Genomic DNA, 144,179 nt, shown 5'->3' with positions numbered 1-144,179 from the left:
GTAATGAAATTAATAACTCCTGTAGTATAGAGAGTAATGAAAGTAATAACTCCTGTAGTATAGAGAGTAATGTAAGTAATAACTCCCGTAGTATAGAGAGTAATGATAGTAATAACTCCTGTAGTATAGAGAGTAATGAAAGTAATAACTCCTGTAGTATAGAGAGTAATGATAATAATAACCCCTGTAGTATAGAGAGTAATGGAAGTGATAACTCCTGTAGTATAGAGAGTAATGTAAGTAATAACTCCTGTAGTATAGAGAGTAATGTAAGTAATCACTCCTATAGTATGGAGAGTAATGGAAGTAATAACTCCTGTAGTATAGAGAGTAATGAAAGTAATAACTCCTGTAGTATAGAGAGTAATGATAATAATAACCCCTGTAGTATAGAGAGTAATGGAAGTGATAACTCCTGTAGTATAGAGAGTAATGTAAGTAATAACTCCTGTAGTATAGAGAGTAATGTAAGTAATCACTCCTATAGTATAGAGAGTAATGAAAGTAATAACTCCTGTAGTATAGAGAGTAATGAAAGTAATAACTCCTGTAGAATAGAGGAAAATGAAAGTGATAACTCCTGTAGTATAGAGAGTAATGTAAGTAATAACTCCTGTAGTATAGAGAGTAATGAAAGTAATAACTCCTGTAGTATAGAGAGTAATGTAAGTAATAACTCCTGTAGTATAGACAGTAATGAAAGTAATAACTCCTGTAGAATAGAGAGTAATGGAAGCAATAACTCCTGTAGAATAGAGGGAAATGAAAGTGATAACTCCTGTAGTGTAGAGAGTAATGAAAGTGATAACTCTTGTAGTGTAGAGAGTAATGAAAGTGATAACTCCTGTAGTGTAGAGAGTAATGAAAGTAATGACTCCTGTATTATAGAGTAATGGATGTAATAACTCCTGTAGTATAGAGAGTAATGTAAGTAATAACTCCTGTAGAATATCGAGTAATGGAAGTAATAACTCCTGTAGTATAGAGAGTAATGAAAGTAATAACTCCTGTAGTATAGAGAGTAATGTAAGTAATAACTGCTGTAGTATAGAGAGTAATGAAAGTAATAACTCCTGTAGTTTATGGAGCAATGAAAGTAATAACTCCTGTAGCGTAGAGAGTAATGAAAGTAATGACTCCTGTGTTATAGAGAGTAATGGATGTAATAACTCCTGTAGTATAGCGAGTAATGTAAGTAATAACTCCTGTAGAATAGAGTAATGGAAGTAATAACTCCTGTAGTTTAGAGAGTAATGAAAGTAATAACTCCTGTAGTATAGAAAGTAATGAAAGTAATAAATCCTTTAGTATACAGAGTAATGGAAGCAACAACTCCTGTAGAATAGAGGGAAATAAAATTAATAACTCATGTAGTATAGAGAGTAATGGAAGTAATAACTCCAGTAGTATAGAGAGTAATGAAAGTAATAACTCCTGTAGTATAGAGAGTAATAAAAGTAATAACTCCTGTAGTATAGAGAGTAATGTAAGTAATAACTCCTGTAGTATAGAGTAAGCAATAACTCCTGTAGAATAGAGGGAAATAAAATTAATAACTCCTTTAGTATAGAGAAAGTAATGAAAGTAATAACTCCTGTAGAATAGAGAGTAATGGAAGTAATAACTCCTGTAGAATAGAGAGTAATGAAAGTAATAACTCCTGTAGTATAGAGAGTAATGAAAGTAATAACTCCTGTAGAATAGAGAGTAATGAAAGTAATAACTCCTGTAGTATAGAGAGTAATGAAAGTAATAACTCCGATAGTATAGAGAGTAATGAAAGTCATAACTCCTGTTGTATAGAGAGTAATGTAAGCAATAACTCCTGTATTATAGAGAGTAATGAAAGTAATAACTCCTGTAGTATAGAGAGTAATGAAAGTAATAACTCCTGTAGTATAGAGAGTAATGTAAGTAATAACTCCTGTAGTATAGAGAGTAATGAAAGTAATAACTCCTGTAGTATAGAGAGTAATGAAAGTAATAACTCCTGTAGTATAGAGAGTAATGAAAGTAATAACTCCTGTAGTATATGGAGCAATGAAAGTCATAACTCCTGTAGTATAGGGAGTAATGAAAGTAATAACTCCTGTAGTATAGAGAGTAATGTAAGTAATAACTCCTGTAGTATAGAAAGTAATGAAAGTAATAACTCCTGTAGTATAGGGAGTAATGAAAGTAATAACTCCTGTAGAATAGAGAGTAATGGAAGTAATAACTCCTGTAGTATAGAGAGTAATGAAAGTAATAACTCCTGTAGTATAGAGAGTAATGTAAGTAATAACTCCTGTAGTATAGAGAGCAATGAAAGTAATAACTCCTGTAGAATAGAGGGAAATGAAAGTGATAACTCCTGTAGTGTAGAGAGTAATGAAAGTGATAACTCCTGTAGTGTAGAGAGTAATGGATGTAATAACTCCTGTAGTATAGAGAGTAATGGAAGTAATAACTCCTGTAGAATAGAGAGTAATGGAAGTAATAACTCCTGTAGTATAGAGAGTAATGAAAGTAATAACTCCTGTAATATAGAGAGTAATGTAAGTAATAACTGCTGTAGTATAGAGAGTAATGAAAGTAATAACTCCTGTAGTATATGGAGCAATGAAAGTAATAACTCCTGTAGTGTAGAGAGTAATGAAAGGGATAACTCCTGTAGTGTAGAGAGTAATGGATGTAATAACTCCTGTAGTATAGCGAGTAATGTAAGTAATAACTCCTGTAGAATAGAGAGTACTGGAAGTAATAACTCCTGTAGTTTAGAGAGTAATGAAAGTAATAACTCCTGTAGTATAGAAAGTAATGAAAGTAATAAACCCTTTAGTATACAGAGTAATGGAAGGAACAACTCCTGTAGAATAGAGGGAAATAAAAGTAATAACTCCTGTAGTGTAGAGAGTAATGAAATTAATAACTCCTGTAGTATAGAGAGTAATGAAAGTAATAACTCCTGTAGTATAGAGAGTAATGATAGTAATAACTCCTGTAGTATAGAGAGTAATGAAAGTAATAATTCATGTAGTATAGAGAGTAATGATAATAATAACTCCTGTAGTATAGAGAGTAATGGAAGTGATAACTCCTGTAGTATAGAGAGTAATGTAAGTAATAACTCCTGTAGTATAGAGAGTAATGGAAGTAATAACTCCTGTAGTATAGAGAGTAATGAAAGTAATAACTCCTGTAGTATAGAGCATATAGGAAATAATAAATCCTTTAGTATACCGAGTAATGGAAGCAATAACTCCTGTAGTATAAAGTGTAATGGAAGCAATAACTCCTGTAGTATAAAGTGTAATGGAAGCAATAACTCCTGTAGTATAGAGAGTAATGGAAGCAATAACTCCTGTAGTATAGAGAGTAATGAAAGTAATAACTCCTGTAGTATAGAGAGTAATGTAAGTAATAACTCCTGTAGTGTAGAGAGTAATGTAAGTAATAACTCCTGTAGTATAGAGAGCAATGAAAGTAATAACTCCTGTAGAATAGAGGGAAATGAAAGTGATAACTCCTGTAGTGTAGAGAGTAATGAAAGTGATAACTCCTGTAGTATAGAGAGTAATGTAAGTAATAACTGCTGTAGTATAGAGAGTAATGAAAGTAATAACTCCTGTAGTATAGAGAGTAATGTAATTAATAACTCCTGTAGTATAGAGGGTAATGAAAGTAATAACTCCTGTAGAATAGAGGAAAATGAAAGTGATAACTCCTGTAGTATAGAGAGTAATGTAAGTTATAACTCCTGTAGTATAGAGAGTAATGAAAGTAATAACTCCTGTAGTATAGAGAGTAATGTAAGTAATAACTCCTGTAGTATAGACAGTAATGAAAGTAATAACTCCTGTAGAATAGAGAGTAATGGAAGCAATAACTCCTGTAGAATAGAGGGAAATGAAAGTGATAACTCCTGTAGTGTAGAGAGTAATGAAAGTGATAACTCCTGTAGTGTAGAGAGTAATGAAAGTAATGACTCCTGTATTATAGAGAGTAATGGATGTAATAACTCCTGTAGTATAGAGAGTAATGTAAGTAATAACTCCTGTAGAATATCGAGTAATGGAAGTAATAACTCCTGTAGTATAGAGAGTAATGTAAGTAATAACTCCTGTAGTATAGAAAGTAATGAACGTAATAACTCCTGTAGTATAGGGAGTAATGAAAGTAATAACTCCTGTAGAATAGAGAGTAATGGAAGTAATAACTCCTGTAGTATAGAGAGTAATGAAAGTAATAACTCCTGTAGTATAGAGAGTAATGTAAGTAATAACTCCTGTAGTATAGAGAGCAATGAAAGTAATAACTCCTGTAGAATAGAGGGAAATGAAAGTGATAACTCCTGTAGTGTAGAGAGTAATGAAAGTGATAACTCCTGTAGTGTAGAGAGTAATGGATGTAATAACTCCTGTAGTATAGAGAGTAATGGAAGTAATAACTCCTGTAGAATAGAGAGTAATGAAAGTAATAACTCCTGTAGTATAGAGAGTAATGAAAGTAATAACTCCTGTAATATAGAGAGTAATGTAAGTAATAACTGCTGTAGTATAGAGAGTAATGAAAGTAATAACTCCTGTAGTATAGAGAGTAATGAAAGTAAAAACTCCTGTAGTGTAGAGAGTAATGTAAGTAATAACTCCTGTAGTATAGAGAGTAATGAAAGTAATAACTCCTGTAGAATAGAGAGTAATGGAAGCAATAAGTCCTGTAGAATAGAGGGAAATGAAAGTGATAACTCCTGTAGTGTAGAGAGTAATGAAAGTGATAACTCCTGTAGTGTACAGAATAATGAAAGTAATAACTCCTGTACTATAGAGAGTAATGGATGTAATAACTCCCGTAGTATAGAGAGTAATGTAAGTAATAACTCCTGTAGAATAGAGAGTAATGGAAGTAATAACTCCTGTAGTATAGAGAGTAATGAAAGTAATAACTCCTGTAATATAGAGAGTAATGTAAGTAATAACTGATGTAGTATAGAGAGTAATGAAAGTAATAATTCCTGTAGTATATGGAGCAATGAAAGTAATAACTCATGTAGTGTAGAGAGTAATGAAAGTAATAACTCCTGTAGTATAGAGAGTAATAAAAGTAATAACTCCTGTAGTATAGAGAGTAATGTAAGTAATAACTCCTGTAGTATAGAGAGTAATGAAAGTAATAACTCTTGTAGAATAGAGGGAAATGAAAGTGATAACTCCTGTAGTATAGAGAGTAATGTAAGTAATAATTCCTGTAGTATAGAGAGTAATGAAAGTAATAACTCCTGTAGTATAGAGAGTAATGTAAGTAATAACTCCTGTAGTATAGAAAGTAATGAAAGTAATAACTCCTGTAGAATAGAGAGTAATGGAAGTAATAACTCCTGTAGTATAGAGAGTAATGAAAGTAATAACTCCTGTAGTATAGAGAGTAATGTAAGTAATAACTCCTGTAGTATAGAGAGCAATGAAAGTAATAACTCCTGTAGAATAGAGGGAAATGAAAGTGATAACTCCTTTAGTGTAGAGAGTAATGAAAGTGATAACTCCTGTAGTGTAGAGAGTAATGGATGTAATAACTCCTGTAGTATAGAGAGTAATGGAAGTAATAACTCCTGTGGGATAGAGAGTAATGTAAGTAATAACTCCTGTAGTATAGAGAGTAATGAAAGTAATAACTCCTGTAATATAGAGAGTAATGTAAGTAATAACTGCTGTAGTATAGAGAGTAATGAAAGTAATAACTCCTGTAGTATATGGAGCAATGAACGTAATAACTCCTGTAGTGTAGAGAGTAATGAAAGGGATAAATCCTGTAGTGTAGAGAGTAATGGATGTAATAACTCCTGTAGTATAGCGAGTAATGTAAGTAATAACTCCTGTAGAATAGAGAGTACTGGAAGTAATAACTCCTGTAGTTAAGAGAGTAATGAAAGTAATAACTCCTGTAGTATAGAAAGTAATGAAAGTAATAAATCCTTTAGTATACAGAGTAATGGAAGCAAAAACTCCTGTAGAATAGAGGGAAAAAAAAGTAATAACTCTTGTAGTGTAGAGAGTAATGAAATTAATAACTCCTGTAGTATAGAGAGTAATGAAAGTAATAACTCCTGTAGTATAGAGAGTAATGTAAGTAATAACTCCCGTAGTATAGAGAGTAATGATAGTAATAACTCCTGTAGTATAGAGAGTAATGAAAGTAATAACTCCTGTAGTATAGAGAGTAATGATAATAATAACCCCTGTAGTATAGAGAGTAATGGAAGTGATAACTCCTGTAGTATAGAGAGTAATGTAAGTAATAACTCCTGTAGTATAGAGAGTAATGTAAGTAATCACTCCTATAGTATGGAGAGTAATGGAAGTAATAACTCCTGTAGTATAGAGAGTAATGAAAGTAATAACTCCTGTAGTATAGAGAGTAATGATAATAATAACCCCTGTAGTATAGAGAGTAATGGAAGTGATAACTCCTGTAGTATAGAGAGTAATGTAAGTAATAACTCCTGTAGTATAGAGAGTAATGTAAGTATTCACTCCTATAGTATAGAGAGTAATGTAAGTAATAACTCCTGTAGTATAGAGAGTAATGAAAGTAATAACTCCTGTAGAATAGAGGAAAATGAAAGTGATAACTCCTGTAGTATAGAGAGTAATGTAAGTAATAACTCCTGTAGTATAGAGAGTAATGAAAGTAATAACTCCTGTAGTATAGAGAGTAATGTAAGTAATAACTCCTGTAGTATAGACAGTAATGAAAGTAATAACTCCTGTAGAATAGAGAGTAATGGAAGCAATAACTCCTGTAGAATAGAGGGAAATGAAAGTGATAACTCCTGTAGTGTAGAGAGTAATGAAAGTGATAACTCTTGTAGTGTAGAGAGTAATGAAAGTGATAACTCCTGTAGTGTAGAGAGTAATGAAAGTAATGACTCCTGTATTATAGAGTAATGGATGTAATAACTCCTGTAGTATAGAGAGTAATGTAAGTAATAACTCCTGTAGAATATCGAGTAATGGAAGTCATAACTCCTGTAGTATAGAGAGTAATGAAAGTAATAACTCCTGTAGTATAGAGAGTAATGTAAGTAATAACTGCTGTAGTATAGAGAGTAATGAAAGTAATAACTCCTGTAGTTTATGGAGCAATGAAAGTAATAACTCCTGTAGCGTAGAGAGTAATGAAAGTAATGACTCCTGTGTTATAGAGAGTAATGGATGTAATAACTCCTGTAGTATAGCGAGTAATGTAAGTAATAACTCCTGTAGAATAGAGTAATGGAAGTAATAACTCCTGTAGTTTAGAGAGTAATGAAAGTAATAACTCCTGTAGTATAGAAAGTAATGAAAGTAATAAATCCTTTAGTATACAGAGTAATGGAAGCAACAACTCCTGTAGAATAGAGGGAAATAAAATTAATAACTCATGTAGTATAGAGAGTAATGGAAGTAATAACTCCTGTAGTATAGAGAGTAATGAAAGTAATAACTCCTGTAGTATAGAGAGTAATAAAAGTAATAACTCCTGTAGTATAGAGAGTAATGTAAGTAATAACTCCTGTAGTATAGAGTAAGCAATAACTCCTGTAGAATAGAGGGAAATAAAATTAATAACTCCTTTAGTATAGAGAAAGTAATGAAAGTAATAACTCCTGTAGAATAGAGAGTAATGGAAGTAATAACTCCTGTAGAATAGAGAGTAATGAAAGTAATAACTCCTGTAGTATAGAGAGTAATGAAAGTAATAACTCCTGTAGAATAGAGAGTAATGCAAGTAATAACTCCTGTAGTATAGAGAGTAATGAAAGTAATAACTCCGATAGTATAGAGAGTAATGAAAGTCATAACTCCTGTTGTATAGAGAGTAATGTAAGCAATAACTCCTGTATTATAGAGAGTAATGAAAGTAATAACTCCTGTAGTATAGAGAGTAATGAAAGTAATAACTCCTGTAGTATAGAGAGTAATGTAAGTAATAACTCCTGTAGTATAGAGAGTAATGAAAGTAATAACTCCTGTAGTATAGAGAGTAATGAAAGTAATAACTCCTGTAGTATAGAGAGTAATGAAAGTAATAAATCCTGTAGTATAGAGAGTAATGAAAGTAATAACTCCTGTAGTATATGGAGCAATGAAAGTCATAACTCCTGTAGTATAGGGAGTAATGAAAGTAATAACTCCTGTAGTATAGAGAGTAATGTAAGTAATATCTCCTGTAGTATAGAAAGTAATGAAAGTAATAACTCCTGTAGTATAGGGAGTAATGAAAGTAATAACTCCTGTAGAATAGAGAGTAATGGAAGTAATAACTCCTGTAGTATAGAGAGTAATGAAAGTAATAACTCCTGTAGTATAGAGAGTAATGTAAGTAATAACTCCTGTAGTATAGAGAGCAATGAAAGTAATAACTCCTGTAGAATAGAGGGAAATGAAAGTGATAACTCCTGTAGTGTAGAGAGTAATGAAAGTGATAACTCCTGTAGTGTAGAGAGTAATGGATGTAATAACTCCTGTAGTATAGAGAGTAATGGAAGTAATAACTCCTGTAGAATAGAGAGTAATGGAAGTAATAACTCCTGTAGTATAGAGAGTAATGAAAGTAATAACTCCTGTAATATAGAGAGTAATGTAAGTAATAACTGCTGTAGTATAGAGAGTAATGAAAGTAATAACTCCTGTAGTATATGGAGCAATGAAAGTAATAACTCCTGTAGTGTAGAGAGTAATGAAAGGGATAACTCCTGTAGTGTAGAGAGTAATGGATGTAATAACTCCTGTAGTATAGCGAGTAATGTAAGCAATAACTCCTGTAGAATAGAGAGTACTGGAAGTAATAACTCCTGTAGTTTAGAGAGTAATGAAAGTAATAACTCCTGTAGTATAGAAAGTAATGAAAGTAATAAACCCTTTAGTATACAGAGTAATGGAAGGAACAACTCCTGTAGAATAGAGGGAAATAAAAGTAATAACTCCTGTAGTGTAGAGAGTAATGAAATTAATAACTCCTGTAGTATAGAGAGTAATGAAAGTAATAACTCCTGTAGTATAGAGAGTAATGATAGTAATAACTCCTGTAGTATAGAGAGTAATGAAAGTAATAACTCATGTAGTATAGAGAGTAATGATAATAATAACTCCTGTAGTATAGAGAGTAATGGAAGTGATAACTCCTGTAGTATAGAGAGTAATGTAAGTAATAACTCCTGTAGTATAGAGAGTAATGGAAGTAATAACTCCTGTAGTATAGAGAGTAATGAAAGTAATAACTCCTGTAGTATAGAGCATATAGGAAATAATAAATCCTTTAGTATACCGAGTAATGGAAGCAATAACTCCTGTAGTATAAAGTGTAATGGAAGCAATAACTCCTGTAGTATAAAGTGTAATGGAAGCAATAACTCCTGTAGTATAGAGAGTAATGGAAGCAATAACTCCTGTAGTATAGAGAGTAATGAAAGTAATAACTCCTGTAGTATAGAGAGTAATGTAAGTAATAACTCCTGTAGTGTAGAGAGTAATGTAAGTAATAACTCCTGTAGTATAGAGAGCAATGAAAGTAATAACTCCTGTAGAATAGAGGGAAATGAAAGTGATAACTCCTGTAGTGTAGAGAGTAATGAAAGTGATAACTCCTGTAGTATAGAGAGTAATGTAAGTAATAACTGCTGTAGTATAGAGAGTAATGAAAGTAATAACTCCTGTAGTATAGAGAGTAATGTAATTAATAACTCCTGTAGTATAGAGGGTAATGAAAGTAATAACTCCTGTAGAATAGAGGAAAATGAAAGTGATAACTCCTGTAGTATAGAGAGTAATGTAAGTTATAACTCCTGTAGTATAGAGAGTAATGAAAGTAATAACTCCTGTAGTATAGAGAGTAATGTAAGTAATAACTCCTGTAGTATAGACAGTAATGAAAGTAATAACTCCTGTAGAATAGAGAGTAATGGAAGCAATAACTCCTGTAGAATAGAGGGAAATGAAAGTGATAACTCCTGTAGTGTAGAGAGTAATGAAAGTGATAACTCCTGTAGTGTAGAGAGTAATGAAAGTAATGACTCCTGTATTATAGAGAGTAATGGATGTAATAACTCCTGTAGTATAGAGAGTAATGTAAGTAATAACTCCTGTAGAATATCGAGTAATGGAAGTAATAACTCCTGTAGTATAGAGAGTAATGTAAGTAATAACTCCTGTAGTATAGAAAGTAATGAACGTAATAACTCCTGTAGTATAGGGAGTAATGAAAGTAATAACTCCTGTAGAATAGAGAGTAATGGAAGTAATAACTCCTGTAGTATAGAGAGTAATGAAAGTAATAACTCCTGTAGTATAGAGAGTAATGTAAGTAATAACTCCTGTAGTATAGAGAGCAATGAAAGTAATAACTCCTGTAGAATAGAGGGAAATGAAAGTGATAACTCCTGTAGTGTAGAGAGTAATGAAAGTGATAACTCCTGTAGTGTAGAGAGTAATGGATGTAATAACTCCTGTAGTATAGAGAGTAATGGAAGTAATAACTCCTGTAGAATAGAGAGTAATGAAAGTAATAACTCCTGTAGTATAGAGAGTAATGAAAGTAATAACTCCTGTAATATAGAGAGTAATGTAAGTAATAACTGCTGTAGTATAGAGAGTAATGAAAGTAATAACTCCTGTAGTATATGGAGCAATGAAAGTAATAACTCCTGTAGTGTAGAGAGTAATGAAAGGGATAACTCCTGTAGTGTAAAGAGTAATGGATGTAATAACTCCTGTAGTATAGCGAGTAATGTAAGTAATAACTCCTGTAGAATAGAGAGTACTGGAAGTAATAACTCCTGTAGTTTAGAGAGTAATGAAAGTAATAACTCCTGTAGTATAGAAAGTAATGAAAGTAATAAACCCTTTAGTATACAGAGTAATGGAAGGAACAACTCCTGTAGAATAGAGGGAAATAAAAGTAATAACTCCTGTAGTGTAGAGAGTAATGAAATGAATAACTCCTGTAGTATAGAGAGTAATGAAAGTAATAACTCCTGTAGTATAGAGAGTAATGATAGTAATAACTCCTGTAGTATAGAGAGTAATGAAAGTAATAACTCATGTAGTATAGAGAGTAATGATAATAATAACTCCTGTAGTATAGAGAGTAATGGAAGTGATAACTCCTGTAGTATAGAGAGTAATGTAAGTAATAACTCCTGTAGTATAGAGAGTAATGGAAGTAATAACTCCTGTAGTATAGAGAGTAATGAAAGTAATAACTCCTGTAGTATAGAGCGTATAGGAAATAATAAATCCTTTAGTATACCGAGTAATGGAAGTAATAACTCCTGTAGTATAGAGAGTAATGAAAGTAATAACTCCTGTAGAATAGAGGAAAATGAAAGTGATAACTCCTGTAGTATAGAGAGTAATGTAAGTAATAACTCCTGTAGTATAGAGAGTAATGAAAGTAATAACTCCTGTAGTATAGAGAGTAATGTAAGTAATAACTCCTGTAGTATAGACAGTAATGAAAGTAATAACTCCTGTAGAATAGAGAGTAATGGAAGCAATAACTCCTGTAGAATAGAGGGAAATGAAAGTGATAACTCCTGTAGTGTAGAGAGTAATGAAAGTGATAACTCCTGTAGTGTAGAGAGTAATGAAAGTAATGACTCCTGTATTATAGAGAGTAATGGATGTAATAACTCCTGTAGTATAGAGAGTAATGTAAGTAATAACTCCTGTAGAATATCGAGTAATGGAAGTAATAACTCCTGTAGTATAGAGAGTAATGTAAGTAATAACTCCTGTAGTATAGAAAGTAATGAAAGTAATAACTCCTGTAGTATAGGGAGTAATGAAAGTAATAACTCCTGTAGAATAGAGAGTAATGGAAGTAATAACTCCTGTAGTATAGAGAGTAATGAAAGTAATAACTCCTGTAGTATAGAGAGTAATGTAAGTAATAACTCCTGTAGTATAGAGAGCAATGAAAGTAATAACTCCTGTAGAATAGAGGGAAATGAAAGTGATAACTCCTGTAGTGTAGAGAGTAATGAAAGTGATAACTCCTGTAGTGTAGAGAGTAATGGATGTAATAACTCCTGTAGTAGAGAGAGTAATGGAAGTAATAACTCCTGTAGAATAGAGAGTAATGGAAGTAATAACTCCTGTAGTATAGAGAGTAATGAAAGTAATAACTCCTGTAATATAGAGAGTAATGTAAGTAATAACTGCTGTAGTATAGAGAGTAATGAAAGTAATAACTCCTGTAGTATATGGAGCAATGAAAGTAATAACTCCTGTAGTGTAGAGAGTAATGAAAGGGATAACTCCTGTAGTGTAAAGAGTAATGGATGTAATAACTCCTGTAGTATAGCGATTAATGTAAGTAATAACTCCTGTAGAATAGAGAGTACTGGAAGTAATAACTCCTGTAGTTTAGAGAGTAATGAAAGTAATAACTCCTGTAGTATAGAAAGTAATGAAAGTAATAAACCCTTTAGTATACAGAGTAATGGAAGGAACAACTCCTGTAGAATAGAGGGAAATAAAAGTAATAACTCCTGTAGTGTAGAGAGTAATGAAATGAATAACTCCTTTAGTATAGAGAGTAATGAAAGTAATAACTCCTGTAGTATAGAGAGTAATGATAGTAATAACTCCTGTAGTATAGAGAGTAATGAAAGTAATAACTCATGTAGTATAGAGAGTAATGATAATAATAACTCCTGTAGTATAGAGAGTAATGGAAGTGATAACTCCTGTAGTATAGAGAGTAATGTAAGTAATAACTCCTGTAGTATAGAGAGTAATGGAAGTAATAACTCCTGTAGTATAGAGAGTAATGAAAGTAATAACTCCTGTAGTATAGAGCGTATAGGAAATAATAAATCCTTTAGTATACCGAGTAATGGAAGCAATAACTCCTGTAGTATAAAGTGTAATGGAAGCAATAACTCCTGTAGTATAAAGTGTAATGGAAGCAATAACTCCTGTAGTATAGAGAGTAATTGAAGCAATAACTCCTGTAGTATAGAGAGTAATGAAAGTAATAACTCCTGTAGTATAGAGAGTAATGTAAGTAATAACTCCTGTAGTGTAGAGAGTAATGTAAGTAATAACTCCTGTAGTATAGAGAGCAATGAAAGTAATAACTCCTGTAGAATAGAGGGAAATGAAACTGATAACTCCTGTAGTGTAGAGAGTAATGAAAGTGATAACTCCTGTAGTATAGAGAGTAATGTAAGTAATAACTGCTGTAGTATAGAGAGTAATGAAAGTAATAACTCCTGTAGTATAGAGAGTAATGTAAGTAATAACTCCTGTAGTATAGAGAGTAATGAAAGGAATAACTCCTGTAGAATAGAGGAAAATGAAAGTGATAACTCCTGTAGTATAGAGAGTAATGTAAGTAATAACTCCTGTAGTATAGAGAGTAATGAAAGTAATAACTCCTGTAGTATAGAGAGTAATGTAAGTAATAACTCCTGTAGTATAGACAGTAATGAAGGTAATAACTCCTGTAGAATAGAGAGTAATGGAAGCAATAACTCCTGTAGAATAGAGGGAAATGAAAGTGATAACTCCTGTAGTGTAGAGAGTAATGAAAGTGATAACTCCTGTAGTGTAGAGAGTAATGAAAGTAATGACTCCTGTATTATAGAGAGTAATGGATGTAATAACTCCTGTAGTATAGAGAGTAATGTAAGTAATAACTCCTGTAGAATATCGAGTAATGGAAGTAATAACTCCTGTAGTATAGAGAGTAATGAAAGTAATAACTCCTGTATTATAGAGAGTAATGGATGTAATAACTCCTTTAGTATACCGAGTAATGTAAGTAATAACTCCTGTAGTATAGAGAGTAATGAAAGTAATAACTCCTGTAGTATAGAGAGTAATGTAAGTAATAACTCCTGTAGTATAGACAGTAATTAAAGTAATAACTCCTGTAGAATAGAGAGTAATGGAAGCAATAACTCCTGTAGAATAGAGGGAAATGAAAGTGATAACTCCTGTAGTGTAGAGAGTAATGAAAGTGATAACTCCTGTAGTGTAGAGAGTAATGAAAGTAATAACTCCTGTATTATAGAGAGTAATGGATGTAATAACTCCTGTAGTATAGAGCGTAATGAAAGTAATAACTCCTGTAGTATAGAGAGTAATGAAAGTAATAACTCCTGTAGTGTAGAGAGTAATGTAAGTAATAACTCCTGTATTATAGAGAGTAATGAAAGTGATAACTCCTGTAGTATAGAGAGTAATGAAAGTAATAACTTCTGTAGTATAGAGAGTAATGTAAGTAATAACTCCTGTAGTATAGAGAGTAATGAAAGTAATAACTCCTGTAGTATAGAGAGCGATGAAAGTAATAACTCCTGTAGTATAGAAAGTAATGAAAGTAATAACTCCTGTAGTATAGAGAGTAATGAAAGTATTAAATCCTGTAGTATAGAGAGTAATGAAAGTAATAACTCCTGTAGTATATGGAGCAATGAAAGTCATAACTCCTGTAGTATAGGGAGTAATGAAAGTAATAACTCCTGTATTATAGAGAGTAATGAAAGTAATAACTCCTGTAGTATAGAGAGTAATGAAAGTAATAACTCCTGTAGTATAGAGAGTAATGAAAGTAATAACTCCTGTAGTATAGAGAGTAATGAAAGTAATAACTCCTGTAGTATAGAGAGTAATGAAAGTAATAACTCCTGTAGTGTAGAGAGTAATGTAAGTAATAACTCCTGTATTATAGAGAGTAATGAAAGTGATAACTCCTGTAGTTTAGAGAGTAATGAAAGTAATAACTCCTGTAGTATAGAGAGTAATGTAAGTAATAACTCCTGTAGTATAGAGAGTAATGAAAGTAATAACTCCTGTAGTATAGAGAGTAATGAAAGTAATAAATCCTGTAGTATATAGAGTAATGAAAGTAATAACTCCTGTAGTATAGAGAGTAATGATAGTAATAACTCATGTAGTATAGAGAGTAATGAAAGTAATAACTCCTGTAGTATAGAGAGTAATGAAAGTAATAACTCCTGTAGTATAGAGAGTAATGAAAGTAATAACTCCTGTAGTATAGAGAGTAATGAAAGTAATAACTCCTGTAGTGTAGAGAGTAATGTAAGTAATAACTCGTGTAGTGTAGAGTAATGAAAGTAATAACTCCTGTAGAATAGAAAGTAATGAAAGTAATAACTCCTGTAGTATAGAGAGTAATGAAAGTAATAACTCCTGCAGTATAGAGAGTAATGAAAGTAATAACTCCTGTAGTATAGAGAGTAATGAAAGTAATAACTCCTGTAGTGTAGAGAGTAATGTAAGTAATAACTCCTGTATTATAGAGAGTAATGAAAGTGATAACTCCTGTAGTATAGAGAGTAATGAAAGTAATAACTCCTGTAGTATAGAGAGTAATGTAAGTAATAACTCCTGTAGTATAGAGAGTAATGAAAGTAATAACTCCTGTAGTATAGAGAGTAATGAAAGTAATAACTCCTGTAGTATAGAGAGTAATGAAAGTAATAACTCCTGTAGTATAGAGAGTGATGAAAGTAATAACTCCTGTAGTATAGAAAGTAATGAAAGTAATAACTCCTGTAGTATAGAGAGTAATGAAAGTATTAAATCCTGTAGTATAGAGAGTAATGAAAGTAATAACTCCTGTAGTATATGGAGCAATGAAAGTCATAACTCCTGTAGTATAGGGAGTAATGAAAGTAATAACTCCTGTATTATAGAGAGTAATGAAAGTAATAACTCCTGTAGTATAGAGAGTAATGAAAGTAATAACTCCTGTAGTATAGAGAGTAATGAAAGTAATAACTCCTGTAGTATAGAGAGTAATGAAAGTAATAACTCCTGTAGTATAGAGAGTAATGAAAGTAATAACTCCTGTAGTATAGAGAGTAATGAAAGTAATAACTCCTGTAGTATAGAGAGTAATGAAAGTAATAACTCCTGTAGTATAGAGAGTAATGAAAGTAATAAATCCTGTGGTATATAGAGTAATGAAAGTAATAACTCCTGTAGTATAGAGAGTAATGATAGTAATAACTCATGTAGTATAGAGAGTAATGAAAGTAATAACTCCTGTAGTATAGAAAGTAATGAAAGTAATAACTCCTGTAGTATAGAGAGTAATGAAAGTATTAAATCCTGTAGTATAGAGAGTAATGAAAGTAATAACTCCTGTAGTAAATGGAGCAATGAAAGTCATAACTCCTGTAGTATAGGGAGTAATGAAAGTAATAACTCCTGTATTATAGAGAGTAATGGAAGTAATAACTCATGTAGTATATGGAGCAATGAAAGTCATAACTCCTGTAGTGTAGAGAGTAATGAAAGTAATAACTCCTGTATTATAGAGAGTAATGAAAGTAATAACTTCTGTAGTATAGAGTAATGTAAGTAATAACTCCTGTAGTATAGAGAGTAATGAAAGTAATAACTCCTGTAGTATAGAGAGTAATGAAAGTAATAACTCCTGTAGTATAGAGAATAATGATAGTAATAACTCCTGTAGTATAGAGAGTAATGAAAGTAATAAATCCTGTAGTATATAGAGTAATGAAAGTAATAACTCCTGTAGTATAGAGAGTAATGATAGTAATAACTCATGTAGTATAGAGAGTAATGAAAGTAATAACTCCTGTAGTATAGAGAGTAATGAAAGTAATAACTCCTGTAGTATAGAGAGTAATGAAAGTAATAACTCCTGTAGTATAGAGAGTAATGAAAGTAATAACTCCTGTAGTGTAGAGAGTAATGTAAGTAATAACTCCTGTATTATAGAGAGTAATGAAAGTGATAACTCCTGTAGTATAGAGAGTAATGAAAGTAATAACTTCTGTAGTATAGAGAGTAATGTAAGTAATAACTCCTGTAGTATAGAGAGTAATGAAAGTAATAACTCCTGTAGTATAGAGAGTAATGAAAGTAATAACTCCTGTAGTATAGAGAGTAATGTAAGTAATAACTCCTGTAGTATAGAGAGTAATGAAAGTAATAAATCCTGTAGTATATAGAGTAATGAAAGTAATAACTCCTGTAGTATAGAGAGTAATGATAGTAATAACTCATGTAGTATAGAGTAATGAAAGTAATAACTCCTGTAGTATAGAGAGTAATGAAAGTAATAACTCCTGTAGGAAACTCGAGCCGGCTGCAAAAACATTATGTGCATGGTAGGGAGGTCTTATCTGCAGGTCTCCAACGCTATAACATATGCAAACGACCATTATATAAAGTTATACACATACAGTACCCACCTTGTTCCACCCAGGTTCTAAAAGAATACACGACCGGAGGATTGCGCTCTGTATAATGAAGCCTACAGTGCTTAATAGGTCTAAGAATAAACGGGTCCTTATGGAAACTGCAGGAAGATCATACTGAATATATAGTACTGGCAATTCCCCGCTGGTACACTACGCTGTAGAACTTTTGAAACTACCGGATCCTCATGAAGTAAACTGGCCTTGGAGAACTATAATACAACTATGTGAAACACAGTGGGCTCCAAATGTGGGATCTCCAGCTATGCAAAAAAGCTGATCAGGCTACTATATCCTCTATACATATACATATATATATATATATATATATATATATATATATATATATATATCCTCCAAAAAATCTCTCTATTTCAGTTTTAATATTCCTCCAAGCATAACTGCTTTATTCCTTCTAATATTTATATCTTATGTTTTATTGTTTTACTTATATGTTTTTACTTTTTGCCCCGGTGACCCGGGTAATGAAAGTAATAACTCCTGTAGTATAGAGAGTAATGAAAGTAATTTCTATGCCTGCACATTTCTATGTATATGGAGCAATGAAAGTCATAACTCCTGTAGTATAGGTATTTCTATGCCTGCACATTTAAGTTGGCACATTTTTATGTTTGTAACACTTACTGCCTGACGAAGAACCCGGTACGGGTTCGAAACTTTTAAGTTGCATCTTTACCAATAAATTGCCCTTCTTTTTCATACATCTTGGCAGTTTATTATCAGGGAAGGCGCCATCCAGAACGTCCAACATTTTACCTCTTTTTTGCTTTTATCTTAATTACACCGGACCTGGAGGTCACGGTGAAGGTCACGGAGGCAGCCACCCCTTTGGATACACAACTCCTAGCGAGTCTACATGCTCATCAAGGTGTTGTGCTCTCAGCACAACACCATATGTAAGGTGCAATACTCGGCACACTGTACCCCAGCATATCATAGTATTTCACTAGGAGCGCACCTCTTTTCTATTTCTACTTTTCAGGTTCTTTGTGAAGGTCTACCTAGACCGCATTGGGCCAAGCTTGCCTACCATGTTGACTTATTTAACCTCTTAAAGGGGTACTCCGGCCCTAAGACATCTTATCCCCTATCCAAAGGATAGGGGATAAGATGTCTGACCGCGGGGGTCCCGCCGCAATTTTGCATTTGGCACCCACCTCTTTGAGCTGCATGCCGCGCTGCCAGCTCACAAACTGCCGGGTGCCGACCATGGGGCAAGAGTATCATGATGTCATGACTCCGCCCTGTGTGATGTCATGCCCCGGCTATGCAAGTCTATGGGAGGGGGCGTGACGGCCGTCACGCCCCCTCCCATAGACTTGCATAGCAGGGGCGGGGCATGACATCACACAGGGGCAGAGTCTCCAGCGGTGGGACCCTCATGGTCAGACATCTTATCCCCTATCCTTTGGATAGGGGATAAGATGTCTTAGGGCCGGAGTACCCCTTTAAACGGGTTATAAATAATAACTGGTTTATAATTGAAAATGATCCGTTTTTTTAAGACAAAGCAACTAAAACACCACTAATGTCATTTAGAAAAAGCCGTCACGCCCCCTCCCATAGACTTGCATAGCGGGGGCGGGGAGTGATGTCAGCCCCGTGGTCCGGCCCCGTGGTCAGCACCTGGCAGTTTGTGAGCTGGCAGAGCGGCGTGCAGCTCAAAGAGGTGGGTGCCAGATGCAAAATTGTGGGGGTCCCTAGTGGCGGGACCCCCGCGATCTGACATCTTATCCCCTATCCTTTGGATAGGCGATAAGATGTCTTAGGGCCGGAGTACCCCTTTAAGGACAAAGACCCATTTGAGGGATTGTTGTTTTTTGCAAGACAATTTATACTTTGTAATTTCATCGCTCATTTTACCATAAAATAAACAGCAAAACCAAAACAATCATTAATTGTGGTGTGAATAAAAACAAACATTGTGACTGTGCAAAATTTGGGTGGATCTTGTTTTTACGCAGTGCACCTTTATGCTAATAAAATAATACGTTATATTTACTTTGTAGGTCAGTAGGATTAATGCTATACCGGATTTATATTGTTTTTCTATTATTGTACTACTTCAAAAAAATCAAACTTTTTAAACAAAATAAATATCCTTAAAATTGTCCTTTTCATTCCTCTAAAACTTTTTTATTTTTCCATATACGGGATGTATAAAGCTCTTTTATTGCGCTGTGATCTGTAGTTTTTATTGGTACCATTTTTGTTTTGATGGGGGTTTTCTTTTTATAGATTTTTTCTCTGTAGTTTTTATTGGTATCATTTTTGCTTCGATGGGGGTTACTTGCTTTTTATAGATTTTCTTTCCACAAATTTATGATGTACCGTGTTTCTCCGAAAAGAAACCCTACCCCGAAAGTAAGCCCTAGCAGGATTATCAGGGTGGGCTGCAATATAAGCCCTACCCCGAAAATAAGACCTAGGCCAGGGGCAATCAACTGGCGGACCGTGGCCGCCAGTAATGCCCGCAGACCCCCCCCCCCCCCTTGGCTGGTCCTGCTGCAAGTTATTGTAATTGAGCCGGGGCAGGGACGCTGTCGCTTTAAAACGTCCGTGCATATGCACTGCCGACGTCACGGACGTGTCCCTGCCCCCGGCTGCTAAGTAACAGAAGGAGAGCTGCAGCTTCCGTACAGTACAAGCTGTGGACGCTATGATGGTAGGGAAGTGCTGGTCTCCGCAGTGTGGAGGATGGGGGGCTGCGGGAGTGTGGAGGATGTGAGGCTGTGGGAGGACGGGGGGCTGTAGCAGTGTGGAAGATGGGGGGGGGGTGTGGCATTCTCCACACTGCTACAGCCCCCCATCCTCTACACTGCTACAGCCCCCATCCTCCACACTGCTACAGCCCCCCCATGTTGTTCAAGGTACATATATATATATATATATATATATATATATATATATATATATATATATATAAATAAGCCCTACCCTGAAAATAAGCCCTAGTGTGTTTTTTGTCTTATTTTCGGAGTAACACGGTATGGGTAACTCAGTTACCACCCGCCATCACAGGTACCACTTGAACTAGTTTGGGCTAGGTTTACATTGCCGTTTGCATTCAACCTTTTTTTTTTCTCGAGCCGAATAGATCTGAAACTGGTCGGGTGCAAATGGCTTCTTTCAGATCCCAACTGACCCCATTCCCTTGAATGGGGTCCGTCGGTGATTCGGTAATTTCATAGGAATGTATCAGAGAAAAAATAGTGCTTGCTCTATTTTTTCTCCAGTAAACTCCCGTCTTTTGATCGGATTGCCGACAGAAATCCGAAAAGAGAAGACTGATGGCAATGTGAACAAGGCCTTACACGATTAAAACAATAGCCACTTTGAAGTGGAGGAGGAGATGATGGGAGTGGGGAAAGGGAACAGGCCTGTTGCAAGGATTTTTGCTACCATAGGGGAACCTTGCCCACTGGCTCCTCCCGATGTATGGAGGCGCACGCATCTGCCTAGGAGGTGGTGCTACAATTCACCAGCAGGCTAAAAAAAAGCAGATGATTATAGTACGGGTGGGGTGGGGGTAGTGTGGTGGGGTTTGCTTGATGGGCAGGTTCTTAAGATGCTGGCTAACTTTATTGCAGCAAGCAGAGCGGTGCCCCCATCAAGAAGGCGATCTAGGCAGTTGCCTATTTTGCCTACAGGCAGAGCCAGCCCTGAAAGGGAAGATAATCGGAGTAATCTGCAAATATTATGAAGAATGGAGGACAATGGCAGCAGGAAAAGAAAATGGAAAGATTAAAGAAAGCAGAATGACGGAATGATAAAGATAAAGGAGAAGAGAATGATAAGGGGGTAAATGGAGATGATGGCAGATTAAGAAGAAGATAGGAGGATAATGGTAGGACATTGACAAGACCACAAAAGGGAGAACAAGAGGACAATGGGAGGACAAAAAGAGGACAAAAGAGGACAATGAGAGGACAACAAAAGGGACAACAAGAGGACAATGGAAGGACAACTAAAGGGCAACGAGAGAACAACGTGAGGACAATGTGAGGACAATGAGAGGACAATGTGAGGACAACGTGAGGACAATGAGGACAATGAGAGGACAACGTGAGGACACTGAGAGGGCAATGAGAGGACAACATGAGGACAATGAGAGGACAACGTGAGGACAATGAGAGGACAACGTGAGGACACTTAGAGGGCAATGAGAGGACAACATGAGGACAATGAGTGGACAATGAGAGGACAACGTGAGGACAACGTGAGGACAACGTGAGGACAATGAGAGGACAATGAAAGAACAACGTGAGGACAATGTGAGGACAATGAGAGGACAACGTGAGGACAATGAGTGGACAACGTGAGGACAATGTGAGGACAATGAGAGGTCAATGTGAGGACAATGAGAGGACAATGAGAGGACAACATGAGGACAATGAAAAGGCAATGAGAGGACAACATGAGGACAATGAGAGGACAACGTGAGGACAATGAAAGGACAATGAGAGGACGTGAGGACAATGAGAGGAAAACGTGAGGACAATGTGAGGACAATGAGAGAACCATGTGAGGACAATGAGAGGACAACGTGAGGACAATGAGAGGAAAACATGAGGACAATGAGAGGAAAACATGAGGACAATGAGAGGACAACGTGAGGACAATGAAAGGACAATGAGAGGACGTGAGGACAATGAGAGGAAAACGTGAGGACAATGCGAGGACAATGTGAGGACAATGTGAGGACAATGAGAGAACCATGTGAGGACAATGAGAGGACAACATGAGGACAATGAGAGGACAATGAGTGGACAACGTGAGGACAATGTGAGGACAACGAGAGGACAATGAGAGGACAACATGAGGACAATGAGGGGACAATTACAGGACAATGTGAGGACAATGTAAGGAAAATGAGAGGACAATGTAAGGACAATGTAAGGACAATGAGAGGACAATGTGAGGACAATGTGAGGACAAAGTGAGGACAAAGTGAGGACAAAGTGAGGAAAAAGTGAGGACAACGTGAGGACAATGAGAGGACAATGAGAGGACAATGTGAGGACAATGAAAGGGAAAAGGTGAGGACAATGAGAGGACAACGTGAGGACAATGAGGACAATGAGAGGACAATGAGTGGACAACGTGAGGACAATGTGAGGCAATGAGAGGACAATGTGAGGACAACGTGAGGACAATGAAAGGACAATGAGAGGACGTGAGGACAATGAGAGGAAAACGTGAGGACAATGTGAGGACAATGAGAGAACAACGTGAGGACAATGAGAGGAAAACGTGAGGGCAATGTGAGGACAATGAGAGAACAACGTGAGGACAATGAGAGGACAAATTGAGGACAATGAGAGGAAAACATGAGGACAATGAGAGGACAACGTGAGGACAATGAAAGGACAATGAGAGGACGTGAGGACAATGAGAGGAAAACGTGAGGACAATGCGAGGACAATGTGAGGACAATGTGAGGACAATGAGAGAACCATGTGAGGACAATGAGAGGACATCATGAGGACAATGAGAGGACAATGAGTGGACAACATGAGGACAATGTGAGGACAACGAGAGGACAATGAGAGGACAACATGAGGACAATGAGGGGACAATTACAGGACAATGTGAGGAAAATTAGAGGACAATGTAAGGACAATGTAAGGAAAATGAGAGGACAATGTAAGGACAATGTAAGGACAATGTAAGGACAATGAGAGGACAAAGTGAAGACAATGTGAGGACAAAGTGAGGACAAAGTGAGGACAAAGTGAGGACAACGTGAGGACAATGAGAGGACAATGAGAGGACAATGTGAGGACAATGAGAGGACAATGAAAGGGAAAAGGTGAGGACAATGAGAGGACAACGTGAGGACAATGAGGACAATGAGAGGACAATGAGTGGACAACGTGAGGACAATGTGAGGCAATGAGAGGACAATGTGAGGACAACATGAGGACAATGAAAGGACAATGAGAGGACGTGAGGACAATGAGAGGAAAACGTGAGGACAATGTGAGGGCAATGAGAGGACAATTAGAGAACAATGTGAGGAGAATGAGAGGACAACGTGAGGACAATGAGAGGACAATGAGTGGACAACGTGAGGACAATGTGAGGACAATGAGAGGCCAACGTGAGGACAATGTGAGGACAATGAGAGGACAACGTGAGGACAATGAGAGGACAATGAGAGGAAAATGAGAGGACAATGTGAGGACAATGAGAGGACAAAGTGAGGACAATGAGAGGACAATGAGATGACAACGTGAGGACAACGTGAGGACAATGAGAGGACAACGTGAGGACAATGAGAGGACAATGCAAAAACAACAAGAGGACAATGTGAGGACAATGAGAGGACAACGCGAGGACAATTAGAGCACAACATGAGGACAATGAGAGGACAACGTGAGGATAATGAGAGGACAATGAGAGAACAACGTGAGGACAACGTGAGGACAATGTGAGGACAATGTGAGGACAATGAGAGGACAATGTGAGGACAATGAGAGGACAACGTGAGGACAATGTGAGGACAATGAGAGGACAATGAGAGGACAACTTGAGGACAATGAGAGGACAACGTGAGGACAATGTGAGGACAATGTGAAAACAACGTGAGGACAATGAGGTGTCAAGTACATTTATAAGCTAAATATTATATAACATTTATGGTTTTCACACTAGAATATTCATTTGCCTTTTTCTAATTCAGGACCATCAAGAAGTTTCCTGCAGCACAGAGAATTTCAGGAGGGGAGAGCGCTGGTCTAGTAATAGATACTGGAAGGATCAGGATCACCTTACCTGATATTGGTCGGTGTTTTGTTGTGTGAACAGAAAGAACTGGGTGTTTATTGACTCCGGAGATTGTGGAAAGATGGAGACCGGCCGAGTCACTGACCAATACGGGTAATCGTTGGTGAAGCAGCCTAAATTCTCGTAGCATTTTGTTTCACCTTCACCAGAAAGGATAAGAGATGTGTTATATATAGTGTGAGTTAAACTGTATACACAGGTCACATCCAGAGCTGTGATCACAATTCTGCTTATTATCTTTCCTCTAGAACATGTCAAATCAGTTATGTGATCCCAGGAAACTATGGCTGCCGCTCTGAAGGTGACTAAGGTCTCTGGTGCCAGGAAACAGCCGGGCATGCTGGGAGTTATAGTTTTGCAACAAATGATGGCACCCTGGTGGGGAAACCCTGGCTTACACCAGGTAAACTGAGACCATGTAAAAAATGAAAGAAGCGATCTGATTGGTTGCTATGGGCAACCGCATCGTTCTTCCTCTACATGTTTTTTAAAAACATTTCCCCATAGTCCTCCCAATTATATGCACACAATCGGTAGTTCACAATAGTCATGGGGTGCGCAAAAATTTTGCACAAATGTAAAAAGCTGTGAATACTTAAAGCATCTAATTCATTATGCATTAACCCCTTAAGGACCAGGCCAATTTTTGTTTTTCGATTTTTCCTTCCCACCCTTTAACCTTCTATCCAAAAGATAGAGGATAAGATGCCTGATCGCGGGCGTCCCGCCGCTGGGGACCCCTGTGATCTTGCACGCGGCACCCCGTTTATAATCATAATATGACAGATTATAAACGGGGTGTGGCGTGCAAGATCATGGGGGCCCCCAGCGGCGGGATGCCCACGATCAGGCATCTTATCCTCTATCTTTTGGATAGGGGATAAGATATCTAAGCGCCGGAGTACCCCTTTAACGTGTGGGTATGCCCTTACGTCCTGGTCTTTAACCCCTTAACGGCGAAAGACATATATTTATGCCCTGTGACGGCACCCGCGATATGACGCATCATATCGGGTGGCTCCCGGCGGCTGACGAGTGTCCGGGACCCGTGGCTAATACCGGACATCACTGCCCGGTATTAACCTTTCAGACACGGCGATCAAAGTTGATCACCGCATCTAAAATTACAGTAAGCCCTTCCCGGCTGCTCAGTGGGGCTGATCGAGACCACCGCGGTGAAACCGTGGTTTTTCGATCAGCTGTACGGACGTGAGAAGGGCCCCTACCTTCCTGGCATAGCATTGATCAGTGTATTCAATCAGTGTAATGCATGCTAAAACATTGCAAAAAAAAAGGGTAAAAAAAAAGAGTACCGTATTTTTCGCCGTATAAGACGCACTTTTTCTTCCCCAAAACTGGGGGGGAAAAGTCGGTGCGTCTTATACAGCGAATACACCCCTATCGCGGCGGTCCCTGCTGCCATCAACGGCCGGGACCCGCGGCTAATACAGGACATCACCGATCGCGATGATGCCCTGTATTAACCCTTCAGACGCGCCGATCAAAGCTGACCGCCGCGTCTGAAGGGAAAGTGACACTAACCCGGCTGTTCAGTCGGGCTGTTCGGGACCGCCGCGATTTCACCGCGGCGGTCCCGAACAGCCCGACTGAATAGCCGGGTTAGTGCTTACAGGACACTGGGAGGGACCTTACCTGCCTCCTCGGTGTCTTCTCCGTTCAGGGATCCCCTGTATGCTGGCGCTCTCCTTCCTCGTCATCACGTTGTCGCGTACGTACGTCGGCGTGCGTAACGACGTGATGGCGGCGACGGAGAGCGAGGATACCCGGCTGGCAGCAGAGACATTCCGGAGCGACGGGGACACGGCGACAACGATGGAGCGACATCCAGGGCAGTGGTGACGGGTCCGGAGTGGCGGGGACACGTGAGTATTACCTCCTCCTGCAGTGGTCTTCAATCTGCGGACCTCCAGATGTTGCAAAACTACAACTCCCAGCATGCCCGGACAGCCAACGGCTGTCCGGGCATGCTGGAAGTTGTAGTTTTGCAACATCTGGAGGTCCACAGGTTGAAAACCACTATTGGGTTCAAAATCTTTATTTTTTTAGATTTTACCCCTAAAAATTGGGTGCATTTTATACGCCGGTGCGTCCTATAGGACGAAAAATACGGTAAATAAATGTGATTTCATCCCTTCCCTAATAAAAGTTTGAATCACCCCCCTTTTCCCATAAAAAAAAACGATGTAAATTAAAATATAAACATATATGGTATCGCCGCGTGCGTAAATGTCTGAACTATAAAAATATATTGTTAATTAAACTGCACGGTCAATGGCGTACACAAAAAAAAATCCAAAAGTCCAAAATAGCGTATTTTTGTCACTTTTTAGACCATAAAAAAATGAATAAAAAGCTATCAAAATGTCCGATCAAAACAAAAACGATGCCGATAAAAACTTCAGATCATGGAGCAAAAAAAATAATGAGCCCTCATACATCACCATATGCAGAAAAATAAAAAAAAAGTCATAGGGGTCAGAAGATGAAATTTTTAAACGTATACATTTTCCAGCATGTAGTTATGATTTTTTCCAGAAGTCCGACAATATCAAACCTATATAAGTAGGGGGTCATTTTAACCTTATGGACCTACAGAATAATGATAAATTGTACAAACAAGAAAGTTGCAACAGCACTCTAGGTCAAAAAATGGAGGCTCTTAGCACACTTTTTGATCAAAAGGTGTCATTTTTACCGAAAAATTTACTGCGTATTAACAGACACGCCCAAAAGTTACAAAATGTCATTTTTTTTATTTTTTTATTTTGTTGCACAATTATTTTTTTTGTTTGTTTCACCGTAGATTTTTGGATAAAATGATTGATGTCATTACAAAGTAGGCGCAAAAAAAAAAAAAAGCCGTCATATGGGTCTGCAGGTGCAAAATTGAAAGGGTTATGATTTTAAAAGGTGAGGAGAAAATAATGAAAGTGGAAAAACAAAAAAAACCTTAGTCCTCAAGGGGTTTGGGATAAAAAGCGACCAAAAAGTCCCATCAAAACAAAAATGGTACTGATAAAAACAGATCATGGTGAAAAAAATGATCCCTCATACATCCCTGTATATGGAAAACATTTGTTATAGGGGTTAGAAAATGACAATTTTAAAAACATTAATTTTGATGCATGTAATTGTTATCTTGTTATATTTACATGTTTTTATATGGAAAATAGGTTTAAAATTTTCATAAGGAAGGGGTTAACAGGTGTTTTTAAAACTTTTATTTAACTTTTTCTTTTACACTCAATTAGTCCCCTAAAGGGACTTTTAGGAGGAACAATTAGAATCATCATACAGATCAATGTAGTTCCATGAAACGACATTGATCTACCTTTGCAGTACATTGCAAAAATCTCCTTCGTAGCTTTGCTATTATTTGGGGGGAGGGGTGCACATTGAGAATTTTAGTATTAAATCACCTGGACCACTACAGGATGGAGATCACCATGGTGGAAGAGTAAAGATCTCCCAGAACACATCAGATTTCTTACCTTGTACAAATACAGCCATAGAAAAGAATGTGAAGAATGCCAGAAACATCTAAAAGACAAAAGATCAATGTTATACCCGGAAGTTCTTATGGAATTGTTTGAGCTTCTATGAGGATCTATAATAAATGAGGAGTATTATAGATTGTATGGACTTCTATGATTATCTATAATAAATGAGGAGTATTATAGATTGTATGGATTTCTATGATTATCTATAATAAATGAGGAGTATTATAGATTGTATGGACTTCTATGAGGTAATATAATAAATGAGGAGTATTATAGATTGTATGGACTTCTATGATTATCTATAATAAATGAGGAGTATTATAGATTGTATGGACTTCTATGATTATCTATAATAAATGAGGAGTATTATAGATTGTATGGACTTCTATGCTTATCTATAATAAATGAGGAGTATTATAGATTGTATGGACTTCTATGAGGATCTATAATAAATGAGGAGTATTATAGATTGTATGGACTTCTATGATTATCTATAATAAATGAGGAGTATTATAGATTGTATGGACTTCTATGATTATCTATAATAAATGAGGAGTATTATAGATTGTATGGACTTCTATGAGGTAATATAATAAATGAGGAGTATTATAGATTGTATGGACTTCTATGAGGATCTATAATAAATGAGGAGTATTATAGATTGTATGGGCTTCTATTAGGATTTATAATAAATGAGGAGTATTATAGATTGTATGGGCTTCTATGATTATCTATAATAAATGAGGAGTATTATAGATTGTATGGACTTCTATGAGATAATATGATAACTGAGGAGTATTATAGATTGTATGGACTTCTATGAGGTGATATAATAAATGAGGAGTATTATAGATTGTATGGGCTTCTATGATTATCTATAATAAATGAGGAGTATTATAGATTGTATGGACTTCTATGATTATCTATAATAAATGAGGAGTATTATAGATTGTATGGACTTCTATGAGGTAATATAATAAATGAGGAGTATTATAGATTGTATGGGCTTCTATTAGGATTTATAATAAATGAGGAGTATTATAGATTGTATGGACTTCTATGAGATAATATGATAACTGAGGAGTATTATAGATTGTATGGACTTCTATGGGGTAATATAATAAATGAGGAGTATTATAGATTGTATGGGCTTCTATTATTATCTATAATAAATGAGGAGTATTATAGATTGTATGGACTTCTATGATTATCTATAATAAATGAGGAGTATTATAGACAGTGGCATACCAAAGGGGGGGGGGGGGGGCAGCCCGCTCCGGGTGCCACTCTCAAGGGGGGTGCCAGGGGCGGACTGACCCACTGCCGCAACTACTGAGGATCTGGGACACTCGTACCAGATCCCCAGCAGACAGCGCTACATTCTCCTGTATGCGTGATACACGCTGTGTATGCGCGATACATCCCCTCTGTGTGAGCCGCATCTGCAGCTTACACAGAGGAGACGTGACCTCCACCCCCACGCAGCACGCAGTACAGGCGCCGTTGACGTCACTCACCGGTGCCTGCACTGTGGAGGGGAGAAGACGCGGGCCCTGCTGCTGAGGAGATCGCTGCGTGGGATATCAGGTGAGCATCCTTTTTATTTTATTTTTTTAACCCTGCCTATACCTATAGGGAAGGGGGGTGCTCTGCATATACCTATGGGAAAGGGAGGGAGAGGGGGGTGTAGCTCTGCATATACCTATGGGGAAGAGGGGGGTGTAGCTCTGCATATACCTATGGGGAAGAGGGGGGGTGTAACTCTGCATATACCTATGGGAAAGAGGGTGGGGTGTAACTCTGCATATACCTATGGGAAAGAGGGTAAGTGTAGCTCTGCATATACCTATGGGAAAGAGTGGGGGTGTAGCTCTGCATATACCTATGGGAAAGAGGGTGGTTGTGTAGCTCTGCATATACCTATTGGAAAGAGGGTGGGGTGTAGCTCTGCATATACCTATGGGGAAGAGGGGGGTGTAGCTCTGCATATACCCATGGGAAAGAGGGTGGGGTGTAGCTTTGCATATACCTATGGGGAAGAGGGGGTGTAGCGTAGCTCTGCATATACCTATGGGAAAGAGGATGGGTGTAACTCTGCATATACCTATGGAAAAGAGGGGGGTGTAACTCTGCATATATCTATGGAAAAGAGGGGGTTACCTGGCTACCTACCTACCTGCCCCTTTACTGTGCAGGACACCAAGGACGGCATTATTACAGTTTGTGGGCCTATAGATGGAAGGATTGTGTAGAGGAGGGGGGGGGGGGCACTGAACAAATGCAGAGTCTGACATGTTTTTCCTGCAGATATTAAGAGATCCACATGGCGGTCTTATCCGGACAGAGAAGAAAAGGAAAGAGGACCCCGCTGATCAATGAGGATCTATAATAAATGAGGAGTATTATAGATTGTATGGACTTCTATGAGGTGATATAATAAATGAGGAGTATTATAGAATGTATGGGCTTCTATGATTATCTATAATAAATGAGGAGTATTATAGATTGTATGGACTTCTATGATTATCTATAATAAATGAGGAGTATTATAGATTGTATGGGCTTCTATGAGATAATATAATAAATGAGGAGTATTATAGATTATATGGACTTCTATGAGGTGATATAATAAATGAGGAGTATTATAGATTGTATGGACTTCTATGAGGTGATATAATAAATGAGGAGTATTATAGATTGTATGGACTTCTATGAGGTGATATAATAAATGAGGAGTATTATAGATTGTATGGACTTCTATGAGATGATATAATAAATGAGGAGTATTATAGATTGTATGGACTTCTATGAGGATCTATAATAAATGAGGAGTATTATAGATTGTATGGACTTCTATGAGGATCTATAATAAATGAGGAGTATTATAGATTGTATGGACTTCTATGAGATAATATAATAAATGAGGAGTATTATAGATTGTATGGACTTCTATGAGGATCTATAATAAATGAGGAGTATTATAGATTGTATGGACTTCTATGAGATGATATAATAAATGAGGAGTATTATAGATTGTATGGACTTCTATGAGGATCTATAATAAATGAGGAGTATTATAGATTGTATGGACTTCTATGAGGATCTATAATAAATGAGGAGTATTATAGATTGTATGGACTTCTATGAGATAATATAATAAATGAGGAGTATTATAGAGTGTATGGACTTCTATGAGGATCTATAATAAATGAGGAGTATTATAGATTGTATGGACTTCTATGAGGTGATATAATAAATGAGGAGTATTATAGATTGTATGGACTTCTATGAGGTAATATAATAAATGAGGAGTATTATAGATTGTATGGACTTCTATGAGGATCTATAATAAATGAGGAGTATTATAGATTGTATGGACTTCTATGAGATAATATAATAAATGAGGAGTATTATAGATTGTATGGACTTCTATGAGGATCTATAATAAATGAGGAGTATTATAGATTGTATGGACTTCTATGGGGTAATATAATAAATGAGGAGTATTATAGATTGTATGGACTTCTATGATTATCTATAATAAATGAGGAGTATTATAGATTGTATGGACTTCTATGGGGTAATATAATAAATGAGGAGTATTATAGATTGTATGGACTTCTATGAGGTGATATAATAAATGAGGAGTATTATAGATTGTATGGGCTTCTATGAGGTAATATAATAAATGAGGAGTATTATAGATTGTATGGGCTTCTATGAGGTAATATAATAAATGAGGAGTATTATAGATTGTATGGGCTTCTATGAGATAATATAATAAATGAGGAGTATTATAGATTGTATGGACTTCTATGAGGTGATAAAATAAATGAGGAGTATTATAGATTGTATGGACTTCTATGAGGTGATATAATAAATGAGGAGTATTATAGATTGTATGGGCTTCTATGAGGATCTATAATAAATTAGGAGTATTATAGATTGTATGGACATCTATGATTATCTATAATAAATGAGGAGTATTATAGATTGTATGGACTTCTATGATAATTTATAATAAATTTGGAGTATTATAGATTGTATGGGCTTCTATTAGGATCTATAATAAATAAGGAGTATTTTAGATTGTATGGACTTCTATGAGGTAATATAATAAATGAGGAGAATTATAGATTGTATGGGGTTCTATGAGGTAATATAGTAAATGAGGAGTATTATAGATTGTATGGGCTTCTATGAGGTAATATAATAAATTAGGAGTATTATAGATTGTATGGACTTCTATGAGGATCTATAATAAATGAGGAGTATTATAGATTGTATGGGGTTGTATGAGAATATGTCACTTTACTTGAGCAATCCCACTGAGTCCTTCCTACAGGAACTGATGATCCGAAGTAAGGAAAGATCAATACAAATTAATCAATGACTCAAGCCCCACTTTGGCAACATGTTATGCCTTGCCAAAGGTGCATAAGAACACTATAGCCATTAGAGGTAGAACTATTGTGTAAGTCAAAAATAGCCTGATGCAAGGGGCAAGTATTTATGTCAACAAAATCCTCTTCCCGTTTGTGAGCACCCGCCATCTTATTTACATACTCACATACTTATTTTCATCAAATTAAAGGTACCGCCATGGGGAGCACGTGTGTGCCAACATATGCCAATTTATTTGTGGGTTGGTGTGAGCATGAGCACATTTTCAATTATGAGTTATCTTTTTACACTAAGCACATTTTATTTTAGGGGGCGGTGCATTGATGATGTTTTCATTTTTGGGGATGGGGATAGTGCAATTTTGAGGTTTTGTTGGCATTCTGAATAATAATTTATTAATATTATTAAGTTAGGACTGAGCAGATGGAATCTGGATACTCTTCTGCTAAAAGAGGAAGCTAAAAAAATAAAAAGGCTGGATAGTACCTTAAATAATTTTGCATATGAAATTAAAGAGTTTCTGAACTGTATGAGTAAAGGAGTCATTTATGCCATTTAGGGTTCTTGTCAAAAACTGTTTATAGGGAGAACCTCATGTGCTTTAAAAACTTGAATACAAGAACATAGGTATAATATTAAAAGAAGAAATGACAAGCACCCCCATGTCTCTGCATTAGATTTCCATATTGTAACCTGGTCTTGTTGATACGTAATGACCTTTCTTTATTATTTTACTTACTTACCGTATATACCCGAGTATAAGCCGAGTTTTTCAGCACAATTTTTCGTGCTGAAAACACCCCCCTCGGCTTATACTAGTGTGAACTCTCCGCCTTCAGTGGTCTTCAACCTGCGGACCTCCAGATTTTTCAAAACGACAACTCCCAGCAAGCCCGGGCAGCCATCGGCTGTCCGGGCTTGCTGGAAGTTGTTGTTTTGAAACATCCGGAGGTCCGCAGGTTGAAGACCACTACGGCCTTCGACATCATCCAGCCCCCCCCCTCTCACCCCCTTTTAGTTCTGTACTCACCTCCGCTCGGAGGGACGTTCGGGTGAGCTGGTCCGGGCCATCTGTGCTGCAGGGACAGTCTGGTGCGGAGGGATAGCCGATCCGGGCTGTGCATCGCAACCGGGGGGGGCCTCTTCTCTGCGCTTCGGGCCCGGCCCCGGAATAGTCACGTTACCTTGACGACGACGCACAGGGACGTTCATGAGTAACGTCCTTGTACGTCGTCGTCAAGGCAACGTCTCTTCCGGGCCCGAAGCACGGAGAAGAGGCCCCCCCCCCCCGGTGAAGATGGACAGCCCGGAACGACTATCCCTCCACACCGGACTGTCCCTGCAGCACAGATGGCCCGGACCAGTGCACCCTAACGTCCGCCGAGCGGAGGTGAGTACAGAACTAAGGGGGGTGAGAGGAGGAGGGGGGCTGGATGATGTCGAAGGCCGCAGTGGTCTTCAACCTGAGGACCTCGAGATGTTTCAAATCTGCCCGGCTTGCTGGGAGTTATAGTTTTGAAACATCTCGAGGTCCGCAGGTTGAAGACCACTGTATCAGACATTGACAAGCGGTGATGATGAAGGGGTGGGGGGGGGCTGATGACATGTGGTGATGATGAAGGGGGGTGTGATGATGACAATGGGATGATGAAGGGGGTATGAGATGATTATAAGGGGATGATGAACGGGGGTGGGATAATGACAAGGGGATGATGAAGGGGGGGAAGATAAGGGGATGATGAAGGGGGGGGGTGGGATGATAAGGGGATGATGACAGGTGGTGATGATGAAGGGGGGTGGGATGATGACAGGCAGTGATGATGAAGGGGGGTGGGATGATGACGGGGGGGATGATGATAGGCGGTGATGATGAAGGAGGGATGATGACAGGGTGATGATGATGAGGGTGTTAATAACGGGGGTCTGGATGATGACAGGGGGGATGTCGAGTCAATAACTTTTCCTGGGTTTTTGGGGTGAAATTAGGGGCCTTGGCTTATATTCGGGTCGGCTTATACTCGAGTATATACGGTATATTTTCTTTACTGTCAAATCTATGTTTTAAAGAAAAAATCTTTAATAAAAAAAAATACGTTGAAAAAAAAGTAATCCCAATTTATCGAAATATACAGCAATTATGCCGGTCAAGCAAGGTTTCTGGTGGTAACTACATAGCAACTGGGGCGTACACAGACATCTTGAGGGGCAGGGGCTCAAGTAGAAAAAAAAGGCAGGTGCATTAAAGGGGCATGGACTCAAGCCCCCTTTTAAGTCTATATGTGCACATCCCTGCATAGGAAGAATATCTAGGGCAGAATCAAGAAGCGTTTTTTAGTTTAAGTCACAAATTCCAACTGGAGTAGGGGCTGGGTTCTTCCTGAAGACTGTTCGGGGACAGGCTGAACTACCAGCACTCCAACCGGCCCTTGGGTTGAACCTCCCCCCTCATATGTCTTCCAAATGCATCAGTATACAGGAATATCATTCTGTGAGTCATGAAAGGGGCAGCAGGGAGTAGTGGGCCCTAACTGTTCCTACAACCATTGTCCCTTCCTATTGCCCATCCGCCCTAAACGATGTATCGACAACCAGGAGGATGGACCCTATACTATGCTAAATTGCATGGGTGTAAGAGTCAAACAAAGCAAACTGTAAATGTTGTGAAACACGTTAGGAACATAACGGGAATGCTACAAAGCTACAAACAGATATACCAGGCAGGAGCATACTAACAGATATATCAGGCAGGATGTAGAATACTAACAGATATATCAGGCAGGATGTAGAATACTAACAGATATATCAGGCAGGATATAGCATACTAACAGATATACCAGGCAGGATATACCATACTAACAGATATATCAGACAGGATATAGCATACTAACAGATATATCAGGCAGGATATAGAATACTAACAGATATATCAGGCAAGATATAGCATACTAACAGATATACCAGGCAGGATATACCATACTAACAGATATATCAGGCAGTATATAGCATACTAACAGATATACCAGGCAGGATATAGCATACTAACAGATATATCAGGCAGGATATAGAATACTAACAGATATATCAGGCAAGATATAGCATACTAACAGATATACCAGGCAGGATATACCATACTAACAGATATATCAGACAGGATATAGCATACTAACAGATATATCAGGCAGGATATAGAATACTAACAGATATATCAGGCAAGATATAGCATACTAACAGATATACCAGGCAGGATATACCATACTAACAGATATATCAGGCAGGATATAGAATACTAACAGATATACCAGGCAGGATATAGCATACTAACAGATATACCAGGCAGGATATAGCATACTAACAGATATATCAGGCGGGATATAGCATACTAACAGATATATCAGGCAGGATATAGAATACTAACAGATATATCAGGCAAGATATAGCATACTAACAGATATACCAGGCAGGATATACCATACTAACAGATATATCAGGCAGGATATAGAATACTAACAGATATACCAGGCAGGATATAGCATACTAACAGATATACCAGGCAGGATATAGCATACTAACAGATATATCAGGCGGGATATAGAATACTAACAGATATATCAGGCAGGATATAGCATACTAACAGATATACCAGGCAGGATATAGCATACTAACAGATATACCAGGCAGGATATAGAATACTAACAGATATATCAGGCAGTATATAGAATACTAACAGATATATCAGGCGGGATATAGAATACTAACAGATATATCAGGCAGGATATAGCATACTAACAGATATACCAGGCAGGATATAGCATACTAACAGATATACCAGGCAGGATATAGAATACTAACAGATATATCAGGCAGTATATAGAATACTAACAGATATATCAGGCGGGATATAGAATATTAACAGATATATCAGGCAGGATATAGCATACTAACAGATATACCAGGCAGGATATAGCATACTAACAGATATATCAGGCAGTATATAGCATACTAACAGATATACCAGGCAGGATATAGCATACTAACAGATATACCAGGCAGGATATAACATACTAACAGATATATCAGGCAGGATATAGAATACTAACAGATATATCAGGCAGTATATAGCATACTAACAGATATATCAGGCAGGATATAACAAACTAACAGATATACCAGGCAGTATATAGCATACTAACAGATATATCAGGCAGTATATAGCATACTAACAGATATATCAGGCAGTATATAGCATACTAACAGATATATCAGGCAGTATATAGCATACTAACAGATATATCAGACAGGATATAGCATACTAACAGATATACCAGGCAGTATATAGCATACTAACAGATATATCAGGCAGGATATAGAAGACTAACAAACAGTTCAGAAACTGGGATCAAGATTAATGGCAGATATGTTAATATGAACAAGACTAGATATGAGGATAAGTATACAGTAGACAAAACCAGGAGATGCAGGGGATGAACAGGTTAACTGAATTTCAGAACATTTTCATTCCTATACTGGAATTCCAAATTCACGGGACCTGTCAATCAAAAGTGTTTCGCGCAAGAGAGATATGAGTGATTTCTACATCTGTGGGGAATATTATGTATACATCTGCCAATAACTAATGTTATTTCATCCTATTTGTTATCCCACAATCATTGCTGCGATTGGTGATATATAGGGTTGTGTGTTTATTAATAAAAAGGGGGCTGCAGGAATGTATGTATTTTTGCATTTTAGGTGGTCTTATATCAGTTTTTGATATATCTGGTTTTTATATATCCCTATTAGTCTTATTTACCCTGGAATGGCTCACAAGGGCCCTGTGACACACCAAGGCTTGTTTTCTGTTCATTGTCTTTCTAATAATAGTTTTTGTCCTTACTTTGCACCTAGAGTCCATGTAACTTTGAGCACCCACCCTATATATTACTTTTTAGTCGTTTTTTCAGACACTGCGGGTATAGGTGTCAGCGGGTTGCTCGGTTAACAGTGTTTTAAAACTAAGTGAACCTCTCCTATTGTCTATATTGTATTTGTCTTCAGAATCATTTGTCCCATCAAGACACCTATGTCCCCTCCAGTCACCTCCATCCATCCAGACTCTTCTGCCCCCTCTAGAAGGCTTTGTCCCTTCCAGACATGAATGTCCCCTCCAGCAGACTCATCTGTCTCCTCCAGATTGCTTTGTCCAGACCCATATGATCTCCTCCAGACTCCTCTTTTCATTCCCTTTAAGACTCATGTTCTCTTAAGGCTCTATCCCCCTCCTTCAGACCGCTTTATTCTCTCTTAAAGGGGTACTCCACGGAAAACATTTATTATTTTAATCAACTGGTGAGAGAAAGTTAAACAGATTTGTAAATTACTTCTATAAAAAAAATGTAATCCTTCGAGTTCCTTAAAGTTTCTGTATGCTCCACAGGAAGTTCTTTTCTTTTAGAATCTCTTTCCAGTCTGACCACAGTGCTCTCTGCTGACACCTCTGTCCATGTCAGGAACTGTCAAGAGCAGGAGAGGTTTGCTATGGGGACTTGCTCCCACTCTGGACAGTTCCTAAAATAGACAGAGGTGTCAGCAGAGAGCACTGTGGTCAGACAGAAAGGAAATTCAAAAAGAAAAGAACTTCCTGTGGAGAATGCAGCGGATAAGTACTAGAAGGTTTATGTTTTTTTAATAGAAGTAATTTACAAATCTGTTTAACTTTCTGGCACCAGTTGATTAAAAAAAAAAATGTTTTTCCTGTGGAGTACCCCTTTATCTCCTCTGTCCTCATCGAGACCCCCTCTGCCCCCAGACTCTTCTGTCCTCCAGACCATCCTGTTTCCCTCCAGAACTCTCTATCTTTTCCAGACTCTTTATTTCCTGCGGACTCTCCTGTCCCTTTCCTGACACCTCTGTCCCTATCCAGACCCCTTTGCCCTTCTCCGCACACTTCTGTACTCTTCTAGACTCCTCGGTCCACTTCCAGAATTTTCTGTCTGCTTCCAAACTCCTCTATCATCTCCATATCTCCTGTACCAGTCAAGACCCCTCTGTCCCCCTCAGGAACCCTCGGTTGTCCCTCTTAAATACTCTATGCCTACATCCTCCTTTGTCCTCCTTCAGACCACTTTATTCTTTCCACATTTCTCTGTCCCCTCCAGACCCTACTTTTCTGTCCAGACTCCCCTGTCCTTCTCCATACTTCTCTGTCCACCTTCAGACTCCTCTGTCCCCTCCAGACTCCCCATTCCCTTCCAGACCCCTTTATACTTCACTAGACTTTTATTCTCCTCCAGACCCATTTGCCCCACTTTGTCCCCCTCCAAACTCCTCTGTCATCTCCCTACCACCTGTTACGGACAAGACTCCTCTGTCCTCCTCTAGATCCCTATATTCTTTCCTGACTTTTCTGTCCCCTCGACTCTACTATTCCCTCTAAACTCCCATGTCCTTCTCCAAACCCCTCTGTCCCCTCCTCCAGACCCCTCTGGCCTTCTTCAAACTGGTTATGGCTTATTTCCCCTGGGAATAGGATCAGAACTTCCTAATCCTTTTCTCTTCAACATTTGCTGTAGAGGAAGAGACAAGAGGCCCCCATAGAAACTGGCAAATTCAACAAACAATAATTAAGATGTATGGCCATTTTAGTGCCAACCATGGATGCCAGTTGATGGCAGCTTACAGTTCATTCTCTTTATAAAGGAGGTGGTAGGAGGAGATTACATCAAAACTACTCCCATACAATGGACAATACTCCCCATCATTTACTTTCTTAATCCTGTCACCCATATCCCCTATTTTAACGAGGACATCTAAAATGCTTAACAAATAAAAAGTTGTAAATACTAACTACTCTGCAATCTGTATTTTACCTTTATAATAATCCTTCCGGATAATTCTCCAAGAAATGTGCTGAGGTGTATAGCAACCTAAAGAAGGATCAGAAGAAACAAAATGAGAGATAAGTCTATGTCTAGAAAATATGAAGAAGTCACATAAACGTGACAAAATATGCATTTATCTATATATCAACCATCCCTCTATCCATGTATCTATCTTTCTTTCCATCGCCTCCCCTTTAGCCCTAGCGATAATAAAGTTCTAAACACCTGTCCCAGATTTGTCTCCTGAGCTCTTGGAGTGTCGGTGGCTGCAGGAGCTGAGGATGCTCCCGGACATATAAGAAATACCCTGGTGTGACGCAATTCAATGTCCACATCCGCCTATTCCTACTGGTTATACGAAGATCAGAGAAATGTCTTTGTACCTACAAATCCAGAAAGATGCAAACAACAGCGCTGCCAACTTCCTTCTACACAGATCCGCCAAAAGTACAGAGAAAACATTGATGTTCTGCCCTGGGGTTCTGTGTTGACTTAGGAGGTTGCCTTGAGATTTTATTGCCTTTGATGAGCTTTTGTAGGGTTTAGAGAGAAGTTAAAGGTTTTTTGGGCTTATATGAGGTCTTGAGAGGGTCTATGAGATTTTATGCATTAGGACCTTTTGTCATGAACAGATGTAGTGCCATGGAGGGTGCAAGGTATACTGTTCACTTTGTGACGCCAGGGCACCATTATCCTATACACAGTCAGAGGTAGAGACAGCTTCTCCTGGGTATTACACAATGTACAGAGCAGAGTAGAAGGGATGCGGTGTAACCCCTGGGAGCCCTGTTGCTTTCCTGGGACTTATGTTGGCTTTCACACACTTGAGTAATACTGACTTGAAATTAGAGACTGTAGATTTCCCATGCTGACTGGGGTTCTTACAAGGTCCAATTACTATCACCGCCAGGGCTTGACTCACTGCTGTAGGAGGAACACTTACAGAATAGGGGGGCTGACTTGGGAAGATATTCTCCCTACACGACTTTCTCCTCCTTTCCGCACTGTTGCTCAGCACACACTAGTGACTAGCACTGAACTCAGGCAACTCCTCCCCCCCTTACACTATATACTGACATATTTAGGGGTTCCCATCGGGCAGGCAGGGTCACCTGGTTTACACTGCTTCTCTTGCTTTTAAAGGTACAATACATAAAAAACATAATATACAGTGCATATATTCTTGAGACCTCTTCAATCCCTCCAGACTTATCTGCCCCCTCTAGACTCTTGTAGACATCTATGTCCTCCTCAGGACCATCTGTCCTCTGCAGACTCTTCTATTCATCTATGGACTAATTTATCATTCTCCAATAAGGTTAGGATCACACTGTGGAATTTCTGGGCAGAATTTCTGCCGGAGATCGCGCTGGCAGCACTAGGACCGCGTGGACTACATTGCCGTCCCTATAGATGGCAATGCATTTCTGAGCAGATCTCCCAAAAGATCCACCCAGAAATGCATTGCAGTCTATGGGGGCAGCAATACAGTCTGCTCGGTCCTAGAGCCTCCGACTCGATCTCTGTTAGAAATTCTGCAGAGAAATTCTGCAGTGTGAACCCAACCTAATTAGTACAAAAACAAAGTAAACACATTACTGATATTATGGATATGGTGAAGATGACAGCAGATCTGGTTTTATATGGGTAGTAATACAAAAATAATAAAATATCAGTGTCTATAGATCAGATATAAGATGAAGGTGATAAGTGATCAGTGTCTATAGATCAGATATAAGATGAAGGTGATGAGTGATCAGTGTCTATAGATCAGATATAGGATGAAGGTGATACGTGATCAGTGTCTATAGATCAGATATAGGATGAAGGTGATAAGTGATCAGTGTCTATAGATCAGATATAGGATGAAGGTGATAAGTGATCAGTCTATAGATCAGATATAGGATGAAGGTGATAAGTGATCAGTGTCTATAGATCAGATAAAGGATGAAGGTGATAAGTGATCAGTGTCTATAGATCAGATATAGGATGAAGGTGATAAGTGATCAGTGTCTATAGATCAGATATAGGATGAAGGTGATGAGTGATCAGTGTCTATAGATCAGATAAAGGATGAAGGTGATAAGTGATCAGTGTCTATAGATCAGATATAGGATGAAGGTGATAAGTGATCAGTGTCTATAGATCAGATATAGGATGAAGGTGATAAGTGATCAGTGTCTATAGATCAGATATAGGATGAAGGTGATAAGTGATCAGTGTCTATAGATCAGATATAGGATTAAGGTGAAAAGTGATCATTGTCTATAGATCAGTTATAGGATGAAGGTGATAAGTGATTAGTGTCTATCGATCAGATATAGGATGAAGGTGATAAGTGATCAGTGTATATAGATCAGATATAGGATGAAGCTGATATGTGATCAGTGTCAATAGATCAGATATAGGATGAAGGTGTTAAGTGATCAGTGTATATAGATCAGATATAGTATGAAGGTGATAAGTGATCAGTGTATATAGATCAGATTTAGGATGAAGGTGATAAGTGATCAGTGTCTATAGATCAGATATAGGATGAAGGTGATAAGTGATCAGCGTCTATAGATCAGATAAAGGATAAAGGTGATAAGTGATCAGTATCTATAGATCAGATATAAGATGAAGGTGTTAAGTGATCAGTGTCTATAGATCAGATATAGGATGAAGGTGATAAGTGATCAGTGTCTATAGATTAGATGTAGGATGAAGGTGATAAGTGATCAGCGTCTATAGATCAGATAAAGGATGAAGGTGATAAGTGATTAGTCTATAGATCAGATATAGAATGAAGGTGATAAGTGATCAGTGTCTATAGATCAGATATAGGATGAAGGTGATGAGTGATCAGTGTCTATAGATCAGATAAAGAATGAAGGTGATCAGTGTCTATAGATCAGATATAGGATGATGGTGATAAGTGATCAGTCTATAGATCAGATATAGGATAAAGGTGATCAGTGATCAGTGTCTATAGATCAGATATAGGATGAAGGTGATAAGTGATCAGTGCCTATAGATCAGATATAGGATGAGGGTGATAAGTGATCAGAGTCTATAGATCAGATATAGGATGAAGGTGTTAAGTGATCAGTGTCTATATATCAGATATAGGATGAAGGTGATAAGTGATCAGTGTCTATAGATCAGATATAGGATGAAGGTGATCAGTGATCGGTGTCTATAGATCAGATATAGGATGAAGGTGAAAAGTGATCAGTCTATGGATCAGATATAGGATGAAGGTTATAAGTGATCAGTGGCTATAGATCAGATATAGGATGAGGGTGATAAGTGATCAGACTCTATAGATCAGATATAGGATGAAGGTGTTAAGTGATCAGTGTCTATAGATCAGATATAGGATGAAGGTGATAAGTGATCAGTGTCTATAGATCAGATATAGGATGAAGGTGATGTTACGCCGAGCGCTCCGGGTCCCCGCTCCTCCCCGGAGCGCTCGCTACACTCTCGCTACTGCAGCGCTCCGGTCAGATCCACTGACCCGGTGCGCTGCGATACCGCCTCCAGCCGGGATGCGATTCGCGATGCGGGTGGCGCCCGCTCGCGATGCGCATCCCGGCTCCCGTACCTGACTCGCTCTCCGTCGGTCCTGTCCCGGCGCGCGCGGCCCCGCTCCCTAGGGCGCGCGCGCGCGCCGGGTCTCTGCGATTTAAAGGGCCACTGCGCCGCTGATTGGCGCAGTGGTTCTAATTAGTGTGTTCACCTGTGCACTCCCTATTTATACCTCACTTCCCCTGCACTCCCTCGCCGGATCTTGTTGCCATTGTGCCAGTGAAAGCGTTTCCTAGTGTGTTCCTAGCCTGTGTTCCAGACCTCCTGCCGTTGCCCCTGACTACGATCCTTGCTGCCTGCCCCGACCTTCTGCTACGTCCGACCTTGCTTCTGTCTACTCCCTTGTACCGCGCCTATCTTCAGCAGTCAGAGAGGTTGAGCCGTTGCTAGTGGATACGACCTGGTCACTACCGCCGCAGCAAGACCATCCCGCTTTGCGGCGGGCTCTGGTGAAAACCAGTAGTGACTTAGAACCGGTCCACTAGCACGGTCCACGCCAATCCCTCTCTGGCACAGAGGATCCACCTCCTGCCAGCCGGCATCGTGACAGTAGATCCGGCCATGGATCCCGCTGAAGTTCCTCTGCCAGTTGTCGCCGACCTCACCACGGTGGTCGCCCAGCAGTCACAACAGATAGCGCAACAAGGCCACCAGCTGTCTCAACTGACCGTGATGCTACAGCAGCTACTACCTCAGCTTCAGCAATCATCTCCTCCGCCAGCTCCTGCACCTCCTCCGCAGCGAGTGGCCGCTTCAGGCCTACGACTATCCTTGCCGGATAAATTTGATGGGGACTCTAAATTTTGCCGTGGCTTTCTTTCTCAATGTTCCCTGCACTTGGAGATGATGTCGGACCAGTTTCCTACTGAAAGGTCTAAGGTGGCTTTCGTAGTCAGCCTTCTGTCTGGAAAAGCTCTGTCATGGGCTACACCGCTCTGGGACCGCAATGACCCCGTCACTGCCTCTGTACACTCCTTCTTCTCGGAAATTCGAAGTGTCTTTGAGGAACCTGCCCGAGCCTCTTCTGCTGAGACTGCCCTGTTGAACCTGGTCCAGGGTAATTCTTCCGTTGGCGAGTACGCCGTACAATTCCGTACTCTTGCTTCAGAACTATCCTGGAATAATGAGGCCCTCTGCGCGACCTTTAAAAAAGGCCTATCCAGCAACATTAAAGATGTTCTGGCCGCACGAGAAATCCCTGCTAACCTACATGAACTCATTCATCTAGCCACTCGCATTGACATGCGTTTTTCCGAAAGGCGTCAGGAGCTCCGCCAGGATATGGACTTTGTTCGCGCGAGGCGTTTTTTCCCCCCGGCTCCTCTCTCCTCTGGTCCCCTGCAATCCGTTCCTGTGCCTCCCGCCGTGGAGGCTATGCAGGTCGACCGGTCTCGCCTGACACCTCAAGAGAGGACACGACGCCGCATGGAGAATCTCTGCCTGTACTGTGCCGGTACCGAACACTTCCTGAAGGATTGTCCTATCCGTCCTCCCCGCCTGGAAAGACGTACGCTGACTCCGCACAAAGGTGAGACAGTCCTTGATGTCAACTCTGCTTCTCCACGTCTTACTGTGCCTGTGCGGATATCTGCCTCTACCTTCTCCTTCTCTACTATGGCCTTCTTGGATTCCGGATCTGCAGGAAATTTTATTTTGGCCTCTCTCATCAACAGGTTCAACATCCCGGTGACCAGTCTCGCCAGACCCCTCTACATCAATTGTGTTAACAATGAAAGATTGGACTGTACCATACGTTTCCGCACGGAGCCCCTCCTAATGTGCATCGGACCTCATCATGAGAAAATTGAGTTTTTGGTCCTCCCCAATTGCACTTCCGAAATTCTCCTTGGACTACCCTGGCTTCAACACCATTCCCCAACCCTGGATTGGTCCACTGGGGAGATCAAGAGTTGGGGTCCCTCTTGTTCCAAGGACTGCCTTAAACCGGTTCCCAGTACTCCTTGCCGTGACCCTGTGGTTCCCCCTGTAACCGGTCTCCCTAAGGCCTATATGGACTTTGCGGATGTTTTTTGCAAAAAACAAGCTGAGACTTTACCTCCTCACAGGCCTTATGACTGTCCTATTGACCTCCTCCTGGGCACTACTCCACCCCGGGGCAGAATTTATCCTCTCTCTGTCCCAGAGACTCTTGCTATGTCTGAGTACATCCAGGAAAATTTAAAAAAGGGCTTTATCCGCAAATCCTCTTCTCCTGCCGGAGCCGGATTTTTCTTTGTGTCCAAAAAAGATGGCTCCCTACGTCCTTGCATTGACTACCGCGGTCTTAATAAAATCACGGTAAAAAACCGCTACCCCCTACCTCTCATCTCTGAACTCTTTGATCGCCTCCAAGGTGCCCACATCTTTACCAAACTGGACTTAAGAGGTGCTTATAATCTCATCCGCATCAGAGAGGGGGATGAATGGAAAACGGCATTTAACACTAGAGATGGACACTTTGAGTATCTGGTCATGCCCTTTGGCCTGTGCAACGCCCCTGCCGTCTTCCAAGACTTTGTTAATGAAATTTTTCGTGATCTCTTATATTCCTGTGTTGTTGTATATCTGGACGATATCCTGATTTTTTCTGCCAACCTAGAAGAACACCGCCAGCATGTCCGCATGGTTCTTCAGAGACTTCGTGACAATCAACTTTATGCCAAAATGGAGAAATGTCTGTTTGAATGTCAATCTCTTCCTTTCCTAGGATACTTGGTCTCTGGCCAGGGAGTACAAATGGATCCAGACAAACTCTCTGCCGTCTTAGATTGGCCACGCCCCTCCGGACTCCGTGCTATCCAACGTTTTTTGGGGTTCGCCAATTATTACAGACAATTTATTCCACATTTTTCCACCATTGTGGCTCCTATCGTGGCTTTAACCAAAAAGAATGCCAATCCTAAGTCATGGCCTCCTCAAGCGGAAGACGCCTTTAAACAGCTCAAGTCTGCCTTTTCTTCTGCTCCCGTGCTCTCCAGACCTGACCCATCTAAACCCTTCCTATTGGAGGTTGATGCCTCCTCAGTAGGAGCTGGAGCGGTCCTTCTACAAAAAAATTCTTCCGGGCATGCTGTTACTTGTGGGTTTTTTTTCTAGGACCTTCTTTCCGGCTGAGAGGAACTACTCCATCGGGGATCGAGAGCTTCTAGCCATTAAATTAGCACTTGAGGAATGGAGGCATCTGTTGGAGGGATCAAGATTTCCAGTTATTATTTACACCGATCACAAGAACCTCTCCTATCTCCAGTCTGCCCAACGGCTGAATCCTCGCCAGGCCAGGTGGTCTCTGTTCTTTGCCCGATTTAATTTTGAAATTCACTTTCGGCCTGCCGATAAGAACATTAGGGCCGATGCTCTCTCTCGTTCCTCGGATGCCTCGGAAGTAGAGCTCTCTCCGCAACACATCATTCCCCCTGACTGCCTGATCTCCACTTCTCCAGCCTCCATCAGGCAAACTCCTCCAGGGAAGACCTTCGTTTCTCCACGCCAACGCCTCGGAATCCTCAAATGGGGTCACTCCTCCCATCTCGCAGGTCATGCGGGCATCAAGAAATCCGTGCAACTCATCTCTCGTTTCTATTGGTGGCCGACTCTGGAGACGGATGTTGTGGATTTTGTGCGAGCCTGCACTGTCTGTGCCCGGGATAAGACTCCTCGCCAGAAGCCCGCTGGTCTTCTTCATCCTCTGCCTGTCCCCGAACAGCCTTGGTCTCTGATTGGTATGGACTTTATTACAGACTTACCCCCATCCCGTGGCAACACTGTTGTTTGGGTGGTCGTTGATCGATTCTCCAAGATGGCACATTTCATCCCTCTTCCTGGTCTTCCTTCAGCGCCTCAGTTGGCAAAACAATTTTTTGTACACATTTTTCGTCTTCACGGGTTGCCCACGCAGATCGTCTCGGATAGAGGCTTCCAATTCGTGTCAAAATTCTGGAGGGCTCTCTGTAAACAACTCAAGATTAAATTAAACTTTTCCTCTGCATATCATCCTCAATCCAATGGGCAAGTAGAAAGAATTAACCAGGTCCTGGGTGATTATTTACGCCATTTTGTTTCCTCCCGCCAGGATGACTGGGCAGATCTTCTACCATGGGCCGAATTCTCGTATAACTTCAGAGTCTCTGAATCTTCCTCCAAATCCCCATTTTTCGTGGTGTACGGCCGTCACCCTCTTCCCCCCCTCCCTACTCCCTTGCCCTCTGGTTTGCCCGCTGTGGATGAAATATCTCGTGATCTTTCCACCATATGGAAAGAGACCCAAAATTCTCTCTTACAGGCTTCATCACGCATGAAGAAGTTTGCTGATAGGAAAAGAAGAGCTCCCCCCATTTTTTCTCCTGGAGACAAGGTATGGCTCTCCGCTAAATATGTCCGCTTCCGTGTCCCTAGCTACAAATTGGGACCACGCTATCTTGGTCCTTTCAAAATTTTGTGCCAGATTAATCCTGTCTCTTACAAACTTCTTCTTCCTCCTTCTCTTCGTATTCCTAATGCCTAATTCACGTTTCTCTTCTTAAACCACTCATCATCAACCGTTTCTCTCCCAAACTTGTTTCTCCCACTCCTGTTTCCGGCTCCTCGGACATCTTCTCCGTAAAAGAGATACTGGCCTCCAAGAAGGTCAGAGGGAAAACTTTTTTTCTGGTCGATTGGGAGGGTTGTGGTCCTGAAGAGAGATCCTGGGAACCTGAGGACAATATCCTAGACAAAAGTCTGCTCCTCAGGTTCTCAGGCTCTAAGAAGAGGGGGAGACCCAAGGGGGGGGGTACTGTTACGCCGAGCGCTCCGGGTCCCCGCTCCTCCCCGGAGCGCTCGCTACACTCTCGCTACTGCAGCGCTCCGGTCAGATCCACTGACCCGGTGCGCTGCGATACCGCCTCCAGCCGGGATGCGATTCGCGATGCGGGTGGCGCCCGCTCGCAATGCGCATCCCGGCTCCCGTACCTGACTCGCTCTCCGTCGGTCCTGTCCCGGCGCGCGCGGCCCCGCTCCCTAGGGCGCGCGCGCGCTGGGTCTCTGCGATTTAAAGGGCCACTGCGCCGCTGATTGGCGCAGTGGTTCTAATTAGTGTGTTCACCTGTGCACTCCTTATTTATACCTCACTTCCCCTGCACTCCCTCGCCGGATCTTGTTGCCATTGTGCCAGTGAAAGCGTTTCCTAGTGTGTTCCTAGCCTGTGTTCCAGACCTCCTGCCGTTGCCCCTGACTACGATCCTTGCTGCCTGCCCCGACCTTCTGCTACGTCCGACCTTGCTTCTGTCTACTCCCTTGTACCGCGCCTATCTTCAGCAGTCAGAGAGGTTGAGCCGTTGCTAGTGGATACGACCTGGTCACTACCGCCGCAGCAAGACCATCCCGCTTTGCGGCGGGCTCTGGTGAAAACCAGTAGTGACTTAGAACCGGTCCACTAGCACGGTCCACGCCAATCCCTCTCTGGCACAGAGGATCCACCTCCTGCCAGCCGGCATCGTGACAGGTGATCAATGATCGGTGTCTATAGATCAGATATAGGATGAAGGTGATAAGTGATCAGTCTATGGATCAGATATAGGATGAAGGTTATAAGTGATCAGTGTCTATAGATCAGATATAGGATGAAGGTGATAAGTGATCAGTGTATATAGATCAGAAAAAGGATGAAGGTGATAAGTGATCAGTGTCTATAGATCAGATATAGGATGAAGGTGATGAGTGATCAGTGTCTATAGATCAGATATAGGATGAAGGTGATAAGTGATCAGTCTATGGATAAGATATAGGATGAAGGTTATAAGTGATCAGTGTCTATAGATCAGATAAAGGATGAATGTGATAAGTGATCAGTGTCTATAGATCAGATAAAGGATGAAGGTGATAAGTGATCAGTCTATAGATCAGATATAGAATGAAGGTGATGAGTGATCAGTGTCTATATAATATTAATAATTAAATATTATTATTATTTTTAATATCAGTGTCTATAAGTTACATATAAGAAATACCCTGGTGTGACACAATCCAATATAAACATCCGCCTAATTCTACTGGTTATACGAAGATCAGAGAAATGTCTTTGAACCTACAAATCAAGACAGATGCAAACAACAGCGGTGCCAACTTCCTTCTACACAGATCGGCCAAAAGTACAGAGAAAATATTGAACCCTGAGGTTCTGTGTTGAGTTAGGAGGTTGCCTTGAGATTTTATTGCCTTTGATGAGCTTTTGTAGGGTTGAAAGAGGTTTTTTGGGCTTCTATGAGGTCTTGAGAGGGTCTATGAGATTTTCTGCATTAGGACCTTTTGTCATGAACAGATGTAGTGCCACGTGGGGTGCAAGGTATACTGTTCACTTCGTGACGCCAGGGCACCATTATCCTATACACAGTCCGAGATAGAGACAGCTTCTTCTGGGCCAGACACTTCTATGTCAGCTTACGGATAACTGTATTTTACTGAGCTGGGTGCCGATGGTATTACACAATGTACAGAGCAGAGTAGAAGGGATTCGGTGTAACCCCTGGGAACCCTGTTGCCTTGCTGGGACTTATGGTGCTTTTCACACACTTGAGTAATATTGACTTGAAATTAGAGACTGTAGATTTCCCATGCTGACTAGGGTTCTGACAAGGTTCAATTACTATCACCGCCAGGGCTTGACTCACTGCTGTAGGAGGAACACTTACAGAATAGCGGGGCTGACTTGAGAAGATATTCTCCACACACGACTTTCTCCTCCTTTCCGCACTGTTGCTCAGCACACACTAGTGACTAGCACTGAACTCAGGCAACTCCTCCCCCCCTTACACTATATACTGACACATTTAGGGGTTCCCATCGGGCAGGCAGGGTCACCTGGTTTACACTGCTTCTCTTGCTCTTAAAGGAGTACTCCGGGATGGGAAAATTGCTCGTCATACTGCCGGCATTAAAAAAAACTAAAGAGGTACATACCGTCCGTCAATCCCCCGGTGCCTCCGATAAACCGCTCCGGCCTCCGCCGCGATCCTCTTCCTGGTTGCTGGTTGGCGGCAAGTCATACTTTACCCAGCCAATCACTGCCCGCACGAAGTTGTGCCTTATATTATTGTGATATACAATATACATTGCAGGTTGTTAGGGGGTTAATGAAGGCACTGAGATACTAAATAATTAACACTATAATTTAATAATTTGTTACTATTTTTAAACTCACTGTTTATAATTTCATTGCTAAGCATTGTACAGTGATCCCTGACCTACTAGGCCCCGACATACCATCATTTCAACATACAATGCTTTTGAATGTCGGGGCCATCACATACTTCGGGGCCATCACTGCTTCAGCTGCCCCCGGATAGCCGTTTACGGTGCCCCGTGTGGTCCGCTGACGATCACTTACCTGTCCTCGGGGCTCCGGCGCGTCCTCTTTGGGATCCCTTGCATCGTCGGCGCTCTCCATCGTCGTCATCATGTCGTTGCACACGCCGTCCCGTCATCCAATAGGAGCGGCGTGCGTAGTGAAGTGATGACGGCGACAGAGAGCGCATGCGCATGAAAATTTTATGGCGCATAGTAAAAAAAGGCTGCGAATATGCAAATTTTGCAAATATATGACGAATAATCTTCTCCAATCATTGGCCAGGGGGAGGATTTATGTCTGAGATTCCCTAAGGCCTCACAAAGTCTAGAGACACCTCTGCTGTTCAGAGCGGCTACCGTTTTTTTCACCATAAATCTCCTGTATAATAATGGCCCACACATTTTCTATAGAGTTTAGTTCAGGTAAGGAAGAGGTTCAGTCATTATTCTATTTTTACCCATTAATGACTGACCACACAGTAAAGGACTTTGATGCATATGATGAAGCATTGTCCTGCATAACTATCATGGTCTTCTTGAAAGGTGCAGAGTTTTTCCTGTGTCTTTAACAAACTGACAGTAGGTTTGGAAGTTGATTTTGAGTCTTCAAATCAAAAAGGTCCAACTAGCTCATCTTTAATAATACCAGTCCATACCAGTACCCACCTTCATCTTAAAGGGGTCTGAGTTGAAGTGGAGCTCTGTGCCTGTTACTGATCCAGCCACGGCCCATCCATCTGGACAGTCAAGAGTCACTTATCTCATCAGTCCATAAAACCTTTGAAAGATCAGGTGTCTCCATTATATAAGTGTATACTATCACTACATAGAAATGCAGCTGAAGATTATGGGCGGCCATGACGGAGCTGCATCGGGGACCCAGGCTGAACTTTTGCAGCAGGGCCATTTAGCCTTAAGCTCCGCACCTGGATGGTTTGTTTGTGGAACATGTTATATACGTTTACGATGCTTTTCATCTGCCATTAAGGACTGCAGGGTATATCCACATTTATCTTGGCTCCTCTCCTCCATAGATGATTCCAGAAACGGTTCACAAATTAACACTTTATGGTTTTGTTTTGTTATCCGGTTCATGAACAGGGGGTTATTTGGTCACTGATAGGGGTCATTGGTTTGTGGATGGGAGTATTTTGGTTGTGATGACTATTCTTTTGTTTTTAGTATTTTGGGGCACTTTTATCCTGGAATGGGAGTACTTTGTTTACCTCAGGAGTAATTGGTTCATGACTGGGTGTATCTGATACATAAATGCTTTGAAAGGATGAAATCTGCAACAAGTCCACGGCAAGGTCAGTTCCATATGGGACCTCTTTCTATGCATCAAAATCTAGCAGGTCTATAGAATGCATGAAAGGCCATTTATTTGAATGTTACATTTCCCCCCATGCCTGGCCAGATTATTATTAATGTTTTTTTTTCATGAAATTAAATCTTTATGGTGGGATTTGTATCACACACTTTTTTAAAAGCAACAGAAATAGGCACAATCAGGCTTAATAAATAAGGGAATATAAACCTGTCCATTTCTTCACTACTTCTATTTTGATGGTGTCAAGATCCCCACTGATCAGCACTTCCTAGCGGTCCCCATCCATGGAGCAACCAGGACAGGGACCCCTCTCTCCAAGGGTCCCATTGTAGCCACATAGTCTTCCAGGATGGTACTGTAATGTCTGTCTTGGTTGTGTTCAGATGCGGCCATTGGATTTACGTTGTGTCTGAACAGTTTGATGTTTCCTGGCAAGGAAATAGTTAAAGCTTTTATCCTTTCACCCAATAGCATTGCAGGTGTTTCTAGATATCTCCAGCTCAGTCTAGGTTCTGGGCTGGTGATTGACATGCTGCTATGAAGCTGTTGGTGAAAAACTCTTTATTTGTTTGAGCCTTAAAGCGTACCTGTCATAGTGCAAAAAAAAAAGAAAAAAAGTGATATGTTACTCAGGACCCAATCCTGATCATGCGCATATAATTTTTATGTGTCTCGGACCTATATATCCAGAGATATAAGCATTTATCTGCTGGTGAGTTACTTTTTCATTGTGCAGGCTGGAGGGGGCGTGTCAGTCTGTCTCCCTCACAGGAGCAAGCCTGTGCAGTCAGCCAATCAGTACTCTCTACTCTGTAACCCTTTCTTCTCTCGTTTTATGTTGTGTCATGTGTCAGAGGAAGATACTTGGAGCTTGCCTGCAGTAATCAGAAGACATTATGGTGAATTCATAACAGGATAACATTTATAAAAATAAGAATAGATCTATAAAATTAGTGCAAGGATTTTTTAGATAAAAGTACAGCATTTTTATGAATACATGTTCTATCTGTTTTATCTTCTCCTAGTAAAGCTGGATGCTAATCAGCATAGCTGTTACTATGTGTGTCATTCATCTTTCACAGAATCCTGAATGTCTGATCAACTTCTTTGTCATTCAGGAGTCCGAGAAAGCTTTGACTATTTCAGCATGCTTGGAGTTGTAGTTTAGTAACAACTGAAGCTGCAATGTTTGTAAATAACTGTGTTAGAGCAGTGTTGCCTCCAGCTGTTGTAAAACTACAGCTCCCAGCATGTCCACACATCCTTTATCTGTAGTTTTGCATACACTCAATAGAAATCTCCTATACTGGATACCGATATGCTTTATGGCCGGTATCCAGTATGCTGTAAAATCTAGACTAGTCTGTCTGGCTAAAAGACAGGCGACCCCTAGTGGTGGATATTTTGAGCTTGAATTTCAGGTGAAAATTTTAAAACATTTTAACACGTGTATATTGTGAAATGTCATATTATAATGAGTCCTGCAATGTATGAAAAGTTTTTAACAATGACAGTGCCTCTTTAAATCTACTATTTAGCATGCACTTTGTATTTATCTTTGAGATGTTCTAAGTTACAGCCATGGTTATGTAGCATTCTCATAGTAGATTTTAATCTGTGTTTGATTAGTTGGTTTTTAGGATTAGTATGTCCTATCTCCTAAGTAGCTGTTCACACTATGTGTTTTCTTTTATCAGTTTTCTGAGTTTTTGTAACAAGACATCCCTATTACCTTTTCATGGGGACTCCATGAGAAGTGAGAATTAGGACAAGAGATCTCTGTGCTCCATGGCGGACTCTGGGAGATTGAGCTCTGGTATCAAGACATTCCTGTGTCTACTGGAGGTTATCTGAGGGATTGAGTTTATTATTCCTGTTTTTTCCTGGAGTCTATGCAGACTCATCCATTTCCCAGTCTTGTGTTCTGAACCTAATCTGTTTGTTGGTTATCTGTGTCCAGTGTGAACAGTGTCCTATATTTATATCCTGTTTGGTTGATCTGATCTTTAGAGTTTGTTAGTACACTCACTTATCATAGAGTTCATGATCACAGAATTAGTGTTTCCTCTGTGCTTTACCATTGGTCTATAGTGTTCCTCTGTGCTAACTCTCTGATCTGTGTCCTCTAAACTTTATCTGATTTTGTTAGTTCTCTTAGTACAGTATTTAGAGTGTTTTATGTTTCCTGTAATGTTTCTGGCTTGTGACCGACTGTGTATTATTATGTGTTTTTACGCCTCTGCTCTTTAGCGTAGGAGGGGACCAGCACCCAACTATTCATCCATCGTTTAGGATGGATGGGCAAGTAGGCAAGTGCTAGACTTAACACCATGGACATATGTACCTATAAGGACCATCCGTGGGGGGGGGGGGGCAGGGAGAGTGAGCCCTAAACTGACCCTAAAAACACTCTGCCTGCCCCTCTGGTCAGTCCTGACAGGAACATACGTCCATGGGGTTAAGTCTAGTGCTTGTCATTATCCTATTCTGCTTTGAAGGATGAGTTGAACTGTAGATTCCTATTGCAGGATGCAGGTCTGAACAGTGACATGACATGGCATCCCCAAATAGAGTACCAGGCAATAGCTATGGGTTCCTTGTGAAGCTCATTCACAAAGTCAGTTTAAGTTGTAGAAGTGGATCCTTCAGACAGCCTCAGTAACACTGGGTCTGGATGTTGCAGACTCTGAGGCTCTACCTGAGAGCCAACAAAGATGTATTTTTTAGACATCAAATTATATAAACTCCTTAATTTTACTAAAAGACAGCAAAGAGTATCTAAAGCTGAATGTTGTGTTTGTGTGTGATATGATATGAAAGTGTAAAATATACAGTGCAAATGAAACGTCATTAGAAACAGAGCAAAGTCACATTCTGCATCATAATAATACAGTGTGACTCAGGTTGTAGGACATCAAATAAAAAGTGGAAGTAGCAGATACTGCACGATCCCTGGTTCAGACAGATGTATATAATAGAATAACATGTAGAGATCCATCCAGCATAGGAGATTAACAGAATCCTTCTTTATTTCATATCGGACATTACAGTTTTATCCATTTTAGCACCGTCATCACAGAAGCAGATCCAAGGTGTCCCTTTGAGTCTCTGAAGTCTTTAAGGTTGTATATCATATTTATCAGAATATAACACACACTTTTAATAGTATAATATAAGGCAAAAACCTTACCTGAGTGTTATACGCCTATAAAACCGCTGGCTTTGGATTTAAAGTGCTGCCGATCTGGACGCAACTCCTGAACTCGGTCTAGGTGTTGCGCCGAGCCTGCAGTAACTGCTGCTGGTCACTGTTCTAAAGTTGCCGTGGCCGGGCTGCTGATCTAGAACAGGCAGACGGCACTGCGGCCACTTTAACTTATTGACCAGTTGCAGCAGCAGGGACTGACGAGTAACCTCCCTGACGCTGTGCAGAGGATGTCACTCATCAGTGCACTAAACCCAAGCCTGGTAGAGAGCAGCCAGGTAAGGGGTAAAAAACAAATTAAAAACAAGTGGGAGGGGGGTGGAGTAAAGGATTATGCACAGGGGGGATCACAGGGGTAAATGATGAGGCACAGGGGGGATCACAGGGGGAAATGATGAGACACAGGAGGGGATCACAGGGGAAATGATGAGGCACAGGAGGGATTACAGGGGGAAATGATGAGGCACAGGAGGGGATCACAGGGGAAATGATGAGGCACAGGAGGGATTACAGGGGGAAATGATGAGGCACAGGAGGGGATCACAGGGGAAATGATGAGGCACAGGAGGGATTACAGGGGGAAATGATGAGGCACAGGGGGATCACAGGGGGAGGTGATGAGACACAGGAGGGATCACAGGGGGAAATTATGAGGCACAGGGGGGATCACAGGGGGAAATGATGAGACAAGGGAGGGGCTCACAGGGGGAAATGATGAGACAAGGGAGGGGATCACAGGGGGAAATGATGAGTAACAGGAGGGATCACAGGGGTAAATGATGAGACACAGGAGGGGATCACAGGGGGAAATGATGAGGCACAGGAGGGGATCACAGGGGGAAATGATGAGGCACAGGAGGAATCACAGGGGGAAATGATGAGACACAGAAGGGGATTACAGGGGAAATGATCAGGCACCGAGGGGGGGGGATCACAGGGAGAAATAATGAGGCACAGGAGGGGATCACAGGGGGAAATGATGAGACACAGGAGGGGATCACAGGGGGAAATGATGAGGAACAGGAGGGGATCACAGGGGGAAATTATGAGACAGAGAAGGGATCACAGGGGGAAATGATGAGACACAGGGGGGGATCACAAGGGGAAATGATGAGGCACCGGGGGGTATCACAGGGGGAAATGATGAGGCACAGGAGGGGATCACAGGGGGAAATGATGAGGCAGAGGGGGGATCACAGGGGGAAATTATGAGACACAGGGGGGGGGGAATCACAGGGGGAAATGATGAGGCACCGGGGGGTATCACAGGGAGAAATGATGAGGCACAGGAGGGGATCACAGGGGGAAATGATGAGACACAGGAGGGGATCACAGGGGGAAATGATGAGACAAGGGACGGGGATCACAGGGGGAAATGATGAGGCACAGGAGGGGATCACAAGGGGAAATGATGAGACACAGGAGGGGATCACAGGGGTAAAAAATGAGACACAGATGGGATCACAGGGAGAAATGATGGGGCACAGGAGGGGATCACAGGGGGAAATGATTAGACACAGAAGGGATCACAGGGGTAAATGATGAGGCACAGGGGGATTACAGGGGGAATGATGAGACACAGAAGAGGATAACAGGGGAAATGATGAGGCACCGGGGGGGGGGATCACAGGGAGAAATGATGAGGCACAGGAGGGGATCACAGTGGTAAATGATGAAACACAGGGGGGATCACACGGGAAAATGATGAGGCACAGGAGGGGATCACAGCGCAAAATGATGAGGCACAGGAGGGGATCACAGGGGGAAATGATGAGACAGAGAAGGGATCAGAGGGGGAAATGATGAGGCACAGGAGGGGATCACAGGGGGAAATGATGAGACACAGGGGGATAACAGGAGGAAGTAATGAGGCACCGGGGGGGGGGGGATCACAGGGAGAAATGATGGGGCACAGGGGGGATCACAGGGGGAAATGATGAGGCACAGGAGGGGATCACAGGGGGAAATGATGAGGCACAGGAGTGATCACAGGGGGAAATGATGAGACACAGGGGGGATCACGGGGGTAAATGATGAGGCACAGGAGGGGATCACAGGGGGAAATGATGAGACACAGGAGGGGATCACAGGGGAAAATGATGAGGCACAGGGGGGTATCACAGGGGGAAATGATGAGGCACAGGTTGGGATCACAGGGGGAAATCATGAGACAGAGAAGGGATCACAGGGGTAAATGATGAGGCACAGGAGGGGATCACAGGGGGAAATGATTAGGCACCGGGGTGGGATCACAGGGAGAAATGATGGGGCACAGGAGGGGATCACAGGGGGAAATGATTAGACACAGAAGGGATCACAGGGGTAAATGATGAGGCACAGGGGGGATTACAGGGGGGAATGATGAGACACAGAAGAGGATAACAGGGGAAATGATGAGGCACCGGGGGGGGGGGGGGGATCACTGGGAGAAATGATGAGGCACAGGAGGGGATCACAGGGGGAAATGATTAGACACAGAAGGGATCACAGGGGTAAATGATGAGGCACAGGGGGGATCACAGGGGGAAATGATGAGACACAGGGGGGATAACAGGGGGAAATGATGAGACACAGAAGGGGATAACAGGGGAAATGATGAGGCACAGGAGGGGATCACAGGGGGAAATGATGAGACACAGGAGGGAATCACAGGGGGAAATGAAGAGGCACAGGAGGGGATCACAGGGGGAAATGATGAGGCACAGGAGGGATCACAGGGGAAATGATGAGACACAGGGGGGATCACGGGGTAAATCATGAGGTACAGGAGGGATCACAGGGGGAAATAATGAGGCACAAGAGGCGATCACAGGGGGAAAAGATGAGGCACATGGAGGATAACAGAGGTAAATGATGAGACACATGAGGGGATCACAGGGGAAAATGATGAGGCACAGGAGGGGATCACAGGGGGAAATGATGAGACACAGGAGGGGATCACAGGGGGAAATGATGAGACACAGAAGGGGATAACAGGGGAAATGAGGAGGCACCCGGGGGGGGGGGGGGGGGGTCACAGGGGAAAATGATGAGACACAGGAGGGGATCACAGTGGGAAATGATGAAGCATAGGAGGGGATCACAGGGGGAAATGATGAGGCACAGCAGGAGATCACAGAGGGAAATGATGAGACACAGGAGGGGATAACAGGGGGGACTGATGAGGCACAGGAGAGGATCACAGGGAGAAATGATGAGACACAGGAGGGGATCACAGGGGGAAATGATGAGGCACAGGAGGGGATCTCAGGGGTAAATGATGAGACACAGGGGGGATAACAGGGGGGAAATGATGAGACACAGAAGGGGATAACAGGGGAAATGATGAGGCACAGAAGGGGATCACAGGGGGAAATGATGAGACACAGGAGGGGATCACAGAGGGAAATGATGAGACACAGGAGGGGATCACAGGGGGAAATGACACAGAAGAGGATAACAGGGGAAATGATAAGGCACCGGGGGGGAGGGGGTGTCACAGGGGTAAATGATGAGGCACAGGAGGGGATCACAGAGGGAAATTATGAGACACAGGAGGGGATCACAGGGAGAAATGATTAAGCACAGGAGGGGATCACAGGGAAAAATGATGAGACACAGGAGGGGATCACAGGGAAAAATGATGAGGCACAGGAGGGGATCACAGGAGGAAATGATGAGACACAGGAGGGGATCACAGGGGGAAATGATGAGGCACAGGAGGGGATCACAGGGGGAAATGAGGAGGCACAGGAGGGGATCACAGGGGGAAATGAGGAGGCACAGGAGGGATCACGGGGTAAATGATGAGGCACAGGAGGGGATCACAGGGGTAAATGATGAGGCACAGGAGGGGATCACAGGGGGAAATGAGGAGACACAGGAGGGATCACAGGGGGAAATGATGAGGCAGAGGGGGGATCACAGGGGGAAATGAGGAGGCACAGGAGGGATCACAGGGGGAAATGATGAGACACAGGAGGGGATCACAGGGGGAAATGATGAGGCACAGGAGGGGATCACAGGAGGAAATGATGATGCAGAGGGAGGATCGCAGGGAGAAATGATGAGGCACAGGAGGGGATTACAGGGGAAAATGATGAGGCACAGGAGGGGAGCACAGGGGGAAATGAGGAGGCACAGGAGGGGATCACAGGGAGAAATGATGAGACACAGGAGGGGATCACAGGGGGAAATGATGAGGCACAGGAGGGGATCACAGGGGGAAATGATGAGACACAGGAGGGGATCACAGGGGGAAATGATGAGGCACAGGAGGGGATCACAGGGGGAAATGATGAGACACAGAAGGGATCACAGGGGTAAATGATGAGCCACAGGAGGGGAGCACAGGGGGAAATGATGATGCAGAGGGGGAATCGCAGGGAGAAATGATGAGGCACAGGAGGGGATCACAGGGGGAAATGATGAGACACAGAAGGGATCGCAGGGTAGATGATGAGGCACAGGAGGGGATCACAGGGGGAAATGAGGAGGCACAGGAGGGGATCACAGGGGTAAATGATGAGGCACAGGAGGGATCACAAGGGGAAATGATGAGGCAGAGGGGGGATCACAGGGGAAATGATGAGGCACAGGAGGGATCACAGGGGGAAATGATGAGGCAGAGGGAGGATCACAGGGGGAAATGATGAGGCACAGGAGGGGATCACAGGGGGAAATGATGAGACACAGGAGGGGATCACAGGGGGAAATGATGAGGCACAGGAGGGGATCACAGGGGGAAATGATGAGACACAGAAGGGATCACAGGGGTAAATGATGAGCCACAGGAGGGGAGCACAAGGGGAAATGATGATGCAGAGGGGGGATCGCAGGGAGAAATGATGAGGCACAGGAGGGGATCACAGGGGGAAATGATGAGACACAGAAGGGATCGCGGGGTAGATGATGAGGCACAGGAGGGATCACAAGGGGAAATGATGAGGCAGAGGGAGGATCACAGGGGGAAATGATGAGGCACAGGAGGGGATCACAGGGGGAAGTGATGAGGCACAGGAGGGGTCACAGGGGGAAATGATGAGGCACAGGAGGGGATCACAGGGGAAGTGATGAGGCAGAGGGAGGATCACAGGGGGAAATGATGAGGCACAGGAAGGGATCACAGGGGAAGTGATGAGGCAGAGGGAGGATCACAGGGGGAAATGATGAGATACAGGAGGGGATCACAGGGGGAAGTGATGATGCAGAGGGAGGATCACAGGGGGAAATGATGAGACAGAGGGGGGATCACAGGAAGAAATTATGAGGCACAGGAGGATCACAGGGAGAAATGATGAGACACAGGAGGGGATCACAGGGGGGAATGATGAGGCACAGGGGGAAATGATGAGGCACAGGAGGGGAAAACAGGGGGAAATGATGAGGCACTGGAGGGATTCACAGGGGGAAATGATGAGACACAGGAGCGGATCAGAGTGGGCAAAAAAATGGGCACTGGGGAAATCAGAGGTGGAGGTGAAATTGATGAGGCACCGGGGTATAAGATGGGGTAAACGTTATGGCACATGGGTTGATAAAGGGGGACGAATGATGTGGCAAATGGGGGGAATCAGAGTTGGGGGAACGATGTGGCATTAATTTCAGAGCTTCCAAGTCATTTATTTTACATTTATTCTTTTTTTACTCAAATTTCCCTGTTAAAATAAGGGTGAATGTTATGTGTAAATAAATACAGTCTTCACTAGACCTCTAAAGGTTTTACTGCTTTTAGAGGTAGAAGAGAAGTTGCCTGGGGAAAGAGAGACCCAAGCTGAACCCATACAGCAGAACCCGGGACCTGGATGGTTTGTTTGTAGAACATGTTATAGAAGTTTATGATGTTCTTATAATTGACTGCATGGCATTTATCTTGGCTTCTCTCCTCCAGAACTGATTCCAGGAACCGTTCAAACATTAAACTATTATTGAATTGTCTTGTTAACCTGTTCATAACCAGTTAGTTCACAGGATAGTTGGGCCATCACAGGGGTCATAGGTCCATGGTTGCTGGAATTCTTTATTTCTAGGGGCCCTCTGTACATTATTGTGAAGACAAGGGATGAGTGAAATTTTGAAAAGTTCCGCCAAACTATTTCAAAATGATTTCAACATTTTCTGTTTGATTTGGCTCAGTTCAATGCAAACCAGCAATGAAATAAGCCCCTAAACACGTTTCTAACACCGCCTAACAGCTCTTCATCCCTGTATAACACTGCTAGGAATTTATTCAAGAAGTTTAAAGTGGTTTAAAGGCTCAGTTATGGCGACATAATGCTGATCGTGACACTACTCCTCCAACTCCTTCTCATGGCTTGTGCTTTCCATCTACATAGCAGAAGGGGGGAAACAAAGACAGAGATGAGTAAACAGAGCATTTAGGACCAACAATTCCTTGACCAGACATATTCTTTGGGTATTGTTAAAGATTTATTTTGATAAATAATATTCACGAAAAAAAAATTGTTCACAAGGCAAATCCCCTGTCATAAACCCGTCCTTTTTACTTAGCTGCTATCGCACAACTAGGAAAATGTAACACATGTTTGATGAAAATAATACTGTTCACAAGAAATGTTTTCCCCGGTTAATCCCTGTCAAATGCTCATCCTTGTTAAGGCACTACTATGTCCCAAACAGGAAGATGTAACTGGTGTTTACAGAAACCAATAATATGCGTAAATGATGTCTTAACAGGGCTAATCCCTGTCAAATGCACACCCCTGTTAAGGTGATGCTATGTCCCAAACAGGAAGATGTAACCAGTGTTTGTGCATTAATGGGTTCTCCACTGGAAAACAGATTGTTTAAGTCAACTGGTGCCAGAAAGTTAAAAGGATTAGTAAATTACTTCTGTTTAAAAATATTAATCCTTCTAGTACTTATCAGCTGCTGTATTCTCCCCAGGAAGTTCTTTTATTTTTGGATTTCCTTTCTGTCTGACCACAGTGTTCTCTACTGACACCTCTGTCTATTTTAGGAACTGTCCAGATGAGGAGAGGTTTGCTATGGTGATTTGCTCCTACTATGGACATTCCTTAAAATGGACAGAGGTGTCAGTAGAGAGCACTGTGGTCAGACAGAAAGGAAATTCAAAAATAAAAGATCTTCATGTACTGGAGGGATTAAGATCTTTAATCTTAATGTTAATTTACAAATCTGTTTAACTTTCTGGCACCAGTTGATTTGAAAAAATAAAAAAAAAGTTTAGTGCTGTCTTTAGGCCACTTTGCATATGTTTCGCTATCATACAGGTCTGCCGCAGCACAGCTTTGCTCAGTTCACTGTTTTTTTGTGTTTTTTCTTTTGCATCAGCTTTTAAAAAGGTTTGCTGGGCTTTGTAGTACACATTGAGGCTTGTGTATGAACGGACAGGACGTCCCTTGTTGTGGATTTTTGTATAGCCCCTATAGCGGCTCTCTCTCTCTTTCTCTCTTTCTCTCTCTCTTTCTCTCTCTCTCTCTCTCTCTCTCTCTCTCTTTCTCTCTCTCTCTCTCTCTTTTTCTCTTTCTCTCACTCGGTCTGCCTGTCTCTCTTTTTTTCTCTCCCTCTCTCTCAGTCTGCTTGTTTCTCTCTGGGTCTGCCTGTCTCTCTCTTTTTCTATCCTCTCTCTCGGTCTGCCTGTCTCTCTCTCTCTTTCTCTCGCTCTCTCTTTCTCTCTCTCTCTCTCTCTTTTTCTCTTTCTCTCTCTCGGTCTGCCTGTCTCTCTTTTTTTCTCTCCCTCTCTCTCAGTCTGCTTGTTTCTCTCTGGGTCTGCCTGTCTCTCTCTTTTTCTCTTCCTCTCTCTCGGTCTGCCTGTCTCTCTCTCAGTCTGCTCGTCTATCTCTCAGTCTGCTCGTCTCTCTCTCCTCAGACTGACTGCAGGGATCAGTATGTGAGTCCTTACAGTGGTGTAAAACTGCCCTCCCCCATTTCTGTCTCTTATCGGCCTTTGGGCTGATTGACACATAAAACCAGCAAATCCTCTGATAGCCTGGGATTATCACGTAATATGCTGGTCCCCTGATATGATGCCACCGCCCCTTGTTCCCCTACTTCCTCTGAGCACCAAAACACCATGCTTTTTACTTACTTTCCTCACTTTTACAGGTTCGCACAAACCGGTAAAAGTTTGAGAGTTTGGCAAGTCAAGCAAAACCCAAAATTCGGGTCGAATCTGGGCTTGCTGCAATCGGCTCACTCTAGTAAAGATCATATATATAGTGCATTTGGAAAGTCTTTAGACTGATGTTTCATTGGGTCTGGGCTCTGACTCGTTCGTTCTAGGACATTACCAGAGTTGTTCATAAGCCGAACACTCCTGCACTTAGGGGGAATTTATCAAAACCTGTGCAGAGGAAAATATATAGCAACCAATCAGATCGCTTCTTTATTCTTAAAAAGGCCTCTGAAAACTAAAACTTCTGCACATGCTTTGATAAATCTCCCCAATTGTCCCCCTTGTTGGAAGTTAACATTTAGCCCAGTCTGAGGTCCAGAGCTCTTCATCAGGTTTTTAGTAAGAATATCTATGTACTTTGCCCCATTCAGCTTTTCCTCTAACCCAGACAAATCTCCCTGACCCCACAGCATCATTCTGCCCCCATCATGATTCACTGAAGGGAGAGTATTGGGCAGGTGATGGGCAGTGCCTGGTTTCCTCCAGACATGATGCTGCCCCCACCATGATCACTGTAGGAATGGTATTGGGCAGGTGATGGGCAGTGCCTGGTTTCCCCCAGACATGATGTTGCCCCCACCATGATCACTGTAGGGATGGTATTGGGCAGGTGATGGGCAGTGCCTGGTTTCCTCCAGACATGATGCTGCCCCCACTATGATCACTATAGGGATGGTATTGGGCAGGTGATGGGCAGTGCTTGGTCTCCCCCAGACAAGATGCTGCCCCCACCATGATCACTGTAGGGATGGTATTGGGCAGGTGATGGGCAGTACCTGGTTTCCTCCAGACATGATGCTGCCCCCGCCATGATCACTGTAGGGATGGTATTGGGCAGGTGATGGGCAGTGCCTGGTTTCCTCCAGACATGATGCTGCCCCCACCATGATCACTGTAGGGATGGTATTGGGCAGGTGATGGGCAATGCCTGGTTTCCCCCAGACATGATGCTGCCCCCACCATGATCACTGTAGGGATGGTATTGGGCAGGTGATGGGCAATGCTTGGTTTCCCCCACACATGATGCTGCCCCCCACCATGATCACTGTAGGGATGGTATTGGGCAGGTGATGGGCAGTGCTTGGTCTCCCCCAGACAAGATGCTGCCCCCACCATGATCACTGTAGGGATGTTATTGGGCAGGTGATGGGCAGTGCCTGGTTTCCTCCATACATGATGCTGCCCCTACCATGATCACTGTAGGGATGGTATTGGGCAGGTGATGAGCAGTGCCTGGTTTCCCCCAGACATGATGCTGTCCCCACCATGATCACTGTAGGGATGGTATTGGGCAGGCGATGGGCAGTGCCTGGTTTCCTCCAGACATGATGCTGCGCCCACCATGATCACTGTAGGGATGGTATTGGGCAGGTGATGGGCAGTGCCTGGTTTCCTCCAGACATGATGCGGCCCCCACCATGATCACTGTAGGGATGGTATTGGGCAGGTGATGGGCAGTGCCTGGTTTCCTCTAGACATGAAGCTGCCCCCACCATGATCACTGTAGGGATGGTACTGGGCAGGTGATGGGCAGTGCCTGGTTTCCTCCATACATGATGCTGCCCCCACCATGATCACTGTAGGGATGGTAATGGGCAGGTGATGGGCAGAACCTGGTTTCCTCCAGACATGATGCTGCCCCCACCATGATCACTGTAGGGATGGTATTGGGCAGGTGATGGGCAGTACCTGGTTTCCTCCAGACATGATGCTGCCCCCACCATGATCACTGTAGGGATGGTATTGGGCAGGTGATGGGCAGTGCTTGGTCTCCCCCAGACAAGATGCTGCCCCCACCATGATCACTGTAGGGATGTTATTGGGCAGGTGATGGGCAGTGCCTGGTTTCCTCCATACATGATGCTGCCCCCACCATGATCACTGTAGGGATGGTATTGGGCAGGTGATGAGCAGTGCCTGGTTTCCCCCAGACATGATGCTGCCCCCACCATGATCACTGTAGGGATGGTATTGGGCAGGCGATGGGCAGTGCCTGGTTTCCCCCAGACATGATGCTGCCCCCACCATGATCACTGTAGGGATGGTATTGGGCAGGTGATGGGCAGTGCTTGGTCTCCCCCAGACAAGATGCTGCCCCCACCATGATCACTGTAGGGATGTTATTGGGCAGGTGATGGGCAGTGCCTGGTTTCCTCCATACATGATGCTGCCCCCACCATGATCACTGTAGGGATGGTATTGGGCAGGTGATGAGCAGTGCCTGGTTTCCCCCAGACATGATGCTGCCCCCACCATGATCACTGTAGGGATGTTATTGGGCAGGTGATGGGCAGTGCCTGGTTTCCTCCATACATGATGCTGCCCCCACCATGATCACTGTAGGGATGGTATTGGGCAGGTGATGAGCAGTGCCTGGTTTCCCCCAGACATGATGCTGCCCCCACCATGATCACTGTAGGGATGGTATTGGGCAGGCGATGGGCAGTGCCTGGTTTCCCCCAGACATGATGCTGCCCCCACCATGATCACTGTAGGGATGGTATTGGGCAGGTGATGGGCAGTGCTTGGTCTCCCCCAGACAAGATGCTGCCCCCACCATGATCACTGTAGGGATGTTATTGGGCAGGTGATGGGCAGTGCCTGGTTTCCTCCATACATGATGCTGCCCCCACCATGATCACTGTAGGGATGGTATTGGGCAGGTGATGAGCAGTGCCTGGTTTCCCCCAGACATGATGCTGCCCCCACCATGATCACTGTAGGGATGGTATTGGGCAGGCGATGGGCAGTGCCTGGTTTCCTCCAGACATGATGCTGCGCCCACCATGATCACTGTAGGGATGGTATTGGGCAGGTGATGGGCAGTGCCTGGTTTCCTCCAGACATGATGCGGCCCCCACCATGATCACTGTAGGGATGGTATTGGGCAGGTGATGGGCAGTGCCTGGTTTCCTCTAGACATGAAGCTGCCCCCACCATGATCACTGTAGGGATGGTACTGGGCAGGTGATGGGCAGTGCCTGGTTTCCTCCATACATGATGCTGCCCCCACCATGATCACTGTAGGGATGGTATTGGGCAGGTGATGGGCAGAACCTGGTTTCCTTCAGACATGATGCTGCCCCCACCATGATCACTGTAGGGATGGTATTGGGCAGGTGATGGGCAGTACCTGGTTTCCTCCAGACATGATGCTGCCCCCACCATGATCACTGTAGGGATGGTATTGGGCAGGTGATGGGCAGTGCTTGGTCTCCCCCAGACAAGATGCTGCCCCCACCATGATCACTGTAGGGATGTTATTGGGCAGGTGATGGGCAGTGCCTGGTTTCCTCCATACATGATGCTGCCCCCACCATGATCACTGTAGGGATGGTATTGGGCAGGTGATGAGCAGTGCCTGGTTTCCCCCAGACATGATGCTGCCCCCACCATGATCACTGTAGGGATGGTATTGGGCAGGCGATGGGCCGTGCCTGGTTTCCTCCAGACATGATGCTGCGCCCACCATGATCACTGTAGGGATGGTATTGGGCAGGTGATGGGCAGTGCTTGGTCTCCCCCAGACAAGATGCTGCCCCCACCATGATCACTGTAGGGATGTTATTGGGCAGGTGATGGGCAGTGCCTGGTTTCCTCCACACATGATGCTGCCCCCACCATGATCACTGTAGGGATGGTATTGGGCAGGTGATGAGCAGTGCCTGGTTTCCCCCAGACATGATGCTGCCCCCACCATGATCACTGTAGGGATGGTATTGGGCAGGTGATGGGCAGTGCCTGGTTTCCTCCAGACATGATGCTGCGCCCACCATGATCACTGTAGGGATGGTATTGGGCAGGTGATGGGCAGTGCCTGGTTTCCTCCAGACATGATGCGGCCCCCACCATGATCACTGTAGGGATGGTATTGGGCAGGTGATGGGCAGTGCCTGGTTTCCTCTAGACATGAAGCTGCCCCCACCATGATCACTGTAGGGATGGTACTGGGCAGGTGATGGGCAGTGCCTGGTTTCCTCCATACATGATGCTGCCCCCACCATGATCACTGTAGGGATGGTATTGGGCAGGTGATGGGCAGAACCAGGTTTCCTCCAGACATGATGCTGCCCCCACCATGATCACTGTAGGGATGGTATTGGGCAGGTGATGGGCAGTACCTGGTTTCCTCCAGACATGATGCTGCCCCCCACCATGATCACTGTAGGGATGGTATTGGGCAGGTGATGGGCAGTACCTGGTTTCCTCCAGACATGATGCTGCCCCCACCATGATCACTGTAGGGATGGTATTGGGCAGGTGATGAGCCGTGCCTGGTTTCCTCCAGACATGATGCTGCCCCCATCATGATCACTGTAGGGATGGTATTGGGCAGGTGATGAGCAGTGCCTGGTTTCCCCCAGACATGATGCTGCCCCCACCATGATCACTGTAGGGATGGTATTGGGCAGGCGATGGGCAGTGCCTGGTTTCCTCCAGACATGATGCTGCGCCCACCATGATCACTGTAGGGATGGTATTGGGCAGGTGATGGGCAGTGCCTGGTTTCCTCCAGACATGATGCGGCCCCCACCATGATCACTGTAGGGATGGTATTGGGCAGGTGATGGGCAGTGCCTGGTTTCCTCTAGACATGAAGCTGCCCCCACCATGATCACTGTAGGGATGGTACTGGGCAGGTGATGGGCAGTGCCTGGTTTCCTCCATACATGATGCTGCCCCCACCATGATCACTGTAGGGATGGTATTGGGCAGGTGATGGGAAGAACCTGGTTTCCTCCAGACATGATGCTGCCCCCACCATGATCACTGTAGGGATGGTATTGGGCAGGTGATGGGCAGTACCTGGTTTCCTCCAGACATGATGCTGCCCCCCACCATGATCACTGTAGGGATGGTATTGGGCAGGTGATGGGCAGTACCTGGTTTCCTCCAGACATGATGCTGCCCCCACCATGATCACTGTAGGGATGGTATTGGGCAGGTGATGAGCCGTGCCTGGTTTCCTCCAGACATGATGCTGCCCCCATCATGATCACTGTAGGGATGGTATTGGGCAGGTGATGAGCAGTGCCTGGTTTCCTCCAGACATGATGCTGCCCCCACCATGATCACTGTAGGGATGGTATTGGGCAGGTGATGGGCAGTGCCTGGTTTCCTCCAGACATGATGCTGCGCCCACCATGATCACTGTAGGGATGGTATTGGGCAGGTGATGGGCAGTGCCTGGTTTCCTCCAGACATGATGCGGCCCCCACCATGATCACTGTAGGGATGGTATTGGGCAGGTGATGGGCAGTGCCTGGTTTCCTCTAGACATGAAGCTGCCCCCACCATGATCACTGTAGGGATGGTACTGGGCAGGTGATGGGCAGTGCCTGGTTTCCTCCATACATGATGCTGCCCCCACCATGATCACTGTAGGGATGGTATTGGGCAGGTGATGGGCAGAACCTGGTTTCCTCCATACATGATGCTGCCCCCACCATGATCACTGTAGGGATGGTATTGGGCAGGTGATGGGCAGTACCTGGTTTCCTCCAGACATGATGCTGTCCCCACCATGATCACTGTAGGGATGGTATTGGGCAGGTGATGGGCAGTACCTGGTTTCCTCCAGACATGATGCTGCCCCCACCATGATCACTGTAGGGATGGTATTGGGCAGGTGATGAGCCGTGCCTGGTTTCCTCCAGACATGATGCTGCCCCCATCATGATCACTGTAGGGATGGTATTGGGCAGGCGATGGGCAGGCGATGGGCAGTGCCTGGTTTCCTCCAGACATGATGCTGCCCCCACCATGATCACTGTAGGGATGGTATTGGGCAGGTGATGGGCAGTGCCTGGTTTCCTCCAGACATGATGCGGCCCCCACCATGATCACTGTAGGGATGGTATTGGGCAGGTGATGGGCAGTGCCTGGTTTCCTCTAGAAATGAAGCTGCCCCCACCATGATCACTGTAGGGATGGTGTTTGGCGGGTGATTGACAGTTCCTGGTTTTCTACAAACATGATGCTGCCCCCACCATGATCACTGTAGGGATGGTATTGGGCAGGTGATGGGCAGTGCCTGGTTTCCCCCAGACATGATGCTGCCCCCAACATGATCACTGCAGGGATGGTATTGGGCAGGTGATGGGCAGTACCTGGTTTCCTCAGAACATGATGCTGCCCCCATATACTTCACTGCAGGGATGGTATTGGGCAGGGGATGAGCAGTGTCTGGTTTCCTCCAGACATGATCCCCCACCATACTTCACTGTAGGTATTGTAAAGAAATAATAGAGAAAAAGACCTCCTATAGGTGCAGGCTTCTCTAGAAGAATCAGGCTAAAAGATATATTAAAATAGAATATCTTTTATTTAACAACCAATGACATGTTTCGGGTATACACACTTCCTCAGATTGCTATGACAAAGCAGTGTTCTGAGCGAGTAAATATACCGTATTTATCGGCGTATAACACGCACTTTTTAGGCAAAAATTTTTAGCCTAAAGTCTATGTGCGTGTTATACGCCGATACCGCCCCAGGAAAGGCAGGGGGAGAGAGGCTGTCGCTGCCCGCTTCTCTCCCCCTGCCTTCCCTGGGGTCTAGAGCCCTACTGCCGGCCCTTCTCACCCCCTGGCTATCAGCGCCGCTGCCCGTTCTGTCCCCCTGACTATCGGTACCGGCGCCGATAGCCAGGGGGAGAGAAGGGGCAGCGGCACCCATTGCCGGCGCCGCTGCCCCGTTGCCTCCCCCCATCCCCGGTGGCATAATTACCTGAGTCGGGTCCGCGCTGCTGCAGGCCTCCGGCATGCGTTGCTATGCGCTGAACGGCGCGGCGCATGACATCAGTGCGCCGCGCCGTGCATAGCAACGACGCAGGGGACGCACGCCGGAGGCCTGCAGCAGCGCGGACCCGACTCAGGTAATTATGCCACCGGGGATGGAGGGAGGCAACGGTGCCGCGGCGCCGGCAATGGGTGCCCCTGCCCCTTCTCTCCCCCTGGCTGTCGGCGCCGATAGCCAGGGGGTGAGAAGGGCCGACAGCAGCGCTCTAGACCCCAGGAAAGGCAGGGGGAGAGAAGCGGGCAGCGGCGGCCTCTCTCCCCCTGCCTTTCCTGGGGATGTATCGGGGTATACACGCGCACACACGCACCCTCATTTTACCATGGATATTTGGGTAAAAAACTTTTTTTACCCAAATATCCTTGGTAAAATGAGGGTGCGTGTTATAGGCCGGTGCGTGGTATACCCCGATAAATACGGTACACACACTCAGAAAAAGACGCCAAATTTGGTCGGGTAAAATTACCTTTTATAACATCAAATACGTATAAACATAAACGGAATATTAATATGGGATGGGCTGCAAGGGGTTAAATCACATAGAATTCTGGATGGGGCATAAACTTTAAACAAAAAATGCAATTAAAATCATGCAGAGAGTGCACAAAATAGCGGAATTGACTCTTCAACTTGTACAGAGGCTTGACCCGCATGTAGATTGATTGACAACTCGTACTTGGAGAGAATCAAGAATGAGGCTTGGAATACTCGGCTTTCCGAAGTGCAGATATGTGGAACAGAAAAAGCACGTGAATCAATGAACATAAAATTATATGACGTTACAGAGGAGAGGTTAGTCATTACATTCAATGGATAATTCATTAGACTTTTAATTGATAGTGAAATGGATTAGTAAAAAAGTATGAAATAGAGTAGTGTATTCTTTTTGTATTTTCCGGTATTTTTATGAATGAATGGCCATGTGGTTCCAGGTGACCAATTGGAGCGAGACTAAGAAAAATGTTATTATCCCGAGAAATCCGGTATGAGAATTCTAATGGAGGGGAGTGAAAGGCTAGATAGAAGTTATCACATCAAGAAAAAAGTACCGTATTTTTTGCCGTATAAGACGCACTTTTTCTTCGCAAAACTGGGGGGGGAAAAGTTGGTGCGTCTTATACGGCAAATACACATTAAAACCCCGTCCTATCGCGGCGGTCCCTGCGGCCATCAACGGCTGCCCGCTGCGTCTGAAGCAAAAGTGAAACTAACCCGGCTGCTCAGTCGGGCTGTTTGGGACCGCCGTGGTGAAATCGCGGCATCCCGAACATCTTACAGGACACAGGTAGGGACCTTACCTGCCTCCTCGGTGTCTAATCGGCGACTGACTGCTCCGGGCCAGTATCCCCTGCATGGCGGCGCTCTCCTTCATCGTCATCACGTCGTCGTGCACACCGTCCCGTCATCCAATAGGAGCGACGTGCGTAACGATGTGAAGGCGGTGACGGAGAGCGAGGATACAGGGCAGCAGAGACGTTCTGGAGCGAGACGGGGACTCCCCGGTGACAGCGATGGAGGGCGACATCCAGGGCAGCGGTGACAAGCAGCGATGGTCCGGAGCGGCGGGGACAGGTGAGTAATACCTCCTATACCAGTGGTCTTCAACCTGCGGACCTCAAGATGTTGCAAAACTACAACTCCCAGCATGCCCGGACAGCCAACGACTGGCAGAAAGTTAAACATATTTGTAAATTACTTCTATAAAAAAATCTTAATCCTTCCAGTGCTCATTAGCTGCTGAATGCTACAGAGGAAATTCCTTTCTTTTTGGAACACTGATGACATCACGAACACAGTACTCTTTGCTGACATCTCTGTCCATTTTAGCAACCATGCATAGCAGATGCATAGCAGATGTATGCTAAGGGCAGCATGGTGGCTCAGTGGTTAGCACTGCTGCCTTGCAGTGCTGCCTTGCAGTGCTGGGGACTTGGGTTCAAATCCCACTAAGGACAACAATAAATAAAGTGTTAATATTATTATAATAACGTCAGCAGAGAGAACTGTGGTCGTGATGTCATTAGAGAGCATTCCAAAAAGAAAAGAATTTCCTCTGTAGTATTCATCAGCTAATAAGTACAGGAAGGATTAAGATTTTTTAATAGAAGTAATATACAAATATGTTTAACTTTCTGCCTCAAGTTGATTTAAAAGAAAAAAAGTTTTCTCCGGAGTACCCCTTTAACTTCAGAAGCTCATAAGAACTGAAAGGATTAAGATTTTTTAATAGAAGTAATTTACAAATCTGTTTAACTTTCTGGAGCCAGTTGCTTCTGTGTTTATTAATACGATTTCTCAAGCACTGGGCTGTCCGGTCGATGTATTGGAGGCCGCATCGACATTCCGATAAATAAATTACAAAGGATGAGCCACAGTTTAATAACGAATCAATCTTAAATTCCTGTTTTGTAATTTGTGAACTGAAAATTGTTCTTTTGTGTGCCATGTTTTCACAGCATTTACATCTTGGATGACTGCATTTATAGACACCTTTTGGGTGGGTTATGGAGGAAAACACAGTAGATTTTTCTGTTCTGTTGGAATTTTTTACATTTTTAAAATAACTAGGTGCTAAAATGTTTTTTAAAGTACCGTATTTTTCGCCATATAAGATGCTCCGGCATATAAGACGCACCTAATTTTAAAGGATAAAAATGTAGAAAAAAAATATTCTGAACCAAATACAAGGTAAAGTATAGGACAGTGATCTTCAACCTGCGGACCTCCAGATGTTGCAAAACTACAACTCCCAGGCTGTCCGGGCATGCCGGGAGTTGTAGTTTTGCAACATCTGGAGGTCCGCAGGTTGAAGACCACTGGTATATGAGGTAATACTCACGTGTCCCCGCCGCTCCGGACCGTCACCGCTGCCCTGGATGTCGCCCTCCATCGCTGTTGCCACATCCCCGGGGTGTCCCCATCGCTCCGGAATGTCTCTGCTGCCCGGCATCCCCGCTCTCTGTCGCCGCCATCGCGTCGCTACGAACACTGATCCTATTGGATGACGGGACGGTATGCGTGATGACGTGATGATGACGAAGGAGAGCACCGGCCATGCAGGGGATCCCGGCACGGAGCAAACACCGAGGAGGCGATCGGTGATGTCCTGTATTAGCCGCGGGTCCTGGCCGTTGATGGCCGCAGGGACTGGCCCGATAGGACAGGGTTTTAATGTGTATTTGCCATATAAGATGCACCAACAAGAAAAAGTGCGTCTTATAAAGTAATACATGGTTTGGTCGGTAAAAGGGGGCGTAGGTACAGATCCTGTAATAGAATATGCCAATGTTTTTTCGGGATTTGTGGATCTTACAATGGTCAGTGGAAAACGTAGTGATAAAATTGCACTTCCAGTCAATTTTCTTGTCTTTTTGGTCCCTTGGAGCAAGACATTAGTCCTGAGTAATGCACGTTGTTTCGATGTTTCTATGAAAGATTTTGGATATTTTTTTGCTATAAATCTCTCAGCTATAGTTTTACTTTGTTTATTGTAATCTTCATTTTTTTGTGCAGTTTCGTCTTATTCTTTTAAACTGCCCATATGGCACCTTGACTAGCCACTTTTTGTAGTGATTACTGTTAAAATGCAAATAACTATTGCTGTCCACTTTAAAAAAAATATATTTTGTGGTGATGTGATTATCATTGGTTTGTGTTACTAACACATCGAGAAGCATCATTATGAAAAATGGAATGGGTGAAGTTAAGACCCCAAATATTATTATTGATGAAATTGAGAAATGTTTGAAGTTCTAGGTCGGATCCTTTCCATACTATAAAAATATCATCGATAAAACGTTTGTAAAAAAGACAATGTTTAAAAAGTGGACAGTTGTAGATTACAGATTCCTCAAAATGTCCCACAAACAGATTCGCAAAACTTGGTGCGAATTTCGTACCCATCGCTGTACCCCGGTTCTGTACATAAATTACTTTATTAAACTCAAAATAATTGTGTTTTAAGATGAACTTAATAGCATCTAAAACAAAATGTGTTTGTTGAATGGGCATGGACAGGTCTAATAAAAGAAAATGTTCCACAGCTTTAATTCCCAAATCATGATCGATAACTGTGTATAAAGAAGTTAAATCCATAGTCACGAAGATACAGTTATTATCCCATTGGATTGGTTGGATGGCTTTGATAAAATCCCATGTATCTTTGAGGTGAGAGGGAAGTGCTAATACATGCTTTTGTAATGGAATATCTACATAGTGGAACAGTATACCAGAGATGATTGGGACAGTTAATACCACAGATGATTGATCTGCCCGGTGGTTTTGTGATGCTCTTGTGGACTTTGGGGAGGAAATAAAAAATAGGTGTAGCTGGTTCCTCTACTAGAATATATTGTAATTCTTGTTTGTTTAAAATCCCATTTTCGTAGCCCGATGTGATAAACTTTTTTTAGGCTAGCTGAGTATTTTAGGCTAGCTGAGTATTCTTGAATTTAATGGGTTTATAAAAAGATTTGTCAGAAAGCAAACATTGTGCTTCAGCAATGTAATTTTCTTTGTTCATAATCACTATCCACCCCCCCCCCTTTGTCCGCTGATTTAGTTATTATAGAATAATTTTTTTCTCATAGTGAGTGAGATTTTGAGGATGTTTGATAAGTGTGGAGTTAGTGGGTTTCTTTAGTTTTGCAAATCTGTTTGTGGGACATTTTGAGGAATCTGTAATCTACAACTGTCCACTTTTTAAACATTGTTTTTTTTTACAAACGTTTTATCGACGATATTTTTATAATATGGAAAGGCTCCAAGGTAGAACTTCAAACATTTTTCAATTTCATCAACATAATATTTGGGGTCATAACTTCACCCAATCCATTTTTCATAATGATGCAGAATTTCTCACCACAAAATCTTTTTTTTTTTTTTTTAAATGGACAGCAATAGTTATTTGCATTTTAACAGTAATCACTACAAAATCTGGCTATTCAACGTGCCATATGGGCAGTTTAAAAGAACAAACAAAACTACAGCTGAGAGATTTATAGCAAAAAAATATCCAAAATCTCTCACAGAAATGTCGAAACAATGTGCAAGCCTCATTACTCAGGACGAATGTCTTGCTCCAAGGGACCAAAAAGACAAGGAAATTGACTGGCAATGCAATTTTATCTCTACGTTTTCCAGTGACCATTGTAAAATCTGCGCATCCCTTGAAAAACATTGGCATATTCTATTACAGGATCTGTACCTTTTACCGACCATTCCAGGTATTACTTTTAAAAGAGCACGTACTTTAAAAAACATTTTAGCACCTAGTTATTTAAAAAATTCAGAAAAATCTACTGCGTTTTCCTCCATAACCCCCCCCCCCCAAAAAAAAAGGTGTCTATACATGCGGTCATCCAAGATGTAAATGCTGCGAAAACATTGCACACAAAAGAACAAATTTCAGTTCACAAATTACAAAACAGGAATTTAAGATTGATTCGTTCTTAAACTGTGGGTCATCCTTTGTAATTTATTTATCGGAATGTCGATGCGGCCTCCAATACATCGACCGGACATCCCAGTGCTTGAGAAATCGTATTAATAAACACAGAAGCAATGTCACCAATAATTTTCCTTTACACAGCATTTCTCGCCATACGACAATATATCACAATAGCTGTCACTCCCATTTACGTTCACTCCCATTGGACTAATTTCAGAAGGACATAATGGATTTAAAAAATTAAAACAAAGGGAAAATTATCGGATTTTTAAACTTCGCTGTTTAACCCCCCAAGGTCTTAATGAATTTATCGAATGTGCCACCTGAATCTGCAACCCATAATTATTTATTTTTATTTTCATTATGCTACCATTGAATATTTTTATATGTGCTTCACTACTCTTAATGCGATTTTATGAATAATATATTTCTAACTGTTGGTGAGCTACAGTATATTTATGTATATATTTTCCCCATATTTTTATTTTTTTATTGAATATATTTACATATTTTTTTATGTGCCCCATTACCTTTTATGTATAATTGTTAATCTTTTAATACATTTCTAATAGTTGATGTATGACAGAATATTTTATTCTCACTCAACTAACTTATATTTTTTTATATTTACCAGTTGAGTTATATTGTAACATCTGATACTGTCTACAGATCGGAAGTAAATAACAAACAATATATACAGACACATATATTTCCTGAGCGTAATTATAAAGTTCATTTTAATTATCATGCTATGCACACAAATATTATTAATTTGTCTTCGAGTAGAATACAGACATGGTGCACATCTACAATCTTGTATAATGATCTGATTGCTTCTCAGCACAATATCAAAAACTAACAGGTTGTTATTATACATTTTTGATCAAAAAGTACAAGCCCACTCGCCACGTCAAGGCCACCTATTCAGAGTGGGTCCCTAACGTCCCTAGCATAAAATGGCGTAGCACCGGGCGGCGACCACCACCGCCGCGACACAGATGCCCACGGGGGGGAGCGACCCACTGGCAGAGCGGCCCCAATGCCTCTCAAACCAGTCTATGGGCCGCACCCGCCCGCAGACACAGCGCCACGGCAGCAACGGACGCCGCCCCGCACCACACCAGTGTGAACAAGGTGTAATAGCTCACTTACCTTGCTCTCCCAGTCAGACTGGGAGGCTGCTAGGAGTGAAATGGCCCTAGTGTGGCTAATTACCACCTATATAGGTTTGGGCTGAGTGGGTGGGGAAGAGTGCAGCACATGTTCAAAAAAAAAAAAGGAGGGGATAGAAATCACAATATGAATTCGAGTAGAATACAGACATAGCGCACATCTACAATCTTGTATAATGATCTGATTGCTTCTCAGCACAATATCAAAAACTAACAGGTTGTTAGTATACATTTTTGATCAAAAAGTACAAGCCCACTCGCCACGTCAAGGCCACCTATTCAGAGTGGGTCCCTAACGTCCCTAGCATAAAATGGCGTAGCACCGGGTGGCGACCACCACCGCCGCGACACAGATGCCCACGGGGGGGAGCGACCCACTGGCAGAGCGGCCCAAATGCCTCTCAAACCAGTCTATGGGCCGCACATGTGCTGCACTCTTCCCCACCCCTTCAGCCCAACCCTATATAAGCAGTAGTTAGCTGCACATGGGCCATTTCTTTCCTAGCTGCCTCCCAGTCTGACTGGGAGAGTATGGTAAGTGAGCTATTACATCCCTGTTCACACTGGTGTGGTGCTGTGCGGTGTCCGTTGCTGCCGTGGCGCCGTGTCTGCGGGGGGGTGCGGCCCATAGACTGGTTTGAGTGGCATTGGGGCTGCTCTGCCGGTGGGTCGCTCCCCACTGTGGGCATTGGTGTCGCGGCGGTGGTGGTCGCCGCCCGGTGCTGCGCCATTTTATGCTAGGGACGTTAGGGACCCACTCTAAATAGGTGGCCTTGACGTGGCGAGTGGGCTTGTACTTTTTGATCAAAAATGTATACTAACAACCTGTTTGTTTTTGATATTATGCTGAGAAGCAATCAGATCATTATACAAGATTGTAGATGTGCGACCATGTCTGTTTTTCTACCCGAATTCACACTGTGATTTCTATCCCCTCCTTTTTCTTTGTTTTAACATGTGCTGCACTCTTCCCCACCCCCTCAGCCCAACCCTATATAAGCAGTAGTTAGCTGCACATGGGCCATTTCTTTCCTAGCTGCCTCCCAGTCTGACTGGGAGAGTATGGTAAGTGAGCTATTACATCCCTGTTCACACTGGTGTGGTGCTGTGCGGTGTCCGTTGCTGCCGTGGTGCCGTGTCTGCGGGGGGGGGGGGTGCGGCCCATAGACTGGTTTGAGTGGCATTGGGGCTGCTCTGCCGGTGGGTCGTTCCCCCCCTGTGGGCATTGGCGTTGCGGCGGTGGTGGTCGCCGCCCGGTGCTGCGCCATTTTATGCTAGGGACGTTAGGGACCCACTCTAAATAGGTGGCCTTGACGTGGCGAGTGGGCTTGTACTTTTTGATCAAAAATGTATACTAACAACCTGTTGGTTTTTGATATTATGCTGAGAAGCAATCAGATCATTATACAAGATTGTAGATGTGCACCATGTCTGTTTTTCTACCCGAATTCACATTATTAATTTGTCATATACATACAAATATACATTTGCTATATACATACAAACATTATTAACGTATATACTCGAGTATAAGCCGAGTTTTTCAGCACGATTTTTCGTGCTGAAAACACCCCACTCGGCTTATACTCGAGTGAACTCTCTGCCCTCAGTGGTCTTCAACCTGCGGACCTCCAGTTGTTTCAAAACTACAACTCCCAGCATGCCCGGTTGAAGACCACTGCCCGGGCCTTCGTCATCATCCAGCCCCCCCCCCTTCCCCCCTTTAGTTTTGTACTCACCTCCGCTCGGCGGGACATTCGGGTGAGCTGGTCCGGGCCATCTGTGCTGCAGGGACCGTCCGGTGGGGAGGGATAGTTGTTCCGGGCTGTCCATCTTTACTGAGGGGCCTCTTCGCTGCGCTTCGGGCCCGGAATAATGGCGTTGCCTTGACGACGACGCACAGGGACGTTGCGTCGTTGTCAAGGCAACGTCATTATTCCGGGGCCGGGCACGAAATGCGGAGAAGAGGCCCCCCCCCCGGTGAAAATGGACAGCCCGGAACGACTATCCCTCCCCACCGGACGGTCCCTGCAGCACAGATGGCCCGGACCAGCTCACCCGAACGTCCCGCCGAGCGGAGGTGAGTACAAAACTAAAGGGGGGATGGGGGGCTGGATGATGACGAAGGCCCGGGCAGTGGTCTTCAACCTGCGGACCTCCAGATGTTTCAAAACTGCAACTCCCAGCATGCTGGGAGTTGTAGTTTTGGAACATCTGGAGGTCTGCAGGTTGAAGACCACTGTTAAATCAGACATTGACAAGCGGTGATGATGAAGGGGGTGGTGTGGGATGATGACAGATTAATGATGAAGGGGGGATGATGACAGGGTAATGATGAAGGGGGGATGATGACAGGGTAATGATGAAGGAGGGATGATGACAGAGTAATGATGAAGGAGGGATGATGACAGAGTAATGATGAAGGAGGGATGATGACAGAGTAATGATGAAGGAGGGATGATGACAGAGTAATGATGAAGGAGGGATGATGACAGAGTAATGATGAAGGAGGGATGATGACAGGTGACGATGATGAAGGGGGGATGATGACAGGGTAATGATGAAGGAGGGATGATGACAGAGTAATGATGAAGGAGGGATGATGACAGAGTAATGATGAAGGGGGATGATGACAGGTGACGATGATGAAGGGGGGATGATGACAGGGTGATGATGTTGAGGGTGTTAATGACGGGGGTCTGGATGATGACAGGGGGGATTATGTATTTCCCACTGTAGGCTTATACTTTTTTTCCCCTAGGTTTTTTGGGGGAAATTGGGGCCTCGACTTATATTCGGGTCGGCTTATACTCGAGTATATACGGTAATATGAAGTAGTTGCTACCAGCAACTGCGCAATATGTACATTATCCTGCAGGCCTTCTATACACACCAGTTAACTAAATTCTCGCCATCTATTATATACAGGGGGGGCCATTTCTATAGATACACCTTAATAAATTGGGAATGGTTGGTGATATTAACTCCCTGTTTGTGGCACATTAGTATATGTGAGGGGGGAAACTTTTCAAGATGGGTGGTGACCATGGCGGCCATTTTTAAGTCGGCCATTTTTAAGTCGGCCAGTTTTAAGTCGGCCATTTTGAATCCAACTTTTGTTTTTTCAATATGAAGAGGGTCATGTGACACAACAAACTTATTGGGAATTTCCCAAGAAAAACAATGATGTGCTTGGTTTTAACGTAACTTTATTCTTTCATGAGTTATTTACAAGTTTCTGACCACTTATAAAATGTGTTCAATGTGCTGCCCATTGTGTTGGATTGTCAATGCAACCCTCTTCTCTATATACTGCTATATACTACTATATACACCGCAGGATAAATGCTAGCACAGGCTTCCAGTATCCGTATACACTGCTATATACTACTATATACACCGCAGGAGAAATGCTAGCACAGGCTTCCAGTATCCGTATACACTGCTATATACTACTATATACACCGCAGGAGAAATGCTAGCACAGGCTTCCAGTATCCATATACACTGCTATATACTACTATATACACCGCAGGAGAAATGCTAGCACAGGCTTCCAGTATCCGTATACACTGCTATATACTACTATATACACCACAGGAGAAATGCTAGCACAGGCTTCCAGTATCCGTATACACTGCTATATACTACTATATACACCGCAGGAGAAATGCTAGCACAGGCTTCCAGTATCCGTATACACTGCTATATACTACTATATACACCGCAGGAGAAATGCTAGCGCAGGCTTCCAGTATCCGTATACACTGCTATATACTACTATATACACCGCAGGAGAAATGCTAGCACAGGCTTCCAGTATCCGTATACACTGCTATATATTACTATATACACCGCAGGAGAAATGCTAGCACAGGCTTCCAGTATCCGTATACACTGCTATATACTACTATATATACCGCAGGAGAAATGCTAGCACAGGCTTCCAGTATCCGTATACACTGCTATATACTACTATATACACCGCAGGAGAAATGCTAGCGCAGGCTGCCAGTATCCGTATACACTGCTATATACTACTATATACACCGCAGGAGAAATGCTAGCACAGGCTTCCAGTATCCGTATACACTGCTATATACTACTATATACACCGCAGGAGAAATGCTAGCACAGGCTTCCAGTATCCGTATACACTGCTATATACTACTATATATACCGCAGGAGAAATGCTAGCACAGGCTTACAGTATCCGTTGTTTCAGGTGCTGGACATCTCGTATCTTCACAGCATAGACAATTGCCTTCAGATGACCCCAAAGATAAAAGTCTAAGGGGGTCAGATCGGGAGACCTTGGGGGCCATTCAACTGGCCCACAATGACCAATCCACTTTCCAGGAAACTGTTCATCTAGGAATGCTCGGACCTGACACCCATAATGTGGTGGTCACCATCTTGCTGTATATACTCAGGGAACGTGCAGCTTCAGTGCATAAAGAGGGAAACACATCATCATGTAGTAATTTCACATATCCAGTGTCCTTGAGGTTTCCATTGATGAAGAATGGCCCCACTATCTTTGTACCACATATACCACACCAGACCATCAATTTTTGTGTTTCAACAGTCTTGGAGGGATCTCTCCAATGTGGGTTAGTGTCAGACAATAGCGCTGGTTTTGTTTGTTAACTTCACCATTCACACCCTATACTTTTTTTTTTGATGTGATAACTTCTATCTAGCCTTTATCTCGGGATAATAAAATTTTTCTTATTTCTTTCTCCAATTGGTCACCTGGAACCACATGGCCATTCATTCATTAAAAAAACGGGAAATACAAAAAGAATACACTACTCTATTTCATAGTCTAACGAATTATCCATTGAATGCACTGACTAATCTCTCCTCTGTAACATCATATAATTTTATGTTCATTGATTCCCGTGCTTATTCTGTTCCACATATCTGCACTTCGGAAAGCCGAGTATTCCAAGCCTCATTCTTGATTCTCTCCAAGTACGAGTTGTCAATCAATCTACATGCGGGTCAAGCCTCTGTACAAGTTGAAGAGTCAATTACGCTATTTTGTGCACTCTCTGTATGATTTTAATTGCATTTTTTGTTTAAAGTTTATGCCCCATCCAGAATTCTATGTTATTTAACCCCTTGCATCCCATCCCATATTAATATTCCGTTTATGTTTATACGTATTTGATGTTATATAAAGTAATTTTACCCGCCCAAATTTGGTGGCTTTTTCTGAGTGTGTGTATATATACCCGCTCAGAACACTGCTTTCTCATACCAATCTGAGGAAGGGTGTATACTCGAAACGCGTCATTGGGCAGGTGATGAGCAGTGCCTGGTTTCCTACCTTATGATGCTACCCCCACCATGATCACTGTAGGTATGGTATTGAGCAGGTGATGGGCAGTGCTTGGTTTCCTCCAAACATAACGCTGTCCCCACCATGATCACTGTAGGGATGGTATTGGGCAGGTGATGGGCAGTGCCTGGTTTCCCCCAGACATGATGCTGCCCCCACCATACTTCACTGTAGGGATGGTATTGGGCAGGTGATGGGCAGTGCCTAGGTTTCCCCCAGACATGATTCTGCCCCCCACTGTGATCACTGTAATAATGGTATTGGCCAGGTTATAGGTAATGCCTGGTTTCCCCCAGACATGTTGCTGACCCCATCATACTTCACTGTAGGGATGGTATTGGGCAGGTGATGGGTAGTGCCTGGTTTCCTCCAGACATGATGCTGACCCCACCATGATCACTGTAGGGATGGTATTGGGCAGGTGATGGGCAATGCCTGGTTTCCTCCAGACATGATGCTGCCCCCACCATGATCACTGTAGGGATGGCATTGGGTGGGTGATGGGCAGTGCCTGGTTTCCTGCAGACATAATGCTGCCCCCACCATGCTTCACTGTAGGGATGTATTGGGCAGGTGATGGGCAGTGCCTGGTTTCTCCCAGACATGATGCTGCCCCCACCATGATCGCTGTAGGGATGGTATTGGACAGGTGATGGGCAGTGCCTCATTTTCCCCAGACATGATGCTGCCCCCACCATGATCACTGTAGGGATGGTATTGGGCAGGTGAGGGGCAGTGCCTGGTTTCCTCCAGACATGATGCTGTCCCCACCATGATCACTGTAGAGATGGTATTGGGCAGGTGATGGGCAGTACCTGGTTTCCTCCAGACATGATTCTGCCCCCATCATACTTCACTGAAGGGATGGTATTGGGCAGGTGATGGGCAGTGCCTAGTTTCCTCCAGACATGATTCTGCTCACCACTATGATCATTGTAATAATGGTATTGACCAGGTTATAGGTAGTGCCTGGTTTCCCCCAGACATGTTGCTGACCCCATCATACTTCACTGTAGGGATGGTATTGGGCAGGTGATGGGCAGTGCCTAGTTTCCTCCAGACATGATGCTGCCCCACCATGATCACTGTAGGGATGGTATTGGGCAGGTGATGGGCAGTGCCTGGTTTCCTACCTTATGATGCTGCCCCCACCATGATCACTGTATGGATGGTATTGGGCAGGTGATGGGCAGTACCTGGTCTCCCCCAGACATGATGCTGCCCCCACCATGATCACTGTAGGGATGGTATTGGGCAGGTGATGGGCAGTGCCTGGTTTCCCCCAGACATGATGCTGCCCCCACCATGATCACTGTAGGGATTGTATTGGGCAGGTGATGGTCAGTGCCTGGATTCCTCCAGACATGATGCTACCCCCACCATGCTTCACTGTAGGGAAAAAGCAAAAATTAAAAAGGAAGTCCTCAAGGTCAAACCCGCTGAGCTTAAAAGCGCTAAATGTACCAACCACACTCTCAAACAAAAGTGTTCAAAAGGACCCAAAAGATTGCAGAGAAAATAAACAGCGTTGAAGATTAAGGGATAACATTGTATAAGAAGAATATCGTCAGGTTCTCAAGCTCCAGTGGGGTCTTGGGACCCAGCGTGTTTTACTGTATCAAACAACGTCCTCAGGGGAGGTGACTGGAACATTTAGTGTTTTACATTGTCTTTAAACCTGTTTTTGTGGTGTCTGCACTTGTTTATATATCTAGTTTATCCAAGCCCATTTATGGAATGTGCAGTTGTTTAATTGCATTGTGCTTTGTTGTTTTCTTCAAACAATATCTGAAGATGTCAACTGATCCCTATGTGTATAATGCACAAATGACCCCCTCGGTTATTTGCTCCCCTCCCTTGTACTTTGTATGATGTGATCAAAAATCAGAATTTCTTGCATTTAGTTTTGCATTTAATATTTTGTTTTTATTATTATTATTTTTTTTGTAAAAAGGGAAAAGGGAAGTGATTTTAATTTGACTTAGTCGCTTGTAATTTTTTTATTATTTATTTTATACTTTGTAAGACCCCATAGGGGACTTTTATATGCAATCAGGGGATTGTATTCATTGTACACTGTGTGATTGGCACTGATAAGTCGACCTTCACCGCCAACTTATTGGACCGCTGCAATTGCTCTGAGGGGTTCTGATGAGCACAACAATAACACCGGCACCTATTATTTGTTTTATTTGTTGACATCAATGAGTAATATAGGGCTGCTGAGGGTAGTGGTAACAAAAAGTAGTTGTCACTCGCCACCTTGCAGCTCCTCTGCTCGCTTCATAGACACTAAATGCTCCGGAGCATACAGGTACATCCTGTGTCATCTAGGCAAAAAAGGGACAGTAACTAGAATTCAGCTCCTGACACAAAAGCTGTAACCAAAGCTAAAGTTGTTCACCAAAATCCTGGCTATTAGAAGTCTCAAAAGTACATTGCGAGGTCTACTAAGGAACTCTGTACCACTCAGCCAAGTGACAGATCATGGTCTCCTACCCTCACCATACCATCCCACACATACAACTCCACGTAGCCACCACAGAAACATAGTTCATGAGGCCCCTTAGTCTCATGTGTCAGTATGGGCCAAGTCTGTGTTTGCAAAACATTTTTCTTCCTTGCTATATAAAAAATACCCCCACTCCTTGAGTGACTTCAGTAGGTGTCGGGTGTAGAGTGAGAAAGGAGTAATGGTGGTGGAGTGTACCATAGACTCGAAGGTTCCAGGGATTGTTGGGTGGAAGGTATTTTGTGAATTGGATTTATAAGCCAGGAGTTGGGATCCAAGTATTGGAAGCCTCTCGAAAGTTAGAAGTAGTAAATAGTCAATAGTCGCCCCAATTTCTGGTATAGACCTACATAACATGTTAACAAACATGACAGGAGACAGATGAGTTCTTATTCTGTGACTTTATTGGTGGTGCCCACCTCTCTGACATGTGGGTGGGTTATGGACACGGGGTCAGCGTCTGGGGGTTGTTTTCTTTTGTAGTTTCATCACTACAGAACGTGTACCTGATAGGAAACAGAGATATATATGTCACATTATATACGGCTATATCTCTATCTACAGGAGGGGGAGGGGAGCAGATCACATGATCATTGGGGCATTATAAACATAGGGATCAGTGATCCTCATGTCCAGAACATACAGGAGCAGGAATGACACAGGATTAATAAAGGAAATATCTACATTTTCTGGACTGGATGATCCTATATTCATAGGGGTCCTATGGAGGACGGACTATATAACTACAGAATATTTATGGGGTCATATGTATGGCCGCTCTAACTTGAGGTGGGCTTCCAAAACCACAATATACATTAAATGGTACCTGTCATTAGTAACAAACATTTTTATATTATAGACTAGCCTATTTGAATTACTTTTCAAATATACTTTTAAAAATGTTTTTTGTAATTTTATGTGTTAAATTAACCCCTAAAAGTTTGGCCACCAGGGGTCCTCCTTCTGGTCCTGCCAACAATCCTGCAGCTGCCTGGGAGAGACAAAAGTCAGGAAATGCAGATGAGACCTCAGCTCAGAACAGTGTATAGAATGTATAGAGAATATAGAGGGTGACTGTAGAGTCATGATATCTTCAGTGCACAGTGCTGAATATTTCTCCTTCCTTTGCAAGCTACTGGGCAGACCTGACACACTGAAGAGTTCAGTAATGAGAGCTAAGGAGGGTGTGTGCGGCCTCAGCCAATCACTGCCCATCTCACACTGAACTGCACTAGGCTTTGTGTAGTAGAGAGGAATGAGTGATGTCACGCCTGCTGAGGAACGCCCCTTCCCAGTATGTGGAGCTCAGTGAGAGTGTGCAGAAGATACAGAACTATATCAAGGTAGAAAACTAAAAAATTATAAAAATATTGTCAGGTGGTGGTTTATCATGATGGGGGGTGAGGATAAAAAAATGTATCAAGCTCATGAGAGGTACTCTTTAAAATCTGTGCTTGTTGACCTGTCTTTTTTCTATGATCCCTGGGCAATGTCCCCAACATTATATGGCCTATGTAGAGGGGTAATTGAACAGCTTCTCATCTCCCATTAAAATAAGTAATGCAGAAAAAAATTGTCTTGTTCAGCTCTTTCCAGGGTCCCTCTAGCAGCCTCATAGTCGGCCATTATTGTAAGAATGCATTTGCTTTCTCTGTGTATGATATATGAAGTAACTAGTGAGGAACCTTGTAAAGAATAATAATAATTAAAAAAAAAAACTCCTAAACATGCAGGATACATATTAATCAGGATACGTACTCAGCTCCATCATTCCCCAGCGTCACTGTCACAGACTCGGCCCACAGGTTTGGACTTAATACAGTAAGAATTTTTGGATAGCTAAAAGTTACCCGGGCAATAGGTGGAGGGAAGCGGCCATCAATAAACGCGGAGTACGACATGCCGCCTTTTATAGATCCACTGGCAATGTAAGAAAATAATACACATTCAGTATAAAGAAGAGAAGTGGTACTGTGCAGTGTAATATATACACACACATACACATACAGAATAAGAGCAGATACTGAGGAACTCTTATTTTATATAAAGTACAAAACATAAACCAACATAACTTCCATAACAATGATAATAAAATTAACATAAATAAACATAATACATAAAAAATGCCCCCAACCTTTCATACTCCAAAGAACGAACCTTCACCAGGTCACCGAGTGTTCCTACAAACCTTGTCCACGGGGACGATTTTCTGTCTCGTCAACACTAAACATCTCGCTTGCCACGTGTGATACCTGACCACTACACTGACTAAAAATGAAGTGCACCGGTCCCGGACACCCAGATCTTTGAAGGCCCCATAAAGCATAGGAAAGGGCAGCCAGCCGCGGTCAGCCAATGGATATACCTCTATATTAAAAGGTCAGTGAAGCAGGAAGTGGTCCATGTCCTCCAGCACACCCCCACACTCCTCCCAGGGACAACCCTTTTCATCGGAGTTCCTGTACTTCAGATTGCCCCTTACATATAGCTTACCATGAAAGCCTCGCCAGGCCAAGTCCCAAAACTTCAAAGGGATCCAAGGTGAATTTAAAAAAACCAACCCAATCCCTTGTTCCCGACCTGGGCAATCCTTGAGGGCCAGTGGTTTCTGGAAATGAGTCAGCAAGACCCTGTTATCGAGGATTTTCCTCTGCAGAGTTCTTACCTCCCACATCCCCAGCCCCCACCTCCTCATGACCTTCAGAACCAGTGCAGCATAAGTCAGGAGATGCCATGTGGCATGCGAACATCCTTCACTTGACCTACTCTCTCCCATTCCTGGAAGAAAGACTGAAACTATCTCCTGCAAGAGACTACCCACGGAGGAGCCCTCTCTGTCCAGAGGTTTGATATATTGGCCTTTAAAAAGGTATTCACTAGGAATACCACCGGGTTGACCATACCTAACCTGCCTGGTCTCCTCGTGCGGTAAATCACCTCCCTCTTAATTAGGTTCAGTCTGTTCCCCCTCAACATTAGGAAGAACAGACTGTAGACCCGTGCCCAGAGAGGTTATGGCAAAAGGCTAAAATTGCCTAAATAGATTAAGAATGGGAGCAAGAAAGACCTGATGAAGAAGATCCTTTCCATAAAGGTCAAAGACCAACCTTTCCACTGTTCCACTCTTTTGGAGACATCTTCCAGTCTGCTTTCACAATTTCGTGTGGGATAATCCCCAGTACTAAATTTGATGCCCAGAATTTTTGCAGATTCCTGGGGCACAGGGAGGGTGTCCGGGAGACAAAACTCAGGGTCTCCAACTCCCAACCAAAGACTTTTGCACTTGTCCCGGTTAATGCCTCCGAGTAGCAATCCACCTCAGACATCACCCACTCTGCCTCTCCTTGCGAAGAGACAAAAATGGAGGTGTCCTCAGCGTATGCCACTACCCTTAAGGCAGAATCTGGCACCGCCGGGTCCATCCTGACCCCCGCCAACGGTCCCCGATCGATCCTTCGAATGAAGGGGTCGATCGCGAACACATAAAGCAAAGGGCTTAACGGACAGCCTTGATGCACACCAGACTGCACCCCAAAAGGGCGGCCCACCCAACCGTTTACCAATGGAAAAGTCTCAGCCCCTGCATACAATGTTCTCAGCCAATCTACAACCCTCCGCCCCCCCCCCCCCCCACGGCAGACCGTATTTCAAAAGAGTGGACCATCTCAGGGGAAAAAAAGCTGGAAAAATAATTCCGGATGATTGGCACCAACCGACAGAGAAACTTCGAAGCATACTTGTAAATATTCAAATAATCCTTTATTTTGCTTCTCCAGATGCGTTTCGAGGTTTGTTACATCTTTATCAATGACTACAGCATTGATAAAGTCATTGATAAAGAGGTAACAAACCTCGAAACGCGTCTGAAAAACAAAATAAAGGATTATTTGAAAATTTACAAGTCTGCCTTGAAGTTTCTCTGATGGTTGGCGCCAATCATCCGGAATTATTTTTGCAGCTTTTTTTCCCCTAAGAATTTACCAATCGAGTGAGGAGGAATTCCCCCTCGAAAATCCGAACGGCTGAACCGCTACCCTAGCATGCCAAAAAGCTACAAAGGTTGTTGTATGCCCAATACAACCTCATAAGGTGATTGGCAATTGTATACTACTCACACCAAACACCCATATGATCAAAAGATACCATGCAATGGAAGCTCTGTCTTGTGCTTTTTCCTGTCTATAGTATAAAAGAGTGGACCTGGGATACTCGTGATCAACTCAATCAAAAGCCTTTGCCTGGTCCAAGGAAAGCAGAAACCCCTTCCAGTGACCAGCCCGACCCTGCTCCATGGCCCCACGGACACCCAGCACCGCACTAAAAGTGCTACGACCGGTAACAGAGCAATGCTGGGACCCCGAAAGGAGCTGGGGTGCAAATTTCACCAACTTGTTAAAGAGCACTTTTGTCAGGATCTTCCTGTCCACATTGAGAAGCGCTATGGGACGCCAATTCTCAATGCGGGACGAGTCTTTACCCTTTGACAGGATGATCAGAGCCGACCTCCTCATTGACTTCGGCAGAGTGCCCGAGGATAGACACTCATTTATTACTTCAGTCAAGAGGGGAACCAAGTGTCCTTAAAGGTCTTATAAAACTCGGATGATAAGCCATCCGGCCCTGGCGACTTTTTGGGGGCAAGCCTCTCAATTGCCAGCTTCAATTCCTCTTCTCTGATCTTCTCTGTCAAAACATTAAGAGAGGGGTTTACTCCTGACTGGGAAGTGGCATCAGCCAGGAAAGCCGACATCCTGCCCTGATCTAGATGCCTCTTCCCCAAGAGGTGCGAGTAAAAGGCTCTGACGACCTCCAGGATCCCCGATCTGGACTTGTTCAGAGATCCTGTACTATCGATCAGGCCGGTCACGATTTTACAATCCACTGACATCTTACCGCTCCGGCAAGGGACGGGCGAGAGGTACTTCCCGAAATCCCTCTCGAAAGCCAAAGATGCGTGTCTATCATACTGGCACTTCTTTAGCAAAGATTTCACTCTGGAGATTTCCTCTCGGTCACCTTCAGTCGAGACCAGAACCTCGAGTTTCCTCCTTAGTTCCTGATAGAGGCGATCCCTATTCAGAGTCCTAAGGTTCGCGGTCTGGCGGAAGAATCTCGCAGCCCGTTTTTTGAACATCTCCCGTCACTCTGAGTTAGTGCTGCATAAGTCCAGTAATGATACCTGGCACTGCAGAAACTCCTCAAGGGACCATCTTATCTCCTTGACTTCCAGGAGAGACGGATTCAGCTTCCACAATCCCCTTCTCATCCTGGGGGTCTCTGAAACATTCAAAGAAAACATAATCAAACAGTGGTCAGAGAACTCCACCTCAACAACCTGCAAGGGTGAAGAGACAGACTCCTCCTTCAAAAAAAACCTATCTATCCAAGCCTAATCTCTCTACCTCTAAAGTAAGTGAACCCACTGTGACCTGGGGTGTGCCGGATGTGGACATCCACCAGGCGAAACTCACTAGCTATTCTATTCAAGGCGACGCTATCGTAATCTAGCAGATCTCTGGAGCCTCCCCTATCACGAGACCTTGTGACAGTATTAAAGTCTCCTTCAAAGATGACCTGCGGCTAGTAAAAAGTAGGGGCTTAATCCTCATAAAAAGACTTTTCGGGTCCCACCTAGACTGTGGACCATAGATGTTTATAAGGTGGAGCTCTAGTCCCTTTATGAGGACATCTAATACCAGACATCTCCCCATTTCTAGCTTGATTACACGTCTGCATTCTACCTGAGCAGTTTTAAAATGAACCACCACCCCGCTATATGGCTCGACCGCAAGAGACCAGTGAGAGGGCCCATGGTGCCACTCACGCTTTGCCTTATGGATATCAGTTAGATCTGTTAACCTGGTCTCCTGCAAAAATAAAATGTCGGCCTCAAATCAAAGGCCGCAAATCTTGCCGCATCGGACTTCATGCTGGCGACATTAATACTTGCCAGCGTCAACAGGGAGGGTGCCACCATCATGTGTGATCAAGCTAGACAGCCCTCTTCTTCCCTCCCCCTCCCTTACCCTGAGTGTCATCATCCATTTTCCCCACATTCCCCCTTCTTAAACACACAGGCATATCCATATTTACAGAGTTTCCCTCTTTTCCAGAGGACACCTCCTGCACCTCACATAGTCCTGGGACAGCCCCCCCCCCCCTGTTACCAGAGAAGAAGACTTGACGCTTCCGTAAGGCCTCACTTCGCACACCGGCACCTCGTCCCCAGCCTCCTCATCTGAGGAAGAGATGTTATCCCTTAGAACTTGGTACCGGTTAGGGCTATCTACCAGAGGGGAGCCGGTAGATCCTTCCGCTGGTACCTGGACAAGGGTGAGGGGACTAAATGATCCCACTCCAAAGAAGGGGAAACATTCTCCTTCACCCTCTTTTTTCTGGCACCTGATTTCCTCTTATTCTTTAGCCACATTTTGCTCTCCTCATCCATACTCTCTCCTGGAGAAGAGGTAGCAGTGATGGCCCTTTTATCCTCCTCCTCTCTATCAGTCCTCCTGCCAACACGGGTTTGAGGACAGTCCCCTTCATGTTTTCAATGGCTTTAACAGCCGCCATAGCCAGTCCAGCCTTGGCTGGCTTTATTATTCCTGCCAAGGTGCCACCTGCCCCAACTGCAGATGAGGTTCCCCTTGAGAAGCACCTGCAGGTGACACCCCGACAGCAGACAATACACCAGCAGCAGACCCCACCGCGGAGCCTGCTTTGCCCCATGGTGTCGCTTATCTCTGCCCTCGCTCCTAATCTCCGGCACCAGGACCAAAGCTTTACCCCTGCCCGCCTTGCCCTGGCCCGGTGCCGAAGAAAAGCAGCCACCCGCTGGGTTGCTGACCTCGCCAAACATGTCCTGCTTCACAGCCGAAAACGCCCCGACACTCTTACCGCTACTACAAGCTGAAACAGTGTCACATGACTCTCCTGTAGTAACCTCCATACTCTGCCCATTGCTCTTCCCCTGCACAGAACCCACCGTAGGGCCCTGACTAGGTGGAGCTGGGGAAAGGGGGACATAAGAAAATGTAACCGACTCATCCCTTTTTTTCCCCCACTTTTCCTTTTTCTCCTCCTCCTCATCCGGTACAGGGTCATCTCTGAAAGTAAAACTCTCCAATTGTACCGGAGACTCTATCTCCCTGATGACCACCATGAGTCTCCCCCCGGGGTTACTGCTGTCCTTCTCCGAGCTTCTCCGGGATCCTGGCACTGAGGCTGGAGGTGCTTGTCCTGGAAAGATCCCGCTCTGAGACCCCTGCGATGGGTTCTGGGTGATAATGGGGTCACCATCCTCCTCAGCTCCAGCCGCAGGGTCACTTAACCCCTTCGTCTCCTCAAACCTCTCCTGGTTACTTAGTTTTCCTGGAAAGGACCGCTGTTGGTCTGGATGTCCATCCGTTTCTTTTCAATTATATTAATTTCGGACTTTATCTTTGTAATGTCCTTATTGGCCTCTGCGTGCTTGCCCCCGGTCGTGGCGTTTGCCCGCACTCGAGCAAATTTAATCTCTGCCCTTAATCTACTGAATTCTTTGCCATTCATTTTAAAAGCCTGCAGATAATAGGTAATTCTTGATGTATAGTCGCTGACAGGCTCCTGGGGCCTCCGCACACCCCAATCCTTCACACTGAAATTTTCCATCAAAACCTCTTTGCTATGGCTTAGATCCAGAGGGGGGGGGGGGGGGGCAGGAAAAACATTACTGCTTCCCCCACCAGGTCTCCTTTCCCCCTCTGAACAGGCTGGTCACTGTGCTTCCTCTATCCCCAGAGGCCTACTCCGGGAACCAGAGGCCTGGGACTTGCTCTCCTCCTGCATCCCAAGAAACCTACTCCCCTCCAGGCAGAAGGGAGCAGGAACCAGATCGCCTCCCAGCAGAGCACTGACAAACGAACCACATCCGATCCACCTGAGGGTTACACCCAGTATACAGGACAGGAGAAGTGGTACTTCTATACACACAGTACAGATCAAAAGTTTGGACACACCTTCTCATTCAGAGTTTTCTTTATTTTCATGACTATGAAAATTGTAGATTCACATTGAAGGTATCAAAACTATGAATTAACACATGAATTCTACACATATACATAACAAAAAAGTGTGAAACAACTGAAAATATGTCATATTCTAGGTTCTTCAAAGTAGCCACCTTTTGCTTTGATTACTGCTTTGCACACTCTTGGCATTCTCTTGTTGAGATTCAAGAGATAGTCACCTGAAATGGTTTTCACTTTAAAGGTGTGATGGTGTGGGGGAGGAGGTGTGATGTGTGGGGGCGCTTTGCTGGTGACACTGTTGGGGATTTATTCAAAATTGAAGGCATACTGACCCAGCATGGCTACCACAGCATCTGGCAGCGGCTGCTATTCCATCCGGTTTGCGCTTAGTTGGACGATCATTTATTTTTCAAAAGGACAATGACCCCAAACACCTCCAGGCTGTGTAAGGACTATTTGACCAAGAAGGAGAGTGATGGGTGCGGCCCCAGATGACCTGAGCTTCACAGTCACCGGACCTGAACCCAATCCAGATGGTTTGGGATGAGCTGGACCGCAGAGTGAAGGCAAAAGGGCCAACAAGTGCTAAGCATCATGGGAACTCCTTCAAGACTGTTGGAGGACCATTTCAGGTGACTACCTCTTGAAGTTCATCAAGAGAATGAGTGTGCAAAGCAAGAATCAAGGCAAAAGGTGGCTAGAACCTAGAATATGACATATTCTCACACTTTTTTGTTATGTATTTAATTCCACATGTGTTAATTCATAGTTTTGATGCCTTCAGTGTGAATCTACAATTTTCATAGTCATGAAAATAAAGAAAATTCTGAATCAGAAGGTGTCCAAACTTTTGGTCTGTACTGTATAAATATGTATACACAGAATAAGAGCAGATACTGAGGATTACATACAGTATACAGGACAGGAGAAGTGGTACTGTGCAGTGTATATATATATACAGAATAAGAACAGATGCTTAGGATTGCACCCAGTATACAGAACAGGAGAAGTGGTACTGTGCAGTGTCCATATACACAGAATAAGAGGAGATACTGAGGAGTACAACCAGTATGTAGTATAGAAGAAGGGGAACTGTGCTGAATTTAGTTAAACATATAGAATTGAAGTTGTACTGTGCAGTAATGTTATAGTCACCTGTGTATTTTGTGCTCATCGGAGGAATCAGAAGAGTTGTACATAGTGATGGTGATAGATCCTATGAAGTTGTAGGTGCCTCTGGTCTGCACAGCCACATTGTATCTCCAGCCTGCAGGTATATAGCATGTAACATGTTAGCAGATACTTATATTTACTATCTGTATCTGAGGGCACAATTCTTTTGAAAAAATGTCTGTAATGAAAAAATAAAAAAGGATAATAAAGCAATAAAAAAAGGCACAATTCTACATTTAGTTGCACACCAATCAGGCATAAAATTAAAATGCTGCCAAAATAGCCTGAACTACACCCCCCCCCACCATTTCCAGGACTTAAAGGTAGCTTGTGGCCTTTACTGCCTTGCATTAATAAATACTTGTACTTCCCATGATTCTGCAGCATCTTTTCTTATAGCTCTGCGTTGTGCGGTTAATCGGATATTCTGGCGTAAACCAGGAATGCTGTCGGCATTCCTGGATTACTGTTATTAGATTGCTGGTTTCTATACCTGCTTAAAGGGGCACTCCGCTCCTAGACATTTTATCCCCTATCCCGCCGCTGGGAACTCCCGCGATCACAGCTGCCGCACCCCAGACATCCAGTGCACTTTGCTTTGTGCCGGATGACTGGCGATGCGGAGCGGAGGCTCATGACGTCATGGCCATACCCTGCTCATGATGTCTCAGCCACGCCCTGATCAGGATGTCACAGCCACGCCCCCTAATGCAAGTCCATGGGAGGGGGCGTGACATCCGTCACTCACGCCCCCCTCCCATAGATTTGCATTGAGGGGGCATGACCGTGATGTCACGAGCCTCATGCTCTGCACCCTACGCTCTTAACAAATGCCGGGTGCAGCAGGGAGATCGCAGAGGTCACACTCATGCAGGACCCCCGTGATCAGACATCTTATCACCTATTCTTTGGATAGGGGATAAGATGTCTAGGGTCAGAGTACCCCTTTAATGCTACAGGGTTTCCTGGGCAAAAAGCAGAAGGGATGCCAGATTTTGGTGCACAATCCCTTACACGGTGATTATGTGCTACAGTCTTGCACCATTTCTGCTTTTGCTCAGGGACTCTGTGGCAGTACATGGAAACAATGCTGAACTGAGGACATTTAAGCCTAATATTTGTTTTGTTTCGATTTTTTTTCCCAATAGAATGGTAAACAAGGGGCGTGGGAGTGTTTTTATTTTAATAAATATTTTTTTTTTTCCCCCTGTCCAGTGTATTTTTTTATTTCACTTGTTAAGAGCTTAAAAATGTAGCCGTCACATAGACTGTATGCATTACTAAGCAGGGACTTAGTGATGTCTGGAGAATTGCTCAAACTAACCCGCTTATTATTACCCTGTTCGTACTTGCACCACGGGCACCTGGAAGAGCTGGTACTGTCAGGTTTGGAGCATCAAAAATGATGCTCCAGATCTGGGGTGGCTCCAGGCTGGTGTTCTTAGGGTGGAAATGGATAAAATCTATGATTCTTGTAATACTAGGCTGCTGCTGCTTTATATGTAACACATTGTATTGTCATTTTTTTCTTAAAGCCAGTACTGTAAAAGAAAAAGAAAATAATAAACAAAACAAATAATTTACCTGCCTACCCTTGATAGTCTTTATTAGAGATGAGCGAACTTACAGTAAATTCGATTCGTCACAAACTTCTCGGCGGTCGCTGACTTTTCCTGCATAAATTAGTTCAGCTTTCAGGTGCTCCGGTGGGCTGGAAAAGGTAGATCCAATCCTAGGAAAGACTCGCCTAGGACTGTATCCACCTTTTCCAGCCCACCGGAGCACCTGAAAGCTGAAATAATTAATGCAGGAAAAGTCAGCGACCTCCGAGCCGAGAAGTTCGTGACGTATCGAATTTACTGTAAGTTCGCTCATCTCTAGTCTTTATCTTCATTCATGTACTGTTTAAGAATCTATGACTAACACTACTTCTAAAAATCTTACTAGTAAAACAGCTGCTAATAATTATCCCGACCACCATCATAATATTAATACCAGTAGAGACGTACGCTCATAATTGTGTCGCGGTCCGGTGTTCAGGTAGTACGTCCGGCAGGATGACGTATCTCCGGGTGGTTTGGTGTAGTAGCCCATTACGGAGCAGCTGCCACCGGAACAGGGGAATCCAGCGCCCTGGTGGGGGGATGAGTTAGGTCTTTACTATAATCTGATGAGGGACGTGCACAGGATGACTAGAAAGGGGTCTTGAGCCCCTGCCCTTTTGAAATTCCTCCTATAAGTGCCCTGAGCAGTACGGCATCATTATGTGGGCATTTATATAAATAATTATAAAAAGTGGCTTTTTTTTTCAGTTCAGCCCCTGCCCCCCAGAATGTCTATGCACGTCCCTGGATCTGATGGTCACTGTCCTGGTTGGGACTTACCTCCTGGAATGAGCTGTAGGTGGAGGCGCAGTAACCCATAAAGCCCTCAGGATTGCGGATGGATGATGTGAAGATGCGGTAGGCGGCAACGTGACTACACAAAGCAACATCTCGAAAAACTGGCAGGATACAAATGTCATTGTAAAAGACAATAAATAGGTCAGTGGTCATACACAAGGAATAATAGTAATAATAATATCACTTTGATGGAAATTTACCAAAGGCCAGCCTTATGCACACTGTTTCTAAAGTGTAAGTCCAGAGCGTCTCTCCCGCTTATTGAAGCATAGAAAGGTAGTACTCGATGCAATCCAGCAACTCCCTAGGATTTGTGCTATTGCCCCGGATCTTTTGTCACCCAATTGCTGCCCCTGCATTACCACTCCGGGGTGTCGATGGGTTTCCATGGCAAGAAGTTGCCTATGTGTATGCCTATTAGACCCTGCAGAGGTAAGACTTACACTGAAGTATCACAAAGTACCACCCAAGTGATCAAAAGATTGCATATTCCTTATGGGATCTTAACAGCTTCATATGGAAGCTCACTATCAAAAGATTCCTCTACCTTAAATAATCTAATGGTCTCCCCACTACCACTAAGGGTGACTCTGAACCCTCTGTCCTGATATCACCTCCAGTTACCACCGGCCTGCGCCCCAGATCAAGTTTCTATCCCCTCCATGCAAAGGGCAGTTTTATCGATGCATTCTCGGCATTGATACAATCTGACTTTGATGATCTCACCAAGAGAACTGCCCGGAAGAAACATACATACAACCTGTCAGTTGCGGAAAGAGTAGCCATCAAATCACTCTCTGACAATGAACTCATTACCATCCGTCCGGCCGACAAAGGTGGAGGAATGGTTCTTCTCAAAAGGGATGACTACATCACTGAGGCCAATAGACTTTTATCGGATACCACCTACTACTCACGCATACCGCATAACCCCACCAAGGCTTTCCAGGACAAGATCACATCTCTTGTTAACTCCGGTGTATCTCAGGGGGTACTCTCCAAGTCTGAAAGGGACTACATTCTAATCAAAGAACCAACTATTCCACTGTTTTACTACCATCCTAAAATACATAAGAGCACCAACAACCCCCCCCCTGATCGATCCATTATATCCGGCATTGATTCCATATCATCCAATCTCTCCCACTACATAGATCTACTCCTGCAGAACCATGTCACCAACCTAAAATCATACTTAAAAGACACCAAAGACTTCATCAAATCCATCCTGGAAGTCGAATGGAAACCGGTATACCTTCTAGTCACCATGGACTTAACTTCGCTTTACACCGTAATCAAACATAAGGCTGGTATCAATGCCGTTTCACACTTAATCTCCAATGATCCGTCTATGCCTGCAGCTCAAGTGGACTTCATAATACAGGGACTCCGTTTCATACTCACGCATAATTATTTCTAATTCATGGGCCAACTCTACATACAACACACCGGAACCGCTATGGGGTCCAAAGTGGCCCCTAGCTTTGCAAACCTTTTTATTTATGCGAGGACGTCTTTGTATATTCCCACCACCTATTCTCCAACCGCATCTTTTACAGTTGTTACATAGACAACATCTTCATTGTCTGGAAGGGCGACAGGCCAGCTTGAATAATATCATTACTCACCTGAATTAAAATGACTTGTCACTGCACTTCACCCCTGTCTACACCACTAACACTGAATTCCTGGTTGTACAGGTTTCACATGATGGTCACTCACTCCACACCAGGACATATTTCAGACCAGACGATAGCAATAGCTATCTCAGCTTTGACAGTGGTCACTTCAAAAAAATGGCTGAGCAATGTGCAAAATGGACAGTTCTAGAGGATCAGGAGGAACTGCACCAGGGACAGTGAGTTTATCACTCAGAGCAACATCTTGAAGGCCCGTTTAAAGGGGTTATCCAGGAAAAAACTTTTTTATATATATATATATATATATCAACTAGCTCCAGAAAGTTAAACAGATTTGTAAATTACTTCTATTAAAAAATCTTAATCCTTTCAGTACTTATGAGCTTCTGAAGTTAAGGTTGTTCTTTTCTGTCTAAGTGCTCTCTGATGACACGTGTCTCGGGAACCGACCAGTTTAGAAGCAAATACTCATAGCAAACCTCTTCTAAACTGGGCGGTTCCCAAGACACTTGTCATCAGACAGCACTTAGACAGAAAAGAACAACCTTAACTTCAGAAGCTCATAAGTACTGACAGGATAAAAATTTTTTAATAGAAGTAATTTACAAATCTGTTTAACTTTCTGGAGCCAGTTGATATACAAAAAAAGGTTTTTCCTGGAATACCCCTTTAAAGGCTAAAGGCTATCCCATGTCTCTGGTGCAGTCCTCCTATACCAGAGCCCTCTCCCTCAGTCAGCACACATGCTTGCTTCCTAAACCCGAACAGACCAACACTACTACAGAACGCACATCTAACTTCATCACCACGTACAGCAGGGAACATAAGGAAAATCTTATCCAAGCATTGGGCAGTCCTCCTACAAGATCCGTACCTCAGGAACACTCTTCTGCCTAGACCTTCCCTCACATTCCGTAGGGCCCGGACCCTACGAAATATGATTGCCCCCAGCAAACTTATGTCTCCACCGCAGCAATCCAACCCCTCCATACTCTCGGATATAACTGAAAGCATTATATGTGGGCTATCACACTGCAAATACTGCCCACACCTTACACACAAATGCCAAATGTTCTCTTCAACTGTAACCAACGAAACCTATTCTATCAAATCTTTCCTCAACTGTGGTTCGCAGTTTATCATCTACTTACTTCAATGCCACTGTAACAAACAATATGTGGGCAGGACCATACAATGTTTCAGAGAAGGCTTGAATAAGCACCGTAGCAATACAATACACGGTTTTCTGCTACATAACGTCTCACGCCCCATGACAGAGCACCACCAGGTGATTACAGTACAATCCGGGCCACCCCTATCGGACATATCACCAAGGAAGTTAATCAGAGATACAACGCCCTCAGGAGACGTGAAAACTATTGGATCCACACCCTCCGTACCATGTCTCCTGGAGGTCAGATGATAGAGTGCAATCTCTGCTCCAGCTGCTACCCCTCACCCCCCTCTCACCCCCATTTATCCCCACATGGCGGTTACCCTGCATACCACCATCATGCAGACATCATCTACTAAATTCATACACCGTATTGTCTGATATCCCCGCCTGCCTTACCCATTCCCTTAATACTCCCCCCCCCCCCAATTTATCCCCCCCACCAGTCCTCTCACCCTACATTGATTTTACATCTTTATTATAGAACATGTACCTTTGCATCATGTTTTCGCTATTTAGTCATACCTATTACCCCATCTATGTTCCATCTATTACTCCGCTATTATCAGTATACATGTCCTATTCACTATTATTCTTTTATTTGTTTCCCTATATATTCATTTATTCATATACATATATGTTTATATCTTTATCATTCATGTATTACTACCAGCTGCTAGTATATCTATCTACCCTATACATCCTACAGTACTAACCCTTGTATCATGGTTTGTTCCCTCCAATATATATTTATTACTCATGCTGAATATGTGATAACCTGTGCTTCTATTATTATCATTTTTAATATTCTTTGTATATATTACCAGGTGCAGTACTCCCCATTTTATAAGCACCTGCGGTTGCTTCAGCCCATGTGTGAGTTGCCGCTCTCCTCTGCCACCGCACCGCCAGGGCCCTTTACGTCATCCTTCTGCATTCACCACATTGCTCCTCTTTACCTTCTGTCCCTGTTTGCTCGTTCCTTATTATGATCCACAGTGCTGTCAGTGTTCACTGACAGCGCTCCATGAATTCTGCCCCTGGATTGGCCCATCTGGTCACATGATGGCTGCTCCCTAGCGATGCGTCCCTGACTACGCTCCCTGGTGCCTGCACGCACATCTACATGCGCTGCATTCTACAGTATTCGCCACGGCCGCCTCTGACATCACGCCTGGACACATCTGGACCCCGGATGTTTACATCTGCGGTCCGGATATGCGGGTTACTGTATATTAATACCTGCCTCCACTCAGCAAGTCACAGTAATAAATTGCTATACATTTTTACATTACCTATGTGAATAACCAATATGTACTTTTGTATACGGTTTTCATGCATTTTTACTGTATTTCCATTGAATGTATTTTTGCATGGCTCCTCCCCCTATGTATTTGGCGCCCTTTCCTGTACCTATTTATAGAGTCAAGGTATCCACTACCTGCACACTGATCTGAAGAAGGAGGTGGCTCCCCCAAAATGCGTAATCTTATTCTGCACTGGTTTTGTTGTTTTTATTGTTATTCAATAAACCTCCCTGCTTTTACAATCTACTCCTCTCCGGATTTGGTTCATTACACCTATCCACAGAACCAGCACACAGAGGTTCTTTTACTCGACCACTTCTTGCTCTGCTACCCCAGCATTCTGAACATTTTGTTCCGAACACTTGGAGCAGGCGGTGGGGGTCGTGAGGTTATGGTCATGCCCCTCGTGACTTCACGCCACGCTCCCTCAATGCAAGTCTATGGGAGGGGGTGTGGGGGCATGGAATGATGTCACAAGGGGCATGGCCGTGATGTCATGACCCACACCACCCGCTCCAAGCCTTCTAAACAAACACCAGGGGGGAGATTTATCAAAACCTGTCCAAAGGAAATGTTGCCCATTTGACCGTAGCGTATCTCAATTCTTTCATTTTTAACAAGGCCTCTGCAAAATGAAGGAAGGGATCTGATTGCTATGGGCAACTGGGCAATTTTTTCTTTGCACAGGTTTTGATAAATCTTCCCCCAGGTGCTGCACATAGATCGCAGCGGTCCCAGCTGCCGGACCCCCGCTATCAGACATCTTATCCACCTTCTTTGGATAGGGGGTGAGATGTCTAGGGGGGGGGGGGGAGTACCCCTTTAATAAAATTTGAAAGAAGAAAAGATTGGACATTCCAACATATCCATAATTGTACTAAGCTTTAGAATAAAGGTAATGGAAGAGTGTCAGGGTCCCACATAACTCACATTCCAAGGTCACAAAGCAACTGTTACCTGTGTCTTGTATATGGTGGTCATAAGACTGTCCCCTTAAGGACACAATTAATAGGTCATATTTTGTGTAGTTACCGTCTCCAAAGTCCTCAGATTCCCCTAAGTCCATGATCTGGCTCCCAGCACATCCTGTCATTTGCTTTCCTCCATTTGGGAATAAATCTATGTCACCAATTAATGTTGTCATCCCGAGCCCGATCACACCTGAGGAACAAAGATATAAGAAGTTTACATGAACATTAACACTTGTACCCATCATGAGGTCACCAGTGGGCAGAGAAGTGGTCACAAGATTGCTGCTTCACCAGAGGAAAAAAAGCCTGGTGACTATACAAACATTTACATGGACCCATCTTTGACAGGTGTCCCTGCTTCTGTAAAGATTCATTTAAAGCTATTTTTTGCAACATTTAGAACAAATCTGCTGTGTTTCACATCAATTCGCTCATCTCCTGTCACCATAAACCTTAAAACGAGCTCTTTAAAAGTTCCTTTATCTCTGTGATATGTTCTACAATGAGATTGTAATTCTCTTTGCCACAGTTAATCTAAGATGAATGATTCACAATCGGTAACATATTGATGAATTTCACGCTAAAATATTTGCATGCTAACCTGGAGCTGGTCCCTTCCTTGCATTAAAGGGAATTGATGTTAAAGTCAACAAAACAAAGGGAACAAGTTAGGAACATAACGGAAATACAATCACCAACAAACAGAAAAACCAGGCAGGATAAAGCATACTAACATAAAACGGGTCAGGAAATTAAAGGCACTGTTCATACTGGACACAGAACAAGGAACACACAGAACACCCCGCTCCAAACATGGAGGGACATCAATACTAACACCAAATAGACTCCTAACTAGCAGGGACTCTCCACCGAGTGATCAGGGTACTAGCCTAGAAGGAAACAGAAATACTAAATACAAGCAAACAGGTACATACACAAGACTCCTAGATAGAAGGATTAGCACAAGGCTCAGGAATTATATCCTAGGAGTAGCAGGAATAAACAAGGTCAAAACAGGACTGACAAAATGCACAGTGTGAACATGGACTAAGATATATCAAGGTAAATGCAGAACTAACATACACACATATTAACCCCTTAAGGACCAAGGACGTACCGGTACGTCCTTGGTCCTGCTCTCCTGATATAACGCGGGGTTACACAGTAACCCCGCGTCATATCACGGCGGGCCCGGCGTCATAGTGAAGCCGGGACCCGCCTCTAATAGCGCGCAGCGCCGCGCGCTATTAACCCTTTAGCCGCACGCTCAGAGCTGAGCCGTGCGGCTAAAAGCAAAAGTGAAAGTTGCCGGCTAGCTCAGTCGGGCTGTTCGGGATAGCCGCGGCTAATCGCGGCATCCCGAACAGCTTACAGGACAGCGGGAGGGCCCCTACCTGCCTCCTCGCTGTCCGATCGCCGAATGACTGCTCAGTGCCTGAGATCCAGGCATGAGCAGTCATGCGGCAGAATCGTCGATCACTGGTTTCCTATGAGAAACCAGTGATCAATGATGAAGATCAGTGTGTGCAGTGTTATAGGTCCCTATGGGATAATAATGATCAATGTAATAGATCAGTGTGTGCAGTGTTATAGGTCCCTATGGGATAATAATGATCAGTATAAGAGATCAGTGTGTGCAGTGTTATAGGTCCCTATGGGATAATAATGATCAGTATAAGAGATCAGTGTGTGCAGTGTTATAGGTCCCTATGGGATAACAATGATCAGTATAAGAGATCAGTGTGATCAATGTTATAGGTCCCTATGGGACCTATAACACTGCAAAAAAAAAAAAGTGAATAAAGATCATTTAACTCCTCCCCTATTAAAAGTTTGAATCACCCCCCTTTTCCAATAATAAAAAAAAAAACACAGTGTAAATAAAAATAAAAATAAACATATATGGTATCACCACGTGCGGAAATGTCCGAATTATATAAATATATCATTAATTGAACCGCTCGGTCAATGGCGTGCGCGCAAAAAAATTCCAAAGTCCAAAATAGTGCATTTTGGTCACTTTTTATATAATTTAAAAATGAATAAAAAGCGATCAATAAGTCCTATCAATGCAAAAATGGTACCGTTAAAAACTTCAGATCACGGCGCAAAAAATTTGCTCTCATACCGTCCCATACACGGAAAAATAAATAAGTTATAGGGGTCAGAAGATGACAATTTTAAACGTATTAATTTTAAGTGAATCAGGGAATATTTAGTGAGGAATATTATAATGTCTCTGTACCCCAAAATTATTATCATTTTTATTATTATCATTATTATTATTATTATTATTGTAATTATTATTATCATTATTATTATTATTATTATCATCATTATTATATTCTTTATTATTATCATCATTATTATATTCTTTATCATTATATTTATTGTAATTATTATCATTATTATATTGATTATTATTATTATTATTATTGTAATTATTATTATCATTATATTTATTGTAATTATTATCATTATTATTATTATTATTATCATCATTATTATATTGATTATTATTATTATTATTGTAATTATTATTATCATTATTATTATTATTATCATCATTATTATATTGATTATCATTATAATTATTGTAATTATTATCATTATTATTATAATAATTATTATATTGATTATTATTATTATTGTAATTATTATTATCATTATTATTATTATCATCATTATTATATTGATTATCATTATTATTATTGTAATTATTATCATTATCATTATTATTATTATTATCATAATTATTATATTGATTATTATTATTGTAATTATTATTATCATTATTATTATTATCATTATTATATTGATTATCATTATTATTATTGTAATGATTATCATTATTATTATTATCATTATTATATTGATTATTATCATTGTAATTATTATTATTATTATTATTATTATTATTATTATTATCATAATTATTATATTGATTATCATTATTATTATTGTAATTATTATCATTATTATTATCATTATTATATTGATTATTATTATTGTAATTATTATCATTATTATTATTATCATAATTATTATATTGATTATCATTATTATTATTGTAATGTATGATGTACAGATGTCTGAAGATAGGTGACTCTTCCTTGTGGAGGACACTCTGACTTATCCGAGATAGTCTTGTTCCATGGCTCTTTTAAAGGGGTACTCTGGTGGAAAACAATTTATCAGCTTTACATATCAACTGGTGCCAGAAAGATTTACAGATTTGTAAATGATTTCTATAAAAAAATCTTAATCCTTCCAGGACTTAGAAGAGCACACTGTGGTCAGACTGGAAAGAACTACACAACTTCCTGTGGTGTGGTGTCCCGGTACAGAACATGGTTCTGCACAGTCCTTAAGTTCCCTCAGGTAGAGTCCCTCAAGTCCACAGGGCTCTCCTGCAGGGTCCCCCCTAAGTCATTATATGGTATTGTCTTGTATATTAAGTATGTACATCTATTGTATGTATTGTACAGTAAATGTAAGTAATATATGAAGTTTGTTAGGACGTTTACCCTGTATTGGACCTTCCTAAGGTCATGTGATATGTCATGTGCTATGTGATCACATGATATACCCAGAGTTCCAGAGACACAGGTAAAGACTGTTTTCTGCCTTCATCAGTAACGTTCCAGTTGCCTCAAATCCCTGCTTTGGACTCTCATTTACTACATGCCGTTTTGGGTTGGTTGTCGGCGGTGCCCTACACCAAATAACCACATCCTGGTGTCACGAACACTAGGGATTAACAACATCTTGCCCCAGGGGTTAATACCATCTGGCTCCGCTACCTACACCGCTACACCCCGTGGTCCCGCCATAACATCCTGGTGACCACATATACAGCAGCTGATGACACCTCTGTCTATGTCAGGAACTGTCTGGAGCAGGAGCAAATCCCCATAACAAACCTATGCTGCTCTGGACAGTTCCTGATATGGACAGAGGTGTCAGCAGAAACACTGAAAGGAACTACACAACTTCCTCTGGAGCATACAGCAGCTGATAAGTACTGGAAGGATCAAGATTTTTAAATAGAAATAAATTAGAAATCTGAAGAACTTTCTGGCACCAGTTGATTTGAAAAATATTGTTTTCCACCAGAGTACCCCTTTAAGTGCACTGACTTAATGTAAACCTACCTCCAACAGGTGGCACAAGCGTTCTTCCTTTTGGAAGAGTTCTACTTTGCATATCATTTTCCCAGTGGAGCGGCAATGCCTAAAAGACTTCCCTCCCCCAGGAAAAACTTTAACACCCCCCCCCCCCAAACTGTAAAGAACCCCACAATCGCTATAACAGCAATAATTGTCCCTCATTTCTAGAAAACAGATATATTGGGGCAGAAACAAGGACTGTACCTGCATCTGTGTGAATGGCCACAACAAAATCGGCATCGGAAGGATCAATTGTGACTTCATTAGATTCTCCTTCAAATCCAGGACGAGCTGCATCCAGACCTGTACAGGACATGTCAGAAATCCTATAATACCGTCATCACAATTAATCAATAGTAGTTATATTCTTGTATATAGGAGCAGTATTATAGTAGATGTATTCTTGTATATAGGAGCAGTATTATAGTAGTTATATTCTTGTATATAGAAGCAGTATTATAGTAGTTATATTCTTGTATATAGGAGCAGTATTATAGTAGTTATATTCTTGTATATAGGAGGCAGTATTGTAGTAGTTATATTCTTGTATATATGAGCAGTATTATAGTAGTTATATTCTTGTATATAGGAGCAGTATTATAGTAGTTATATTCTTGTATATAGGAGCAGTGTTATAGTAGTTATATTCTTGTATATAGGAGCAGTATTATAGTAGTTATATTCTTGTATATAGGAGGCAGTATTATAGTAGTTATATTGTTGTATATAGGAGGCAGTATTATAGTAGTTATATTCTTGTATATAGGAGGCAGTATTATAGTAGTTATATTCTTGTATGTAGGATGCAGTATTATAGTAGTTATATTCTTGTATATAGGAGCAGTATTATAGTATTTATATTCTTGTATATAGGGGCAGTATTATAATAGCTATATTCTTGTATATAGGGGCAGTATTATAGTAGTTATATTCTTGTATATAGGAGCAGTATTATAGTAGTTATATTCTTATATATAGGGGTAGTATTATAGTAGTTATATTCTTGTATATAGGAGCAGTATTATAGTAGTTATATTCTTGTATATAGGAGAGCAGTATTATAGTAGTTATATTCTTGTATATAGGAGCAGTATTATAGTAGTTATATTCTTGTATATAGGAGCAGTATTATTGTAGTTATATTCTTGTATATAGGAGCAGTATTATAGTAGTTATATTCTTGTATATAGGAGAGCAGTATTATAGTAGTTATATTCTTGTATATAGGAGCAGTATTATAGTAGTTATATTCTTGTATATAGGAGCAGTATTATAGTAGTTATATTCTTATATATAGGGGTAGTATTATAGTAGTTATATTCTTGTATATAGGAGCAGTATTATAGTAGTTATATTCTTGTATATAGGAGAGCAGTATTATAGTAGTTATATTCTTGTATATAGGAGCAGTATTATAGTAGTTATATTCTTGTATATAGGAGCAGTATTATTGTAGTTATATTCTTGTATATAGGAGCAGTATTATAGTAGTTATATTCTTGTATATAGGAGAGCAGTATTATAGTAGTTATATTCTTGTATATAGGAGCAGTATTATAGTAGTTATATTCTTGTATATAGGGGCAGTATTATAGTAGTTATATTCTTGTATATAGGAGCAGTATTATAGTAGTTATATTCTTGTATATAGGAGCAGTATTACAGTAGTTATATTCTTGTATATAGGAGGCAGTATTATAGTAGTTATATTCTTGTATATAGGAGCAGTATTATAGTAGTTATATTCTTGTATATAGGAGCAGTATTATAGTAGTTATATTCTTGTATATAGGAGGCAGTATTATTGTAGTTATATTCTTGTATATAGGAGCAGTATTATAGTAGTTATATTCTTTTACATAGGGAGCAATATTATAGAACTTACAAGTTATTTTCCCAATCCCCGGTCGCCTTTTTCCAGCTTCGCCAACCGCGTGGACCCCGAGACTGTGACCGATCATGTGTATTCCAGACAGAGAAGAGTTAAAATGTTTCTAAAGGCAACAGGATGTGATATTGATGAGTTTAGGATATTTATTTACACATATAAGACCGTTCATGGTAGGTTTGTGATAGACTCACCGTCAGTGGCCGATTAACTGTAGAATATAGATCCACCATTGCCCTACACGTGTCTCTACAGTATCTAACAGCTATGTGTACACATGGGGGGGGGGGGGAGATTTATCATTATGTGCCTATTGTAGACACAGATCTACCCTTTTACACTGCTCGTCTAATTTGCACTCTTGCTCAAAATGTACAAAAGTTGTGCACGTCCTTTGATAAATTTTGCGCAAATATGGAAACGTACAGATTGGAGTCTGATCTAAATATGTGTTACATATTGCTGGACTTGTTCTTATCAAATTTTAAGTGTCCTCCTTGATGGTGTACATTTGCGCAATAAAATCAGGGCTTGCACAAAATTTGTGCGCGTAAAGAGAAAAGACGCAGTTGATAAATCAATGTCCACAACATCATCAGCTCTACCGTACACCGGGATTTAGAATTCCTCTTGTAAAGTCATATAAAAAATTACATAAGAACCACGCAAAAAACTGAACTGCACAAAAAAGATTGCGCAATATAGACAGTGAAAACGGTGTATATATATATAATGATAAATGCCTCCCCCCCCCCCCCCCCCCTACATGGTCTTATGTCCAACTCCACTCACCATAAGAGTGTTGATAAAATTGGCAATTTCTGCCCCAACAACCTGGACGTTGTTCATTGCCTGGAAATAGTTTGCGCTGGATCCTCCGCTCCAGTCCACATTGAAGCAGTTGACATTCTCCCTTCTTACAATTGTCTGAAATAAAGTTTTAACAGAATTACATGCTGTATACCGTATTTTTTGTCATATAAGACGCTCCGGCATTTAAGACGCACCCAATTTTAAAGCATAAAAATCTAGAAAATAACGATTCTGAACCAAATACAATGTAAAGTATAGGACAGCGATCTTCAACCTGCGGACCTTCAGATGTTGAAAAACTACAACTCCCAGCATGCCCGCTGCCCTGGATGTCGCCCTCCATCGCTGTCGTCGTGTCCCCGGGTTGTCCCCGCCGCTCCGAAACGCCTCTGCTGCCCGGTATCCTCGCTCTCCGTCGCTGCCATCACGCCGCTACGCACGCCGCTCCTATTGGATGAAGGGGCGGCGTGCGCGACGACATGATGACGATGAAGGAGAGCGCCGGCCATGCAGGGGATCCCGGCACGGAGCAGACACCGAGGAGGCAGGTAAGGTCCCTCCCGGTGTCCTGTATGCTTTTCGGGACACCGCGATTTCACCGCGGCGGTCCCGAACAGCCCAGGTTAGTTTCACTTTTGCTTCAGACGCGGCGGCCAGCTTTGATCGCCGCGTCTGAAGGGTTAATACAGGGCATCACCGCGATCGGTGATGTCCTGTATTAGCCGCGGGTCCCGGCCGTTGATGGCTGCAGGGACCACCGGTTTAAATGTGTATTTGCCGTATAAGACGCACCAACTTTTCCCCCCAAGTTTTGGGGAAGAAAAAGTGCGTCTTATACGGTGAAAAATACGGTAGTTATGTGTGAGTCCTGGAAGGGCATCATTATGGGCAGAGGACGCTGCAGCTGGTGCCAATCAGGGACCCAGAACAACAGACATGGGGTCCCCAGCGGTGAGACTCCCACGATCAGACATCTTATCCCCCATCCTTTGGATAGGGGTGAGATTTCTTAAGGCCAGAGTACCCCTTTAAATGTACTGCTATTGTTTAGTTTTTATATATACATGTTTATTATTGTTAAGTCTGCTGTACCTCATCCTGATCATGTACACATAATTTCTATGTTTCTATCACCCATATTTCACAAAAAAATTGCATATTACAGCTGCTCAATGTCGTTTCCATCTTGTCAAAGGGAGGGGGGTGTGTCCTTCTCTTGCTTGCACTGTGATGACTCCTCCCCCTCCCTCACCCTGCTTACTCATTGCTCTCGGGAGCTTGGCAGCCCTGCTCTGTAACCGTTTCCTCTCTGGATTTATGCTGTACACACACACACAATGATTATTGGAGATTGCCTGTACTCTACCACCAAAGACAATATGGTGAGTTGATAACTTACATCTTCCTATGTCATTCATGTGTGTCATCCTTGGCCAGTCATGTAATACTGGGACTTGTCGTTTGGGAATAGTTGGAGGTACAGTGTTTGGATAACTCTTTTTGTAGCAGTGTTGCTTTCAGCTGTATGCCTACGGTTTTTGCAAAAAAAAGATATCCCTATCTTATATGAAGGATAGCCTTATGCCTATGTCTATCTTATATGAAGGATAGACTTATGCCTATCCCTATCTTATATGAAGGATAGTCTTATGTATATCCCTATCTTATATGAAGGATAGTCTTATGTCTATCTCTATCTTATATGAAGGATAGCCCTATGCCTACCTCTAGCTTATATGAAGGATAGCCTTATGCCTATCCCTATCTTATATGAAGGATAGCCTTATACCTATCCCTATCTTTTATGAAGCATAACCATATGCCTATCCCTATCTTATATTAAGGATATCCTTATACCTATATCTATCTTATATGAAGGATAGCCTTATGCCTATCCCTATCTTATATGAAGGATAGCCTTATGCCTATCCCTATCTTCTATGAAGGATATCCTTATACCTATACCTATCTTATATGAAGGATAGCCGCATGCTTCTACAGGAATTCTATACCCAGCATCCACTACTAATTCTGGGAGTTGGGGAATGTTTGAGGGATTAGGGGTTAATGAATTTTGGTAGGGGCTCCCCTTGGGGGTGATTATTATTGATGCATGTTGGGGATGGTGGACCTTTCCCCCTCCCCCCCCCCTCCCTCTCTTCCCTGTTGGTTACCCCCTTCCCCCCCTCACTTTTTTTTTGGGGGGGGGGGGTTGGGTGTGGTGGAGGGGCAGAGGTGTCTTAGGGGTGTTTTGGAGATATTAATGGGATGGGGGCAGTTGAGGGTGATGGGTAGGGATTGGTTGTTAAAGGATGGATTATTTCTTCCCACTGGGGTTCTCAATAAGTGAAATTTCCTGACATGAAACTCCCCCACTTCTGATAATAGTCATTGAGAGCTATAAGTGATCGCTGCCGGAAGGGAACCTGCTATCAAATCAACTTGTTACCTTCAAGAATGACAGCACATCGCGGAGGGGGAGGAGGGAGCTGGGGGTAAGCCCCTTTATGTGAACACAGAGATGATTAAGTCCTTTTCTTCTTTGTTACCTCTCTCTACCTTCCGGCTACTAATAACATATATTTAGTAAGGGAGAAGGGACGTAGGAGAGACTATGCCTCCCAAGACTAATGTAAGAAGATCTTTTTCCCCTAAGGGGGTCACGGGGACTGCCAAGATTGATAAGTTTGTAAAGGCCTCTCCAGGGTAGACTAAAGCAAGAATAAGACCTCTCCCCCTAAAACTGGAACGGAGAATACAGAGTCTAATTTTTTCAGTATTACAAGATATATCTGATGATGGAGAGGAGGAGGTGGAAGGAGCTAAAAAATCCAAAATAGATAATCAATCCCTGGCTGACCTACATACCCAGGTTGGGTCTCTGGTTTCTGACCTCTCCATAATAAGGGACGAGACTAATAAAATCCGAGACCGTACTAAAGCAATGGAGAAGGCACTTCCGGTAGCGGAAAAAGATGTTTCTGCTCTAACAGAGAAGTCTAAATTTTGAAAGAAAGAAGTGGGGGAGTTGAAAATGAAAGTTATTGATCTAGAGGATAGATCGAGAAGATCAAACATCAGGATGGTGGGATTCCCAGAAGATGTGGAGAATGGGGACATTAGATCTTTTAGCATCAATTGGTTGCAGGAACTGGTGGGTCGTCAGGACCTGACCCCATTTTTTGGTCTGGAGCATGGCCATCGAGTTCCGACTAGGAGACCCCCACCCGGGTCCCCCCCCTAGGACTATAATCGCTAAGTTCTTTAGTTCCAATGATCGGGACATTATTATTCGTAAGGCACGAGAAAAGGGTCAGCTTCTTTATAGCGGGGTGAAGGTCTCAATATACCCAGACTATGCTAGGGCCACTCAGATTAAACTGGCCTCTTTCAGGGAGATTAAGAGATGGCTGGCGGCAGCAAAAGTACAGTTCTCACTAATATTTCCTGCTAAGTTACGTGTGATGTACAATGATAAAGTGTATTTTTTCTCAGATTATGCTGAGGCGTAGAATTGGATGGACCAGGAAGGGATAAAATTAATTATTTGTACTATTCATGTGCCTGGCTGACATCCGGTTTGGATGGATCCTTGAAATTTTATGTTGGATGTCCGGGCATGCTGGGTGTTGTAGTTTTGCAACATCTGGAGGTCTTCAGGTTGAAGACCACTGATATTGGAGGTTATACTCACGTGTCCCCGCCGCTCCGCACCGTCACCGCCTGTCGCCGCTGCCCTGGATGTCACCTTCAATCGCTGTCGCCGCATCCCCGAGGGTGTCCCCGACGCTCCGGCAAGGCCTCTGCTTCCCCGGCATCCTCGCTATCCGTCGCCGCCATCACATCGCTACGCACGCCGCTCCTATTGGATGATGGGACGGATTCCGCAGCGACGCGATGACGATGATGGAGAGCGCCGACGATGCAGGGGATCCCGAAGAGGACGCGCCGGAGCCCCGAGGACAGGTAAGTGATCGTCAGCGGACCAGACGGGGCACCGTAAACGGCTATCTGGTGGCAGCTGTAGCAGTCTGCACTTCCGGATAGCCGTTTATGCGATGGCCCCGACATACAAAAGCATCATATGCTGATGCTGCCTTCAACATGCAATGGCCTCTGAGAGTGATCGTATGCTGAAATGATCGTATGTCGGGGCCATCGTCGGTCGGGGGGTCACTGTACTTATTTTTGATAGGAGTGGGGGGAGGGGTGGGAGAACTAGGAGCTAGGTGATGTAGGATAGAGACCAGCTAATGTTAGCGGGTCATGTGAGGGGAGGGGGGGTTGGGAATGTCAGAAGGGGAAGGGTTTTTATTTTGTAAATATCTAGGATAATGAATAATAAGGTGAGGATATTTTGGGGGCCTGTGAGGGGGATGGGGGAGCAGCATAAGAGAATGGCCATATTCGATTGGGTACAAAATTATTTGCCAGCAATCGTCTGCCTGGTTGAATCACTGAGGAAACAGAGGGGAACATTGCTAGGAGATGGGCACAATTGGAGTTCCACTCCTCGGCTTCCAGCTATTCGGCTGGGGTTTATATTCATAGGGCCATTCCGGTTAAAATTTTTGGTAAGAAAAAAGATGTAAGAGGGCAGTATGTGTTGTTACATGTCAGAATTTATGATTGGGAGGGAGTGATTTCCTTCTTTTATGACCCGTTCCCCCCCCCCCCCCCCCCCATTCTCCACCCAGACTTTGTTAGATTTAATTAATTTTTGTAAAGGGAGAGAAGGTCTCCCTCTATATTTGTTAGGGGATTATAACTGTGTAATGAATCCCGCTGTGGATAGGACCTCCACTAGGAATGCAAAGGAGTCGGAAACCCCCTTCCTTAAGTTATGTACAGAGATGGGTTTGAAAGACCCGTGACGTTTAATGAAAGTAGTTGCCTAAAATAAATAAGGAAGATCTTGATAGTCTTAATAAAGAAATGACAGTAGAGGAGTTGGGGAGAGCTTTGGATGGATGCTCGGTTTCATCAGCTCCAGGGTTGGTTGGCCAGCCTTACTCTATCTACAGAGAATATAAGGAGGTCTTATAACCTTTCCTTTGCATGGTCTTGGAGGAGGCTCGGAGGGGAGTGGAATTGCCGGCCTCCATGCTTGAAACAAAAATAGTCCTTATACTTAAAAAGGATAAGGATAGTACTAAGATTGACTCCTATCGCCCCCTATCTCCTTGATAAATACAGACGCCAAGAATTTGACACAACTTCTGGCCAGAAGACTTTCTCCTCTTATACCTGGTATAGTGGGAGCGGAACAAACCGGGTTTGTCCCGGGGCGCTCAATTCATAACAATCTGTTACGGTCACTGGTTGATATAAAAATGGGTTCTGCCCCTTCCGCCCCACCCTGTCACTCGATGCTATAAAGGTGTTTGACAGGGTGGAGTCGAGGTTTCTCTGGATGGTCCTTAAAAAATTTGGCTTTGAGGGGGAAATGTTGAAACGGATTAATTTATTATATAAGAATCCCAGGGCCAGGGTTGCAGTTAATGGTTCCCTTTCGCCACAATTGGTTATTGAAAGGAGGACAAGACAAGGTTGCCCGATTTCACCTATGCTGTTTGTGCTATTTCTTGAGCCTCTGGCAGCCAAGTTAAAGGAAACAGGGATTTGGGATTAGAGGAGCAAAAGAAAAATGTCTTATGTATGCAGATGACATACTCTTGTTCCTAGAAAATGCATTTGCTGGGGTCCCAGAAGCAATTACAGTGGTGGAGGAATTTAGGAGGGTCTCAGGCAATGTTAGTGGATTGACGGGGGTGAAGGTGTTGGCAGAGGGGGAGAATTTGGATTATTTGGGAATTAAATTGTCAACTTCAATAGATTCTTTTATTCAGCTTAATCTTAAAATGTTACTAAGTAAGTTAAGGAAAAAATGGTGGTGCTCCCCCAGGTGTTTTATGTCTTAGGGGGCACCCCTTGTTGGATTCCTGGGAAGTGGTTTTGTGGTTTGGAAGCCCTGGTGGGCAGACTTATGTGGGGGAGAGGGAGGGTACGAATGAAATATCAAAAGTGGGTACAGTTGGAAGGAGAAGGTGGAGGTGGTTTACCCAGATTTCAGGTTGTATTTTTTTGCAAAAAACCTTCAGAATATTAGACGGGGGTGGGGGGGAAGCACCATGGGGGAGTTATTTAAGGAATATAGAAGTCATTGTGAGAATTTTTTTGAATTTGTGGAAGGACGGCTTCCAGTGAGGAAGGATTTGGGCACATTTCTTTCATAGGGTCTTTTTGGAAAGTTTGGAGAGAGGTTAAGAATAGTTGTAGCATAGAGGGTAGTATTGGTAACACGGTGTTATGAGACAATGTAGAATTTGATCAATTTAAAAAAGGATTGGGGAGCAATTTTTGGAGGGCAAAGGGGATTAAATATGTTACACAGATTTTCCATAATGGAGAGATTAAAAAATTTTAAACATTACAGAGGGAGTGTGGTTTGAAGAATGAACACATATTTTGGTATATACAATTGAGTGAAGCATTAAGATGCACCGAAAAAAAGGAGATTTTTAGAATTTGTACACATGGTTTGATAGATTATATGAATATTGTTGGAGTGGTAAAGCTATATTATATATATATATATATATATATATATATATATATATATATATATATGTATATATATATATAAGTTACTTCTAAAAACTGTACCCGTCATATTTCAGGAAAACAAAAAAAGAGGAGATGGGAGGTCATATTTGGCCCAATTGAAAGGGAAGCATGGGAGGGCATACTCTTTAATGTTAAAAAGTGTTCTATTAACAAAAGACATCAAATTATGCAACTTAGAATAATATATCATTTATATTATTCTCCGGTTAGTTTAAAAAAGATAGGCTGTTGGAAGAAGTCAGATTGCCCTAAGTGCGGTACAATGGAAGCAGATTTAATCCACTTGTTATGGGCATGTCCAAAGGTGGAAGAATTTTGGTTGAAGGTATTCCAGACACTTGAAAATAAACTGGGAATGAAGAGAGATTGGCTGGGAACAGAGGTTATTTTAGGGGATCTGAGTAAAATTAAAAAGGTGGGCTGTTCGGGATCGCCACGGTGAAATAACGGCATCCCGAACAGCTGTAGGACACGAGGAGGGTCCCCTGAGATCCAGACATGAGCAGTAAAGCGGCAGAATCATTGATCAATGGTTTCCTATGAGAAACCATTGATCAATGTAAAAGATCAGTGTGTGCAGTGTTATAGCCCTCTATGGGATAACAATGATCAATGTAAAAGATCAGTGTGTGCAGTGTTATAGTCCCCTATGGGATAACAATGATCAATGTAAAAGATCAGTGTGTCCAGTGTCACAGCCCCCTATGGGATAACAATGATCAGTATAAGAGATCAGTGTGTGCAGTGTTATAGTCCCCTATGGGATAACAATGATCAATGTAAAAGATCAATGTGTGCAGTGTTATAGCCCCCTATGGGATAACAATGATCAGTGTAAAAGATCAGTGTGTGCAGTGTTATAGTCCCCTATGGGATAACAATGATCAATATAAGAGATCAGTGTGTGCAGTGTTATAGTCCCCTATGGGATAACAATGATCAATGTAAAAAATCAGTGTGTGCAGTGTTATAGCCCCCTATAGGAGCTATAACATTGCAAAAAAAAGTGAAGAAAAAAAGTGAATAAAGATCATTTAACCCCTTAATAAAAGTTTGAATCAACCCCCTTTTACCATTTAAAAAAACACAGTGTTTACAATAAAAATAAACATATGTGGTATCACCGCGTGCGGAAATGTCCGAATTATAAAAATATGTTGTTAATTAAACCGCCTGGTCAATGGCATACGCGCAAAAAAATTCCAAAGTCCAAAATTGCGTATTTTTGGTGACTTTTTATATCATGAAAAATGATTAAAAAGTGATCAAAAAGTCTGATCAATACATAAATGGTACCACTAAAAACTTCAGATCACGGTACAAAAAATGAGCCCTTATACCGTCCCATACGCAGAAAAATAAAAAAGTTATAGGGGTCAGAAGATGACAATTTTAAAAGATATAAATTTTCCTACATGTAGTTATGATTTATTTTCAGAAGTCCGACAAAATCAAACCTATATAAGTAGGGGATCATTTTAACCGTATGGACCTGCAGAATAAAGATAAGGTTTTACTGAAAAATTTACTGTCTAGAAACGGAAGCCCCCAAAATCTACAAAATGTTGTTTTTTCAAAAATTTTGTTGCAAAAAGATTTTTGGGTAAAATGACTAATGTCAGTACAAAGTAGAATTGGTGGCGCAAAAAATAAGCCATCATATGGAATTTTAGGTGCAAAATTGAAAGGGTCATGATTTTTAAAAGGTAAAGAGGAAAAAAAAACAAAAGTGCAAAAACAGAAAAGGGGTCCCTCCGTCCCCAAGGGGTTAAGTAGTAGCAACGGATGGAGGTTACTACAGAATTGAATAGTCATGGTATGCTTTATGTGTTTAAACTATATATATATATATATATATATATATATATATATATATATATATATATATATATATATAGAACAGATTGTACCTAATATATTGAAAGGTAAGTAGCAGTTAATGGAAAATCTGAATTTGGTGCATAAATACTTGTAAAAAAAATATAGAATAAAATAAAGGAGCAAGGAATAAAAATACTTGAAAATAAAAATGCTTATGCATAGGGACAAATGTTTGGCTCATACAAACATTATTAGATAAGTAAAAAACACAAATTATCAGACTGTAGGGAGACACACATTTTTCTATATTCACATATGTGCAACAAATACAGTGGTCCCTCAACATACGATGGTAATCCGTTCCAAATGGACCATCGTTTGTTGAAACCATCGTTTATTGAGGGATCCGTGCAACGTAAAGTATAGGAAGTTGTACTCACCTGTCCCTGCCGCTCCGGACCTGTCACCGCTGCCCTGGATGTCGCCCTCTATCGCTGTCGCCGCGTCCCCGTGGTGTCTCCGATGCTCTGGACGTCTCTGCTTCCCCGGGATTGTCGCTCTCATGTCGCCACATTCACGTCGCTACACACGCCGCTCCTATTGGATGACGGTACGGCGTGCGCGGCGACGTGATGACGACGATGGAGAGCGCGGCGATGCAGGGAATCCGGAAGAGGACGCTCCGAAGCCCCAAGCACAGGTAAGAGACATCACCGGAGCACACGGGGCACCGTAAACGGCTATCCGGCGGCAGCTGAAGCAGTATGCGCTGCCGGATAGCTGTTTATGCGATGGCTCCGACATACAAAAGCATTGTATGTTGATGCTGCCTCTGAGAGGCCATCGCATATTGAAATTATCGTATGTCGGGGCCATCGTAGGTCGGGGGGTCACTGTACCAGGTTTTGCCAGAAAAATATTATGGTGATACGTACACCTGGTGGGTATCCTGTGTAGTACAGTGCTGGCATTGGTCTGACAGTGCGCGTCCCGGGGGCGCGCGTATTAGGCGAGTGAATAGCCGCTACGTCACTTCCGGCCAGCGCTGGGTTGCTAGGAGACCGCAGACACTAGCTGTCAGTGAAGCACGGTGTGTGTGGATGTGGAGCGCACGTATCTATGTGCGCATATAGGTGCGTGGGGATCGCAGCAGCTATGTAGAGTTCACTGTCAGTGGTTGTACAGCACACATGGAAGTGAGCGCAGGGGGGGGGCGCATCAACATACGGAATGGAAAATATTGCTATGGTGTGATTATGGAGTGTCATAATGGCTGAGGCTGTATACAGGGGGGATATATGATGTGGCGAAAAATACCGAAATAAGATGAGGTAATGGGTAGTGGATATGTGATGTAACGAGGATGGAAGGAAGAAAGGGAAGGGGGAGCAGGGGGGAATGGGATGAGGGAGGGACTTAGGGATGGGGTAGAGGGATATTTGGGGTGCAATGGCCAGTAGCCAGATGATGAAATAAGGATCCACTGATGATGGTGGATAGGATAGGATTATGGGGAAGGTGGGAGGGAATGTGTGGATGAAGCTGGGAACAGGACTACATGGGAGACTGGCAGTGGAGTTGGACATGAGTGGGGGGTGGTATATGTGAAAATGGTGAAAGTACAATACATCTGTCCTAATGCTAAAGAAATGAGCAAAATAAAGGTACAGATATTATTTCTAATGCGCTGGGTGGTCTATGACGGAGTAGTAGAATTACAGTTCGATGCACTCGTTCGAGCCGTCCGGATGTAGGCAGCACATTTTGAAAATCCAATAGGCTTCTCTCCTGTTCAGAGTGAGAGGTTATCTGCATCGTGGGGGATCTGTTCAATTGGAGTAATCTTGGAGGAAAAGTCTTTATTGTGCTCTTCTGTGATGTGGCGTCATACACTTTGTTTCGGATGTCCTCTTACGCAATTGTGGCGGTGGCCGTTAAGACGTTTGCGAGAAGTCTGAGTCGTTCTTCCAATGTATTGTATTGAATGTATTCCACAGATACATTCAATAAGGTAAATAAGAAAGGGGGAGCTGCAGTTTAAGCGAGCCTTGATGGTGAAGGTGGTTGGAGTAGTCATGGAGGTGAAGGAGGAAGTATTGTGAGTGATGTTTATGCAGCAGAGGCATCTTTTTTGTCTGCATTTATAGCAGCCTGGTGGTAATGGTGCAAGGGTTTATAGGTGTGGTACTTCGGTGGTAGCTTTTCTTTAGGTGGCTTGGTGCCAGGATATTCATCAGAGTTTTTGCTCTCCGAAAGGTGAAACCGGGTGTTGAAGGAATAATTTTTTCTCAGGATGTGCCAGTTTTTTTTAGTGGGTAAACTGGTTAATCCCTTTAGAACAATGCTGTAAAAGGTGTGGAGATAATGCCCTTTATGATGGTGAGGGTAGTAGGGTTGCATTTCCCCTTGCATTTTGGTGCGTGTAGGGGTCGGGGGGAATCTGCTATGGAGGATGAGTGTATGTCTTTGGATTTCTCCAATTCAAAATATCTTTTCAGCATTAGCTTCCGGATGAAGGAGTTTAGGTCCATGAAGATGTTGAAATCGTTTATTGATTGTGTCGGGGAAAAGGATAATCCCTTCATCAAAAGAGATTGTTCAGCTTTAGAGAGTAGATGTGAGGAAAGATTGAAAATTTGGATTACTTCAGCTTGCTTTTCTTTGGAGTCTGCGTTTGATGTTGTTTGTTTCTCTTTTTCCTCCTCTGGTTCCTCTGGCCCTCCTTTTGTTTTGGTGCACTGTTTCATTATTGGTGTGCCTGTTAGTGTGGGTTCGAAATATTTGGTGATTGTGTTGAATTGAGTGGTTTCCGTTTCCAGTGTTAAGAGGGGGGGGGGGTAGCTGGGTGGGGGAAAGCCTAAAACAGATATATGGGAGATGCTGAGATGCTGAGTGGGGAGACCAATTCTGCAGGGGACTTGATGACTGGTAGATGCCATTCTGCAGTATGTTGTAGATCGTAGTCGGTGCCGGCACAAAATGGGGGCCTTTTTTACACCCACTGAGAGGGAGGACAAACTGACATACTACAAAGACATCCTAAGTAGTGAGTTGGCCGATGCCATCGTCCATCCTCTTGCAGTCTGCACTCAGCCACTGCCATGGCTGCTGGGAAGGGGTGGGGTGGCAGGAGCAGTGCCAGCTCCATCAGCAGAAGCCTGAGTCTACAGTCGCTGATGAGTACCTTTCTTCCCCCGCATAGTGAAACAACTCATCAGCAGCAGGTAGACCTGGAGCAGGACCTGAACCAGCAGGTGATGGCATACCTTGACATGCCCATGCCAATACACCTTAAAGATCCGCTGGACTTCTGGGTAGCCAAACTTGATTTGTGCCGCAACTAGCAGAGTTTGCCCTGGAAAACCATCAGAGCGGGTGTTTAGTGCAGCGGGGGCCATAGTAACGCCGAGGAGAACTCGACTGTCCATGAAAAATATGAAGACACTAACCTTTGTGAATATGAATCATACTTGGATCAGCCAGGATTTCCACCCACCAATGCCTGATGCATCAGAGTAGATTGACCATGGTGCCACCCCAACACTTCACAAATATGGATAGTGCAAAACATATGTGGTGTCCCGGTACCGCATCCTATACGGTACCTGTGTAGAAGTCCCCATAGCCAGAGTCCCTAGGACGTCACGGTTCTTCTTATCTAGTCCACCCCTTGTCACCTCTCATCTAGGTATTACTTATCTAGCAGTTATTTGGGATTTATATAAATATAATTGTACAAATGTATATAAATGGTTAATTACCTGTACGGAGTGTAGCAGGACCTGCGGGTCACGGGATCAGGTAAACTCTATGGTTTTTATGTTTCATGACCTTTGGAGGTCCCTGTGACGTATTTCACCCATCACTCCCTGTGACGATGAGTGACAGCTGCTTGGACCAGTAAAAGCGGCCCTGCCCCTGCCCATATAAGGGAGCGGTGGCCATTATTCTCTCTCTTGTTCTTGGGCTGTCAAACGAGCAGGATCTGCGCAGCTATCTTCCGCAGTGAGTTAGGCCTGATCCTTGCGGCAACGGCTAATCTATTCAGAATCGTGAGTGCATCAATCCCTAAGCACTCTGCAAGATCACCGGACCTTATCTATCCCTTAAATCCGGACGGATCTTCACAAATTACCCTAAATTCTCAGATTATATCAGAAGTCAAGGTCCGCAACAACTGTCAGTCATTGAACTATATAGAGACTGTATTCCTGAGACTGTTACTGTTCATTGGATGTACCGCAAGCATTTAAGTAAAGTTATCCAAATTTAAGTTCAACTACGTTCAATCATTTTATGCATGCACCTTTCGTTACTGGGAAGGCCGGAGAATTACCTCAGCATACTAGCCCTCAGCTTGGCGTCACGAACTATAGAGTTAACCTTAACCCCTCATCTACCGAAACAACACCCCAACTACCATACACCCCCCAAGGGCTACCACACATATTTAAGGCGCTGCTCTCCAGTTACAGATATTCCTCCGCATCAGACCACAAGTAAGAATTGAGTATATGCATTAGCTATATCCTCAGTTCTTAGGATAAAATATATGGACCCCAATTTGTGTTATATCTAAGAAAAAGAAAGGTGTGCAAAAAACACCATGTGCCACCTACACCACCAAGTATTGATGTGAAGCAAAGACCTCTAAAAGGTGGAAGGGAACAACATATGGTCCATTGTAACCGCTGGGGGTAAAAACTTCCTCTGTACACCCTACCCTTGCATTATTAATTCCCTTCTTGGCAAATGTTACTCGCCCTAAAAAGGGTGGCCCCACACAGGAAACTCTCCCTATTTCCACCTACAAACACTGCCATTTCCCAGGGCTTTTAGATGGAAATAGGGAGAGTTTCCTGTGCGGGGCTGCCCTTTTTAGGGCGAGTAACACTTGCCAAGAAGGGAATTAACAGGACGAGAGTAAGGCCTTACAGGGGAAGTTTTTACCCCCACCTGCTACAATGAACAATACGTTGTTCCCTTCCACCTTTTCGAGGAAAGTGTTACTCAGCTTAAAAAGGGCAGCCCCACACAGGAACCTCTCCCTATTTCCACCTAAAATCCCTGGGAAATGGCAGTGTTTGTAGGTGGAAATAGGGAGAGGTTCCTGTGTGGGGCTGCCTTTTTTCGGTTGAGTAACACTTGCCAAGAAGGGAATTAATAATGCGAGAGTAGGGCCATACAGGGGAAGTTTTTACCCCCACCGGTTACAATGGACCATATGTTGTTCCCTTCCACCTTTTAGAGGTCTTTGCATCACATCAATACTTGGTGGTGTAGGTGGCACATGGTGTATTTTGCATACCTTTTCCCTTTGTTTGATTTCCCAAAAATTTTGGGTCCATATATTTTATCCTAAGAATATTATTAAAAAGTTAAGTTTTACATAATGCATATCCATACTAACACTTTTACAAAAGAGACCATTTTCTTCTGCCTACCTGCCTCAGCAACTATTCTGATCCTGTCACCTGCCTGATGCAACACATCTGACGTCAAGTTTTCTTTTTTCACCTACCTTCGTCACCGGGTACTGGTATTGCCACCCACCACCCCCTATGTCCCCGTGTCGCTTTCAGGACTCCTGATGCTGCTGATGCCACCTCCAGGCTGTCTCATTCTGCCACCATATGTTTTCCTTATGCTGATGCCACCTCTAGGCTGTCTCATACTGCCACCATAAATACTCCTCATGCTGATGCCAGCTCCAGGCTGTCTCATTCTGCCACCATATGTTATCCTCATGATTCTGCCACCTCAAGGCTGTGTCATTCAGCCACTATATGATCTCCTCTTCCTGCCGCCAAGTCCAGGCTGTGCCATTCAGCCACTATATGTTCTCCTCTTGCTGCCACCAACTCTAGGCTGTCCCATTCAGCCACTATATGGTCTTTTCTTGCTGCCGCCAACTCCAGGCTGTGCCATTCAGCCACTATATGGTCTCCTCTTGCTGCTGCCAACTCCAGGCTGTGCCATTCAGCCACTATATGGTCTCCTCTTGCTGCTGCCACACCCAGGCTGTGCCATTCAGCCATTATATGGTTTCCTCTTGCTGCTGCCACCTCCAGGTTGTGTCATTTATCCACTATATGCTCTCCTCATGCTTCCGCCACCTCCAGGCTGTGTCACTATACCGCCCTGTGGTCTCCTCATGCTGCTGGCACATTAAATAAACATTTTAATCTTTTCAATTGTGAGGCCCTAAGGTCTCATCAGGCTGTTGCCACCTCCAGGCTGGGTCATTCAGCCACTGTATGGTCTCCTCATACTGATGCCACCTCCAGTCTCTGTCATTGTGCTGCTCTGTGGCAGTGATTCTAATAGCGACGCCTTTAATCTGCATGTCATACTGAATAACAGTATTATTTCACTAACCCAGCACATACCCTATGAGTGTTACAGCAAGGCAAAGTGTTCTACACCCCATTGAGGCTCTCTGTAGGCCAGAAATAGCCGTTTTTAATAGCGATGAATTCGGACCGAAACCATTTTTTTTCCGGAAAATTCAGCGAATCGGCCTAATCAAATTTTTCAAAAATTTACTCATCTTTAATAAGCACCCATGTTTATGTTCATTGTTGTTTACATTATTATTTTATTTAAACAATGTAAAAAAGAGTCTGTACATTTGTTACTACTTTATTCACCATTTTTTAGTCCACATAGAAAAATATTACATGTAAATTTACGTTGACCTATAGCATAGATTAGTGTTATAGGAGCTCCATTAATACAGTCTGCCATGCCTTTCTGAATTCCAGAAGTGGCCATTAAACAGCAGGGTTAATGCCATTGGTATGATTGCTGCTGCCTAGCATTTTGCAGTGTGTCATGGCTGCTAATAGTAGCCACTACTCACCGTCTATGAAGCGATTACCACTTCATAGAGCTTTAAAATGGCAGGACGTTTACCAGTTTGCTTTGGAGTACATGTCATTATTAAGGGGCTTCCTTCTGCCCTAGTTCATTACACAAAAAATTTAATTGGTCTAACTTTATTAAGACCAGTCACAGGCACATACTTTACAATTCTAAGTTCCTTCTGGTCCAACTATTTCCAAAATAGGTTGAGACATGTATCGGGATTATTGTTTTGCTTTTGTATCCCTTATTTAATTTAGTGTTTATTATTTCTTTTCTTATTTGCCCTATTATTGTGCATTTATGTGAAAATGTGAATGTTATTTTTTTTTTGAAAAATAAATAAACAGTTATATATATATATATATATATATATATATATATTTTTATATATATATATATATATATATATATATATAGAGAGAGAGAGAGAGAGAGAGAGAGAGAGAGAGAGAGAGAGAGAGAGAGAGAGAAAGAAAGAAAAATATATATAGAGAGAAAGAAAAAAATTACTTTTGCGTTTAGAAACACTCCGTTAAACCAGACCATACAAAACCCTCAATACATAAACATTTGTTTATGATTGAGAATAATCCTGACTTGAGCACGGCGGCACTTAATAAACCAATAGAGACATTCAAAAGAACGGGCACCATAAGTGACTAAAGAAAAGAAAGAAGAACATGACGCATTAGAAGTCTAATCATTGGTTGACGGACACTATCCCTCTGGGTAACTTCCCCTGCAAAAGCTGTTCATTTTGCCAGGATAATATTGGCAGGAGGACTTTTAACTTAGGTGGATATGAGGTCAGAGTCAACCAATTAATTACTTGTAGAAGTACTCACATTGTTTATTGCCTTTTTGCCCTTGTGGCAGGTTCTATGTATGGAAGACCAAGAGACCTATTTTTCATAGGATACAAGAGCATTTCTATTCTCTCGGGACTGAAAAAGGAGCTACACGTTTCATATCCCATATTAAAGAGTATCATGGCAGCAGTGCTTAATTTTATGGGATTGGAAAGAGTGTATCCTAAGGCTGGAATTGATCGCGACACCCGACAAGAAGTGAAGTGGATCATTCGTCTGGATACCACAGTCTCTTTGGGGTTGAACGAGCTCATCGATCTGGTGCAGTTTTTGTGAAGTGTTGAACATTTAGGTTTGTTCTGTATATTCTAGTGGATATAGTTTCTACTTTTAATATGCACTTGGTATTTAGGTTTATGTATAGGTTGCTAAGGGTTACCTCACTTACTCCCCTATATTAAAGGGGTACTCCGTTGCTCAGCGTTTGGAACAAACTGTTCCAAACCCTGGAGCCGGCGCCGGGAGCTTGTGATGTCATAGCCCTGCCCCCTTCAACGCTAGTCTATGGGAGGGGGCATGACAGCCGTCACGCCCCCTCCCATAGACTTGCATTGAGAGGGGGGGTGATGTCATAAGGGGGCGGGGGTATGACGTCACAAGCTCCCGGTGCCGGCTCCAGCGTTTGGAACCGTTTTTTCCAAATGCTCAGCAGCGGAGTACCCCTTTAAGTTCCTGGGAACAACCTCACACAGTGAGGCCGGATGAAGCGTCATTGATTGACGCGCAACGATTCGTCACCACTATTCCCACCCCTGCACTTTCCACTTCCCCACCGCCCTGACCTGCTGCTGATCGGACTTCCATGTGTCACCCTCTTGTATGCCGTGAAGTTCTGCAATAAAGCTATGCTGTATCCCCGGGACCAGTGAGTGCGGCTCTTCTTTCTACAGTATGTCTATTTGAATATCTTCTCATGCTGCACCCCAATTAACCGAGGACCTGGTCAAGTTAGCAGAGCCCAGATATATAGTCGTTTCAGTCCAGCATGGTGCCGTCGCACCCTTTCCTTCTATTGTGTGAATGATAAATATGTGAGCCATATTTAAAGAAACAGATGGCACTGTAGGAATAGTGATAGTGAGTGTGCATGATATGGGATTAAAAAAAAAAACCCTGGGGTGCTTCTATAAATAAATACTTACATCCCCCTTCTATATATACATCTATGTACCCGGTTACCTGACTCATTTCCATAGGCCAGGGTTCACTGCCGCTATCGCTGTATCCGTGGACGATGAACACAGAGTTTCTGCTGCCGTCAAAATTCGATTGTTCAATGGAGGAGAGATTTTTAGCGCTGACGACCTGTATATAAGGGAACAAGATGTCAGTAATGTCCACAATAATGTCCACAGGTGATAAGTCCTATAATATCGGGAGCGATGACAGATGATGGTCCTATAAGAGGAGATCATATAAGATCGAGAAGATCCTACACCTGGTCACCACATCTACAGAGCTGTGTATAATGGATGAGAGGAGGAGATGATGGAAAGATATATCCAAAAAACAAGCACAAAACAGGGGTAACACTGCGGTATAGTGTATATCACTGTATTTATGCATAATGTACACCTCTAAATATTTCACAAGGCATCATAACACAACGTCCAAGGTATCGACACATCTCACCCAACAGAACTGGTGCAGACAGGTAAGTGACGCTATAAGTTTCTGCAGCATTTTCATGTTTTTGTAATGGTTTTGGGGCCTGATGTTAAAATAACGGTTAGGTACTTCTGAAGACCCTGCTCCAGTCTCTGAACCATGTACTCAGGTGCTATTGATGTTACAGATGTTTAGAAGATGTTCTGCTGCCTCAGCTGCCCCTCTGGCCTCAGCTGCCCCTCTGGCCGCCCTAGTTGATGTGGGGGGGACACTGCACTCCCTTTCCTTTTTCAGCCGTCCCTATCATATACACCACGTCTCCTCCAGTAGAGGTCCCTTACAGAGGCCAGGAACACTGATGCCAATCTTACCAAATCACAACCCATACTACCCAAAAACCCACCCGTGAGCATGGTGGATTCACATTGTTTCCCAACAATCACAGGCAAGTAGCATCACTGCAGCACAGAGAATTTCAGGAGGGGAGAGCCCTGGTCTAGTAATAGATACTGGAAGGATCAGGATCACCTTACCTGATATTGGTCTGTGTTTTGTTGCGTGAACAGAAAGAACTGGGTGTTTATTGACTCCGGAGATTGTGGAAAGATGGAGACCGGCCGAGTCACTGACTTATACGGGTAATCGTTGGAGAAGCAGCCTAAATTCTCGTAGCATTTTGTTTCACCTTCACCAGAAAGGATAAGAGATGTGTTATATATAGTGTGAGGTAAACTGTATACACAGGTCACATCCAGAGCTGAAATCACAATTCTGCTTATTATCTTTCCTCTAGAACTAGACATGTCAAATCATCTATGTAGTGCCAGGAAACTATGGCTGCAGTTTTGGAGGTGACTAAGGTCTCTGGTGCCAGCAAACAGCCGGGCATTCTGGAAGTTATAGATTTGCAACAGCTGATGGCACCCTGGTGGGGAAACTCTGGCTTAGACCATGTAAACTGAGACCATGTAAAAAAATTAAAGAAGCGATCTGATTGGTTGCTATGGGTCACCGCACCGTTCTTCATCTACACTTGTTTTTTTATGTTCTGGTCCTTAACCCCTTAACGGCGTGTGATGTCCCGCCTCCGCCCCCGTATGACGTCACGCTCTGCCCCTCAATGCAAGCCTATGGGAGGGGGCGTGATAGCTGTAACGCCCTCTCCCATAGGCTTGCATTGAGGGGCGGAGCGTGACATCACACGGGGGCGGAGGCGTGACATCACACGCCGCCGTCCCTGTGGTCGTCGGTAATCAGACCGGGAGCGAACATGCTCCGGGGACTGATTACAAATGGGGTGCCGCGTGCAAGATCTAGGGGGTCCTCAGTGGCGGGACTCCCGCGATCAGGCATCTTATCCCCTATCCTTTGGATAGGGGATAAGATGTCTAAGCACCGGAGAACCCCTTTAAATGTCCGTACTATTAAAATATAAGGTTAGCTAAACCGCACGGATGATGGTGTACACATAAAAAAAATAACAATGTCCAAAATTGTGCATTTTTGGTTACTTTAAATACCCCTTTATGAAAAGTGATCAAAAAGTCCCATCAAAACAAAAATGGTACCAATAAAATCAATAGATCACGACAAAAAATATGATCCCTTAAACATCCCTGTATATGGGGAAAAAAAGTAATAGGGGTTAAAGAATAAAAATTATAAACATACTAATTTTGGTGCATGTAGTTGTTATGTTATGTTTACATATTTTTGATATGGAAAATAGGAAAAGGTTTAAACTTTTAATAAGGAACAGGTGTTTTTTAAACTTTTACTTAACTTTTATCTTTTATACTATATCAGTCCCCTTACTATATCAGTCCCCTTACTATATCAGTCCCCTTTTAGGATGAACCATTAGAAACTACATACAGATCAATGGAGTTCCATAGAGCTACGTTGATCTCTGTGCTCTGCACTCATTTGGTAGAGCCTGGTCCAGCATTCAAATGCAGAGCCATGGATATGCAAAAAGGAGAGGTAAGCCCTCTCGCTATCTTTGCATTAGATTGCGAAAATCTCCTTTGTAGCTTGTTTTATATTTTTTTTTCTCTTTTGGGGGGGGAGGGGTGCACATTGAGAATTGTAGTATTAAATCACCTGGACCACTATAGGATGGAGATCACCATGGTGGAAGAGTAAAGATCTCCCAGAACACATCAGATTTCTTACCTTGTACAAATACAGCCATAGAAAAGAAAGTGAAGAATCCCAAAAACATCTAAAAGACAAAAGATCAATGTTATACCCTGAAGTTCTTATGAGATTGTTTGAGCTTCTATGATTATCTATAATAAATGAGGAGTATTATAGATTGTATGGACTTCTATGAGATAATATAATAAATGAGGAGTATTATAGATTGTATGGACTTCTATGATTATCTATAATAAATGAGGAGTATTATAGATTGTATGGGGTTGTATGAGGATCTATAATAAATGAGGAGTATTATAGATTGTATGGGGTTGTATGAGGATCTATAATAAATGAGGAGTATTATAGATTGTATGGACTTCTATGATTATCTATAATAAATGAGGAGTATTATAGATTGTATGGACTTCTATGAGGTGATATAATAAATGAGGAGTATTATAGATTGTATGGACTTCTATGATTATCTATAATAAATGAGAAGTATTATAGATTGTATGGACTTCTATGATTATCTATAATAAATGAGGAGTATTATAGATTGTATGGACTTCTATGAGGTGATATAATAAATGAGGAGTATTATAGATTGTATGGACTTCTATGAGGATCTATAATAAATGAGGAGTATTATAGATTGTATGGACTTCTATGAGATAATATAATAAATGAGGAGTATTATAGATTGTATGGACTTCTATGAGGTGATATAATAAATGAGGAGTATTATAGATTGTATGGACTTCTATGAGGATCTATAATAAATGAGGAGTATTATAGATTGTATGGACTTCTATGAGGTAATATAATAAATGAGGAGTATTATAGATTGTATGGACTTCTATGATTATCTATAATAAATGAGGAGTATTATAGATTGTATGGACTTCTATGAGATAATATAATAAATGAGGAGTATTATAGATTGTATGGACTTCTATGAGGTAATATAATAAATGAGGAGTATTATAGATTGTATGGACTTCTATGAGGTAATATAATAAATGAGGAGTATTATAGATTGTATGGACTTCTATGAGGATCTATAATAAATGAGGAGTATTATAGATTGTATGGATTTCTATGAGGATCTATAATAAATGAGGAGTATTATAGATTGTATGGACTTCTATGATTATCTATAAAAAATGAGGAGTATTATACATTGTATGGACTTTTATGAGATAATATAATAAATGATGAGTATTATAGATTGTATGGACTTCTATGAGGTAATATAATAAATGAGGAGTATTATAGATTGTATGGACTTCTATGATTATCTATAAAAAATGAGGAGTATTATAGATTGTATGGACTTTTATGAGATAATATAATAAATGAGGAGTATTATAGATTGTATGGACTTCTATGATTATCTATAATAAATGAGGAGTATTATAGATTGTATGGACTTCTATGAAGATCTATAATAAATGAGGAGTATTATAGATTGTATGGACTTCTTTGAGATAATATAATAAATGAGGAGTATTATAGATTGTATGGACTTCTATGATGATCTATAATAAATGAGGAGTATTATAGATTCTATGGGGTTCTATGAGGATTTATAATAAATGAGGAGTATTATAGATTGTATGGACTTCTATGAGGATCTATAATAAATGAGGAATATTATAGATTGTATGGACTTCTATGAGGATCTATAATAAATGAGGAGTATTATAGATTGTATGGACTTCTATGAGATAATATAATAAATGAGGAGTATTATAGATTGTATGGACTTCTATGATTATCTATAATAAATGAGGAGTATTATAGATTGTATGGACTTCTATGAGGATCTATAATAAATGAGGAGTATTATAGATTGTATGGACTTCTATGAGGATCTATAATAAATGAGGAGTATTATAGATTGCATGGACTTCTATGAGATAATATAATAAATGAGGAGTATTATAGATTGTATGGACTTCTATGATTATCTATAAAAATGAGAAGTATTATAGATTGTATGGGGTTGTATGAGAATATGCCACTTTACTTGAGCAATCCCACTGAGTCCTTCCTACAGGAACTGTAAAATATCCGGTCCTAGATGATGCAAAGTCAGGAAAGTTGATCTCCGAAGATCAATACAAATTAATCAATGACTCAAGCCCCACTTTGGCAACATTTTATTCTCTGCCAAAGGTGCATAAGAACACTATAGCCATTAGAGGTACAACTATTGTGTCAGGCAAAAATAGCCTGATGCAAGGAGCAACTATTTATGTCAACAAAATCCTCTTCCCGTTTGTGAGCACCCGCCATCTTATTTCCAGGACACAAAGAACACGTTGAGCAAGATTACAGAAATCACAGTCACCGTCACAAGACTTCTGGGAAGCCTAGACATTGAGTCATTATACACCAATATTTGTCACAACCTGGGCACAAATGGGGTTAAACAATTTTTGACACTAATTGCACTATTTATAAAGTACACATTTCTTTTATTCTATCACTACTTCACTTTGTACACAATTACTTCTTATTTGACGGTGCGACATTTCATCAAATTAAAGGTACCGCCATGGGGAGCACGTGTGTGCCAACGTACACCAATTTATTTTTGGGTTGGTGTGAGCATGAGCACATTTTCACTGATGAGTTATCTTTTAACACTAAGCACATTTTATTTAGTGGGGCGGTACATTGATGTTGTTAAAAAATTTTGAGATCGGGATAGTGCACTTTTTGAGGATTTTGTTGGCATTCTGAATAATAATTCAAAATTAGGACCGAGCAGATGGAATCTGGATGCTCTTCTGCTAAAAGAGGAAGCTAAATAGATATATAGGCTGGATAGTACCTTAAATAATTTTGAATATGAAATTAACCCCTTAACGACCACAGACATATTTAGTTATGTCCGTGGCTGGCTCCCTGGCTCAGAAGCTGAGCGCGATTCGTATCTGTGGGGTCCCGGTTGCTATCAGCAACCAGGACCCAGGGATAATACCTGACATCGCTGATCGGGCTGATGTCCGGTATTAACCCTTTAGACGCCACGATCAAAGTTGATCGCAGCGTCTATAATGGGAGAATACACTGACGGTTAGCTCAGTGGAGCTGTTCAGGACCGCCGCGGGGAAATCGCAGCGTCTCGAACAGCTGAGAGGACAGCGGAAAGTGTCTTACCTTTTTCCCGGCTGTCTGATCGACGTTTAATTGCTCCAAGCCTGAAATCCCGGCTTGAGCAATCAAGCGCAGAAAACACTGATCAATGCATTCCTAAGCAATGCATTGAACAGTGCCTGCAATCAGTGTATGCAGTATTATAGCCACTAGAGGTGACTATAACACTGCATAAAAAAAGTAAAAAATAAATAAAAATAAAAAAACTTTAATAAATGTGATTTAACCCATTCCCTAATAAAAAACAGAATCACCCCCCTTTTCCCATTTAAAAAAAAGTGTGTAAATAAAAATAAACATATATGGTATCGCCGCATGCATAAATGTCCAAACTATAAATATATATTGTTAATGAAACCGCATGGTCAATGGCATAGGCGCAAAAAAAATCCAAAATCCAAAATAGTGTATTTTTTGGTCACTTTTTATACCATAAACAAATGAATAAAAAGCAATCAAAAAGTCAGATCAAAACAAAAATGGTACCGATAAAACCTTCAGATCACACCGCAAAAAATGAGCCCTCATACCGCCTCGTTTGTGGAAAAAAAGTTATAGGGGTTATAGGGGTATTTTAAACGTACAAATTTTCGTGCATGTAGTTATAATATTTTCAAGAAGTACAACAAAATCAAACCTATATAAGTAGGTTATCATTTTAATTGTATGGACCTACAGAATAAAGATAAGGTGTCATTTTTACCAAAAAATGTACTGCGTAGAAACGGAAGTCCCCAAAAATTTAAAAATTGTGTTTTTTCTTCAATTTTGTTGCACAATTTTTTTTCCTGTTTCACTGTTGATTTTTGGGTAAAATTACTGATGTCATTACAAAGCAGAATGGGTGGCGCAAAAAATTAGCAATCATATGGATGTTTAGGTGCAAAATTGAAAGGGTTATGATTTTTTAAATGTAAGGAGGAAAAAACGAAAGTGCAAAAACTGAAAAATGCTTGGTCCTTAAGGGGTTAAAGAGTTTATGAGCAATATGAGTAACGGAGTAATTTATGCCACTGAGGGTTCTTGCCAAAAACTGTTTATAGGGAGAACCTCACATGCTTTAAAAACTCGAATACTAGAACATAGGTATAACATTAAATCTGGTATTGTAACCTGGTCTTGTTAATATGTAATGACCTTTCTTTATTTTTCTACATACTTATATTTTCTTTACTGTCAAATATCTGTTTTAAAGAAAAATTATTTAATAAAAAAACTGTTGAAAATAAAGTAAAATAAAGAAATTCATGAAAGTAATCCCAATTTATTGAAACATACAGCAATTATGCCGGTCAAGCAAGGTTGCTGCTCGTAACTACATAGTAACAGGGATGTACACAGACATCTTGTGGGGCAGGGGCTCAAGTAGAGATAAAAGGGCACTTCTAATTAAAAATATGTTTGTAAAAACCTTACATGTTAACACAACACAGTTCCTGAGGTAAGGGACCTTCAGCAGTCATGTCAGCTGAATGGGATCCACATCACCCCATGAAGGCCCCAACCAGTTTGGGCATTATAGCGCAGGTGCATTAAAGGGGCATGGGCTCAAGCCACCTTTTAAGTCTATGTGTGCACGTCCCTGCATAGGAAGAATGTCTAGGGCAGAATCGAGAATAGTTTTTAAGTTCGAGTCAAGTGAAGTAGGGGTTGGGTTCTTCCTGACGACTGTTCGGGGACAGGCTGAACTACCAGCACTCTGACCGGCCCTTGGGTTGAACCTCCCCCTCATATGTCTTCCAAATGCAACAGTATACAGGAATTTCATTCTATGAGTCATGAAAGGGGCGGCAGGGAGTAGTGGGCCCTAACTGTTCCTACAACCATTGTCCCTTCCTATTGCCCATCCGCCCTAAATGATGGATCGACAACCACGAGGATGGACCCTATACTGTGCTTAATTGCATGGGTGTAAGAGTCAAACAAAACAAACCAAACTATACATGTCGTGAAACAGGTTAGGAACATAATGGGAATGTTACAAAGCTACAAACAGATATACCAGGCAGGATATAGCATACTAACAGATATACCAGGCAGGATATAGCACACTAACAGATATATCAGGCAGGATATAGCATTCTACCAGATATATAAGGCAGGATATAGCATACTAACAGATATGAATTCGGGTAGAAAACAGACATGGTGCACATCTACAATCTTGTATAATGATCTGATTGCTTCTCAGCATATTATCAAAAACTAACAGGTTGTTAGTATACATTTTTGATCAAAAAGTTCAAGCCCACTCGCCACGTCAAGGCCACCTATTTAGAGTGGGTCCCTAACGTCCCTAGCATAAAATGGCGTAGCACTGGGCGGTGACCACCACCGCCGCGACACCAGTGCCCACGGGGGGGAAACGACCCACTGGCAGAGCGGCCCCAATGCCCCTCAAACCAGTCCATGGGCCGCACCCCCCCACAGACACGGCGCCACGGCAGCAACGGACGCCGTACAGCACCACACCAGTGTGAACAAGGTGTAGTAGCACACTTACCATGCTCTCCCAGTCAGACTGGGAGGCTGCTAGGAAAGAAATGTCCCATGTGTAGCTAACTACTACTTACATAGGGTTGGGCTGAAGGGGTGGGGAAGAGTGCAGCACATGTTCAAACCCCCAAAAAAAGGAGGGGATAGAAAACTGTATACTAACAACCTGTTAGTTTTTGATATTATGCTGAGAAGTAATCAGATCGTTATATAAGATTGTAGATGTGCGACCATGTCTGTTTTCTACCCGAATTCATACTAACAGATATAACAGGCAGGATATAGCATACTAACAGATATATCAGGCAGGATATAGAATACTAACAGATATATCAGGCAGGATATAGCATACTAACAGATATAACAGGCAGGATATAGAATACTAACTGATATATCAGGCAGGATATAGAATACTAACAGATATACCAGGCAGGATATAGAATACTAACAGATATAACAGGCAGGATATAGAATACTAACAGATATATCAGGCAGGATATAGCATACTAACAGATATAACAGGCAGGATATAGAATACTAACAGATATATCAGGCAGGATATAGAATACTAACAGATATACCAGGCAGGATATAGAATACTAACAGATATATCAGGCAGGATATAGAATACTAACAGATATATCAGGCAGGATATAGAATACTAAGAGATATACCAGACAGGATATAGAATACTAACAGATATACCAGGCAGGATATAGAATACTAACAGATATACCAGGCAGGATATAGAATACTAACAGATATATCAGGCAGGATATAGAATACTAACAGATATATCAGGCAGGATATAGAATACTAACAGATATATCAGGCAGGATATAAAATACTAACAGATATAACAGGCAGGATATAGAATACTAACAGATATATCAGGCAGGATATAGAATACTAACAGATATACCAGGCAGGATATAAAATACTAACAGATATATCAGGCAGGATATAGAATACTAACAGATATATCAGGCAGGATATAGAATACTAACAGATATACCAGACAGGATATAGAATACTAACAGATATACCAGGCAGGATATAACATACTAACAGATATACCAGGCAGGATATAACATACTAACAGATATATCAGGCAGGATATAGCATACTAATAGATATATCAGGCAGGATATAAAATACTAACAGATATATCAGGCAGGATATAGCATACTAATAGATATATCAGGCAGGATATAAAATACTAACAGATATATCAGGCAGGATATAGCATACTAATAGATATATCAGGCAGGATATAGAATACTAACATATATACCAGGCAGGATATAGCATACTAACAGATAAATCAGGAAGGATATAGCATACTAACAGATATATCAGGCAGGATATAGAATACTAACAGATATACCAGGCAGGATATAGCATACTAACAGATATACCAGGCAGGATATAGCATACTAACAGATATATCAGGCAGGATATAACATACTAACAGATATATCAGGCAGGATATAGCATACTAACAGATATATCAGGCAGGATATAGCATACTAACAGATATATCAGGCAGGATATAGCACACTAAAAGATATATCAGGCAGGATATAGCATACTAACAGATATATCAGGAAGGATATAGCATACTAACAGATATATCAGGCAGGATATAGAATACTAACAGATATACCAGACAGGATATAGCATACTAACAGATATACCAGGCAGGATATAGCATACTAACAGATATATCAGGCAGGATATAGAATACTAACAAATGTACCAGGCAGGATATAAAATACTAACAGTTATATCAGGCAGTACATAGCATACTAACAGATATACCAGGCAGGATATAGCATACTAACAGATATCTCAAGCAGGATATAACATACTAACAGATATACCAAGCAGGATATAAGATACTAACAGATATATCAGGGAGGATATAGCATACTAATAGATATATCAGGCAGTATATAAAATACTAACAGATATATCAGGCAGGATATAGCATACTAATAGATATATCAGGCAGGATATAGAATACTAACAGATATACCAGGCAGGATATAGCATACTAACAGATATATCAGGAAGGATATAACATACTAACAGATATATCAGGCAGGATATAGCATACTAACAGATATACCAGGCAGGATATAGAATACTAACAGATATATCAGGCAGGATATAACATACTAACAGATATACCAGGAAGGATATAGCATACTAACAGATATATAAGGCAGGATATAGAATACTAACAGATATACCAGGCAGGATATAACATACTAACAGATATATCAAGCAGGATATAAAATACTAACAGGTATATCAGGCAGGATATAGCATACTAACAGATATATCAGGCAGGATATAGAATACTAACAGATATATCAGGCAGGATATAACATACTAACGGATATATCAGGCAGGATATAGCATACTAGCAGATATATCAGGATGGATACAGAATACTAACATATATACCATGCAGTATATAGCATACTAACAGATAAACCAGGCAGGATATAGCATACTAACAGATATACCAGGCAGGATATAACATACTAACAGACATACCAGGCAGGATATAGAATACAAACAGATATATCAGGCAGGATATAGCATACTAACAGTTATATCAGGCAGGATATAGCATACTAACAGATATACCAGGCAGTACATAGCATACTAACAGATATATCAGGCAGGATATAGCATACTAACAGACATACCAGGCAGGATATAGCATACTAACAGATATATCAGGCAGGATATAACATAGCAACAGATATACCAGGCAGGATATAACGTACTAACAGATATATCAGGCAGTATATAGCATACTAACAGATATATCAGGCAGGATATAACATACTAACAGATATATCAGGCAGGATATAACATACTAACAGATATACCGGGCAGGATATAGCATACTAACAGATATATCAGGATGGATACAGAATACTAACAGATATATCCGGCAGGATATAAAATACTAACAGATATACCATGCAGTATATAGCATACTAGCAGATATACCAGGCAGGATATAGCATACTAACAGATATACCAGGCAGGATATAACATACTAACAGACATACCAGGCAGGATATAGAATACTAACAGATATATCAGGCAGGACATAGCATACTAACAGTTATATCAGGCAGGATATAGCATACTAACAGATATATCAGGCAGGATATAACATACTAACAGATATATCAGGCAGGATATAATATACCAACAGATATACCAGGCAGGATATAACATACTAACAGATATATCAGGCAGGATATAGAATACTAACAGATATATCAGGCAGGATATAACATACTAACAGATATATCAGACAGGATATAACATACTAACAGATATACCGGGCAGGATATAGCATACTAACAGATATACCGGGCAGGATATAGCATACTAACAGATATACCAGGCAGTATATAGCATACTAACAGATATGCCAGGCAGTATATAGCATACTAATAGATATATCAGGCAGGATATAGCATACTAACAGATATACCGGGCAGGATATAGCATACTAACAGATATACCGGGCAGGATATAGAATACTAACAGATATATCAGGCAGGATATAACATACTAACAGATATATCAGGCAGGATATAGAATACTAACAGATATATCAGGCAGGATATAACATACTAACAGATATACCAGGCAGGAGCATACTAACAGATATACCAGGCAGGATATAGAATACTAACAGATATACCAGGCAGGATATAGCATACTAACAGATATACCAGGCAGGATATAGCATACTAACAGATATATCAGGCAGGATATAACATACTAACAGATATACCAGGCAGGATATAGCATACTAACAGATATATCAGGCAGGATATAGCATACTAACAGATATATCAGGCAGGATATAGCATACTAACAGATATATCAGGAAGGATATAGCATACTAACAGATATATCAGGCAGGATATAGAATACTAACAGATATACCAGGCAGGATATAGCATACTAACAGATATACCAGGCAGGATATAGCATACTAACAGATATATCAGGCAGGATATAGAATACTAACAAATGTACCAGGCAGGATATAAAATACTAACAGCTATATCAGGCAGTACATAGCATACTAACAGATATACCAGGCAGGATATAGCATACTAACAGATATATCAAGCAGGATATGACATACTAACAGATATACCAAGCAGGATATAACATACTAACAGATATATCAGGGAGGATATAGCATACTAATAGATATATCAGGCAGGATATAGAATACTAACAGATATACCAGGCAGGATATAGCATACTAACAGATATACCAGGAAGGATATAGCATACTAATAGATATATCAGGCAGAATGTAGAATACTAACAGATATATCAGGCAGGATATAGCATACTAACAGATATACCAGGCAGGATATAACATACTAACAGACATACCAGGCAGGATATAGAATACAAACAGATATATCAGGCAGGATATAGCATACTAACAGTTATATCAGGCAGGATATAGCATACTTACAGATATATCAGGCAGGATATAACATACCAACAGATATACCAGGCAGGATATAGAATACTAACAGATATATCAGGCAGGATATAGAATACTAACAGATATACCAGGCAGGATATAGCATACTAACAGATATATCAGGCAGGATATAGAATACTAAAAGATATATCAGGCAGGATATAACATACTAACAGATATATCAGGCAGGATATAGAATACTAACAGATATATCAGGCAGGATATAACATACTAACAGATATATCAGACAGGATATAACATACTAACAGATATACCGGGCAGGATATAGCATACTAACAGATATACCGGGCAGGATATAGCATACTAACAGATATGCCAGGCAGTATATAGCATACTAACAGATATATCAGGCCGGATATAGCATACTAACAGATATACCAGGCAGTATATAGCATACTAACAGATATGCCAGGCAGTATATAGCATACTAATAGATATATCAGGCAGGATATAGCATACTAACAGATATACCGGGCAGGATATAGCATACTAACAGATATACCGGGCAGGATATAGCATACTAACAGATATACCAGGCAGGATATAGAATACTAACAGATATATCAGGCAGGATATAACATACTAACAGATATATGAGGCAGGATATAGAATACTAACAGATATATCAGGCAGGATATAGAATACTAACAGATATATCAGGCAGGATATAAAATACTAACAGATATACCAGGCAGGATATAGAATACTAACAGATATACCAGGCAGGATATAGAATACTAACAGATATAACAGGCAGGATATAAAATACTAACAGATATATCAGGCAGGATATAGCATACTAACAGATATAACAGGCAGGATATAAAATACTAATAGATATATCAGGCAGGATATAGAATACTAACAGATATATCAGGCAGGATATAGAATACTAACAGATATACCAGGCAGGATATAGAATACTAACAGATATATCAGGCAGGATATAGAATACTAACAGATATATCAGGCAGGATATAGAATACTAACAGATATACCAGGCAGGATATAGAATACTAACAGATATATCAGGCAGGATATAGAATACTAACAGATATACCAGGCAGGATATAGCATACTAACAGATATATCAGGCAGGATATAAAATACTAACAGATATACCAGGCAGGATATAGAATACTAACAGATATAACAGGCAGGATATAAAATACTAACAGATATATCAGGCAGGATATAGCATACTAACAGATATAACAGGCAGGATATAGAATACTAACAGATATAACAGGCAGGATATAAAATACTAACAGATATATCAGGCAGGATATAGCATACTAACAGATATAACAGGCAGGATATAGAATACTAACAGATATACCAGGCAGGATATAAAATACTAACAGATATACCAGGCAGGATATAGAATACTAACATATATATCAGGCAGGATATAGCATACTAACAGATATAACAGGCAGGATATAGCATACTAACAGATATAACAGGCAGGATATAGCATACTAACAGATATAACAGGCAGGATATAAAATACTAACAGATATATCAGGCAGGATATAAAATACTAATAGATATATCAGGCAGGATATAGAATACTAACAGATATATCAGGCAGGATATAGAATACTAACAGATATATCAGGCAGGATATAGAAGACCAACATATATATCAGGCAGGATATAGAATACTAACAGATATACCAGGCAGGATATAGAATACAAACAGATATATCAGGCAGGATATAGAAGACCAACATATATATCAGGCAGGATATAGAATACTAACAGATATATCAGGCAGGATATAGAATACTAACAGATATACCAGGCAGGATATAACATACTAACAGATATATCAGGCAGGATATAGAATACTAACAGATATATCAGGCAGGATATAGAATACTAACAGATATACCAGGCAGTATATAGCATACTAACAGATATATCAGGCAGGATATAGAATACTAACAGATATACCAGGCAGTATATAGCATACTAACAGATATATCAGGCAGGATATAGAATACTAACAAACAGTTCAGAAACCAAAATCAAGATTAATGGCAGATATGTTAATATGAACAAGACTAGATATAAGGATAAGTATACAGCAGACAAAACCAGGAGATGCAGGGGATGAACAGGAATTGTAAATTCACGGGACCTGTCAATCAAAAGTGATTTCTACATCTGTGGGGAATATTATGTATACATCTGCCAATAACTAATGTTATATCATCCTATTTGTTATCCCACAATCATTGCTGCGATTGGTGATATATAGGGTTATGTGTTTATTAATAAAAAGGGGGCTGCAGGAATGTATGTATTTTTTTGCATTTTAGGTGGTCTTATATCAGTTTTTGATATACCTGGTTTTATCCAAGATATAACACTATTTTAATTGGTATAAATTAAAAGTACAACAGTTTAAAATAGGAGTGCTGGATCCTAGCACTCCCCTATATTCTGCTGGTACCAAGATAAATGTATAAAGTATACAAAATATAGATGTAAATGAATAAAGATAAAAATAAATACTAGCAGATTTAGACTGATAGAGTGGGTGGGGGCGCCTGCAGTGCACTTGCAGGCGCTGGAGACTCACAGTTGAGAGCCCACTCTTGATGAAAACAAGGTTAGATTATATGCAGAGGGCACCGGATTAGCCGTTCCTAGACTGTATAGTTAATAGATCTTCGGCTATAGAAGACGGCTCGGCGGCCGTGTATCTCGTGGAAAAGCGGCGGCTGTCCGGGGGTGAAAGGAACAGCACAGCGGCTGTGACGAGATGCAAGGCACGCGGCAGTTAAGAACAACAGAGTCCCGCTGGTACAGTGTACCTATTACACGGCGGCGGAGGATATGGTAGTCCTCTCCCACAGCCGCTGTGCTGTTCCTTTCACCCCCGGACAGCCGCCGCTTTTCCACGAGATACACGGCCGCCGAGCCGTCTTCTATAGCCGAAGATCTATTAACTATACAGACTAGGAACGACTAATCCGGTGCCCTCTGCATATAATCTAACCTTGTTTTCATCAAGAGTGGGCTCTCAACTGTGAGTCTCCAGCGCCTGCAAGTGCACTGCAGGCACCCCCACCCACTCTATCAGTCTAAATCTGCTAGTATTTATTTTTATTTTTATCTTTATTCATTTATATCTATATTTTGTATACTTTATACATTTATCTTGGTACCAGCAGAATATAGGGGAGTGCTAGGATCCAGCACTCCTATTTTAAACTGTTGTACTTATGTTTTCATTTATACCAATTAAAATAGTGTTATACCTTGGACATAGAATTTATTTTGCATCATTAATCACTGTAACAGATCACTTTGCATCATATCATACTACCACACTGATAACCATTCTCCCTTATAACTGACAAACTCCTACTGCTACAATCACTCACCACATTCTTCTTCATACATTGATTACATTGGCCCTCATTTACTAAGAAAATCGGGTTGGAAGTCTATCTTGCTTTCTTACCCGACTGCTTTTTTTCCCCTGGTATTTATTATTATGTTGCATCCTGTTTGTCGCACGTGGGTTTTGTAGGTTTTGGTTTCCAACTCCTCTGAGCTGTCGGGAAAAAATCCACAACAATTCAACAAATTCGGGTTGGAAACCTTAATAAATACGTGGGAAAGCTCAGAAATGTCGGGTAACGCCCCTTTTTCGGGTTTGGGAGAATCCACATCGGGTCCGTCGGGAAAAAATGTCGCATAGTGTCGCAGACTGGCGCACGATGTCTGCGACATGGCGCAGACAAAGATGCGACAAAAAAACCCGACAAAAGAGGTCGGGTTTAGAATAGTAAATGAGGGCCATTGTATCCATACTTATCCTGCAACACTAAACAATACAACAGTTGATCCAATATGCAACATATTTTACTACCATACTCTTAACCATCCCCCACCTAACCGACAAACCTATACTATTATTATTATTCACCGCACTCTTTTCCTTGATACATCTATAACACTGAGTCTTCATTATCTTTATTGACTACATCCACATTCTCAGCTTCCTTATTTCCACTGCCACATTTCTAGATCAGATACAGTTTCTCTCTCACTGCTGATTTAGAGTCCTTGAGAACCAGACAAATTATCTACTTTTGATTACTTTCTTAATCCTGTCACCCATATCCCCTATTTTGACGAGGACATCTAAGAAAATGCTTAAATAACAAATAAAAAGTTGTAAATACTAACTACTCTGCAATCTGTATTTTACCTTTATAATAATCCTTCCGGATAATTCTCGAAGAAATGTGCTGAGGTGTATAGCAACCTAAAGAAGATGCAGAAGAAAGAAACAAAATGAGAAATAATCTAGAAAATATAAAGAAGTCACATAAACGTGACAAAATAGACATCTATCTATATATCAACCATCCCTCTATCCATGTATCTATCTTTCTTTCCATCGCCTCCCCTTTAGCCCTAGCGATAATAAAGTTCTAAACACCTGTCCCAGATTTTTCTCCTGAGCTCTTGGAGTGTCGGTGGCTGCAGGAGCTGAAGATGCTCCAGGACATATAAGAAATACCCTGGTGTGACGCAATTCAATGTCCACATCCGCCTATTCCTACTGGTTATACGAAGATCAGAGAAATGTCTTTGTACCTACAAATCCAGAAAGATGCAAACAACAGCGCTGCCAACTTCCTTCTACACAGATCCGCCAAAAGTACAGAGAAAACATTGATGATCTGAGGTTCTGTGTTGACTTAGGAGGTTGCCTTGAGATTTTTTTTGCCTTCGATGAGCTTTTGTAGGGTTTAGAGAGTTTTTTGGGGCTTCTATGAGGTCTTGAGAGGGTCTATGAGATATTATGCATTGGGACCTTTTGTCATGAACAGATGTAGTGCCACGGGGGTGCAAGGTATACTGTTCACTTCGTGACGCCAGGGGACTGTTATCCTATACACAGTCCAAGGTGGAGACAGCTTCTCCTGGGCCAGACACTTCAATGTCAGCTTACAGATAACTGTATTTCACTGAGCAGGGTGCCGATGGTATTACACAATGTACAGAGCGGAGTAGAAGGGATACGGTGTAACCTTTGGGAGCCCTGTTGCCTTGCTGGGACTTATGGTGCTTTTCACCCACTTGAGTAATACTGACTTGAAATTAGAGACTTTAGATTTCCCATGCTGACTAGGGTTCTGACAAGGTCCAATTACTATCACGGCCAGGGCTTGACTCACTGCTGTACAAGGCACACTTACAGAATAGGGGGGCTGACTTGTGAAGATATTCTCCCTACACGACTTTCTCCTCCTTAAAACAGGGTCAGTCCCGGCAGCTAATGATAGCCGGGACCCTGGGCTGATAGCTTGCAGCACCGATCATTGTACCGGGTGCTATTAACCCTTTAGACACGGCAATCAAAGTTGATCGCCGCGTCTAAAATGAAAGCTTCCCGGCAGCTCTGTCGGGCTGATCGGGACTATCTCGATAAAATCCTGATCAGCTAGCACGCGAGCAGAGGTTCCCTTACCTTGCTCAGTCGCGTCCGATTGGAGTTTGATTGCTTCAAGCCTGAGATACAGGTAGATTTACAAGTGATCAACTTGCGTATCTCATGTAGATAGCCTCCTAAATTACAGAAGGTATTATTCACATTGAAGCTGCAATAATTGAAATGTCAGCATTTTCTATTTCCTTTTGGAAACCTTTTAGTGAGCCAATTTTATTTGTTTTTCTTACTTTTTATGTTGTTTTTCTTGTTAATATAATCCTGAATAGTTTTGTTTTGTCTATATGTGATTATTGGTTCTCTTTCTGCAATTTCTTTAAGTTCCGGATCCTGTTCAATCATATACCAGTATTTTCTTATAGTTTTGTTCACATAATATTTGTATAATTTTCTTTTAGATCCTTGTAGTGGTTCTCTTCTTGTCATTTTTTCCACTTTTTTGTATGCCGACTGTATTACCGCTTTAGGATATCCGCTTTTATCTAATCGTTCTTTAAGTTCAGTTGTATTTGATAAATGTTTGAGTTAGTATTGATTTCTTTTTAACCTAATAGATTGACTGAGCGGAATACCGTTCCGTACGTGGATCGGGTGTCAACTTGCATAGTGTAGTATAGAATTTTTTGTTATCTGTTTTCTATATACTTGTAATTCCAGACAGTTGCTCCAGTTCTTTATTTTCAAATACGCAGTTGAAGGTCATATTTACTTTATTCACATCATTTAGGTATTTTACAAATTTACTAAAATCCATTTCAATTCCTTCCCATATTATTAATACATCATCCACATATTTGTGGTATTAAAGGGGTACTCCGGTGTAAAACTTTTTTTTTTTTATTATCAACTGGTGCCAGAAAGTTAAACAGATTTGTAAATTACTTCTATAAAAAAATCTTTATACTTCCAGTACTTATTAGTGGCTGTATATTACAGAGAAAGTTCTTTTGTTTTTGAATTTCTTTTCTTTTCTGTCCACAGTGCTCTCTGCTGACACCGGAGGTGTCAGCAGAGAGCACCGTGGACAGAAAAAAAAAGAAATCTAAAAAGAAAAGAACTTTTTTTTCTTTTAAGGCCACCCAAAATGAATGATTATGTGAACAAAACAATAAGAAAATACTGGTATATGATTGAACAGGATCCAGAACTTAAATAAATTGCAGAAAGAAAACCTATAATCACATATAGAAGAAACAAGACTATTCAGGATTATATTAACAACAAGAAAAACAACATAAAAAGTAAGAAAAACAAATAAAATTGGCTCACTAAAAGGTTTCCAAAAGGAAATAGAAAATGCATTCAGAGA

The 144,179-nt window shown here is 42.0% G+C and overlaps 2 protein-coding genes across 2 annotated transcripts in view; both read right to left on the bottom strand.

Moving 5' to 3' along the window:
- The window catches only part of LOC130281812 (pancreatic lipase-related protein 2-like), a 73,744-nt gene extending 49,330 nt beyond the window's left edge, over positions 1-24,414 (bottom strand). The window contains exon 1 of the mRNA XM_056529462.1: positions 24,020-24,414. Within this exon, the coding sequence (XP_056385437.1) occupies positions 24,020-24,370 (351 nt within the window). The 5' untranslated portion in view covers positions 24,371-24,414. The remainder of the gene's footprint in view (positions 1-24,019) is intronic.
- Positions 24,415-84,059: 59,645 nt separating this feature from the next.
- LOC130283083 (pancreatic lipase-related protein 2-like) lies at positions 84,060-143,296 on the bottom strand. The gene is made up of 15 exons (XM_056532273.1): positions 143,101-143,296; positions 142,892-142,989; positions 141,623-141,679; positions 127,191-127,239; positions 125,549-125,700; positions 124,587-124,712; positions 107,203-107,337; positions 106,408-106,516; positions 104,727-104,825; positions 100,340-100,543; positions 95,244-95,362; positions 94,869-94,992; positions 92,842-92,953; positions 85,436-85,597; positions 84,060-84,183 (listed from the first exon to the last, which is right to left on the bottom strand). Exons 1-15 carry the CDS (start codon positions 143,294-143,296, stop codon positions 84,117-84,119), a joined length of 1,809 nt encoding a protein of 602 aa, XP_056388248.1. The 3' UTR covers positions 84,060-84,116.
- Between the last annotated feature and the right edge of the window lie 883 nt (positions 143,297-144,179).

The sequence above is a fragment of the Hyla sarda genome, chromosome 7 (assembly GCF_029499605.1).
Source record: "Hyla sarda isolate aHylSar1 chromosome 7, aHylSar1.hap1, whole genome shotgun sequence".
Taxonomy (NCBI): Eukaryota; Metazoa; Chordata; class Amphibia; order Anura; family Hylidae; genus Hyla; species Hyla sarda.
This window is presented reverse-complemented; position numbering and strand designations above follow the sequence as displayed.

Excerpts from the sequence above, each read along its gene's own strand:
- LOC130283083 (XM_056532273.1), bottom strand. The coding sequence starts at position 143,296 with ATGACAAGAAGAGAACCACTACAAGGATCTAAAAGAAAATTATACAAA. Across the intron at positions 106,517-107,202 it reads ATTTTATCAACACTCTTATG|AAACATTTTAACTCTTCTCT; the intron begins GTGAGTGGAGTT and ends TGTTGCCTTTAG. Across the intron at positions 94,993-95,243 it reads CCTACAGCTCATTCCAGGAG|GGCGCTGGATTCCCCTGTTC; the intron begins GTAAGTCCCAAC and ends TCCCCCCACCAG.